General features: G+C 38.1%; 4 protein-coding genes and 1 long non-coding RNA gene across 5 annotated transcripts; 3 read left to right on the plus strand and 2 right to left on the minus strand.

Annotated features, from left to right (window-relative positions):
- Positions 1 to 356: 356 nt before the first annotated feature.
- On the minus strand, positions 357 to 100313 carry LOC127417976 (uncharacterized). The gene is made up of 3 exons (XR_007893351.1): positions 100138 to 100313; positions 68373 to 68449; positions 357 to 2675 (listed from the first exon to the last, which is right to left on the minus strand). It is a non-coding gene; the product is annotated as an uncharacterized LOC127417976 (long non-coding RNA).
- LOC127417974 (zinc finger protein ZIC 1-like) lies at positions 32848 to 36535 on the minus strand. Its single transcript, XM_051658265.1, has 2 exons — positions 35572 to 36535; positions 32848 to 34174 (listed from the first exon to the last, which is right to left on the minus strand). Exons 1-2 carry the CDS (start codon positions 36533 to 36535, stop codon positions 33558 to 33560), a joined length of 1581 nt encoding a protein of 526 aa, XP_051514225.1. The 3' UTR covers positions 32848 to 33557.
- On the plus strand, positions 41891 to 45946 carry LOC127417975 (zinc finger protein ZIC 3-like). The gene is made up of 3 exons (XM_051658266.1): positions 41891 to 43116; positions 44149 to 44312; positions 44592 to 45946. Exons 1-3 carry the CDS (start codon positions 42117 to 42119, stop codon positions 44772 to 44774), a joined length of 1347 nt encoding a protein of 448 aa, XP_051514226.1. The 5' UTR covers positions 41891 to 42116; the 3' UTR covers positions 44775 to 45946.
- A 7998-nt stretch (positions 100314 to 108311) lies between the features above and the next one.
- Positions 108312 to 124620, plus strand: LOC127417818 (uncharacterized). Its single transcript, XM_051658067.1, has 11 exons — positions 108312 to 108544; positions 109003 to 109098; positions 109933 to 110073; positions 110161 to 110309; positions 110472 to 110608; positions 110719 to 110812; positions 110954 to 111053; positions 111263 to 111516; positions 111633 to 111816; positions 111986 to 112401; positions 124543 to 124620. The coding sequence occupies exons 2-11, from the start codon at positions 109017 to 109019 to the stop codon at positions 124618 to 124620; spliced, it is 1635 nt and encodes a 544-aa protein (XP_051514027.1). The 5' UTR covers positions 108312 to 108544; positions 109003 to 109016.
- Positions 124621 to 139890: 15270 nt separating this feature from the next.
- Positions 139891 to 141252, plus strand: LOC127417819 (probable G-protein coupled receptor 101). Its single transcript, XM_051658069.1, has one exon. The coding sequence runs from the start codon at positions 139963 to 139965 to the stop codon at positions 141250 to 141252; it is 1290 nt and encodes a 429-aa protein (XP_051514029.1). The 5' UTR covers positions 139891 to 139962.
- Positions 141253 to 144179: the final 2927 nt, after the last annotated feature.

Genomic DNA, 144179 nt, shown 5'->3' on the forward strand with positions numbered 1-144179 from the left:
ATAATTTTTAAGGCATGCTGTTTAATCTCGTTATTCATTATAACCTCACAATGAGGACTTTAACTGCATCATTTTATTTATTTATTTATTTATTTTACAGCATCATTTTCTTTAAAGCTGCTTTGAAACAATGTGTGTTGTGAACATTGTTGTGCTACACAAATAAATATAATTTGACTTGACTATTGCAGCGTGTTGTTTCGGTGACTGCAACCATCGTTTTCATTAAGGTGCTTGGCAGATAACTATCAGTGAAACAGAGGTAACGAGAGAAGAATCCTGTGATAATTTTTGCAGTACATTTTTCTCCGCACCTTCCAGCCAACAACAAAGATAAGAAGAGTAATGACAGATAAAAATCACTCACAGTAGGAAGGAATACATTTACTTCAAAAAATGGATTTGCACAGATTGTTCTTTTTAGTATCATTAACAGTAATGTGATACACATGCCTCCGGTGACCTTTTCACAGTATTACATATTCCCAGCTGACTCATTCATTAGTATGGCAGTGCAAACAGAAGGCAGAACTCAGCCATCCATCTAGAGAGTGAGCAAGAGAGATAGAGAAATAGTGAGAGAAAGAGAGAGAGGGAGAGAGTGTAAGAGCTCTTAGCCCTGGAGGATGGAGGGAGAGGCACTAAAGCATTTCATTTGTGATTTGGCACTTCTGACAAGATTCATCCGTAGCTGATCATATGCCTTCAATGAATAAATTTTCCAGAATCAATGGGAGAGTCAAAGGCACATTAATTGTCCGCTATCAAGAGCTCCATTTGGAAAAAAGAAGCCCATCTGTGCCTTTTGCATCTGGCTGACAGGAGGAACACATGGTAGTTTTATATGTCAACAGCTATTAGCAGTACATTTCAGCTAAATGACAAATAAAATATAACGATTCATTAAAATAAAGCTTTGCTGCTTCAAGAAACAGCAGTGAAGCATGGAACAGAAGCAGTTGAATGACTGATTACATGCAGTCCAAAGATTTTGCTGTATATGCCAATGTTTGATTCAATTAGATGTACTCAATGTTCTTTTATTATAGGGAAGCTAATGAAAGATATTGCAAGACTAGTCCAAACTCTTAGGGACTAACTGGCAATCACCTTATCAGAAGCACAGGCTAATGTTGTGGCTAGTGTGACTAACCACAAAGCTCCTTATTTTTCTGCCGCAAATGGATTGTACGCACTTTGTTTACATGCGTTGGCACCATGTTTACTCAATGAGATTTTACACTTGAATGGCTCTTGGTCTCTTTTTCTCCACTGCAATATTTCCAGTCATGCCCCCATGTTCTCTCTCCCCAGCTCCCCAAGCTTCCTATTTTAACAAGCCAATAAACTCCAGAGTGGGTGACATACTAATACAAATTTAAACTTCTGGATAGGTTATGGGTGACTGACAGTATGTGAATGTATGTGTGCATGTGTGTGAAAGAGGGAGAGAGACAGTGAGAAAGAGCGTATGTATGTGTGTGTGGCTCTATCCTGGTAAGATGCTTCATTTCGAGAGCAGTGGAACATAATCCTGAACCTCCTGGTTGGATTTGTTGGAATGTGTGAGAGGGAGGATTTTAGCACCATGAGCCCAACGCCAAAGAGATGCAGACTTCACGCCATCTGTCTCCCCCTTCACTCCTCTACTTGCCAAACTTGCCTTTTTTCTCTCTTTTTCTCTGTCTCCCTCTTCACAGAAGTAAGGGACATAGAAGAATCAAGTCACTGACTGCAGGGCTCCGGCAGTTGAAGCGCTTCACAGCGATATTAAAAATCCCTCAGTGTTGGGTTATTTTCATTAGTGTCCCAAAAAATGACATTTAATTAGGCTGTATTAGCCTGTTCAGTTTATTGACAGCTGCATGAAAATAATTGCCTGTTCTTTTACCATATGAGCAACATTTTGTTGAAGAGAGCCACAGCATTCATATGGGAAATGTTGTATGTTCTACAATAATCTTCTGTCTGCTGAAATTAAACAGTTCAAAATCTCCCAGAATTATAGTCATTTGATTATTTTATTTGACATGAAGGAAAGTGAATGTGGCTTATATGAGATTTTAAATTGTTAAACACATTTGAAGTATTAAAATATACCTGGAAATGTCTCAGAGGCTGCATCCTGTGAGGAGAAAGAAAATTACAGAATTATATCTACAATACACACATTAGGTTGACAGAATAAATATGTCTGCTCACATGTGTAAAGAGACATGGAATCAGTGTTGCCTCATTAAAACCAGACCAGATATCCTCATCAGATGAAGCAAAGTGCTCTGATGGGCTTGACCTCTGGCCCGCTCCCCATGTGGGCTGCTGGGCCAGGGCAAAGCCAACTCAGATGCTGCATGGGTCCCACTCAGCAACCCAGCCAGCAGAAGGGAAAAGGAGACAGTGGTAGCCCAGGCAGCCCATGACCCTCGTTGAGCTCCAGGTGGCAGAGAGACAAGCAGGGGGCCTTTGATGCTGACCTCCGGTCATTCTGCTCGAATGGATCTTACCATTGATCTGGCCTGCCATGATAGGGAGGGGTGCCAGGTGCCCCCAATGTGGTAGAGGATGAAGCACAAATGGAAGGAGCACTGGAGGTGTGCTGATCCTGTAGTTCAGCAAGGCCAGCACTCAGGAGCCAATCTGGAATGCCTGCTTCATGGTAGATGGACATGAGAGAGCTGGTAGACCAAGAAGGTTAAAATGATTTAACTAGTGCTGCTGCTCTGCAACTCTACAATTCTATTCTATGCTAATCTTACATATTGTAGATATGAGATTATGTTTTGATGCAATCTCAGGGGGAAAGATTAAATTAACTCTTGATTCTGTATTTTCCCCCAAATTGATAGTCAAGCAAATCAAAGGTCTGAATAAAAGATAAGAAATAGGGGACCAGGGCTAGTTGTCACACAAGAAAGTTGACAAAGTGACTATATCTCAGTAACAATGAGATTTGGAGTCAAAAATGTAACTATGCAAATGTGAGTTTTCTTTGGCAGAGTGTTTGTATGTTGGTTTCAAACACCTACCTACAAAGAACCCTGTTTTAAAAATAATGATTTTTATGAAATCTACTATTCAAAGAAAAATTTCACTATTATGATAATTTTGTTAGCTTAAGGGTAAAAAAGTAAGTATAATCAAACCACAATGGCATACATTTAGGTATGGGTCAACTATATTATGAAGGCATATATTTACAGAAGGTTTTAATGTGTTCTTAGGACAAAAATAATTTTCACGCAAGGTCTGGCAAGTTGTCACATTTTTATCATACAGGTTGTTGCATGTGTTTTAAATGCCATTAATGTATACAATTCATCAAATACAGTATACAGTGCATTCATAAAATATTCAGACCCCATTTTTTTCTTCACATTTTGTTATATTGCAGCCTTATGCTAAAATGCTTTAAATTATAATAATTTATTTTATTTTATTTTTTCAAATCAATCAACACTCCATACCCCATAACGACAAAGCAAAAAACAGATTTTTGATAACTTTACAAATGTATTAAATATAAAAACTGAAATATCACACTGACATAAGTAGTCAGACCCTTAACTCAGTACTTAGATGAAGCACCTTTGGCAGCGATTACAGCCTCAAATCTTTTTGGGTATGATGAGACAAGCTTTTCACACCTGGATTTGGGGATTTTCTGCCATTCTTCTCTGCAGATTCTCTCAAGCTCTGTCAAGTTGGATGGGGACCGTAGGTGGACAGACATTTTCAGGTCTCTCCAGAGATGTTCGATTGTGTTCAAGTCCGGTCTCTGGCTGGGCCACTCAAGGACATTTACAGAGTTGTCCCTAAGCCACTCTTGTGTTGTCTTGGCTGTGTACTTAGGGTCATTGTTGGAAGGTGAACCTTCGGCCCAGTCTGAGGGCTTGAGTGCTCTGGACCAGGTTTTCATTAAGGATATCTCTGTATTTTGTTGCATTCAGCTTTCCATCAACCCTGACCTGTCCCCCAGTCCCTGCCGCTGAAAAACACCTCCACAGCATGATGCTACCACCACCATGCTTCACTGTTGAGATGGTATTGCGCAGATGATGAGCGGTGCCTGGTTTCCTCCAGACATGACGCTTGGAATTGAGGACAATCTTCGTTTTATCAGACCAGAGAATCTTGTTTCTCACAGTCTTAGAGTCCTTTAGGTGCTTTTTTGTATCTTGCACTGAGGAGAGGCTTCTGCTTGGTCACTCTGCCATAAAGCCCAGATCGGTGGAGTTTTGCAGTGATGGTTGTCCTTCTGAAAGATTCTCCCATCTCCACACATGATCTCTGGAGCTCAACCAGAGTGATCATCAGGTTCTTGGTCACCTCTCTTACCAAGGCCCTTCTCCCCTGATTGCTCAGTTTGGCAGGGCGGCCAGCTCTAGGAAGAGTACTGGTTGTTCCAAACTTCTTCCATTTAAGAATTATGCAGGCCACTGTGTTCTTGGGAACCTTCAATGCAGCCAAAAAAATGTGTAGCCTTCCCCAGATCTGTGCCTCGATACAATCCTGTCTCTGAGCTCTGCAGTCAGTTCCTTTGACCTAATGGCTTGGTTTATGCTCTGATATGCATTTTCAGCTGTGAGACCTTATATAGACAGGTATTTACCTTTCCACACCTTCATGTCCAATCAATTGAATTTGAATTTCAAATGTAGAAACATCTCAGAGATGATCCAGAGAAATGGGATGCACCTGAGCTAAATTTCAAGTGTCATTGCAAAGGGTCTGAATACTTATGTCAATGTGATATTTTAGTTTTTTCTTTTTAATAAATTTGCAACGTTATCATAAATCTGGTTTTTCCTTTGTCAATATGGGGTTTGGAGTGTATATTGATGTGCAAAAAATAATAATTTAAAGCATTTTAGCATAAGGCTGCAACATAGCAAAATTTGAAAAAAAATGAAGGGGTCTGAATACTTTATGAATGCACTGTATGATGGCCAACAAAATGATTTGATATTTTTGTACATTATCTCTTTCATTTTTGTTTTTTCATTAATCATTTTCTGCTTTATAATTATTTTAAAATTTTACATTTTTACAAAACCTATAATAGGCTGATGGTGGGGTTTAGGTATGGGTATGGGTAGCTCAATATCTCATGGCTAACAGCTAACAGAAAAATTGTTTTTTGAAGACAAGATTTCAATGTATGTGGATATACAACAAATGGCTTTCAAAATAAATAAATAAATACACACATACATTTTTTTCTTTTGGTTTGTTATTCTGTAGATCTGCATTGACAACACACACAAAAGAGAAAACATGCCAATGAAAAAAAGTTTGATTTATCATCATATGACCTGAACTAAAAAAAAAAAAAAAAAAGCATAAAAATACAACAAACCCACATGCAAAGGGTTATGTAAATCTTCAAAATCTTTATTTTCCATATCTATGTTTGCACACACATACACACACACACACACACACACAAATCAGTTCATAAGCACATATACTCAGCAAGAGGTATGATCTTACCACTCCCCCCGGTGCTGCCACAATATTGGGAAGAGGCAGATAAAAAAAAAGAATGTGAGAGATTGCACAAGACATTTCACCTGCATTTTTCTGCTCCTTTCAAAGTACCAGGTCCCACTCTGCCCCCTCATGTAGCAGTCTATATGCTATAATCACTAGCCTATAAACACAGCCCAGAAGACCTGCCTTAAAGGCTGAGAGGAGAGTGGAGAAAACAAGCATCCACAGAGTCAGAAGTAGTCTGTGTGCTATTATTAATAAGGCATTGAAAAAGAGAGTGCTTCAAAGCATACAGGAGCCACGCTATCGTGCATGAAAGTAACATAGTATGGCTTAATGTCTCCTGAGGCATCTTATGGTGATGCAGCTTTGATTTGAAATGCATTGTGTGGCAAATGGATTTGCACTAGTGGAGGGTGAGGATGCCGTGTGGCAACACACCATAATTTAAAAACCTGATCTCACAAGCTCTTCAAAGCCTTCATGAGTGAGAATGTTTGGAACTCAACGATGGGGTCTTACTTCATAAACAAGACCTGACCACACTTGGAAGTTCCATTGATTTTCATTTCATATGGACCAAGAAAGACTCGCATTGCAGTTTCTGAGTATATCACACCCCTGAGGAGGTAGTTAAATAATTTTTAGCTGTTTACAGACAGACGTCTTTCATTTTTGCCTCTGTCTCCATCCACAATAAATATTATTAACCATCCAAAAACAAACCCCTGTATAGCCCCAGTCTTAGCAGAACAGAAAGGCTCCAAGACATACAGCACTGTATGTTGCTCTGACAGAGGATGTCTTAATCACTGAGGATTATCGGGCTTAGTTAGCTGCTCCGAATTATGGGCAGAATTTTGAAATGATAAGCAAATGAGGCCTTTGAAAAGCTACAGTATGTCAAGGAGGTGGTGCAGCAGATTGGCCTACTAGCACATATCAAAATTGGCAATGCCCCAGAATAGAAGGTTATTCTTCTAATAGGACTCTAGAACTGCTGGTTGACAATGTTCCCACCTTTCCTCTTGGAAACAACTAGAACCTTACAGACGGATTGGGGGTGGGAATTCTGTCTCACGTTTTCTTCCCCTGGCAAATGACACACTTCATGGTTACAAAATGTTGGGTCCCTGAACAGACTTCACAGTTTTATAAATAAAATGTGTGGCATAAGGACAAAAATGGTCATATTTAATCCCACTTTGAACCCAAATGAGGGAACTGATGTAAGACATCCCACCCCCATGCCTTCTGTATCATAATTGTTTTCTCTTTCCAAAAATGTCATATACACTCTGTGTCTATACAGTATATGACTATAATTCATAAATTCCAAATCTGTGTCAAATGTTAAATAGATTCACTTAAATGTAATACAACCAATGCTGGCAACCATAACACATGGGAGAATGATTAGGCACTTTAAGCATGGCCAGTTCTTAAAGTGTGCGACTGACCTTTCACATATTTAATTTCAAATGAAAGAACTCAAAGATATACTACATGGCCTCACACAGCCCCTCAAACAACAACATCAGCTCAATGCATGACTAAAACAAAAACACTACCATTCTTTGAAAGAATAAAATTTTGAACTCATTCAAATGTAATGAGTTTATTGTTTCTGTATGCATTAGACTTGCACTGAAACAATCTCAGGCATCACACAAAGACCAAAAGTGTCTTTATCCTAAATGACTACCACATCTCTGTCATAGATAGAAATGATAGCAAATTACACAACACAATGAACAACACTTTCTTTTTCTTTTCCCCTTTTGTCCTATATATTTTGATTACAATATTTAAGATTTTCATGTAAACTATGTTCTGTGGGATGTGGTATAATATATCTATAGCCTACAGATATTGTTCTCGACATCCCTGCTTTTGTTTACTCATGTTGTCAGAACAGACTATTTATTTTTTACACCACAGGCCATACCACCAAAGCATTATTCCTCAGTGAGCATTAACTTCAAAAGTGTTTTCAATACACATTTCACTTTAAGTAAAATTTTTAAATAAGACAGCTCTGTGGGTGCCCCATGACCCTGAAAATTCACTGCACCTCCATTATTTGTCTTGTGAGCTGCGGGTGTCCCAAGTTTCTTAGGAGATAAGCAGTCCTGCCTCTAAAAAAAAAACGTAATGTGTCAGGGAAGGAAAGGGGGAAAAAGCAGAATGAGCAGACTTGTGCAGATCAAAATGACTAAGACAGAGAACCAAAATATCTAAAAAGAGAATAAAAGAAGATTTGCAATGTAAGCCCAAGAAAACCATTTGAAGTTGTAGGGTAAATATACCATATCCTTTGTACAATACAATTGTTAAAAAGTTATTTTTGCACTTCACTCAAGCTAATATTTTTAAAGCATATTGTCTAACTTCACCAAAAAACAATGTGCTGATTCAATAAAATGCTTGGACATAGGTGACTAAAAGGGATGCTAGCTTTTGGGGCAGATGAAGACTGGGGTGTTTTGAGGAGCTTTGGGAATAGGGAGGGTGATAGGAGGAGGGGGAAATGAAAAGAAAATGCCAGTAGTGCCCACTCAGCTATTTTCCCAGTCAAGATCAAAGACAAAGCTGGACTGGCCGCACCGCGGGAAACTTGAAATGTGCCCTGCCTTTGTTTGCTGTTGCTAGGAGACTTAGAGACAGCTAAAAGTGTTTTCAGAAAGCTACAGGATCAAAAACATATCAAATATAAATTTTTTAGACTGCCATGTTTAAGGCTGAGTATTGCAATTTACTTGGGTGATTCAACAAGTGCAATAAATACTGATTTCTCTATTTCTCAGCATTGATCATATATAGAAATACACATTTTCTTTTTCTTTTTTTTTCTTTTTTTAAGGGGCTGTAGAATATGACTACAGTGGGATCCACGTGTCAATGAGCTGTCCTGAACTCCAATATATGGTAATATACAGCTTGCACTATACTGGTTTTATGTGGGTTTTTGTGATAAAAATTAAATTAGAGTGAGTGTGAGAGAGAGAGAGAGAGAGAGAGAGAGAGAGATTAATCATCAGAGCATGTATATTTCCTCCTCTTAAGCAACAATTCTACTAATGGGTGTCTGGAGTGCATGTTACTGGGAGCTCATTAGCCATTATTAGTCTAACACTCAAATAAATGTCAGAATGTGCTGAGCAAGAGCCGCTGGTAATGGGCCCTGGGTATTATCAAGTTAACTGCTCATTTAGGAATGTGTGTCATATCTGATAAAGAAAAATGTGAATTACAGTGTGATGATCATGAACCGCTGGTATATTTACTTTGTGTGGAATGATTAAAGCAAAGATGTGCAGGTTAAGTCTGACATCATCTTGAGGGTGGCGGACTACGTGCTGTAATGCTCAAGGCCCATTGAAATAACCAGAATGGCTCATGAAGAATAAATAGCCATGTAAGCACCTGCATTTAAATCTGTGCAATTACTTTACGTCGTTTGCAATGTGTCCACTTAACCTGACTATAATATATGACCATGCTGAGCCCAGACTCTTGCTCTGTGTCACGAATGGGGAAGGAATTCTATTCTGTCACTGGAATGTATCCATGCCCTTGAGTGCAGTTGTGTACTTGGGACAGAGCATGCCAATCCTCTTGCGCAGCATCATGCCCCACTCCACCGAACTTGAACATATTTTACCTACTTTAATTTGCCAGTGTCAATGTTTATAAACTTATGATTATCCGGAAAGAGTTCTCCCTAATGATTAGATACAGAACCACTGCAGTCTCAATAGACCTTATTCAGAGTTGCACATTATTTAAATGTTGACAGGAATGAAAATGAAAAATGAAACTGTGAGGGATAGATTTAATGAAATATTCTGGGTTCAATACAAGTTAAAGGGATAGTTCACCCAAAAATGAAAATTCTCTTATCATTTACTCACCCTAATGCCATCCCAGATGTGTATGACTTTCTTTCTTCTGCAGAACACAAATTAAAACTTTTAGAAGAATATTTCAGCTCTGCAGGTCCACACAATGCAAGTGAATGGGTGCCAGAATTTTGAAGTTCCAAAATCCACATAAAGTGAGCATAAAAGTAATCCATATGACTCAAGTGGTTAAATCTATATGATCAGACACAAAATGATAGGTGTGGGTGAGAAGCAGATCAATATCTAAGTCATTTTTTATCATAAATTCTCTGCCCTGCAAATCACCAAAAACACAAGAAGAAGAATGGAAAGTGAAGCTGAGATTGACTGAGCAGGAAGCAGAATTTATAGTAAAAAAGTACTTAAATATTTATCTGTTTCTCACCCATACCTATCACATCGCTTCAGAAGATATGGATTTAAGCACCAGAGTCGTCTGGAGTACTTTGTTGCACTTATGCGGATTTTGGAGCTTTTGGAGATGGCACCCATTCACTTGCATTATATGGACCTACAGAGCTTATAGGAAAATCTTAATTTGTGTTCTGCAGAAGAAAGAAAGTCATACACATCTGGGATGGCATGAAGGTGAGTAAATGATGAATTTTCATTTTTGAGTGAACTAACCCTTTCAGCTCAATCAAAATCATTTGTGGCATACTGTACATTACAAAATAAATTTCTCACTCGTCCCTCCTATTCTTTCCAGTGGGGCACTTACAATGGAAGTGAATGGGGCCAATCCTTAAACGTTCAAATACTCACAGTTTATACTCAAAATATAGCTACAAGAAGTAAGCTATATGCGTGTCAACATGATTTTAGTGATAAAATAGCTTACTAACCTTTTCTGCAGTGGTGTAATAATGTCTGAAAAGAGGTGGGCATATGGTCTCTAAAATGTATATGCATGTACAGTACACTACTAAGAACCATGGTATGGTAACTTGATGTTAAATATGAATTTAAATTAATAGGTCTCATTTATGTTGCTTTCATTTGGCTTCTATGAATTTTTAAAACTTTATAATTAATCTAATTAATAAACTAATACATACATAATACGCAATAAACTGTTAAGCATTGTATAGCTAATGTGAGTGTAGTAATGTTCACGTTAACACGTTATCTTGTATTACCATATAAAGCCTACATAAGAATTTATAGTTATTTGTTTTATTTGTGTAATGTGCTTTTCTGTGTATAGCAAAATTGTTTTCCTACTTATAAATATAAATATAAATTATTTGATATCATGTGAAAAAGGCACCACTGACAGCAGTAAAAGGCACACACACACACACAAAAAAAAAAAATTGATGTAATTACGGGGCACAGCTGTCCAGCATCTGCGAAGAGCATCAAAAACTAGCCTGGGTGCAATAACATGCAGTATTTTCAGTTTAATTGCATAGGTTAAATGTAAATGTATATGTAATCTAGTCAGGCCCCATTTCCAGCAGCCATCACTCCAACACCTTATCCTTGAGTAATCATGCTAAATTGCTAATTTGGTACTAGAAAATCACTTGCCATTATATCAAACACAGTTGAAAGCTATTTGGTTCGTTAAATTAAGCTTTACATTGTCTTTGTGTTTGTTTTTGAGTTGCCACAGCATGCAATAGACTGGCATGTCTCAAGGTCAATATTAGGTCAAAAATGGCAAAAAAGAACCAGCTTTCACTAGAAACTCATCAGTCAGTCATTGTTTTGAAGATGAAGGCTATACAATGTTTGAAATTGCCAAAAAACGGAGGATTTCATACAAAGGTGTACACTACAGTCTTCAAAGACAAAGGACAACTGGCTCTAACAAGGACAGAAAGAGATGTGGAAGGCCAGATGTACAACTAAACAAGAGAATAAGTACATCAGAGTCTCTAGTTTGAGAAATAGACACCTCACATATCCTCAGCTGACAGCTTCATTTATTTCTACCCGCTCAACACCAGTTTCATGCACAACAGTAAAGAGAAGACTCAGGAGTGCAGGCCTTATTGGAAGAATTGCAAAGAAAAAGACACTTTTGAAACAGAAAAACAAAAAGAAAAGGTTAAAGTGGGCAAAGAAACACAGACATTGGACAACAGATAATTGGAAAAGAGCGTTACGGATCATAACCCCACTGAGCTTTTGTGGGATCAGCTAGACTGTAAGGTGCGTGAGAAGTGCCCGACAAGACAGCCTATGGCAAGTGCTATTTGGACAAACTGCAAAGCAGTCATTGCTGTACTTGGAGGATTTTTTGATGAGAACTCTTTGAAGTAGTTTAAGAAGTTCTGAAAAAAAAAATTCTAATTGTAGTAGTAATTTTTCATGTTATTAAATGTCCTGACTATACACTGTGATTAGTTGAATGCCACTTTGGTGAATAAAAGTACCAATTTCTTTCCATAAGAGCAAAATCTGTACATTATTCCAAACTTTTGGCCGCCAGTGTATATGTGTGTGTGTTTATATATGTTTAGCAGGGAAATACATTTACAGCGCAAATTATTAAACGCTGTAAATGTCCCGCCCCACTTAAAAAAACACACACACAATTCACTCAACTGTGCTGTGGCATCGCTTTAGTAGATTGAAAAAGTTCCAGGTCAAAAGACTGCTCGTTCTTCTTGCGGCCATACGTATCATCACTTATTTTAGGTGGGCATACGCAAAATCCTAAGAAAGATAGGTGGGCATAGGCTACGGCGTATGCCTTAGACTACACTACTGCTTTTCTGTGAAACATTATATTATATCAAACTTCGTTGCCATGATGACGTAACCTCATAAACCCTTAAAAGATCGCAAAAACAACGATTTAAACAACGTAACAGCTCAAATAATACTTTAGTTTTAACAGAAGAATTGTGCTTTTATATAATGAAAAGCTTCACATTTCTGCTTTTAAACACTCCAAAAAATTGGCCCCATTCACTGCCATTGTAAGTGCCTCACTGTAACTTCTAATTTTTCTTCTTCTTTTTCTTTTCTTTTTTTTTTTTTTTTTTTTTTACAGATTTATACAGTGCATGTCATTGTACAAATTGTAGGCCTAAATCTATCCTTCACAGCCTCGTTTTCATTCCCATCAAAAATTTAATATTGTGCTACCCTGAATATGGTCTGTAAGTGTCTCAATAATAATTAACGTAGCCTACATCACAGGCCCAACTCGTGCTGAGTGCGTAATTGTTTTTGTTCATGTGAGCCCAGTTGATGAATTAAGGTTGTAGAATCTATGCTTTATTTAATGGAAGAAACAACGGTCTGAGCGCCATGAGAGTCCAACCAATAGGGACCTTCGTGTCTGGAACGATTAAGATTAGAATCGTGCAGCGTCTGCCTCTTGTTTGCAAGAGCTCGAGCCAACTGGCACAACCCGACTGTTCTCTCCCAGCTCTCCGTCTGCCGCAGCGACAATGACAACCAGTTACCGCATGGCGTGCAAAGATGACAAAAATACTTTCACGCCAAGGGATTTTATTCTGTCCAGGCAAACATGAAGCGATTACAGAGAGCGTGTGAGAGAGAGAGGAGTCCACTCCTGATTTCAAAATGAGTGTTAGGATACAGTGTAAGGTTTTAATATGAGAGGTGAACTTTGATTTTTTTTAAAACTTGCCTATAAGAAGGCAATTTAACGAGCGCGCGAATAGGCCTATTTTAATGTACTGATTTCAACGTGTATGTCCTTCTTGGCTAAAGATCATTTGTAAGTTAACTGGATAACTTGTATAATATTGCTGTTAACTGTTGTCCGACGTGTGTTGTTGTTGCCACCGGCGCTTGAATTCTCAGTGGAGAGCATTTAACTGAAAAGCAAAAGCTATGCTCCGTTTGTTTACTTGTTTTTTTTTTTTTTCCTCAGCATCATTTCATGGCTGTCTCTTTCAACGCAGCGTTTATTCTCAATAGGATATAGCCTGTTACGCTTCACGCATTTTGGTTTAGATCCTCCCAAGTGTGACATCATCTGTTGGATTTAAAGGGTTGCTAGTGCCACCACTCAACACAGCATCACACAGAATATACACAAAGATACATTCAGAAATCGCTGGTACTGTGCAAAAATATTATTAATAAATAATTGTAATCATTTGAAATGTAAAAGAGAGAAAAATGACGTATGCAGAATATGGGCATGATTGTATCAGTTCTCTATTCACAGGGCATTCTGAACGTAGATGGGCGACATACCAAGAAAACGCCTTTTATTAGAGGAAACAACAGTTCTCTTTAGCATTTCTTTAGCACTTGCATATATAAAATATTATTCTTTAAATTATTTTTAAATGAGAAATCAAAACTAATGTGACCAATAAAATAAATACATGAAATAATAAAACATTAAAATTCACACATTAGGCTATCAATTAAACAAATATTATTATTGATAGGCTTACTAAATAGTAAAACAATTAGCTACAACAGGTAAACAACTGATGTGATCATTTCTATCACGCAGCCTATTAGCTATAGCTTTTCGAAAACAGATCCGTTTAATGAATCTAATACATTGAAAGAAAAACAAGTGCATGGAATTTATGGAATTTAATAAGTACGAATTACAGTTTGGCCAAAAATAATATCCAACTAATAATAAACTTTGTTTTTTTAGCACTATGCACAACTGGTTTACTTTTTCCAGCATGTGACCTCTGTCTGAACCCTGATGTGGTGACAATAAAAAGTTTAGGTTCCTCGGAATTCCATAAAAGCTCAGACGTTTATTACGTTGCGAGGCAAAATGTGGTTGCAGAGTGAACGATTTAGTAATGGTAATTAAGAGATGGGGTTCTTTAGTAATGGTAATTAAGAGATGGGAGTCTTGACTGAAATGTCACACAGAGGCCAGAGTTACTTCACCTAATCCACAGTGAAGATTGTGGGTTAATTATTTTAGTCTATATGACCTGTAGGCGATATGAAAACATTACATTGTGTGTTTGTGTGAGTGTTCACAATGGCGATAAAGCGCTCTTTTGTTGTTGTTGAGTAAAGAGTGCATGAGTGACAGACAGAGCCATGTCTAGGCTACTAAAACTAAGATTTCTGGTCTAGTTTTTTACATAGGCAATTACTAAGCCACCTTGTCAAAAAAAATTATTCATATTTCAAAATATATCTGATTTTGTTGTTTTTTTAACCTCCAACCAGTCACTGTTGTTGTAGCCTGTAAGATATAGTGCCAGATCATTTTCTTCTCAATATAGGGTTTTCAGAGGCGTAAATCTTTCTAGACACAAGAGTACGCTGACGTCACAGCCCGAGAGTCACCAGCCATGTGTGCGCGTCTCTAAGTGAGGACTTATCTACAAAAAAAGTTCTGGTTGACAATGTGGGTGGACAGGGCGTGAAACTACTATCATCATCAGTTTTGAATGAATGAAAGAAAACATATATCCAACAAAAAGGGAGGCTCATTCCAATTCAGCTGCGTTGTTAGGACAACGAGAACCATCCCTCAGATGATTAGTTCCACTTCGAAAGAATTTACTTTCCGGCGGTGAAAACGTCCCCCTTTTGTGTCTGTACACACAGTTTTTACTTGCAAAAAGAAAACGACTCATAGGTGTAGTCCGTCTGTTTATTTTTCCTCTGTTCATAGCACAATTGTATTAAATAAATAGAGAAGTCGCCACAATGGTTGAGAAGTTCATAAACATGTATAGAAGATTAACTATTCTTTTGTAGTCTCAGCTCAAAGAACTACACTCATTCAGTGTTGGGATGGAGCGTTAATAATTACTTGATCAACAAGTTTTTTCATGTGTAAAAGTTTGTCCTTCACCAATAAATAAATAATCAAAATAAGTTAATAAAAAATACATGACCTATACATACAGGACAATCCTATAATTAATCAATACTCATTAAAAAAAGATGGGAAAGTTTAGGCCTATATAAACTGCATGAAAGATATAACAGGAAAACAATCAATAGGAGGTTGAGTCAGTTTGCTTTCATTTCACAATTATGTCAATAGCAACTGAAGTCTGTGAAAACTACAGAAGCAAAATCTTCTGACTCTGAGATGGACTCAGACTGCAGAACATCATAAAAAAACATCACGAAGTGAGCCAAAGACTGATATCAAGATAGAATTACAGGTTGCTATCCTCACTGAATCCTCCCTGAAGCTATCACACCTTCCCTCTCATAATATCCTTTGACACTGTTCATTTGCCAAGTGACCCACATCAAAGCTCACTTCCCTCAGTAAATATATCCACTCAGCAAAGTTCTCTTCTAGGAGTACTGCAAATTGAGAGGACAGTAAAGAGGCATTTGAGTGGGGTGCTAAAAGGGGGCCCACAAATTTACAACTTTGCATCAAGTATAACATTCTATACACTTCCAGAGTGAGGAAAAAGGCTGAAAAAATCACTCTGGACCCCACTCACCCTGCCCACTACCTTTCTGAACTGTTGCCTTCTGGCCGACGCTTCAGAGCTCTGAACACCAGAACCGTCAGGCACAGGAACAGTTTCTTCCCTCAGGCTATCCATCTCATGAACAGTTAAATTGGCCCACTGAGCAATAACTATGTGCAATACACAGTTTAGTCTTTCTTATATTTATCCAACACATCCAATCTCTTCTGCCTTTTCATTCCTCTGAAAAAATTTAAAAAAAATAAAAACATTTGCACCGTACATAACAGATTTGTATTTACACTGTACATAACAGATTGCATTAGATTTGCACTACCCATGTGTATGTGTGTATGTATGTGTGTGTCTGTACGTATGTGTATAATTTGTTTTATTTTTTATTATTATCTATGTCTTGCTGCTGTTTTTGTATTGTTGTACACTGGAAGCTCCTGTCACCAAGACAAATTCCTTGTATGTGTAAGCATACATGGCAATATAGTGAAAAGTGTAGCTGTGTTCCGCATTTTACATTGAGTAATCCAAATAGTCTTTCATACAATATCTTAACCACATTATCTTAGGAAACATATTCAGTAAGTTTTACCCTAAAAATATTCAAGGGTGCCATACATTTTTATTATGAGTAAGAAGCAGTATATGCAGATCTTTGCTCTCAGAGTTAACACAATCAAAACCTAGACTAGAACATGCTGGTTATTAAACTATTCTGAATGTTTTATTTAGCAAATTATTCAAAAATAATTATATTCATTGCTTTTCATCTCTGGGGCAGGTGAAAAGATCAATGCTTGACTCCCTCCAAGTGAAAAGAGTGCTGTGAGAAAAGTGCCTATACACGCTGGTAATAATTGTTAAGACACATTTCAAACACTGGACCTCCCTTCCTTTGTGAACTTGCAGTGCCGTTTTTCATGGTAATTTCATAACTCTTATTTGCAATGAAGACTGCTTCATTTTAATGCTGCTTTCAGGTATATACTGTATGTATGGCTTTATCTACAAATGTGCTTTAAGGAAAGGAGGTCCTGTATACCATTAGCTGCTTTATGATTGGTCTAATTATACAACACTATATAGCATAATTTAATTGACATTTAATCACAAATACAAGAAATCCAAGATCAAAAGAGAATGAAGTACATACAAATAAATATATTTCAACCCAGTGTGAAGAAAAAAATAATCAAAGCATATTAGAGACATACATTTTTTCCCCTTACCCATTGTGGAAGGAAGTTTTGACATATGAAAGAGAAAACATTGTTGACTCAAGCTCAACTAATTGCTTCTTTCATCTCTCCAGTTAAAGGCTGAAATGTATTTTGTGTTTTCCCACAACCTTGCCTTCTAATCAACAATATCATCATAAATAATATGATGATTGCACAATAATTTTCAGCTTAAAGAGTTTCTTGCTATTTTTGCTTATTGATTCCAATCAGCAATTCTCAAGGTATAGGCTTCCTTGAATTAGAGAACTAGTTGACATGCACAAGAATTCTGTAGGTCATTGAAAAGCTCCAAACCAGATTCTCCCGACCAAGTACGCATGTTTCAGGGATGTCCCTTAAATGTGTGAATGCACAGTTTGATTCAAATGCTTACATCACGGATCAGTGCTTTCTGTTGTTGTTTTGGTTGAGAAGGATTTTACTGTCAGCATTCAGAGAGCATCTCCAAAGCCTATTTTACCCGACTGAATATTGTAGTTCCATGAGGTAATAACAAATCCTCCCCCAGGCTTAAATCAGATGCTAATGTTTTCATTTGGGAAATCTACAGCCCACTTTAGCAGGTCTAAAAGGAGAGTTTACCTCAAGTGAAACTAATAATAGTGTCTACTACTGTGTGTGTGTTGTGGCCTGCCTTGAAATAAAGTGCATTTCACATTGTAGTTTTAATATATGGGTCACTGGGATTTAGGGAGAGAAAATAGAACAAAATTGGAAATAAAAATAAAACAAAGAATAAAATATGCAGTGCTGAGTAAAGATCTAAGGAACCCAGTTGCTATTAAGAACATTATTCAGGGAAAATAACAGCACTGAAGATTAATTAACAGAGTAGTTTCAACTGATTGAAAAGGAATATGGCCCTGCACAAGCAGGCCTAATTAAACCCAGCTCCTACTTGTTCTATTAGGCTTTGTAAACAAAAGTGCAAGTGACTTGAAATGTTCAAAGGCAGCGTAAAAATTAGAAATGAACCTATCATACATTGAATCAATAGTCTTAGTTCCTAAAATGACTGTATATTTTGAGCAGAAAGGCCTTCATAATTATAAGGAACAGTTGCAATGTGATGCAAATTTTAATTTTTATATTTTATTTTGCAAGATGACTACTTGGTTATTAGTTATTAATTGCCTCAATGGAGTTGCTAAGGTTGCTAAAGTATGGAGCCCCAACCAGCAGTAATTATAGTGGTAAAAGCCATACCACAAAATCATACCACCTTTTTGAAACTGCAAAAAAAAAAAAAAAACCTTACATGGATATAAACTGTAGGTTCACCTAAGACCACCTTTATTTAATCTTGGCCCCTCCTTCCAGAAACTGCTCCACCAATCTCAATGAGAGAATGCAGCGACCTGATATCTTTCAAGCCAAAGGGAATTTCTTGCTGCCTGCACATCACAGCATACATTTTTATGAGACAGGAATTTCCCTTTTTCCCTTCTTTTAGCAGATTGAAAAATTTGAGCCTGTTCAGATATAAAATTAAATTACATAACAGCAAAAACATAAATTGTGACATTCACAACAGCAGTAATGTAGGTTTATGGTAATGCAGAAGATATAGGGGCTAAGCCAGGGATGGATTTTGTAATTACCCCAGCTCTATCCCTCTCTAATATAGGGCTAAAGGAATTCTACGAAATATATTCCATTCTGCTCATGTGCGTGGATTCTTGTTCCACAGGTCAATCAATGCATCAAATATGGGGATTTATTTAGCCTCAGCCAGTGAATGATAGTAAAGCTACATCTTTCTCAGTCTGCTTTCAAGTCATCCATGATTAAGACAGAGTGGAATGACCTTCTTACATAGAGCTGTCAGTGCACTTGTTGGGAATCGAAAAACATAATCTAACCAACATGAAAATCAAATCCACAAGTAGACCTGCAGCCTAATTCTTCCAGGGACTAGACTGATGCTAAGCCAGCTAATGATGAAGCAAGATGATAAACTTGCTTCATCAGGTATGTATTTTGGTAAGAGTTATAGGAATCTGGTTAGGGGAATTTATATTAGCACTCCACTACCTTTGTACATCAGATTCTGAAACTCACTATGGACTGATTATTGTTTTAATACAGTAAGCCTATATATTTTATACTACATTTTGGTATAGTTTACTACATCTGGCTTCATGACAGGTGCTGTTGTAAAACATGGTTCTGTATGTTTACTGAGGTGTGAAGCAGATATGCTTTCAGATAGCATAGTTTGTAGCGGAGCTGGGTTCAAGTAAAGCTCTATTTTACAGCCTCGTTCTTCCACCTAGTTCTGCGCCCTAGAGTGGCGGGTCAGCACCAAACCAAATCCGATTTGTCCCAACCATTAATGTCACGCCCTTTAAGCTACATATCGTCACAGAGAGTATGCTTGCTCAATGTGTAATTGAAATAGCTTGGGGAGAAATGCTGAGCCCTGGTTGGCCCCCTGAGCCAGCCTTATCCACTCCACCATTCATCACTGTTCAGCATTGCCCCAAGGTGCTGGTGTAATGCTGTGAGGTTAACAGTGAGATAAACCTAGAGACGACCATGTGCTCTTCTCCCTATACCTGGCCCACAGGCCTAAGCATGCACTCATGGGACATATACCAATTTAAAAAACATAGTGATTGAAGCTCTGTCACGTACATATCACTTCAGCTCTATGGTAATAAAGAGTGCTAGCAGAGTGTTGACAGTTCCATGCTCAGAAGATAGCGGAACTTCAGTTGAGGAAGTGATCAGAAACCCCTCCCGTCCTTTAGATTTCAAGTTCAAAGGATTGTAGTGTTGGGTTCGAGTCCACCTTAGTCAAGTCCAGGTCAAGTCCGAGTCTTTAAACAATCGAGTACGAGTCGAGTCCGAGTCCAAAAGGGACCGGCATCAATCAATATTTTAAGCTTATTGTAACCTTCACAACTAAGAAAACACAATTGTCAATATAAATGTAACAAAAATACCTCTATATTTTATGATTAGTTTCCTGCTGAACAAACTTCAAAGTGGTTTCAGAATGAAAGCATATGCTTTAGGTGTATGTAGACAAAATTGTCCTTCAACATACTTCTTATTGAGTTCTGTTGACATTTCAGTTATTTGTTGCTTTTTCCCCTCCACTCAAACAAAGACTAAAGAAAGTGAAAGCTGTGTTAGTCATTAAAACCAGAGTTATTATTGTTTCAAATTTTAATTTCGTTTTTTAATTTCTACTTCATTTTAAATTTGTCTTTCAATTTGGTTTAGTTTTATCTAAAATTATCCCTATCTAAAGAAATAATATATACTGAGATTTCTTTTTTTGTCTCTATCTGCCAACTTGTTTGGGAAAATAATGAGTCAACACAGTAGTAATTAGCACTCGCTGCGAAGTTACATCTCACGACTTAACTGCAAATGCTACATCCGAAAACACTGGTAAAGCCCACTGCTAATATTAGGGCCATTTAACACGGACATGATTGTTAATTTGCAGAAAACGTGGGGCAGTTCCACGCACTGCTTGTGCACCTAAAACCCTGATGTATTCATGTGTTATTGTTGTAAAAAAAAAAAAAAAAAGAGAGATATCATAAAAATGTATTTAGTACTACCTTGAAGAAGCTATTTGACAACAGATACTAACATACTGTACATTCCACAAGACAAAATGGTAACTGAATTGAAACAAATGATCCAGTTCAAAAGTTTACAATCCCTTGGTTCTAAAAGGATTAATTCACCTAAAAATGAAAATTCAGCCATTGTTTGCTCATCCCTGTGTTTTTATAACTCCATATGATTTTCTTTCTTTTTCTTAACACAAAGAGAGAAATTGTGAAAAAAACAAAAAACAGTTGTGCTCAGTGATGTCACACAATGGCAGTTTATGGTGACCACTTCTTCAAGCTGCAAAAGAACACAAAAGTATCATTCAGAAGTCTAACAAATTATTGTATGTGACTCATGTCTTGTTCTGAAGGAATATGATAAGGTTTGGTGAGAAACAAGCTGAAATCTGATGTATTATTAAGTGAAACTCTTCACCGACCTTTGATCTCCTGTGCGTGTTCATGAGACAGAATGCACATGAGCTTTAGAGCTCCTGGCACGAGAGCAGACCCTTTAAAATGGTGTGTTGCTTTCTCTACAATTAATGACTGTTTGTGTAATAATTGTTCACGAGTCCCTGCTTTGTTCTGAGCTGTGAAGATTCCTACTTTTCTTAATAAAAAATACTGTACATTTTTGGTTTCCCAGCATCTTCTGCACATTTGAGTTCTTCCCAACAGTGGTTAAATGATATAGACATCAAGCTTTTGACACTTAGGATAACTGATGGACACATGCACAGGGTTGGGAGGGTTACTTTTGAAATGTATTCCACTACAGATTACAGAATACATGCTGTAAAATGTAATTTGTAACATATTTCATTAGATTACTCAAGGTCAGTAACGTATTCTAAATACTTTGGATTACTTCTTCAGCACTGGTAGATTTTTTTCACTTGTTTTGACTATAAAAACTCTGCCAGTACAGTAAGACAAAATACACGTTAAAAATATATTCTCTGAAAAACCTAAATATCTTACGCAGTGTTGTTTCTAAAACAAGATAAATCAAATTGATCTTGTTTTAAGGATTTTTAGATATTTTTACAGGAAAACAATACAAAAATTATTATCAAGAATAAGATTTTTGCCCTAATATCAAAGGTCTTACTGGAAAAAAAGAAATTATGATCTAAGTGAATTTTCTTGATTAAAAAAATATGATCGTGCCTGGTAACGTGCATGTAAAATGGCTAGAAATAGCATTTTAGCTTAGCGTAAAGCTGACAATTTACACAAGGTTTATTTCTATTTCTTCTGCTCCAAACTTACTTCAAACTTACTTCTCTGTCTGCTCGTATGAATGTAACACAACACAAGAAAGTGTTTCACAGCTGTTAAAATGCACTTTGGATCGCATCATTTATATGAATAAATGTTTTCCATCTGAAAGGACTAAATATTAAATGAAACAAATGACAATAAAATGCAAAGTATTCTCTTAAGTAATCAAAATACTTTGACTTGTCATGTCAGGTACACATTTTAAAACAAAATTCATAACATATGAACCTAAAATTAAAAATACAATCCCCACATCTCAACATTTAAAAGAATGTTCTGGGTTTAACACAAGTTAAGCTCAATCAACAGCATTTGTGGCATAATACTGATTATCACAAAAATGTATTTCGACTTGTCTCTCCTTTTCTTTAAAAATAAAACAAGCAAAAATCGAGGTTACAGTGAGGCACTTACAGTGGAAGTGAATGGGGAAAATGAAAGTGAATGTGGCCAACTTTTGGAGGGTTTAAACAAAGAAATGTGAAGCTTATGGTTTATACAATTTTATAAAAGCACTTGCATTAATTCTTCTGTTAAAACTCATGTATTTTTTGAGCTGTAAAGTTGTTTAAATAGTCATTTTTACAGTCATTTTAGGGTTTGTTGACATTACATCGTCATAGCAAAGAAGTTGTATACAGATGCGGTTAGTAAGTGATTTTTATCACATTAAAATCATGTTTACACGCATATCCTTTATGTCTTGTGGTTATACTTTTGAAACAGCCAGTATTTTAACGTTCAAAAATTGGCCCTATTCACTTCCATTTTAAGTGCCTCACTGTAACCTCCATTTTTGCTTTTTTTTAAAGAAAAGGAGGGATGAGTCAATTAATTTTTGTGGTAATCAATATTATGCCGCAAATGCTGTTGATTGAGCTTAACTTGTATTGAACTTGGAATATTCCTTTAAGTGCTTGTACCATGTAAAAAGTGCAGTGTAGCTGTCTGAATGTGACACTTGTCTGATTACCTCCGTGCTTGTGGGGAAAATGAGCATTCAGAAAACACCCCGCTTACATTTTCACATGTTGCGCAAAGACATGGATCGGCTTCTTTCAGCCAGTGGCGGTTCTGGCTTACTTGGTGCCCTAGGCGAGATCCGACGTGGCGCCCCCTTTAATATCATCAACAACAACATGAGAAACAGATCAATATTTAAGTTCTTTTTGTACTCTAAATCTCCACTTTCACATCTGAAAGTCACATTTGATGCCTGTTTAGTTTCACTATCACGTCTGAAAGTGTAAGAGGAGATTTAGAGTAAAAAAGGACTTAAACATTGATCTGTTTCTCACCCACATCTATCATGCCGCTTCTCAAGACAAGATTTAACCACTGGAGTCTTGTAGATTACTTTAATGCTGCCTTTATGTGCTTTTTGGAGCTTCAAAATTCTGGCCAACATTCACTTGCATTTTATGGACCTACAGAGCTGAAATATTCTTCTAAAAATATTCATTTGTATTCCACAAAACAAAGAAAGCCACGTTTCTAGAATGGCATGAGGGTGAATAAATGATGAGAGAATTTTCATTTTTGGATAAACTATTCCTTTAAATAAAAATAACAAGACAATGAATATAGAAATGAAGTAACATATATATATATATATATATATATATATATATATATATATATATATATATATATATATATACAGGTGCATCTCAATAAATTAGAATGTCGTGGAAAAGTTCATTTATTTCAGTAATTCAACTCAAATTGTGAAACTCGTGTATTAAATAAATTCAATGCACACAGACTGAAGTAGTTTAAGTCTTTGGTTCTTTTAATTGTGATGATTTTGGCTCACATTTAACAAGAACCCACCAATTCACTATCTCAAAAAATTAGAATACATCATAAGACCAATAAAAAAAACATTTTTAGTGAATTGTTGGCCTTCTGGAAAGTATGTTAATTTACTGTATATGTACTCAATACTTGGTAGGGGCTCCTTTTGCTTTAATTACTGCCTCAATTCGGCGTGGCATGGAGGTGATCAGTTTGTGGCACTGCTGAGGTGGTATGGAAGCCCAGGTTTCTTTGACAGTGGCCTTCAGCTCATCTGCATTTTTTGATCTCTTGTTTCTCATTGTCCTCTTGACAATACCCCATAGATTCTCTATGGGGTTCAGGTCTGGTGAGTTTGCTGGCCAGTCAAGCACACCAACACCATGGTCATTTAACCAACTTTTGGTGCTTTTGGCAGTGTGGGCAGGTGCCAAATCCTGCTGGAAAATGAAATCAGCATCTTTAAAAAGCTGGTCAGCAGAAGGAAGCATGACGTGCTCCAAAATTTCTTGGTAAACGGGTGCAGTGACTTTGGTTTTCAAAGAACACAATGGACCAACACCAGCAGATGACATTGCACCCCAAATCATCACAGACTGTGGAAACTTAACACTGGACTTCAAGCAACTTGGGCTATGAGCTTCTCCACCCTTCCTCCAGACTCTAGGACCTTGGTTTCCAAATGAAATACAGAACTTGCTCTCATCTGAAAAGAGGACTTTGGAACACTGGGCAACAGTCCAGTTCTTCTTCTCCTTAGCCCAGGTAAGACGCCTCTGACATTGTCTGTGGTTCAGGAGTGGCTTAACAAGAGGAATACGACAACTGTAGCCAAATCCCTTGACACGTCTGTGTGTGGTGGCTCTTGATGCCTTGACCCCAGCCTCAGTCCATTCCTTGTGAAGTTCACCCAAATTCTTGAATCGATTTTGCTTGACAATCCTCATAAGGCTGCGGTTCTCTCGGTTGGTTGCGCATCTTTTTCTTCCACACTTTTTCCTTCCACTCAACTTTCTGTTAACATGCTTGGATACAGCACTCTGTGAACAGCCAGCTTCTTTGGCAATGAATGTTTGTGGCTTACCCTCCTTGTGAAGGGTGTCAATGATTGTCTTCTGGACAACTGTCAGATCAGCAGTCTTCCCCATGATTGTGTAGCCTAGTGAACCAAACTAAGAGACCATTTTGAAGGCTCAGGAAACCTTTGCAGGTGTTTTGAGTTGATTTGCTGATTGGCATGTCACCATATTCTAATTTTTTGAGATAGTGAATTGGTGGGTTTTTGTTAAATGTGAGCCAAAATCATCACAATTAAAAGAACCAAAGACTTAAACTACTTCAGTCTGTGTGCATTGAATTTATTTAATACACGAGTTTCACAATTTGAGTTGAATTACTGAAATAAATGAACTTTTCCACGACATTCTAATTTATTGAGATGCACCTGGCAACACACACTGGCAGCCAAAAATTCAACTGATCACAAAATATAGTCAGGACATTGCTGATGTAAAAAACCGTCACAATTTGAAAAAAAATCATTTTTGATCAAATCTAGTCAGGCCCCATTTCCAGCAGCCATCACTCAAACACCTTATCCTTGAGTAATCATGATAAATGCTAATTTGGTACTAGAAAATCACTTGTCATTAAATCAAACACAACTGAATGCTATTTGGTTTGTTAAATGAAGCTTAACTTTGTATTTGTGTTTGTTTTTGAGTTGCCACAGTATGCAATAGACTGGCATGTCTTAAGGTCAATATTAGTTCAAAAATGGCAAAAAAAGAAACAGCTTTCACTAGAAGCTCATCAGTCAATCATTGTTTTGAGGAATGAAGGCTATACAATGCTTGAAATTGCCAAAAAACAGAAGATTTCATACAAAGGTGTACACTACAGTCTTCAAAGACAAAGGACAACTGTCTCTAACAAGGACAGAAAGAGATGTGGAAGGCCAGATGTACAACTAAACAAGAGGATAAGTACATCAGAGTCTCTAGTTTGAGAAATAGATGCCTCACATGTCCTCAGTTTAGCTTCATTGAATTCTACCCGCTCAACACCAGTTTCATGTACAACAGTAAAGAGAAGACTCAGGGGTGCAGACCTTATGAGAAGAACTGCCAAGAAAAAGCCACTTTTGAAACAGAAAAACAAAAAGAAAAGGTTAGAGTGTGCAAAGAAACAGACATTGGACAACAGATAATTGGAAAAGAGTGTTATGGATCTTAACCCCATTGAGCTTATGTGGAATCAGCTAGACTGTAAGGTGCATAAGAAGTGCCCGACAAGACAGCCACATCTATGGCAATTGCTACAGGAAGCGTGGAGTGAAATGTCACCTGAGTATCTGGACAAATTGACAGCTAGAATGCCAAGGATCTGCAAAGCCGTCATTGCTGCACATGGAGGGTTTTTTGATGAGAACTCTTTGAAGTAGTTTAAGAAGTTCTGAACATTTCTTTCAAATTGTAATAGTAATTTTTCATGTTATTAATGTCCTGACTATACACTGTGATCAGTTGAATGCCATTTTGGTGAATAAAAGTACCAATTTCTTTCAATAAGAGCAAAATCTGTACATTATTCCAAACTTTTGGCCACCAGTGTGTGTGTGTGTGTGTGTGTGTGTATATATATATATATATATATATATATATATTATACTGTTGATCATGATTATGTTTGTTCAGGATGTAAGAATACACTATGAACATTCATAATCTTAACCATATAGATCATTTAAGGCTGAGTAGCCTGTCAGGAACAACTCGGGACTCTTTTTCCCCATTGCAATCTTGCGAGCTCTCTGCTTGGGCGGGGGTGGCTCGACTTGGGGCACCTTTCTCACATTTAAATCTTGAGGGGGCGGGGTGGCACGATTTGGGGCACCTTTTCCCCATCGTGATCTTGCGAGCTCTGTGGGGGGCGGCCGATCAGGTACCCTGTAGTGCGTTGCGCCCTAGGCTGCTACCTATATCGCCTATGCCATCATCCGCTACTGCTTTCAGAGTGTCTTTGTTAAGGCTATGACACTGTAGAAGTAGATGACTTAGTTCCAGTGTGCCTTTTTAAGCATGTTCAGCTGGCCTCTCACATACATGAAGGCTGCCAAAAATGCCCTTGGAGAAATGGAGGACATAGTACGTGCTCTCCTAGCTCTCCTAGTTGATCCTTACTTAAAAGGATCTGGGAGGGAGATCAGATGAATATGGCAATGGCCATGGTCACCCAGGTGCTCAGAGTCAGGGGCATCCTCAAAGTTGCCCTTTCACAAGGGGCAAATATACAACATTTCAGGATGTGGTTTTAGCAAGTAATGGTAAGAGAATTGTTCTCTTTGTCCTTTGCACACTGGAACACATGGGTCCCTGAGACCATTGAATACTGCCACAAGATAACCCATGTCAATGGCAAGTCACACCTGTAAGCTGATTTGCTGAGTGGAGACTTTTACTCAAAAGAGTCTTCCCTGCTGCCTTGAGACGCCATCATCAGGGACCATCAGAGAAATCTCTTATGTAAAACATGGATAATGAATGAAAAATGATGGTGTGAATTTTTTTTTAAAGAAATTTCCATGGGGAAAATTGCATTCCTAAAAATTCATCAAAAGCATATGATGTAATGCATCATATATTGGGATGGGCAGAGTTGGCTCCCACTCCCAAAACACTGCTGTGTTGAGTAAAAAAGCCTGCACAAAAAAAAACGCTCTAGCTTCATTTTGGTGGCCGTGCTGAGGTTTGACAAGAGAGTGGAATGTCTAGCAAATGAATAGATTGGTATTTAATAAACTGTGGTACCAGCTGAGCTACACAGGGGGCTGGCACCACCACTGACACAAGAACACTGCACTGCGGATGAAGTTGGGAAAGAAAACCAACTGATCAACCACCTGCTCCACTAGCAGTGCAAATCTAACAGCTCTCATTTGTCCTGTTACATGCAAAAATTCAGGTTATCCCATTTTAACCTGCCATAATTCACATAAACATTCTCTCACAATTTATGTATTTTGGTAATTGTCAAGTTAATGCTTAAGCAACTTTTTTTAATGACACCAGGGAATCAAATGAGACAAACAGTCAAGAGATTCACAGGAACCTTGACAACTGACTTGACAACACTATCTCTGAGTTACATTTCTGGTACGACTCTCATGTTTCACATTTTTGATAGTCTCATTACAGCCTCATCTCTAAAAATCAGTTTGGTTGTAGCATTGCTTTCATTACACACTTGATAAGCATGTTGTGTGTGTGTGTGTGTGTGTGTGTGGGTGGGTGGGGGGGGGGGGGGCTTGGGTGGTTTACGAGGACATTTTTTTAGGTTACAAACTGGTAATTACAAGGGTATTATGCTATATATGTGGTTTATGAGGACATTTCTAGTGTCCCCATAATTCAAATCGCTTAAAAAAAAACATACTAAATGATATTTTTTTGAAAATGTAAAAATACAGAAAGTGTTTTGTGAGGGTTAGGTTTAGGGGTAGGGTTAGGGTTAGGGGATAGAATCTATAGTTCGTACAGTATAAAAATCATTATGTCTATGGAGAGTCCTCATAATGATAGCCGCACCAACGTGTGTGTGTGTGTGTGTGTGTGTGTGTGTGTGTGTGTGTGTGTGTGGGCAGGTTTAAGTGGTTTATGAGGACATTTTTTTAGGTTACAAACTGGTAATTACAAGGGTATTATGCTATAAATTTGGTTTATGAGGAAATTTCTAGTGTCCCCATAATTTAAACCACATAAAAAAACATACTAAATGATGTTCTATTGAAAATGTAAAAATGCAGAAAGTTTTTTGTGAGGGTTAGGTTTAAGGGTAGGGTTAGTGATAGAATCTATAATGAATCTATCATTATGTCTATGGAGAGTCCTCATAATGATAGCTGCACCAACATGTGTGTATGTGTGTGTACACGCCAAGCCCTCAAAACCTAACACACCCTGTTTGGAAAGGTATAAATGAAAGAAAGACCAGGAAGAGGCACAGGACATTTGTAAAAAAGTGGCATAGGGATAGAGAGAGTATGAGTGGAAAACAGCGACCCTGTAAACAATGTGAAGGACAGAAGGTGAGTCAAAAAAGGTAAGTTTTGTGATTGGAGGTTCGTACATCACAGAGTTCAAAACTCCCACCTGCCACAGGACCACACTGCCACTGCTGCACAGATTAAGGGGCCAGTAGAAGGGAGCCATGGGAGAAAAGGGTAGCCAGGAATACAAGCAGAGCAGCAGATGAGAGAGTGGAAAAGTGGGCTGCTATGTATAGGAGGGGGTTGGGATGAAAGGAAGCCCAAGTCAGGGAGCACCAACACCACTGGCTTGACCTGGGGACAACTGGAAAAGGCAGGAATCCAATTAAAATCACACCCCATCGGCCTGCCGAGCTACCACCCCCTCGCCAGGCTGACGCAACTTCACACTGATCCTGCTAGATTTGTCATTTTAGAGCAGGTGGAAAGCAGCAGACATTGAGATCATATAGTCCTGGTTACACTTTGTGGAAGCAATAATGTGTTAAGACTCAACAGTCTATGAAACAATGTCTATACAAGTAAAGTACAGTGTTATGTAAGTGTGTGTGAATGCATAAACTAAAGTGTTGAACATATGTAAGTACTACAATATAATAGACAAAAATGCAAGCTTCGCCAGATCATTTTGTTGCTAGGAAGAAAGCACTCTGTGAAACGAGGTAGAGAATGGAAGCGAGAAACTGCTGAGAGGTTCCATTCCATTCACAGTAACCTTATTAAAAATCAGCTGAGGGTGTGGTCATTCAGCAATTCATGAAGCATTGTCATTGCAAGCAGTAGTGTAAAGAATGATGTCTGAATAATTTCACATAGATAAACAGCTGGCTGTCTATTATGCACATTACCACTGTATTGCGAAACAGATCAAATAAGAAATATTTTAAATAGAGACATTTATTTAGGGATATTTTGTATGTAATAGGCCTCCTTAAAGTTTATTATTGCAGTATTAGTAGAGGAGGAGGAGTAAATCTAATGTAGATCAACGAAAACCAAGGAGTTTTTAAAAAGCATGCTGAGAAATACAGAAAATATTGAGCAAACTTTCTGGTCTCAGCGAAACATTAAAAACAGGTAAACCAAATAAAACAGGTAAACCAAATAAGAATTCATGGTAGAAGTATTAAGAAATGCATTCGCTCCATAATATTTTGCAAGTAGATGATTTTAGGGCTGTTGGACTGCATGATTTCTGTCGATGGTGAAATCGCTCACAGTATATATGAAGCTAGGCAATGCATCGTAACTCTTCATTGCACATAGTGTTACAATATGTCATGCAATTTTATTACCAATATATAGGAGTTAAACCAGAAAAGGAGTATACGTTGAGATTTTACAAAAATAACCCCTCAAGCGCTGCACCATTACAGGACTTCTGAGAAGATCAGTATATGCTAATAATGTGAGGTGGCCAAGGAAGTATCCAGTAGTATATAATCAGTCTTCATTTACTATTTAATCTTTTGATTTCAACTGTAGGATTATTTGGGAAACAAAGATAAACAGGATGAGCAAGGAAAGATTTGTAAGATTTATCATATTACCGCTTTCACTGAAATCATAACTTTAGCTAAATGTTTCTTGTACTGTGCAACAATTTTATAGAAGAAAAAAATATGTAACTGAGGTCAAATATGATCTAACAATGATCTTATATAATCAAGACCACCATATACCATATAACAGGAGGAACAGATCCCGTCTCCACAACTGCAGCACATGGACTACTGTTTGTGAAAGGATAAGTGAATAAAAATAATGACTCTGCAAAAATTAAGTTATTAAGTTTTGATATGGAATATGATCATATTGAAGTAGGAATATCATTATATATTGTATGCTATCACATTTCTTAAGCTTTAGAAGTGTGTTAAACGTGTGAAGATGTGTATTCATCAACCTGTTACATGTCCTACATAATCATACAGGCTCATTGAACCAAGTTTAAACTTGTTTTGCTGATATTTCAGAAATTACCCCACATAATTTCTTCACTGTAAACCATAGATAAACCATTTATAATTTATTTTATTAACATTAAAAGACATTAGCCTATTACATTCTATAAAGCTTAAAAGATTATTAAAACTGCAGCGCTGCCTACTTCCACCATTAATAACTGCTGCTCGAAAGAACCCGGAAGCGGAGTTTCCTGCGGTGTGACGTCAGAGAAATGTCATCTATGACACGGGTTTGACGTCAGAGACTAAGCTTATGCTATTGGCTCTTGCGTGTCTTGTGACCGATTACAACGACCTCGTGTTCGGATGTACATGACTTTTTTTTAATGAGACGTGCGGGTAGAATCAGGATGACACAGGATCAGGATGCCTTCAGGGAGGGGGAATATTTTTACCGATTAAAACCTTCAGTTTCACTCTACTACTCACACATGCCATCGTATGTTTTGGAATATTATTATAGTCCATTAAAAAAAATAAAAATAATAATTGATCGTGACTACTTTATCTGCTTGTTAGGCCACTACGTCTTTTCTATTGTTGAGAACTGGTTTAGGCATAAATGTGCGGTTGGGTGCTTAAAAATATCTATAAATAATGTAATGTATATCAAATTATGTATATCAAAGTGTCTCTTTCATGTTTTATATTGTTGATTATTGGTTAGGTTTAGAAATGGGGTTGGGTTAGGGGATCTAAAATATATGATCATATAATGTAATATCACACTAATATATCTATAAGTATAATAAAACATTCAGGTTAAACGCAAAATAATATTCAAAGATTGATAACTGACACTAAGTTTTCTCGTTGAAAACAATGGGGTTTCTCACCGCGTAAATATGACGACGCCAGGGGGCACCTTTGGCGTCATCATGCAGACGCGGACGGATTCTGCGCAAGCGTCAAAATGGGACGCTTGGGGAATGAGAACGGGTTATGTGGACAGTTGGGGCACGGGGGCCTTACAAAGCGGAGTGCGGTCAAAAATCCCATAAATCCTCGCTCTAACATGTGTTCCTGTCTAATGTAGCATCTTAGTGCATATTAAACCACCATGACAAGAGTTGCTCAAAAGAATGGTGCAAGATAGATAGCAATTACGTAAACCCAGACACGCCTGGTTAAACTAACGAGAAAATGACCATACCTTTGGAACCTGTTGGAGTTTGTTCGAGGTGACGCAACTTCGGCCGTAGGACCACATATCCTACATAATATCTTCATAAATTAAAGTTTAAGCTTATTTTATGTAGGAACACATAATATATATATACACACACTACCGGTCAAAAGTTTTGAAACACTTATTCTTTATTATATATATTTTTTTCTTCTTCACATTTTAGAATAATAGTAAAGTCGTCAAAACTATGGAATAACATAAATGGAACTATGGGAATTATGTTGTGACTAAACAAAATCCAAAATAAATAAAAAATGTGTTATATTTTAGCATCTTCAAAGTAGTCACCCTTTGCCTAGATTTTGCAGACATGTACTCTTGACATTTTCTCAACCAACTTCTTGAGGTATCACCCTGGGATGATTTTTAAACAGTATTGAAGGAGTTCCTATCTATGTTGGGCACTTATTGGCTGATTTTCTTTATTATTTGGTCCAAGTCATCCATTTCAAAAACTTTTTTTTTTAATTACATTTTAGTTTTATAATGAAATAAATTAATATGGTGTCACAATTATATTTTTGTCTACAAAACTAATTTCAAACATTTAAGCATACGTCTTCAGATCAAAAGATTTTTAAGATCATGAGAAACATTGCAGGCAAGTGATGACCGGTAGTGTATACATACATACAGTATATATATAGAGAGAGAGAGAGAGCAATATATATATATATATATATATATATATATATATATATATATATATGAATAATGCATACATATTAGAAAGTGATTAAAAATGTAGGCTATTGCGTGAAATTCATTCCAAGAAACCTCTGAAGACGTCGTCTGGTAGCCTACCAATGAAATAAATATATGTAGATAAATTCCAAAAGCTTTGTATTGGACTCACTTTTTTTTTTTTTTTTGAAATTGCATAGAGTTTAATAACACATGCTTGATCAAAAAGAATCGAGACACTTTAATGAAACTTAGAATGCATAATTAATTGTACAGCATATACAGTAGAATTTCAATTAAACGATTAAATTCTCATGACCAGGACTGTAGTCTGTAGTATGCTAAATAACAGCCACATAAGTCTCATAAGTTATTAAATACACCCATAAAACGAAGAGCAATTGTGATAAAATCTTAAAGTAAATAAACTGTTAAAGGTCACGTCGACTGGTTCACCATACATTCACTCTGAAAATCCTCGAACTAATATATATATATATATATAAAACACATTTACAAGTCCAGGTTGTTACTCTAAAAGACTCATATTTCAGACACTTTAAGAGAAAACCTCTTTAATACGTCACGGAGGCCCTGCCTCTAATCACTACACACCTCAAAATAAATTGTCATTTTATTTCTCCTGTGAGGAAATAACTTACTTTATTATTTTGACCTGTTTATTCTGTAGGTATCTTGTTCGTAGATTTTTTTATATTTGATGTAAGAAGAATATTTTGGGAGCTTATCTATATTTTTATCTGTAGCCTATTCTGGCCCACTGCAGGGCAAGGTAGAGCAAGCTATTTACAGTTTAATTCCATTTTACAAGAACACAATGCATTCAACAGACAAAGCTCACGTTAACAAATTTAGTCAGCCTGCAGAGCAATTTTACACCAGGAGGAACTCCTCCGCTCTGTCAGCTGTAAATGCTTTACCGCGCTGAGTATAAACCTGAATTCACCACTTTCTTCTGTTTGAAATTACAGACATTATAAATCACTGTTACAGTGTTTGGGTGAAAATGTGTCCACGGCGCTGTGACATGTGTACCAGCCATTTACAAGACTTTTTTGGAAAGGTAAATTTGACGCAAAATTTCTATGGCTGGCTGGGAACGTGTGGCTTGGTTGGTTACATGGGTGTTGTACAGAATCAGGTCTACAACTGCCCCGTTGTAGCAACAGAGGGTCCAAAAGTGACTGCGGCCTATGCGCTGTATAGTCCAAACTGTTGTCAAACGTGTGATGGAAACGTGATCTAAAAGTTGACTCATTTCGTGTCTCAAGGGACAGAGTCTCTTGGGAGGAGGCAGTCATCGTTGGCGTCAGTGCGGTGGAGTCGGATGTGTCTTGCAGTTCTGCCACCTCAGGAGACCTGGCCTCTGCAAGGGTGTCGTCGTCTTCGTCGATTTTGGCGATGTAGGCCTTGCAATGGAGTTTCATGTGTTTGCGCAGGGAGCTGGGATGTGTGTAACATTTTTCACATCCTCTGACCTTGCACGTGTAGGGTTTATCGCTGGAGTGAACATGAGAATGCTTCTTCCGGTCACTGCTGTTTGCAAATCTCCGATTGCAGCCCTCGAAATCGCATTTAAACGGTTTTTCACCTAAACGGGCAGAGAGGGGGGGAAACGCGAGTTACGGGTTGGATGTACAGTCAACCATGGCTCATCAGTTTTGAGTGCGTGGTGTCATTATGTGTTATACAGGATGTTGTAGCCTACCAAACATTGTGCTGTTCCACACATTCAACAGGGCATCAGGCGAAGATAGAACTTTAGTTAAGATAACACTGTTCACCCAATGATGCAGGCAAAATTTGATAAATAAAAATATTTTATTTATTTATTTATTTATTATTTTAATCGTGAGGATATTTTTCGGAGTCAATTGTTTCCATATTTTCGTGTGGGAAATATCCAAATATATTGATTCACACGGTCTAAAACCGGCTAGCTTCAACTTGCTCATCAAACGTAATTCTTTTAACTGAGTTATAAATAAAAAGAACACTAAATACTTTTTCAAAACTAATAGTTAAAATGTAACTGGCAACAGTTGGCTTGGAGTAAATTAATGGAATTGTATCACTGATTCGTTTTTAATTTCTGATTAAAACTGCCTTACGCATAGATGTTCTGAGAGCCAACCTTATACATGCGTCATGAAAGGTTACTAGTTTTAATATAAGGTTAGCTTTAATATTTACTAAATAATATATCTAAATGACTTTTTCCCCTAATTATTCAACCAAAAGATATGTCGAAGCCGCAGCCATACGAACGCTGTATAGTGTATAAAATATGCAAATGTAACATCAATCAGACTATTTTAAGGATTCACGTGACGTCAGTCTACTGTTTAGTTGATTCGAAGCTCTCAGTGCATCGCCCAAGAATTCTCACAGAGAATTCAGCAGCGCCATACGTAAACGCTACGTCACAGCTCTCCGGTGCCCCGGAATTTATTTATTTATTTTCATTGCAGAATGAGAGGCACCCAAACGACTGGCCTGTGTGCTTTGTTTTTTTTTTAACAAGCACAAAAGTTTCTTGGACACAGCGCATTAAACTAACTCAATCATCCCACTAATATGAATACCAAAATCTGGTTAACAATATAATTGATATGATTAAAAGCTTTAATCGCCTGCCAAATTAGTTTCATATAGACTAAAGGAAATTTTTTCAAGTCTACAAATTCTTCATTGATGCTTATGCCGAAAGATTTTAGAAGTGGATCAAACATGTGTATCAATTCGAGTGTGTCAAGCAAATAATAAAAAAACTTGAATAAATCCTTATCGTATTTAGGCTATAGCGTTGTAGTGGAAACAGATAATCCAATAGTTCGATTTACCAAATTCTGTCCTGGCTATTCTTCAATAAACTTATTTCTGTTGGAAAAATGTTAAGCAGAAGACTCTAAAAAGGTTTAGAAACAAGTTTTCTTGGCAAGCATGTCGTTTTATTATTATTATTAATCTTTATAAATAACAACTAACCTGTGTGCGTTCTCTTGTGTATCTTGAGGTTTTCGGATCTGGCAAAAACTTTTTCACATCCGTGAAAAGGACAGGGAAAGGGCTTTTCTCCAGTGTGGACTCTGACGTGGTTGACGAGCTTGTATTTGGCTTTGAAAGGCTTTCTGCCTCTTGGGCAATTCTCCCAGTGACAAACGTAGTCAGAGTGTTCCAGTCCACCGACATGCTCAACCGTCACATGGGTGACCAGTTCATACATGGTCCCGAAACTCCTAGCGCAGGGCGGTTTGCCAGTGCCTTCTTGGCCGTCACTCCACTTGCAGACATGCTCGTGCTTTGGGTTCTGCCTGGAGCACCTGAGGAAGGCATCACCCCCTCCTCGCGGCATGGCCATATTCAGAGGCTTATAGAACTCCAAAAACTGGGTGACGAGTTGCTGGCTGTTGGCCCTGCATGGGCCATTGAGCGATTGGCCGTATGGGTGTGTTCTTGAGAGAATATCTCCTGGAAGACCCAACATCATTTGGCTGCTGAAATCTCGAGTTGCGTCTGTAGAGCCATGGGCCTGCTCTTGATACGTGGTGAAGAATGCGTGGCTCCTGCCATCCCTATAGCCGTGGAGGTCACGGTACCTTCCAATAGTGCCATGTTGGTTAGGTCTCGGTGCCAGCTGATCAGTTACTGGTGGCATGCCTGCTCCTGACAGGTTGGTCCCAATGAGAATGCCTCTAGGACTGGGTTCCAAGCGGTGACTGGTGTATCCGGTGTCTGGAAAATGGGTAACCGAGTGGTCAACATATGCACTGGCCCTCGTCTCGTGGTAGTCTCGAAAATTTTGTGAGGGGCAGAGTTTTAAGGAATTGCCAGTGGGGTGCCCCATGTGCCCCTCTGCCAAAGGTGGCAGCATCACGCTGGGTTCAGTATTGCTCTCCCCAGGATTGACGCAAGAAAGAGGGCAGCCACTAAACCGCGACAGGCTTGTCATGTTTTGTTGCAAGCTTGGCTGAGGGTTTGGCAAATCAACCAACCTTTAACGTTTAAGATTCACGTACAAACCTCTTCCCCATTTCCCCTGCTGTTTCATCTGCATGTGCAGTTATTGCCTGTAAACCTCTCAGACGCAGAATCGGACCCAAGGTCGTTAAAATTGGTGTGAGTCCCATGCCGTTCACTTTGCCCTCTTGATTTATGGCAATAACCGTGGTAGTAAAATGCTCCGAACCAGGCCATACTGCAATATAAAAGCACAGCAGGCAAACTTGCTTTTAAAAAACGGTGCTTTGGGATTGGTTGGAATGCGCGATGATTGACAGTCACTGGATTTGTTTTAAAAGGGACACACAGGCGTTCACCACACGACTCCGTTTTCAAATATCTCAGTGAAAATGCTTTGATTTGTGCCGAAGACGCACTGCCAGATATTGGTTTTTCTGTGACTTAAAGGCTCCAGAGTGCAGAATGCATTATCATTTTCCTAAAATATCGAAATGTTTCAATGATATTTACACCGAGTATGTGCGCATTATTAAAATGACTGCAGTACGAATGGAAAGCAACAATGTGATTTCTAAATCCAATTTAATTGCAAATATTAAAAATGTAAAGTAGAAATTACCAGCTAATTAAGCAAGGACACAAAATGTCCTTTTAAATCACACACTTTCCGCATTCAGGCAGCTCAAAAAGACTTTTGATTAATGTTTCGCAATTTATTCTATTAAGCATAGGCATCACTCGGTCCAATAGACCAATATGATTTTATCTATGTTGGAGAAGGCGCACTTTTTTAACCACAATAACTAAATGCTACGTCAAAGTGTCATTGTGTTTGACATTTTCTGTTCAAAAGGGAAAATATTTCTGTACAAAATATTCAGTTAATTACGTAGTATTTGTTTTTCGAAAGTGATGCCAGCTTACTCAGTGATCGTTACTTTGTTTGCTAGTCAATACATTGTTTTTTCTTTTTTTTATCGGAATAGAAAATCTGTAATTGAATAAAAACTAGTGCATAAAAAATAAATAAAGCTTTTGGCCACAATAATAATAATAATAATAATTTTATATATATATATATATTGGTTTAAACAAAATCTGATTTCAATTGGACTTCATCCATGAATCTAATTGGACATTTAAAATGCAAGGGTTAAAAAATAGACTTTTCAAGTTTCACACATGCAAGCTTTACCACCTCCAGTTGATCTGGTGAAGTTGAGAAGATGAAAAGTTATTCCCTTGTTCTGAATTATTGTGCATCCGTCAATATAATGCTGTTAAAAACGTAAACAGGTTTGTGGTGCAATTTTACCACAAATTATTAACTCAACTAACTTCATAAAAAGAATGACAAAGCATTATGTCAAGATGCTTTGACAAGAATTGAATGCTATAAGTCATATAAGCCACTTGAATGGTGTTCAAATAATCACATAATGTTATTAATGCAGGCTAATTCATAAAACTAATAAGAACTTTGAATACTTTTGATTAGGCTATACCAGGAATCTGGTGGCTCGCTTCACCACATTCTGAATTTAAGAAAGCAAATATGCTTCTTCTGAAGGCTGTCTCCCTACACTTGAGTGGGCACAAGCCTGGGTTATTTACCAACATATTCCCACACAGAGGTTACATACAGTAAGTGTACCTATTCACAACAGTCATAAATAAGATATGGACAAAAATATCTTTATTACAATTATATGAGAAATTCAAAGAACATGAAAATCAAAAGATGCTAAGCATTGTTTATTATTCTACTGTATGTCCATAAATCGGATAATAGATCTGCAAATCAGTTCATAAATGAATAGCCTGATTATAGAGATAGATAGATAGATAGATAGAGAGAGAGAGAGAGAGAGAGAGAGACCAATAAACAAACAAATGAATGTAGGAAATAAGAAAGTAGGAAAAGTAAATATTTATTTTTTGTGCTCTTTTGAGTCATACTAGGCCTAAATAATGTGCAAAGGTGACTAAATGGTTATAATTCTAGTTCAAATGGGTTACAGAAAGGTCTTTGAGCAATGTTTCATAAACATTGCACAAACTACAAATGACTATTATCAAGGGCTCATAATCGAATGTATCAATAACAGGTAAGAGCGGTGATTACACAATGAGAGGTGAGCATTTATGGAATATGAGTGTAACTTTACGTGCAACACGTCTATTGTGAAATTTCATTCTTCACAAATTATACATGTAGAATTATCATATTGATCATATGACATATCAAAGCTAAAAAAATAAAAATAGCTGGTAAGTCTGTTAAAATGTCGGCTTTCTCTGTTTCCTTGCATACCTGTCGAAGGTTTACATTACCTTAAATACAGCCTAATCTTTATTTCAATCAAACATTTCGATATCAAGACAGTTATAAAGCCATATATCGGCCAACATTATATATATATATATATATATATATATATATATATATATATATATATATATATATATATATATATATATATTAGAAAAGTAAAGTATGGTAAATGATTGCTTAACAATGCTGTTAGCATTTTGAACAGATTCGGTAACTATTGGGTTAATAGATACAGAAGAGTTTGCTTCATTGTAGTGAACCAACGGGTGCTTGGCTTTACAAGTTCATGGCTAAATATCTTTAAATGCAAAGTGTAAAATAGAGACAAACTGACCAACCGAGAAAAAGAAAGACAAAAAAAGAGGAAATTCTCGGGAAGAGCATTTTCCATTTTCTAATAAGCTGCAGATGCGTAAGGCCAAGGCAAATTACATTTCCAGTGATTTATTTTGTTAAACCTAGTTAATAAAATGTATATAGATTTATGTTGATTGAAACTGCCACTGTTATCTCATTACTCGATTCTGATTAAGTGTTTGAGATAAACAGGCCCACTCTTCAACAGAGCTAGTGATAAAAACAAGCTAAAGACTTTTAGATCTATGACAGAATACGCTGAGTAGCCACGCTAATGTCAAAAAAGTATGGACAAAGCCTATAAAATAAATCGTTTTATTTAGTAAAGCACGCTCAAACAGCTACAAATAATAATCAGAGTAATTTACATTTGTTAATGGTAAGCAAACGACGCAAGTATGTGAAATATATTTAATACTGACAACTGAAAACTGAACGAATAGAAAATCTCTAGCAGAACAACAATAGCCAGCAACGATGATGATGACGACTACGACGACGATACACTACAGTGCAGCTGTTCAACACTAATCTTCAAAGAGCTAGTTCAATGGCACCCGTTTAAAGGTAATTTTAATCTTAACTAATAATAATAATAATAATAATAATAATAATAATATAGGCATGCCTAACACAATAAAAGTGGCCAGGAGATATAGGGCCATCGCATTATTCTGACAAAACATTGCTATTTGATTAAAGAATAATCGGCCGGTAGCCATAACCATAAACTGCATGTAATCATATTCGCCCTTACAGCAACAGCCTAATGTAGTTTGAGACAATTCGCTTCGGTCCAATGTAGCCTAAAATATGCGTCTGAGCCCCCTTGAGTTAAGGTCCCTTGCCCTCATTTGCCCTTTGGTCGGTACCATCAGAGTACTTGTGCTGTGAAGAAGTTACGTGAACTAATTGCACTATCCTTTGCATAGAGAAAGCACGGAACGTCCTTAAGAACTTCTCGTTTTAAGCCACGCCTTCACAGTGAAAATATGCGACACAATATATTAAACGCGTCTACATTTAAATAGAAAAACTATACATCTAGAGGGGAATGTAAAGAAAACCTAACTGCCTTTCGACTATGAAACCTTAAAAAAATCGTCGTAAATCTGTCCGGCAGCACAGCATACACATGTGATCGTGTATGAGAGAGAGGGAGTAAGTGAGAGAGGGAAAAGAGAAAGAGGGAGCAGAAAGGAGGGGGAGACGGAGCAGAGAAAGATGAGGAGAATAAATTGAAATCGTTTTATATTGTTAGCAGTCTCCTTTAAAAGTTGCGTGAATAAAAAAACGCATTATGAATTTTTTGTCAAATGCTTTCGAGAGACAAAAGCTAGATGCATGCGCTATTCTAATGAACAAGTCAATGATCCATTAAACATTTACTACTAAATATTCTTTTTTGATTAAATGAACTGTGGTGAATGAGAAAATGCTGAAACAGTTTATAATGTAGGCTATTTATGTCTACGTTATTTTTATGTCTTTAAATGCCAAGACCACATTATTGAAATTAAACATGCAACTGATCAACATGACACTTATGTAGTTATATACTATATAATACTATAATATAGGCTATCAATTGAAAAACATATCACGAAACACTCACCTTAAAAAACTATTAAACTATGCTTTTCTCGTAGAATTTGTGCTGAAACGGAAAGAGTGATAGCTGAGGACTAGAGCAGAATGAGAGACTGATTGAAAGATTTTTGTTTTTTATTCTCTAAAATATAAAAGGAAACTCCTTTCGTGGAGAGGCTGAGGGGGAGAGGGAAAGTGAAATGGATTGGTATAAAAAGCGCTGCTTGAAGCACTCAACGCGTCTCTGAACTTGATCAGATTTTATGTGTCCTGCAGCGAGTCCCCAGCAACCCCGTGAATGTTCCTCAATAGCAAAAACTTTTGGCGACGTAAAAAAAACACAATCCTCTGGATAGTAGGCTATAATTACTACCATATTTCTCTCTTTTTCTTGCGTTCTACAGTGCGTTCCAGATAGCAACATTCTTTCGAGCGGCTTCAAGAAAATCATAATTCTGTAGTCTACTGAAAAATCGTTTCTTCAAAAACAAAAATTTCAGATCGATGCATAATTGTATAATATGGATGGATAGATAGATATATAGATATATAGATAGGTATTATTATACAATTTAATAAAAAAAGATCAAGTTTAACAGTACATTAAAGCACATTATTTATTTATTTTTATTAAATATTAACTTATTTAGCTTAATTAAATGTTATTAAATATTACGCAAGGTACTTTTTTTCCTTTTTTCCCAAATGTTTTTAATAAGGCTCGGCAAAGCGTTTTGTGTGAGACTCCTGAAATTGTATGCAACTTTGGGAAAAGCTGACGTTCTAAGCACGGGAAATAAACAAGCCTTTCTTACTGAACCGAAATAAAGTCCCGTTGCTTTACCTGCAAATAATGCCAACACCAACCAATCAAATCCACTCACTAAAACGAACTGCCATTTTCAATACTAAACCTTGCCAATCGAACATGTAGCCAATTAACTCCCTTCGTACATGTCACGTGACCAAGAAGGAGCTGCGCTGTCATTGGACAGCGTAGAGCTGCCTCCCGAGCTCATTTATGTGCAAGGAGTGAGTGATTGACTTAACAGTCCAAGGACATCATTCGTTTGGAAAGGGGGGGAAGTTTGATCCTCTTTCTCACGGATCCCAGTTACGGGAGTTTTTCTCCCGTTCACAGAGACCCGGGATTATTATTTCGTTTTTCACTTCTAGATTTTTTTTATTATTCGAGCTTAAGTGAAATTGTACCGTTCGTCCCACTTTACTCCACTAACCTGGGGTTTGTTATATTTTCTTTTTCACTTGTTTTTCTCGACTGAGTCCAATGACTATGCTCCTTGATAGCGCTCCTCAGTTCCCGTCACTAGGAGTAGGGGGCTTCGGAACGCCGAGACACCATGAATTGGGAAATCGAGACCCCGGACTGGGGCTCAGTCCCTTCGCAGACTCATCTCACTCGGCAGCATTCAAAATAAGTCCCGTTACTCATGATATTGCCTCCAGCCAGACATCAGCTTTCACCCCACAAGCTACTGGATACGCAGCTGCTCTAGGGCACCATCACGGAGGACAAGTTGGTTCTTACGCCAGTGGAGCATTCAATTCGACCAGGGACTTTCTCTTCAGAAACAGGGGCGCTGGCATCGGAGAGACAGCAGCGTCGAGTGCCCAACATGGAATCTTTGCCACCTCTGCTGGGGGTCTACACGGGCCCCCTGGAATTTCAGACAACCCGGGACATCTGTTGTTTCCTGGACTTCACGACCAGAGCGTGAGCCACACTTCACCGGGAGGACATGTTGTAAACAGTCAAATGCACCTGGGTTTACGCGGGGACATTTTTGGCCGTCCAGATCCGTATCGACCTGTGGCGAGCCCGCGTACTGATCCTTACGGCACCTCTCAGCTCCATAACTACAACCACCACATCAATATGAACATGGGAATGAACATGCCCACACATCACGGTCCGGGGGCCTTCTTCAGATACATGCGGCAGCCAATTAAGCAAGAATTGTCTTGTAAGTGGATAGACGAGAACCAGATGAACAGACCTAAAAAGACTTGTGACAGAACTTTCAGCACAATGCATGAAATGGTGACACATGTTTCAATGGAACACGTTGGCGGCCCTGAGCAGAGTAACCACATTTGCTTCTGGGAGGATTGCCCGAGAGGAGGGAAATCCTTTAAGGCCAAATACAAACTAGTGAATCACATCCGAGTGCACACTGGAGAGAAACCGTTCCCTTGTCCGTTCCCCGGTTGTGGGAAAATTTTTGCAAGATCAGAAAATCTGAAAATTCACAAAAGAACTCACACGGGTAAGACATTCTTCGATTTTTCTTTAATTTTATTTATTTTATTTATTTTATTTTTATTTTTTTTTACTTTGCTAATGCTATTATTGGCTAATTCCAGACTTTAGGGGAAAGATTCATTTAAAAATGATGTACCAGAGGTGTGAATTAGTAACTGTTCCTTAATACATTCATTAAAGTGAGTACATTTGCTTTTTAATAAGTATTGAAGTTAATTTAAATTGAGGAAATTTGCCACAACTACTTTATTTAAGTTTTGGAAAATGAAATCCATTGACAGGCCTAGGTAGGCTATGTTTAAAGAGCTTTACTTATTTTGCTGGCACGACCCCTATTAAGGAAATCGTTTTGTTTCTTTTTCCTCCTATAACGGTTGAGCAATATATATATATATATATATATATATATATATATATATATATATATATATATATATATATATATATAATTCAGAATTTATAAATGCATTGCAACTCTTTGAGGAATGGCAAATGGAAATATTAACATGCAAGGCTGCATGTCTGGTTAGGCAGAGAAATTGTGAATGGGCTGTCCTCTTGCATTTGTAAAGCTATTCCTGATGCTTGTGGCCTAAAGTTAGTAATAGCATGGGATGTGTTTATTGCAAATGCTGTGAATAGGCTACAAGAATAAAATGCTAAACATTGGTTTGGAAAAGTGTGAAGTGGACAAACTGCATTTAGTCTGATGGCTGGATTTGTGCCTAAACGATTGACCCCTTTTGTGGTTCGCCAGTAATGTAAAGCAAGCTGTTGAACAGTCTATATGGTAACACTTGGCAGACAGGAAACGTGTCTGCAAATTGTCCAGCAATTTCAATTACATTTACATGAAGATGCATGACGTGTATGTCTACTTAAATAAACATAAATATACACACGTTTGTGCCGCTTGGGAAATACAATAAAAGCTATAAGAGTAAGAACTTTTAAAAAGCGTGATATGTGGGTAACCATCTGGCGTGAGTGCAACAAGTTATTTTCCTGAAATCTCAGTGTTTGCTCTCACTTGCAGGTGAGAAGCCGTTTAAATGCGAGTTCGACGGCTGCGACAGGCGCTTTGCAAACAGCAGCGACAGGAAAAAGCACATGCACGTGCACACATCTGACAAGCCATATGTCTGCAAAGTGTGTGACAAGTCCTACACACACCCCAGCTCTCTCAGGAAACACATGAAGGTAAGGGACAGTTTCTGACAACAGTTTGCAAACATATTATGGTCTCCACAAATAAAACACTCATTGGATTACGCAGATAAATCCTTATTAAGAATACAACCCTGGAGATACATGTATTGTATTATGCAGAGTATACGGTTCAGTGTATTTACTGCAGACCTGAAAGCGTTCTTTATTATGGTTCCGACACCCAGACATAATGTTATCAGTACCATGTGTGGGAAAGTGTTATTTTCTTGCCCTGCCTGTATGATATATCTATGAACGTTATCATTATAGGTGCACGAATCACAAGGCTCAGAGTCGTCTCCGGCTGCGAGCTCTGGATACGAGTCGTCCACGCCACCAGTGCTGGTGTCCGCGAACACTGAAGACCCGACAAAAACACCCACGACTGCAGTGCAAAATACATCTGCACACAGCGATGGACTACCACCCAATTTTAATGAATGGTACGTTTGAAGCTCCAAGCAGACTCTCAATGTGGACCAAAAGGTTCAAGTAACCTTTAAAAAAAAACTATTTGCACTACGGTGTACAAAATGGCATTGAAACAGAAGAGATGAGAGAGTTCGCCAACAGGCCTCGTCCATTCTCAGGATTCGAAATTTGACTTTATTCCGAGTTCGAAGAAAACTAGCAAGGCATAAAATAACAAAATAACACTTTCTAAGATAAATGGTTTCCTTTAGTTTTCAGATTTCAGATGCTTATTTTATTTTTCATTTTATGTATTTTCTGAAAAACAAATATTTAAAATAATGGGAAAGAAAGAATATTTCACGGTGTTTTATATTAAGGTGATCCTCACATCACCTTTGATTGATTGTTAAAACTTCAGAGAGTCTTAAGAAACGTGCCAAAGTCTTTGTCTTGAACTTGAACAAAAATAAATAAATCATAAATAAGTATATAGCCTACTCGTGAATGTATTTCCTTGTTTGATGGAGTCAAATCTGTTGTCCAAGTCCGTTTTCAGATGGAGAAATGTGGTATTAGATTACGATTGTTACCTTTGAATATAACGTTGCCTTTGTTAATAACGATGTAAATACATATCCATGCTGCCATATTTATCAAGTTGTAATTTAATAATCGGCGAAAGAGCCGAATCTTAAATGATATTTATGGAAATGTTTTCTAACCAGACTGTACAGTTTTGAGTCAATAACCAGTTTTAACGATGAAAAAGGGAGTCATCTCTAAAGTTCCCACGATACGATTGTATCTTTTTTAAGGCAATATGTGTGTCTTATCTGGGTCGTAAAGTATTAATTATATTAATATTATGACAGGACATTATATATAGTTTCAAGTATGCATTTTTCCAACTCAAGCTTATGAAAGGACCGGTATGAAAATATATATACAGTATATATTATTATTTTTTCATTAATCAGCCATATGAGGAGTAATTTCGAGACGTTTCTGGTTCTTATTAAAATGATTTTTTTTTCTTTACTCTTAGCATTACAGCGTACACTACATCTCTATAGGTAACACTTAGGTACAAATTTGAGATGCCTACTGACCAGGGCTGGGTTTCCCAAAAGCATCGTAGCCTAAGTAGATCAAGCCATTGGTGCCAATGGTTTCTATCTACTTAGGCTTACAATTCTTTTGGGAAACCCAGCCCTGTGCATTTATCGACACGTCACATTTCAATCAGATAGGTCTACACCATGCAATAGCATCGCATTCATGAACTTTGAACTCACGTGACAGTGATAAAGACATTATATTCTTGGGTTTAAGGTAGAACCATTTAAATGAGTATGGTATTACATTTTTTGGTGGTTCTAGAACTGTCTTTGTGGATGCAAGTCTGTGTTAAATGTGTCAAAGAGGAGCAATGATCTGTCACATCAAAATAAAACTTTTTGTCTGTCAGTTTGCATTGTTTTAAATGTAGTTCTTCTGTGAATATAGCGTGTTGTTTGTTATGAGTACTGTGGTATAACATAGAAGACTTTGATTACACATTTGCTTGTTATATGTTAATAACTTTTACAGATGTGGAACTGTTTGTGTGGATGAAATTTAGTATTAAGAGTACTACAGTTTTTAGTGGAGGAGAAAAAAATGTGTGTTCAATGACAGCAAAAGTTACAGCAATGCATTGCTACATATTTTTTAAGAATTTTAAATTATGCATATAAATATATTGTGCTTATGAACATGATTTCAAACCACCAGCACTATTAAAAAAATACAGAACGGTAATGTATAAATAAATTTATTTACATAATTTAATGAATATATGTTTTATATACTATTTTCTATACATTAAGTTAAAAGAAAGATTTATGTCAGCCACTATCGATGTATCTTCAACCATGATCTCATGGAGATAGACAGATCTAATTTGCAAGTGGAGCTTGAATGTGATCTTGTAACATTTTCTCCAGGAAATGGGTCATGCATCAAGTTATTCCTGAAAAGCAAATGTTTAACTGATGAACTGTGTCACTGTGCCACTTTCGAGGCAAACCATGTCACTTCAACTTAGCCTACCTATTCGAAATTTAGTCAAATATTGTACTTTTTTCGAAGTAGGGGTTATTGTTTGTTGGTTTGTTTGTTTGTTCAACAAACTATTTATGACAACATGTGAACAGAAGTTTTGGATTGGAATTAAACAAATCCTGACATGTTACAAATGAAGACCTCAGTTCTTCTTTTCAGTTATTTTGCTATATTTCTGTTTCTAAACGTGGACTTGTAGCTTACCACTTTCTCCAATTGTACGAGACGGTAACACACTTGAACTTGAAAAACGCCGCCATTTTAGCATCCTGTTTATTTAAGGGATGACAAAGTTCAGGATTGTGTAGCGACAACCCAGACGTCTTTAACATAGGATTATCCGTGGACCTTGGAGAGTAAGCATGCAAGAAAGCTGTTAAGTTTACAAACTTTTCACCGAGACGCGCCATTCTCTCATTGTCGATGATGTAGGCTGGGCTTGCCTTGGCTGACATTCATTCAAAAAAGTGATGGGGGGGGGGTGTAAGCCTGTCCAATGTGTTATTATTTCCAATGTTTAATGCAATTAAAAATCTAAATGATTAAAAAAGCGACGAACATGACCTACTATATTATTGAAATATTTTATTAATATAATACATATTATAAACACACACACACACACACACACACACACGACTGTTAAGTTTTAAGACTGTTAAGTAAAACACACACACACACACACACACACACACACACAAGACAGTCCACCATTAACAATGACAATAATACTATATGTATGTGTGTGTGTGTGTGTGTGTGTATATATGTCATTTTTAATGCTAGACTGTCTTGTGTGTGTGTGTGTGTGTGTGTGTGTGTGTGTTTAATATGTATTACATTATTATTACATTACATTATACATTATTCAAAATTATTTACATAAGTTCACATTTTAGTTTATGCAAGGAAACAATTCTTTTTTTGGGACCTCGGGTGGTATGCAGTATTTTAGCCCAACCTCCATAGACTCCCTCATATCAAACCCACCCCCATCTTCAAATATAAACAGTTTTACGCATTCATTTAACTGCATCTTTTCTATTTTTCTGCGCAAGCGCGGGTTTTTACATCTCACATTTTTCGCTTTACACTCGAGCCTTCGTGACAAACAGAGTGACGTCACAATATGGCGCTGGCTGTTTTGCTGAAACACCAGCTGAGCTTCGCCAAATGTACCGACTCGGGTTACTTTCTTTCAGTTTCATTGTTTAAAACGATCGCGAACGAGTAGAAATGATACTAGATATTATAACAGTGTGTTTGTTAATCGAATAATGCAATATAAAGAAACCAACACAGGCTATTTTCTAACGAAGTCTGAAAATGATCAAAAAGCACGTCTGCAGTCACGTGATAGATGTTTGAAGAGTAGCAGTTGCTGGTTTAGTAGTAGCTATATCAGATATACTGTAGCAACCTGACGTAATGCTTTGGTTGAACGAAAGGGGGGTTAATTAATCCGAAATTTCGTTATCCGGAAACGTTATCAAAACAGGTTACTTTTTAGGCTTCTTTAAACACATTTAACTAAAAAAAAAACTTTCTGGAGTTCGTGGACGTGGAGCGTTCTGTTCCACTAATTTCGGTACCTTTACTTAAGTCCTTCCTGACGCCACACTAAATCTCTTAGCTTTGCTGGAGAAGCGGAGTGGCACTGTCTAAGATGATAAACCGACACAGGTTCCAAACGCTTTTTGTCACGCAACTGAGTGCGTGATCTTAATAAACTCAGGAGCTAAATTACCGTGAGCACTGCGTGCTGTAATCATCATAACACTTCGCCATCAGCTATTAGTTTCATTACGCGTTGCATGCAATTCACTTTGCTCCTACTGTTCTTTTTAAACATATGAACACGTAAATAGCCCCTTCACCTCACACATACACATCAATACACAATAATGCCAGCCATGTGATGCAGACACGAATGTCAATGCAGCCAAACAATTCTCAACATTGCAGTATAGTCTTTATCGGTAACAATTTGCAGCAAAGTTGTAGTCTTTGACTTTTCAAAAAAAAAAAGCATTCAAATAGTTATGCTATTAATTCAGACCAAATATATGGATGAAATAGCCTAAATATCGTTCTGGATAAGGGAAATTCTGTAGCATGTGAACCTGAAAGTTACGGCATTACTACCATAAAATAGTTAACATTTTTATTGTTTGTAGCCTATACTACCACACTGACGTATTCAAATGATCAAGTCCACAAAGTTGTTTCTAAATCGCAATAGGATAGCCTACGTGAATTGGGCAGGTAGTTCGCAATTTACTAAACAATGCAACTGTGCTGTGGAAGGCAGAGACAATTTGCACGTCAATGAACCCTTTTCAGAGAGCTCTATGATGCTTATTCACCTGTGGGAAAAACGATGAATATGCATTGGTGCTCAATATGACTCTTAACCCAGGATGTGTTCTTTCAAACTCTACTTTGGATGTGTTGCAAGCCTATTGTAATGTTAAAGCAAGGCAAATCGAGCATAATTTAACTCAATGATTCGTAAAGTTTGCGTTGAAATTGATGTAGCCTACCTTTCACTCTTCAGTTTGACTCAAAAAGTAGCTAATCTAGAAATATAATCTTACGTTATACTGACAAGTCCAACAAGTGTCCACAGTTTTAGCCTATTATTTAGGAGCGAAATGTGATCCTCGTGTGTGGACTAAATTGTCCTCACGCAGAGACAAAAGTGGAGAAAAACGCGTTTTTCGGCAAAGCAGGTGTGGAGGTATATATATATATATATATTACATGTTTATGGTCGGGACATAAGATAGGTTTACAGAGACGAACGTATAGCTTAATCATGTGCATTTTTTAGTCGTTACAATACAATTTTAGGTGGAGTATAGGGGCACTTAAAACAGGGTCATATGAACCATTTGTCCAAGACTTTGGACTAATTAAATATTTATTTTATTTGTTCAATACGTTTTTCATAATCTTAAACAGCTTTGTTCGTATTGATTATTAATTTATTATGAATTTATTTGGTTTTCTTCATGTATTTTAGGAGAGGGCATACTCGGACCTCTGCTCAAAATGCTTCGGTCAACGTCCTACAACAGACGCTAATCAATCAAATAGAACTCGATACTTCTTCAAAAACTAGAGCATATTTCTGGGTGACTGGACTCGTTATCTGACTTTCAGTGTGAGCTTTTTTATTTTTTCCTCTTGCATTATTTTTAACATAAACGCAAAGTTGCTTCCTAGCCAGTAATAGTTTGTTTTTGCGCTAAAACTGCCAGATTAAAATACTAGGAGGACTAAAGGATTTATAATTTCAGTGAGCACAGGCCCATTTTCAGCAAGGAGCATAAAGAAACATAATACAAACTTAAACGTCATCAAGTCAACGTCTTTGAAAAGTGCTTATGTTTCAAACACCATCACTGAAATGCCTACTTATGGGATTATGTTTTAGACCAATGGGATGAGTCTAGACCGCTTAACTATTGTACAGGAGAAATTTAGACGTAACACTTAATTACATACAAAAAGAGTTATGGGGGCTTATAGTAGGCTACAAACCTCTTACGTAGATGATGATATATGTTATTATACCGAGACGTCATACTCTATATTCATACAGCAAGTGCGAGGTAACAAACAGGTGAGGATGAATTCCCAAAGCCAAGTCCTTTCCACACTGGAGAATCAATTTAAAGAACTATTCGCATGCACGCTTACGTAGATGTTTAAACAAGAACGCTACGAATCCATTTGCATCTTAAAAAGAGACAGGGTATTCAATCGTTCTATGCAACACTACTCATTCTCTTCTGCACTGAAGCCTTGGATCATTGTGCATCAAATCCCTCCCTTTCCAATGTTGTGTGTGCAAGACAACCTTATTTTTCCCATATTTATTATCTTACGCTAAATTGTTTTTTTATTAGGCATTCCAAAGTGCTGCAGTGATGTATGGCTTTGGCAAAAGTACACGTATAAAATGTTTTATCAGGGAACTTATAATTGCGTTTTATATGATTAAGTTAGTCAGTTAAATTTATTTACAAAGCACATTTAAAAACAACTGATGTTGAGCCAAAGTGCTGTACAATAATAAAAAGGTTAAAATAAATAAATAAATAAATAATAAAATAATACAAGAATAATAGCAACAATAATAACACCAATAAGTACAAAGGATGACGTCTAAATTAAAAAAATATTATTAATATAACTGAATCCACCTGAATACATTAGGTTACACCAACCAAGTATAATATGCTTATTTAAGGGTTAGGTCGAGTAGCAATAGATCCTTAAGGTAAAAATTGCAGGTTAGCACTTTTTACAGTGTATCTCCTATTGCTGCCAAGGTGTCATTTTCACCGCATATAATTTGAATGTTTAAACGTTTAGCCCATCATGTAGACAAGTTCACAATAACAACAAACTAAAAAGTTCAGTTTGTAAAGATAAATGGAATGAGGGTAAACAGTTATCTCAATTTCATCTCAGAAAAGTCCTTAATATTAAAATACAATTCAAGCGGTTGTCTTTACATTCACAGGCTTTAAAAAAACAGAAAACAAAAAACATCACAAACAAAATTATTTCATGTAAACAGTACTGATTGGAAACTTAATATACAGCCTTCACAACACCAATGGTGATATATTATAAATGAGATATTGTTAAATGGGCTATTACTAGCAGTTGGTGTCCATTTACAAGATGCTTTTAACAGTGTTCTCTGAAATATATATATATATTTAAAAGATTGTCATTTATTTTCTATATCACACCAGGGTACAAATAAGGAACATGACATAAAAACAGGTCTTTCTCACACAGGCAAACACCACACAAGCACACAATGTAGATGATCAGTGGCTTTAAGATGCTAATGTTAACAAATTAATGTTATGATGCAAGGAGTCAATGCAAGTGCACCAAAATGCAGGTCATTTGGAGAGTGGTGATGAAACAGTGGCTAGTCATAATGCTGCTGAAAAGGACATAGAGGAAGTTCTCTTTGCCTGGCCAGAGTTGTGACAACACCGGTTGGTTGGGCTGACAGAACACATGCTAGTGTTTGGTAGTGTGGTGGCTTTTTTTTTTTTTTTTTAAAGCAACGGCATAGGCTACAACACACAAAAGTTTCAGCTGATTTAACATAGTTCTTGGCCCTTGTAAATCAAAACATGATGATATGTTGTCATATATAACTAAAACATTTTATGATTTAAATCTTTTTAGTGATAAAATGGGGTCTGAGTGTATCAGGTTAAATTCCCACCTTGATATCATACAATGTTTCAGTAAGGCAACTTATTTCCAAAACATTCCAAGGCTGCACATGTAGTCTTGCTGATTAAGTCTGATCAATGCCTGACAAATGCAGTACTATACTGAAGATTCACAGATAATGCTTTATTTTCTGAAGTTATTACTTCCAAATAGTTGTCTATTCATGTTCGTTTCCTTGATCAACAAAAAGTCATTATACACCCTTTAGAGTGGGTGGCAGAGGTGGGGCTGGCAGGCACAGGTATAGAGGCTATCAGGGGGGATGGGCGACCAAGTGCTGTTAGAAATTGCCTGGCTATTGCCAAAGAGACCTCATGCCAGGATAATGCAAGGTCCAAAGGTGCACAAGAGTCAATCCAACCCCTCATGCTGCTTGCCTAAGGGCCAATCTCCTGTAAATTTCATCTTTTCATTTTGAAGGACATTACAGAATCACTTTTTTATTTTGTGAAACAAATAGAAGAAAACACAAGCTCCTATGAATTTATATTTTTCTTGCAAGCATGCTGTTTTTTGTGTGTGTGTGTGTGTGTGTGTGTGTGTGTGTCTCAAAACCACTCATTTTAATCACCATATATAATGGACAGTTCACTGTCAACTTGAAATTTTGTTTCTTGAAGGTACATGACTGCATTTCTGTTTCATGCAAAGCTGCGTGTATAGTACATATATACCATTCTTTCTAAGATTTTAAACATGCAATTTCTAAGAATCTCATCATTTAGTAAATTATGATGAACATTTAGGTTAATAGGGTGTCAAATTAAAATTAAAAAAGTTTTAATTTTTTAAGTGTTAATTAATCAAGTTAATTAATCCCCACACATTGCAGGCTCAAAGAGCAAAATTGTAGCCTTAACCTTATATCATTTCTCATGTCTTCTGACAATTTCTGAAGGCTGGTGAAAATGCCAGAGTCAGTGCTTAATACAAAAACAATACAAAAACAAACATTAATTGCATAAATTATCCAATATGTTCAATACACCATGTATATGTGGGAATATAGGCCTACAATCCTACACTGCAACGCAAACGACCATTTTAACGTGTAAAGACTAAAATCGAGGATCACGCAAAGTCTAAAACAATAACAAATAATAATGATATAAATTTTAAGCAGTATATTATAAGTAGGAGCATGCATTAGATGCATTGTTTTCTCTATAATAAAATAGTTTTGAAGACAAGCCTCATTTTGTGTCAGTGTTCGTCACAGATGTCACAGACAGCCAAGCTAATCCCTGTCATTCTCAAGAAAAAAAGTTATTAACAATTCACCTGGCAAGCCCTTGAGCAATTTACTCGAAATGGATGTCAAAGAAACTTCAATCATGCATTATGGGTCAGATTCCTGCAATTTCCCTGTCCAAAAGAAAAAGAAAAAAACTCATGAGTTCTGCTTTTTTAAATTTAATTAATTTTTTTTTAGAAACTGAAAAGTGAGAATGGAGTAAAATCCAACCGTTTGAGCTTTCAAATGCTTAACAGTGCATATTTGTACAAGTGTATTTAAATAGCCAAAAGAAACCTTCATTTACGTGCGGTCTTTTTGATCATAGGATTTTATTATTATTATTATTGTTATTATTATTATTATTATTATTGTTAGCCTATTATATATATATATATATATATATATATATATATATATATATATATATATATATATATATATACACACACACACACACACACACACACACACACACATTAAATCATGTTTATCGGCTGTGCTTAGGCAAAATCACAAAATCGAGAAAAAAAAAAAAAAAAAAAAAAAAAAAAAGCCTCAAACAGATATGTCCCATTCTTCAAATCTTATACGAATCGCAAACTCAGCTATTTAACCAAGTTACCTGAACTATTTTTTTTTTTCTCTCGTTATTAATAATATATAATTACGCTTGTCTGGTTGTTTCATTTAATATGCCGTCATTCATGCATTAGATGCACAATTGCATGATATGTTAACCAGCTCACCATCTAAAACTGCTACTATGAAACACGTCTAACACTTTAACGCCTGTCAACGTAGCAAACTGGTATCAGATTATGCATGCACGGAGAAACTATTATCTAAAGGGCTGAAAGACTGAGGAGAAAAATGCCATGAATATATTGCATATGAAATATAGGCCACAATTATAATTTATTTATTTATTTATTTTCTCCGTAAAATGCGTTATTCCTCCCAAATCTGAGAAATGGTGTCTGTACGGAGTATTTTGTTTAATTTCGCCTGTCTGCTGAGTGATTTTGGAACATCACCTAAATAAGGTGAAATCTGGGACAGTCGGGCTCAAGTAGACTGGTTGTCGGAGTCGGTGAAGTGTAAAATTGCAACACCAGACAGCCAACATAATAGCTCAGAAGGGGGCTAATGTTCATGCTACATTCACAGAACATTTTTATAATTGCTAAATAAAAAAAAGGGCTGTATACGAACATAGAGATTTATTCTGTGTTTCTTTTAATTCATTTTCACTTTCGTTTGAAATTCCTAATAATTCTCTGTCACACTCTTACAATAATATCTTACTCAAATATAATGAGTAATTTAAGGAGAGGGTGTATGAGGTTTGTAGTACTGCCGTTTGCAACCTCCAAATGTATTTATTTGTCTGAATATATGATCTTGCACAAGTATCAAGAAATGTTTTTTTTTTTTTTTTTTTAAGTGACAACACTGCCCTCTACTTTAAAAGAAACGGTCAGTCAAGTTGCTGACATGACTTTAACCACTGAATATTGTAAAAGGTAGTTTGAAGTAATCCAAAAGTTCCTTAAATGTTTGGAGAAGGTCAGCTGAGCTTGACATTTACAGCACTGTGTTCAGTTCAATTCACAATATATATACAGTATTGTAGACATTGAAACAATCTTCTAAAACACAGACTTCTAAAATATACATTAATCATAAATTAAACAGAAAAGCACAGCTAGAAAGGGATCTTAAAACATAAATTTGAACACAATTGTGAACACACAAACATCTTATACAGCACTGGTGAGACTTTTAATAAGTGAGTCATGGACAGTCCAGCAGACAGAATACTGTCTGTAGACAGACAGACCGAACATGTAGATTAAGGTTTAATCCATGTCAATTATTAATCCATGTTTAATTCCAGCTGTCCCTATGAGAGTCAGACTCTTATAAAAATAAATAAATAAATAAATAAAATAAAAGGCAGACCATACATTGTGAGATCCGGCTGAAGGAAAGGGGGTGTATTTCCCCCTGTCCACCATACATTCAGCAGAACACTCATTAAAAAAATAAAAACTGCATCAGGAGGAGCCAAAATATCTATTTTTGCAAAGGAACATCTAACAGCACAATGTTCAAAGTCTAAAAATGAAATAAAGTTTGCCTCAGCCCTTACAGCCATTTTATTTAAAAACAGAAAGATGCACCTGCTTAAAACCTCACTTCTGTCTGGTGCACTTTACAATTCTGCATTTGGCTATGCAGAGACATTATCTCTCCTGATGGTCACTTAATGTGAACATTAAGAGATACTCACCACCCCCAAATGCAAGACTGCAGGAAAAATGACTATACCCTTTAATAACACACATTAAGAGCAGCTGCAGTCTGCGTGGTTTCAGTTCATACTGGTCTGCATGGCACTTGCGCTAGGCAACAACCAGACTCCCACAGGGGATCCAAATGCCATCTCACCTAAATCACTGTAGTGAATGACAGATTTTGAATCTACATCTAGAATATAGGAGTAATAATTCTGTTTTCATCCTTGGGTTATTTGAAATCTTGCTTGGGGTGGTGGTAGCCAGTAGACATGGCATGCATAAGAGATGGACTCCGAGGTAAAATGTTTAGCGCTTTAAAATATGATGGAAACTAACCTAAGGTTAAACGTTTAACACACAGGAAAGGACAACACTGAAAAGCTTCCAACATTAAACCTACTCTGACATGGAGGCCTCTTATTGTGCACATCTCAGTCATTCTGACGTGCATTCATATTGCTCTATTCCCACTTGACACATTTTCCTTTTCAGTTAGCCATTAGACCTGTCATCTCCTTTACTGCATACACATACTCGTTCTATTTGGACAGAAAATTGCACTTCAATTAAAAGTAATGAAAGGCTGATGAGTAAAAAGCGTGGCTATTTTCATGCTTATATACATTTTATATATATATATATAAATATATATTAAACTATGTCCATACAGGATGGTTTTTGATGGCCAGTGGACTGTCAGAACAAAAGAAATTGTTGTGTGAAGTCACTAATTATTTAATGATATTTGTAATTATTTTAATGTCAAATTAATGGCAAGTTGTTGCACCCTCAGTGTAATATTGGGTGGAAAATTAGAGCTATCCACACCAGCTCTTAATGTAACACTGGAACACTGGAAACTGCTGTCAAATTCTCAGAATCCATCCTGTCTCCAATGCAGGTGTTTCCATCAACACATGACATTCTGATCACAGTATGACCACACCCTCACTAATAGCACAGCCTACAACAGAAATTAAAATTGCATCTTGCATAACAACCCCTTGATTTGGAAAGTTTGATGGCAAACCACAAAGAGTGATTTAATATCCTTTTTTATTAATATGGAATGACATGTTCTCCGTGAGACAACCTTGGGACCTGGAGAAGAGATGGGGACAGCTGTGCAACTACTACTCTCACATGTACAGAAAGTAAATAATTCATATAGTAGCCATTAACTGGACTAATGCAATAAGCTCTATAACAGTCCAGCAATAAGTCCATTACATAGCCTTTTCCATTCTGTTAAATAAAGAAGAATATGTAGAAAAGGCAAGGTGACTGCAAATTCAACAACTTAAAAGTCTTGACATGGTATACCTCTGATCAATTTGATAAAAGCATTTCTAAAAAAAACAACAAAAAAAAAAAACATTTAAAGGTATCTTATATACAACACTTTTCACATTGCACAAGTTCTCCAAGTAATATACTCTGATCCATTTTAATAAATCTAGCCATTGTAAACATGGTGGTAGAAAGCATGCAGCCAAAAATGCACTATTTGCTGCCAAGATTTTGCTCGTCACTAAAAGTGAAAAATTATGACCTCAAATAACAACATTAAATATTCCCATAATAACATTTTGAAAGCAATTTCTTTAGCCTCCTGTTAGATACTGTGTGAGTGGAACTGCTGTAAGATGGCCATAATACCAAAATTAGTCAAATATTGGTCATACCCAGACACTTGGCATAGACAAATTAGCCTGTAGTCAAAGCAGCATAAACAGCTTAATGTCAGTTATAATCTGTACTGACTACAGTAGATATCAGTGCACTCTCACACTGCTGCTGATTTGCTATGTTGATGGAGCTGTACAAGCACAGCATCCCGATTTACTCCACTCAATTATGCCTCATGGCATCCGTCTCTGAAGTGAGATGGGGTACATCCTGCAGAAAGGAGCTATAGTGTGTGCCCTACCAGCTTATTTCAACACTCACAGTACAGTACATACAGTAGATCATGACACCTACATTCATTTTTAAAGCGAGCGCACTAGGTGTGCATGTAAACTTTGAAAGTGTCTAACAGATTTGAACTGCCGGAGAAGATAGTTTCATGAGAGCATATGGAGTGTAACTGTTCACATCCTGGCATTTGACCTGTTCTTGTACAGGTTCTGGGAACAGCAGAGATGTGTGTACAGTCTGAGGCTTACGTGATATAACAGGGCTTTTTTTTTCACCTTGCCCCGACCACATGTGGAGTTATGAGATCTCTAGCAAGTGTGAACTCAGCAAGAAGGCTGAAATAGCACTGTACGGGGTCAAGTTCAGTTGCCGAATGTCCCAAAAAACTGAAGTGATACACTGCACTGCATATCAGTTCTGAAGATAATCTCAAATGCAAAGAATGTGAAAAGGTATAGACCAGTGTCCATTTACACATGCACATTATGGTTGTAACACCCAGTGTGAGTCTGTTCAGGATGTGAAAGTAAAGAAGTTACGAGGACTGTCTGACCAATAACAGACTTGTCTACACTTATACTTAAAACTATTACACATATCTGTGTGTAGAAAAACAATGAGATTCTTTGGAGTTTAAAATACTTAAACCAAGCACACAAGTCTCTCCAATATTCGTAACATGTGTGCTGGTCTCCGCTCGAGCTGTCAGTTCTGGCTCTCTTTGTTCCAGCCCTTGTGCTTTGTGCCGTGGGTCCTGCATTTGGTCTCCCGCTTTTGCAGGGGCCACGAAGAACTCTCCAAGTTTCCATTCATGCTTCTCATTACCGGGGCATGTTGAGGTTTTATGGAGCCTTGTAAACCCTTGAATTACAGCACTTTAAAATAGATTTTGACACCATTATGTGACTGTGCTTCTGGAGAAGCCTTTCATTGCTAGACGGAGGACTCATAATAGCAGACGACAAAAGAGCATGACTTGTTAATTATTTTTAACTGCCAGATAAAATAATTATGAACTAGGTGAAATGCACAAAGGGCCTGTAAGACACGTAATGATGTTTTGTCAAAAACATGAGCGGGAATCTGTTACTCACCAAAATGTTTTTCTTTCTATTATTTCATTCTAGAAGCACATTTTTAAACAAGAATCCACAGTGAATATGAAATGAAAATGAAGTTAGAAAAACGTACAAGAATTTACAAGGCTAAAGGGAATGTGACATAACTCGAGAAAACTTTGTCTGCTGAGTCTTTAAAGTATCTGTGCCTTTCTATGTGTGTCCTCCCAGGCTTCTTTGAGGCAGGAGCCGTCTGCTGGGCAGCAGAGCGGTCAGAATAGAAGGTGGCAGCCAGTCAAAACACTGCCTGTTATTCTAGCCAGGGCCCAAGTGCCAGTGAAGAGCTTCTTTTCATGCACCCTTAATGTGGTAAAGTGATCTGCTGCACAATAGGGACACTCGAGGAGGCCATCCCCAGAAAACAGGCCAAAACAAACAGCTCCCCTAGGCCTGACAGACTCACCCCCGGCCCCTTGAACACATCCCAGCACCTCTCAGGTCCGCTTCAGTGGGCATGCAAACAAAAATACGCTCACAGATACTGTACACACAGATGCTGTACACATTCATTCCCATGCACACATAGTTACTGGATATGTACACAAACACAATTAATGTCCACAAACAAAAATATGCTGCGACAAGTAACACACATACCACATTCAACCACACACAAATGTGAGTACGTTGAGTTCACACCCTAAAACACTATTTAAAATTCACACATTTTTTCAAGCACGCTTAATGTCGGTGATCTGTTATGCTATGGGCAAACTGAAGTGTATTTTTGTCATGTGTGTTACAATGTTTTTAATCATCTGCCAAGTTATCTTGCAGTAAATTTGAATTTGCCAAATTTGACATTTGACATTTAATAGCATTATAAAAAATAAAATAAAAATAAAAATGCCATGCACAAAATGTCATAATCCTTATATCATAAAAACGTCATATTTCTTGGCTTTTTTGAAATAAAGCAAATATGTAAAGATACTCTACCTACTGTACACATTTACATATACACCTAAAATGACATTTTAAAGTCATTAATATGGCTTTCTGCCATTCAAGACCTACATTTGGAGAAGTATGTGTGTTGGGAGACCGAGAGCTGTGCTGTGGCTTTGACTTGTTGAAGCGCTTTCAATATTGACCACAGCAAGCATTTATGTGGAGGCCCAGCTGGCTCAGAGACAATTTGGCTGACAATGACAAAAGAATTAGCACTTACTTTTACAAGCTCGCCTCAAATTACTTCTCTAGCACTCTACGCTACCCTCGGTAAATGAAACGAGTCAAAATAAATTTTACATGAGGCCGCCCCATGCCTGTAACAAGCCTTCTCCTCTGATCCAAAGACATAATCATGACAATAAAAAGCCCAGGCATTTACCACACACCAAAGATCATGAGAATTAAGCACTACAACAGCTCCTGGAATGGGCCTTTTTCTAGTGTGCTGTGTGTGAGAGAGAGTGAAAGGCAAATGCTTTTCCCTCTTCTCCTCTTTCTTCACCCTTTTCTTCTCCCGTCTCCTTCTTCTTGTCTGTTGAAACATGTGGTCAGCTGTTATGCTTCCATGTGGTCAGATGATCAAAGACGGAGCGGGATTGTAATTGTCCCCTGCTGAAGCACAGCTCGGCATGGGATCAGGGTCTCAGCAGGTGGGGGGACAGCCATAAGAACGGCCGAAGAAGCTGGAGGAACGCGAGAGGCCCAGCCTGGCACAAATAAAGACTTCCTAAGGGTTCCTCTCTGACAACAGAGCCGCTTGGGGAAGAGTAAAAAATGAAGCCTCCACACATTTACAGTTTTTTTTTTTTTTTTGTAAGGGGGAAAAAGGGGACACATTGGGGGGATGGTGAAAATGAATGCATAAGAACAAGAGATTATAATATTTGCAGAAAGAGAAGGCTTTGATTGTGAGAGATTCTAGCCTCAGATGCAAAATTTTAGCATGCCACATTCACATTTTCTGGAGGAAAAAAAGTCATGTCACCTTCTTCAAGTTGTTTTCCTGATTATGCAAAATGCTTGTGAGATTGTGCTCTCTCTCACACACACACACACACTTGAAATACAGAGTATTGGAGTATAAAAGATGGGGTAAGAGAGAGTTAGACAAAGTGTGAGATACAGATACACCATGGATAAGTCAGTGTTTACCTGAAGACCAAAGGGAGCCGTGAAAGCTCACAAGTCAGCCTACTTCTCATATATGTGGAAGCCCACAAAACACTTTTCACTGCTGTCTGTCATGTTGATTGCCCAGCATGACTCCCTCTACCCTCAGCAACCCCCCCCCCCACCTTTCCTCTGACCAGATGGCTTCTTTTTTTAACAGTCTGTGTCTTGCACCTCCACTCTCAATCCATGGAAGGAGAGGGAGGAAAGGGCCAGCGAGGGGGGAACATGGGCTGTGTGGACAAATGGTTTTGAGGTAGCAGAGAAAATAAAATGGGGAACCTTTTCACAGATACCCCCAAACTAGTTTGGTGCTTCTTAGCTGAGGCTCTGATAAGCATAAGAGATAAACCAATCAAGCAGCAGAGAAGATGAATAATAATAATAAAAAAAAAAAAACCTAATCGAACAGGACAAAACAAATAATTCAGCTGAGCCTGAAATAAAAGGTACTTCAAAGATAGAGCTACAAGTACCATATGCTGTATGTATATTGATGGGTGTATTGAAAGAACACAAGCAAATATATTTTTGAATCAAAGACATTTTTACCCGGGGCAAAGATCATAGGTGTTAATTTACCATATAGAGTAGCATCTCCAATAATCAGAACAGAACAGAAAGCGGTTGAGACATACAGAACACTAACACAGCAGGTCTATTTCTACAACACCACAAAAGGCCCTCAGTTTGCTCAAAGTGGAAAATGGACAGGAAACTTGATTTCATCATCACAAAGATTTCTGTTGCAACCCAACCTGAAGTCAACATGCCCAAGAACATTTCAACATGAAAGACTGCTTGATTGACTAGAAAGGGGTAAATAGAACTGTCAGTCTTCTCAAAGTCCCAACAGAAATGCATGACATTTGAGTGATTCTAGATGTCCCTCTTGCACAATCCTATATGTGACAAATACATAGATGCAAAGCAGGACTGGGACATTTTGCACAGACCTTGCAATATTTTCATTCCTAAAAATACTACAGTGATTTTAAATAGAGGTTCAAGATTCAGAGTTGATGGTATGGTACTGAGAGCCTTTTTTTCTTTTGTAACCATTGATGCATTTTTTCTGTGTTGTCACCAGTCCCCCATGATGTTCAGAGCACTTAACTGGTCATTTAAAAAAACAGGCCAAGCTTACAACATAGAGAAAAACCTATTCAATGCTGTTCCAACATCAGCCAGATTAAATGCAAAACAATGACTCCATACGAACCCAAAACTAAATGTCAGAGCAAGAAAGGACTGACATTAGACTTCCTGATGGATGTCATTATGCCACCAGGCAACATAGCATGAACGTCCTGCTTGAATAAAAGAGCTATTGTTGAACTGCAATCAATAAGAGAGTTTTTTTATTTATTTTTTTTGGCGAATAATGCACATGAAAAGCAAATGGAACATATTAATCAATCTGTTTGTTTGTTTGTTTGATGTGGAGTAGCCTGTTTGTGTTTGGTCCAAGCCAGCCATTCAAAAGCACTTTTGGTAATGTATCAGGTAGCCATTTGAAACAGCCACAACTAATAATTATCTTATAAGCAGTAATATGAAGGGTTTAATCAAGCATAGGCTAAAGGCTGATGTAAATGTAGTTGGGGGCATTTCATTTCACAAAACTGTTAGCAATGCACCGATATATCGGCCAATCATTGGTATCGGCACTATCGGACATCGGCTGATTGTTTAAACAGCCAGTGAACAGGACAGATTATTTCATGTCAATCAAAAGGGGGCCAAAAAGCAAGCTGGCAAATTAGGCATCAAATTGTGTAGTGTGTGAAAGAAAATTTCTTGTGCGGAATTACTTTGAATTGGGTGACAATGAAGCAGATTTGTGATTTGTAAGCTTTGCACTGCTAGAATTTCACGAGGTTCAACTCCAGTTAAAACATTTAACACCTTATTACTGAAAACATTACTCACCTTAAAGCTTGACACAGCAAGGAATATGACAAGTTGGTTAAAGTTAAAGCAGAGGCTGCTTCAGCTAAAAAGGGACACGCTTCCTCATTCAGAATTCAGTTAATGTGAGTTAAAGGGATAGTTCACCCAAAAATGAAATAATTTACTCACCCTCATGCCATCCCAGATGTGTATTACTTTTGTTCTTCTGCAGAACACAAATGAAGATTTTTAGAAGAATATCTCAGCTCTGTTGGTCCTCACAATGCACGTGAATGGTAACCAGGTCCAAAAATGACATAAAGCGGGCATAAAAGTAATCCATAAAACACCAGTGGCTAAATCCATGTCTTCAGAACAACGTGATTGGTGTAGGTTTCTCACACACACCTATCATATAACTTCAGAAGATATGGATTTAACTACTGGAGCCTTTTGGACCTTAAATGTTCTGATCACCATTCACTTGCATTGTGAGGACCAACAGAGCTGAAATATTCTTTCAAAAATCTCTGTTTGTGTTCTGCAAAAGACAGAAAGTCAAACACATCTGGGATGGCATGAGTGAGTAAATGATGAAAGAATTTTCATTTTTGATGGAACTATCCCTTTAAGAACGTTAATGTGAGTTAATATTATGTTTTTTGTTTCAGTGAGACCAGTCACACTATAAAGTTGCAGAAATAAAGATATTATTTAAATTTCTTTCGAAGTTGTGTTAATTAATTATCAGTGATTTGAAATAATGTTGCATTAAAAACGAAAACCACCAAACTATCGGTATCAGAATAATTTGGAAATGACATAAAACCAGAAAGATAACAAAATTCTGTGTCACTAGATTAGAAGACCTTCTCCTTCAGTTGAGATCTGTGACACTGGCCCTTCCCTTCACATCAGCCAAGCTCAGGTCACCGGCTCCATGTCACATGACACCAGGGCCCTGACCCCTTTGTGGTGACATGTTACTCAAGGGTCAGCCAGGTCACTCAATTAACAAGGGAGACAAAGACCTGGGCAAAGAGGAGGCAAGAGATCAGGCGCCCCACCAGCGTCCCATCCAAAGCAATCCAACCACTGTGCTTTACGTATCCCGTTGCCCATCTGCATCTGTCTGCCTGGCCAAGCCCTCATTTAACAGATCACTGATTGGAGGCATGCCCACTGCTCTTCACTAAGCAGGCAATGACAGCCAACAGCCACTAAAGAGCTGAAGAATCACTCCTGTGCCACATGGCGGGGCCATTAGTGAGAGTAAGATCTTACATAGACTGGCACTTGCAGACAAGTCAGAGTCTGGTCTTGAATTGACTGGCATACACAGTAGTGTCAGAAAGAGTCTGATCTCAGACAGACTGGCATCCACAGGCGCACATGCTGGGAGGGGAAATAAAGCTGCTCTTTGGTGTAGTAACAGAGCATGCAGGGAAATGTATGCAAGCATATGTGTTTATTCAGTATAGCTTACACAGTTACACAAACATCAAGGCGTTCATTCATGTCTTAGGCAATCCGTAGACACACACACAAACATGCACACACACACCCCTTGACACCCACTTACATACAGTACAGTACTGCCCTGAATGGACATTATAACTAAAATATACCCAAATTAGGAACTGAATGAAATCGAATCAAAACTGAAATCAAATTTTAATCGGAAATTCAATCAGAATCAAATTAAATCAGAAAATCTGTATCAATACCCAGTCCTACTAAAAACTACAGTATGTAATAGTTGTCCAGACTTGAATGAGTCATTTCCCACTCCAGCCTTATTATGAAAGATTGATTCCTCTGCCACAAAATGCACAAGTGGTAAACTACAGTAAGTACAATGCAACAGCTGGCCCTTGCCATTTCCTTAAGATTACAAACCACCACAGCTGCTCTCTCCAGCATCTGCTGAGCTGTTTATGTAAATAAACAGCTCAGAACCCCATTAACATTCTCATAAACTAATCAACTATCTCCAAATTTACACCACTGAAAAATGCATTAGACCCAGCCTTGATTTGATTGCACTAAATTTCTTGGCTCATAAATATATTATATAGTCTATTCACAGAGCGCACCAATTACAAGGTGAGCAAGGAAATTATCAAACAATGTTTTGACAAGTTTAATAACACTGGGGTATGATTTGTCAAGGCAGTGCACCAAACATAGCTGCTAATGAGTAGCACTGGAACTCCGAAGCTGCCTGGTCGAATCACGAGGCCTTGGAGGACTATTCAACTATTGTCAATAATTTCACTCTCGGTCCTCACGCAAAGTGACAGAGACTACGGTTACTGGATAGCACTTAGCTAATGGCTTCCTTTTGGCAGCTGTAATTACACGATGATTAGCTTTCCCACTTCAAACTTTCACACTTCACCTTGTGTTCCTCTAGTCTGCAGTGAGCAGCTCTGGGAACAGCTATACAGACTGGCCTGAGCTGCTGGTAGAGGGCCAGACTTGTACAAAATGGCACCTTGCATTGCGGATTGTGCGTGTGCAGATATATTTCGTTAGCAGTAATCCAATTGAGGGCCAGTGCTTCCTGTCAGGCAAGGTGCTGACAGACTACGTAAACATGTTAATGTACAATGAAACCTCCTCCACAACTATCTAAAGTTTATTGAGATCCAGACACTGTGAGAGGTTTGCATGCCGAGTTATGTGGCTGCTTTACCTCTCAAAGAAGACTAAGAATATTTCATTCTGAGTGATATCAATTAAGGTTTGTCACACCTCTAATATACATTTTTGGTAAGTATACTACTGAAGAATGAAAATGAAGTGAAAATGTGAGAATTCGTTTTTTTAAGAGTTGAATATGAAAATAAGTACCATATGAAATAGTAAAATAAAATAAAAAAATGCAAATATAGTCTTGCGAGACTATGAAACATGCTGTTGTTGTAAAAGACTTTGCACGCATAATGCAATAAAGCATTTGCATATATATTCTAAATGCCTTGAAGGAAGTTCTTTAGCAAACAAAAACTTCTAGCCTATATGATACAGTATTATCTTTAATAAATAAAAATTGTTACAAATGTGGATTTCATGGGACTCCCATGTCAGATGTTACAGACTCGCACTGCAGTTTAAAGTATAAATCACTACCCACCTACTCTCTCATGTCAATGGAGGGAAATTTTTGTCGATTTGAATGTCTGATGAGATGCCGCCAGTCTGCCTCTGGAGGTGGAACATATGGGAATAATGGGAGGGGAGGGCTAACGGGGTGAAGAGACTCAGCCATTCTCCCCTGGTACAGAAACAAAAATGTAAATGTGAAACATGCCAACAAATGGAGATGCTCTGAGCAGGATTTTTACAGCCGATACCGATCACCTTGTCACCTGATCTGCCGATACCAATCATTTCACCTTTTATCAGGATCTCTGTCATAACTGGCTATATGTAAGTTTTCTGCACACTGCCCTGTTAATTACATTTTCCTCGTCCAAAGAACGGAAAACAGCCACTGCCAATTGGAAAATCTTTAATGGCAAAACAAGCACAAGAATTCAACGGTGCTTCTATTATGACTGCATTTGGGTACAGCCCATAACTTCCTACGCCATATCAATAAATATTATCTTGTGATGGTTTCCATGAGAAATCCTCAGTAGGACTAACAAGGGAAGCATACCTTCCTCTGATCAATATTACAGCAGCTAGGAAAAGGGCAGGCACCTAAACTTCAGCTTTGCAGCCAGAGTGGTCTTTATATGCTCTCTGGAGGACACATCAGGCATATTTACCCCAGCCTTCAGCATAGATGCTCAAGACAAAAAATTTCTAGCCTATCCACCTTGACACCTCCTCTATGTGTATGAAGCAGCATAAGAAGTCTGATTCAAGAGATTTTCTATTTTTTTTTTTTCATTTAAGTTAAATGGTGCACCGTGTGTTCTACTGGATGCCAGGAATTGAAACATTTAAAAAGCCAACAGCGATAATCCAAGCACAGACACCCCGCAGACAGACCACCTCGCCTTGGAGACACTTAAGCGTCTGTGGCTTTGACAGCATTTTCATCACACCCTACCCCCCTTTACCATCTGTGAACGTGCCCAGCAACATCAAACCGAATCTGAGAACTGAAAGCTAGGAGACAAACTCGTCCAGGAGTACTGTTCTCCGCTGACACATACGACAGAGAAAATGACTCTCAGTTGTAGCAGAGAGTCACTAAGGCAGTTGGGACAGGTTAACATGTACCATCATATGGATAATGTTTTACTCTTTTTTTTTTCTCTCGAGTGGCAGCAGCGGGGAGAGGCCAGTGGCGCTGCCATGTGTGCAGTTAAAGGCCGCCCTAGCAGTGAACGCTGCTTGCACTTGCATCAATTACAGCGGATGGGCCTGACAGCTGTAATTACATACCTCAACACTGATTATGTGCAGTCTGTCATGGAGACCAGCAAGGCACCTATTTTCATGCACTCGTTTAAGCAGTCAGTTGTCAGGGCAAAGTGGCAAAGAAGGAGCAGCCCTGTTTGAGAAAGACGAAGGGAGGGAATGCGGTGATGTTGTAGTGTGTGTGGAGTGCAGTAAACCCCCTCCGCACGTTCTCATCCTCGCTGCCTTGGTCTTGGCAAGATCTCCAACTGCTCAGGGTAGTAATAGCTACTGCATAAAGAGCCTATGTTATTATTGTCACAATAGTGAAGGACTGATAAGAAACTGAGGTAGACCTGTTTATTGATGGTCCTCTCCATCATCACAAAGCAAAGACCTATGGACAAGCAATTTCACAGGAAGTTGTCAATAGGACTCAACCTTGAATTTTAGACAATATCAGGTGTTAATTGGCACAGTGATACCAATACAGCTACGTTTTGGCTATGTAAAACTTGAAAGAAAATCAACGTGGCCTTGGGGGGGAAAATGTACGTTAAACTCAACAGCAGTTTTTAAAGTATTTAAAGGACTGTCTACACAAGTTAAATGCAATCAGAAATCACATATATAGTGATATAGAAAGAGTGACCATTGCATTTTGTTCACTAGCTGACCTCATGAAATTAAGACATTTAAAAATCAACACACTGTCAGATACAGTACTGTGTGCTCTACCCATGCCACCATTGCTTTTTTCAAACCCCCATCCGAGACATCCACATTCAACCCCCCGACACTCGCGTTAAAACGCTGGCCAATCTAGCTGTGAGTTTGGGAAAATTGCCAACTGTCTGGCAAAGTGGAAACAGAAATCTCTGAAACAAATACAGTAGCAATGATTTCAAACATCTGGACAAAATGGAATAAGGGTTTTCACAGAGCTGTGATGTAATGTGAACATAATAGCTAATATACAATGCAATAAAATGTCTAAATAATGGCAATATACAAAAACTATCAACAAGTAATTTATCGAGGGAATGTAGAAAAAAGTAATGGAAAAATATTCTGATCCACAAATTAAAGGCAAAGATCTTGACACCAAAAATACACAGAATGTCTACCCTCAAAGGCATTTCAGTACAGTTATTTTTACTTATACTCTACTGAGTAACTTATGCTTAAAGACACAGGTTAAGTCATATTGAAAGACACAAAAGCACTCGAATTCACAAAAAACATATGCTTACATAAACTGGCTGAGGTAGAATATTAAAAGGGGGTACAGTAGACTGAGCAGGCCTACCTGTGCTCTGATATTAATGCAACTCCTTGGTTCCATGAGTTCAGAGCTTTCTGTTTCACAGAGATTATGAGCCCACACTGCAAGACAAATGGAAAGTAAAACATTTGAGATCAGTGGAGCCAAATTTGCCACATCCAAACACTAGTAGGCCACTGAATCAAGAATTTTTCCTATGCCAGCTTAATGTGCAGAGACAACTATAAGTAAGACATCTCCCTGAAAAGTGATAATACTGTGGCTCTATCAAAATGTGCTTTTTGTTTGAGCATCCCAACAAGCCAGACACTACAACTCTGACTGGACAAATAGAGTGAGTCTTGAGCGAGACTATCTGTTTGTTAGACCAATGGCAGATGGGGGAGTTCAGGAAAGCTGTTTGAAACAAAGTTCTGTGCTTTTGAATGTGCAGCCACGATCGCACTGAAGCACTGATTCTGCATTTAAAATGCGCATAAGCAGTGTTTGACATACCTCTCCTTTTCTTTAAAAAAAATTAATAAATCTAGTTTAAAGTGAGGCACTTACAATGCAAGTGAATGGGGCCATTCCGTAAATGGTAAAATGCATTAAATAAAAAGCATAGGCTTCTTTTAATACGTTAAAATAAAAAAAAATATATAAAAAAATAAAAAATAAAATATCCACAAGATGTAAACAATATGCATGTGAACATTAACATGACTAGTGTGATAAACTCGCTTGCTAACCTTATCTGTACCTTATCTGTGTAAAGTTGTATCCAATTTTACAATACCCAACTTCGTTGCCATGATTATGCTACAACATAAACACTAAAACCTTAAAACGACTGTAAAAACAATGATTCAAATAAGTTTACATCTCAAATAAAGTACAAGTTATAGGCTTCACATTTCTGCCTTTAAAGCCTTCATGAATTGGCCCCATTCACTTGAGGCAATCAACATTATGCCACAAATTCTTTCGATGCTTAATGCTTAACTTTTGCTTAACTTTTGAGTACTGAACACAGAATGTTCCTTTAATGGGGTTGCAGTGCACAAATGGCTGAATGAACAGTTCTGTGAGAAGGTTTTAACAACAAAGTTTTGTTGATTAATGGATAGGTATTTTTGAAGACTTTCAAGAACATTTGTGAGATGAATATTCTACAAAGATAGTTTTCCATGTTTTTATGCCATTGCAAAAGTTTAATTTCTGAAAATGTTGATGTGGCAAACTGTAAAAAGCAAAAGCTTGTGCTTAAGAAGCTCTACCCTCAGATCAACAGTGTGTGGTGCAGCACACTTTTCAGTGACCTTCAATAGCTTATTGATTACTGCAAATACTTAGCCCAAACTCTCATGTGCGCAACTTTCATTGAACTGTATTTCAGCCGTTTTCTCCCGTAAACCTCCAAAGCCATGTGCGTGAAAGTAATAAAACAGCACACTGTTTTCCACCAACAAACAACAAACATAAAAACATCTAAGTGAGAGTGTGTATCGCTATTTGTACAAAAGCATTATGAGGATAATGGCATTTAATCCTCACGTCAACCCCCACCCAGTCTAACTCCACACTCCCAGCCTCACAAAGACTGTCCTCCAATAATAAGCTGTCTAGTCCTTGGCGACCAGGCCTTTGTCATATTGCCTATCGACTTGTTAGATTAAACAAAATTTCACATGTCAATTAAATGAGTGTTGCCGGGGTGATTAGCAGATCCCACTAATTGTCTCCCTCCTCCTCCACCATAATTTTCCACATGGACGAACAGGAAAGAGGGCTTTGTCCAACAGGGCCCCCATCAAATATGTAGAAGATGGGTCTTTACGTACTCCTCCTCTCATTCCCACTCTCCTGGGGGAGAAGCTGAGGAAGACAGTGATGAGGTGGGTAGGAGTGGAGATAAGATGGGAAAAGGGTGGATTTGATTCACTCTTCAGGGCACCCCACTCTGTTTGGAACAGCCCACTGATGGGCTATTTTCTGGACGTCCAGCATACAGCCCCATTTACACACTCCCACACGTGCTCCCCCACTGATAATTACCCCAACCGGCCCCCGGAGACAAGAAGCCCACAAAGCCTGGGCCCCTAACTGTTTTAGACAGGGGCCAAGACACTCCCATGGTCTTCTGCTTACACACAGTCTTATTTCTTCCCCCTGGAAATATGTTTGTTTTCCTTAATGACATGATCTCTGGATTGTAATCAAACGTGGTCCATCGCATCTGTGGGGTGATACTGGAGTGTCTGGTTGACTTGGGTGCATCTGAGATTATGCTGAAAATGGAAGGAAACCAGATTGCTCTTATTTTAAAATAGTAAATTTGCATTTACAAGGGTTACCATCTTTTCTGACCAATGAAATTCCATGACATTTCCATGACGTTTCCATGAGTTTGTGATTAATGGATCCAGATTTTCAAAAATCTGTTTGATTCAGAGCGATTAGCTTATTCAGAACATGTGAACCTTTTTGACTACTTAATTGAAAAGAACTGACACAAAATAATAATTCAGTGACAACTTGGACATCACTCTGGCTTGTGAGCTTTACTCTTCACAAGAGCAATACCTAGCTCATGAAATGTTTTACAGCAGAGACACTAGAAAACAAGTATTCACTATATAAATTTCAATGACTTTTCCATGACCTGGAAAAATCATTGCCTTACAGTATATTTCTAGTTTTCTATGACTGTGGGATATACATTTACTGTATAAGCTATATACAGGCTATACCATGCACTAAGCTGCCCAATTTCACTCAAGTAAATGTTGTTAATCACAAACAACATTAAAGGTGCTGCATGTAATTTAATTTTATATTTTAATGTTAATTTCCATGTTTAATGTTGATGGTATAATTTCTTCTATCTTTCATCTTAAAGTGCAGAGCCTTTCAGTAAGCATTTCGTAGACTGACTTCCACTAAAACTGCAAACATTTTGTGTTTGTTTGAGCATTCGTAATTATATCGGCTCAACCAATGGTGTAAGTTTTGGCATGGCTACCTGTTAACACGAACAATGGAAAACCAGTTTGGAAACAATTATTTGTGCAATTTCATTTGGTGTCGCTAATGGAGCATAAATAAACTGTGGTGATGGGGGCACAGCCGAGCGACGTCTGTGGAGAGCGAAGCCGTTAGAGGAAGAACAGTAAGGATTGACACCTGAGGAAATTATCTCTAACAGCTGTTTGTGTTGAGAGCTGAGAGGGATATAAAAGAGCAGTCCAGTCCACCGGAGGTGAGAGAGAGAGACACACGCAACAGAGTGTTCTGTGTGTTTTGTGTTGTGCTGAAAAGCAACCCTTGTTGTGTTAGACGAGAAAGAGTGTAAAATAAAAGACTTGTGTTGAACGTTGCCCCGGCCTTCGCTTCCTCCTTGAGAGACCTTGTCACAACAACAATTAGAGGAAATCAAGTTTTTAAACTTCACTCAGTCATCACACCGTCCCCTAACCCCCAGCCTCATCCTATCCCTTTGCCCTCTAAGTGATTGTGGAGTCTGATCAAAGACAACCTGTTTGCACTGCACTTTCTCTAGAGTACACAAATGGAAATGTCCCACTGAGTCCAAATTTGCTGGAAGTTTCCATTAAGAGGAACACAAAGAATGGGCTGTATGGTCTGCTTTTTGTGCTGAGGCAGCAGACCAGAGAAGTGGTACACAGAACTAAGAATAGACGAGGGGAATCTCTCACACACTGAACAAGGGCAGGAGAAACATGAAGCTCATATGTGTGACAATAACCCTTACTATAAATTCATTCACAGCAGTTTCCCAAAGGCCTGCATTATGAGGGTGTGTCTGTCTGCAAGAGACTGTGAGTGCATGTGTATGTATGTATGCACAGAGTGCCAGGCTGAGTCGTATGTAAGTGTGGTCATGCATAAAAGCGTGTGTGTGTGTGTGTGTGTGTTTGTGTGTGTGGGCAGGTTTAAGTGGTTTACGAGGACTTTTCTTTAGGTTACAAACTGCTAATTACAAGGGTATTATGCTATAAATGTGGTTTATGGGGACATTTCTAGTGTCCCCTTAATTCAAATCACTTAAAAAAAAAATAATATATATATATATATATATATATATATATATATATATATATATATATATATATATATATATATATATATATATATACTAAACAATGTTTTATTGAAAATGTAAAAATGAGGGGGCCTGGGTAGCTCAGTGGTAAAATACGCTGGCTACCACCCTTGGAGTTCGCTAGTTCGAATCCCAGGGCGTGCTGAGTGACTCCTGCCAGGTCTCCTAAGCAACCAAATTGGCCCGGTTGCTAGGGAGTGTAGAGTCACATGGGGTAACCAGATTGCTCTTATTTTAAAATAGTAAATTTGCATTTACAAGGGTTACCATCTTTTCTGACCAATGAAATTCCATGACATTTCCATGAGTTTGTGATTAATGGATCCAGATTTTCCAGTCACATGGGGTAACCTCCTCGTGGTCGCTATAATGTGGTTCGTTCTGGGTGAGGCGCATGGTGAGTTGAGCGCGTATGCCACGGTGGATGGCGTGAAGCCTCCACACACGCTATGTCTCCATGGCAACGCGCTCAACAAGCCAAGTGATAAGATGCGCAGGTTGATGGTCTCAGACGCAGAGGCAACTGAGATTCATCCTCCGCCACCTGGATTGAGGCAAATCACTACGTGACCACGAGGACTTAAAAGCGCACTGGGAATTGGGCATTCCAAATTGGGTGAAAAAAAATAAATAAATGTAAAAATACAGAAAGTTTTTTGTGAGGATTAGGGTTAGGGGATAGAATCTATAGTTCATACAGTATAAAAATCATTATGTCTATGGAGAGTCCTCATAATGATAGCTGCACCAACGTGTGTGTGTGTGTGTGTGTGTGTGTGTGTGTGTGTGTAAGTGCAGCAGACAGCTTCTTAAACTTGTCTCAGAGAACAGTTAAAAAGACTGTCTCTGATTCTGATTATACCAATGTATCTTCTCTTCTTCACACTTTACTTTCCACATGAACACAAACAATAACAGTGTGATACTTGCTGCATTTGTCCTAAAAATGGCATTCTTCATCATTCCTGTTAGAACTGGGCAATGATACAGATTTCCTGATTTGATTCAGTTCTGATTCACAAGGTCTCGATTCATTTCGATTCCGATTTTAATATGATTTGATTAGATTCCGATTTATTTGAGTATATTTCCGTAATATCTATATAAATGTTGTTTATAGTTGAAAGAAATTGTTGTAAATTATATGGGGATGCTTTTTACTATATTTTTTTTACAACAAGGCCTAAACTATGATGTTAAATTACTATTTTCTTTTTAAACAGATACAATAATTAACACAACCAAATCTTTAAATATCGGTCTTGAGATATTTAAAGGACCAAAAATCGATATCAGGACCAAATATAGATCACGATTAATCAGAAAATCTATATTTTATCCCTCCCTAATTATTGTCAATGGACCTTTTTTTTTTTTTTTTTACAGTCTGAAGACACATTTCTGCCTTAATTTAGCAGCGAAAATCAAGCAAACTTTTAATTTTTAAAATTTTGTAATGATTTAGAGTAAATGTATAATATTACTATTTGTGTTACATTACCCTGCATTAATTAAAATATGTGACATCTTTCTCTCTTCTCACTGCCATAACCTCTCTCTTTCCATTTTTTCCTCTTTGGAAAGTCTTGAGGAATTCTTTTTTTATTATGCTGTTGAAGCAAATAAAAATGCAAAAACAATATTTGCTATGGTCTTCCTATTTCATTTATAGAAATGTATCAAACCTAGAAATGTATATACGGTCCAAAGTCTTAAATGAGATGCATTACAGCAATAAAATTGCTTGGTCTCTATAGAAGTATGAAACATTTTGAGTAATTTAAAATGCATTAAATCTTGTCAGCCTATGCTTTTTACTTCTCCAACCTAATTTTTTTTTATCACTTTAGTTATCAGTCATTTGACTTTTTGCTGATGTCATCATCTTGCTATACAATGTGAAAAAAGAAATAAATAAACAGTCCATCTTAGATTTTTGACATACTGCAAACTTAAACTTACATTTATTAAGGTGGCATAACACCATGGTCTGAGTTAGTCTCCAATGCTACTCAGAGCAGTAAAAACTGTAACTACCTACAGTCATTGAAGTCTGCAAAGGGCTGTGAACAAAAGGGGAAGGGTGGTGGGCTGTGATTTGAGAGGAGGTTTACGTTTCTATGGCAACAATGAAGTTCATTTCCCACCGTGTAGGGTACTAAGTAGCAGAGCTCTGGAGGGTTTCATCCATACTGCACTACTAGGCCTTTTTTGGGGGCTGGATGGGGTTGAGTATATGTGAAAGAGTATGTGTGCTGGACATGCTGGCTCAGGACTGGCCCAGTAATATTAAATAAATCATGGATAGATGCTCCTGAGGGACAGGGTTGTGGAGTGGTCAGGACACTCTGTGGCCCCCTAATGTCTAGAAGAGGTTGGTCTGGGACTGGCACTAATTTGAAACAGCGAGGTAATCTCAGCGAGCGGATCAATACAGTCTTTTACCTCTCTCACAACTCTGACATACTTGATATGTCTTGTGCAAATGCAGTGAGTCACAGTCAAAAGATAACATAAAAAGAAAGCCAGCTTTCAACATCTGACAATGATTGCAAATGATGTGCCTCTTCAACAATCGGAAAAGGCTACTCCCCTTAGAATAGCACTCAAGAGTGGTACAGAATCTAAATTCCATCAAAGACAAACTGCGCCACCTTTGTGACAAAGAACATAACAAGGTCAATATTTAAATATTTTCTTTAAAAAAATTCTGTTTAAACTTCCAAATATTTTAGGCAAATCTTAAGGCAGACTTCAGAGAGCTCGCTACTTAAGATGCTATGCCAAAACAACTATATAGTGTGAAGAGTATTTATTCAAACAAAATGTATTAAAGAAATTGTTCACCCAAAAAAGGAAAATTCTGTCATTTACTTAACCTCAAGTTGTTCCAAACCCATATGACTTTCTATGGAACACATAGGGAGATGTTAGGTAGAATTCTGCCTTAAAGGGATAATTCTCCTAAAAATGAAAATTCTCTCATCATTTACTCACCCTCATTCCATCCCAGATGTGTATGACTTTCTTTCTTCTACAGAACACAAATTATGATTTTTAGAAGAATATTTCAGCTCTGTAGGTCCTCACAATGCAAGTGAATGGTGATCAGAACATTTAAGGTCCAAAAGGCTCCAGTAGTTAAATCCATATCCATAGTGAATGGGTGCCAACATTTTGATGCTTCAAAAAGCTCATAAAGGCATAATAAAAGTAATCCATACAAATCAATTGTTTTCATCCATATCTTCAGAGGTGATATGATAGGTGTGGGTGAGAAACAAATCAATATTTAAGTCCTTTTTTGCTTGAAATTCTTCTCCCTGCCCAGTAGGGGGGCGGTATGCATGAAGAATGTGAATTACCAAAAACACAAGAAAAAAGAATGTGAAAGTAATCTGTTTATCAGACTGCTTCTAAAGATATTGATTTAACCACTGGAGTCTTAAGGATCACCTTTATGCTGACATACGTGATTTTTGGAGCTCAACATTTTTTGCCACCCATTCACTTGCATTGTATGGACCAAAAGAGCTGAGAAATTCTTCTAAAAATCTTAATTTGAGTTCAGCAGATGAAAGAAAGTCAAACACATCTGGAATGGCATAAGGGTTAGTAAATAATAAGAGAATTTTCATTTTTGGGTGAAAATTTCCTTTAAAGCAGGGGTCTTCAACAATTTTCAGACCAAAGACCCCTGGGTGGGTAGAAAGGAGGAGCTGGGACCCCTGTTACATACTGTATAAAATTGAGTGTTGCATTTTATGCCTGTACAGCAGGGGTCTGCAACTTTTCTCACATGAAGTGACATTTTTAATTTTCCTTGTTAATCACTGTTCCATACCCCCTCCTTAATAAAAAGAAAAAGACAGACAGATAGACAAACAGACAAATAGACACAGACAGACAGACATATATACAGACAGACAGACCCTGTCCATGCAGAATAAAAACTTTTTTATAAGGTTATTAATATGAAGTCTTCATCTCATGTGAGTGATCAATTTTATACATATATTTTAAAATTAAATTTCATTAGGAGTAAAACTTTGCAATGAGGAAAACAATGACTGACTGAACCTTTAATTATGTTGTTTTGAGTCACCATCTTGTGTGTGTGTGTGTGGAACATTAAGGACCGTGTATGCCAGCTTGATAATCTCAGCGGTAACTTTATTTAGGCTACACCAGGCAATTAGGCTATTGTTCTGAAAGCAAAACACAACTAATAATAAAAGAAACTGTAGGCTGTCATCACCTCAACTCAGAGGTGTAAAGTAACGAATTACAACTACTCTTGTTACAGTACTCAACTTTTTTAAGTGCAAATAAATAATAGTACTTTTACTTGAGTTGATTACAAATGAAGTATTCAACTTTGCTACAATTATTTTTCACCATAATTACAAAGTACAAAAAAATAATATTTCTGAATTTTTGGGAAGAAGAAAGTTAAAAGCGCTAAATCTGTTTATAAACTAAAACGACAGAAGCCCGCAAGGCACAGCATCATGGGCACAGCAGCAGCTTGCATGAACTGCCGCTGGTGTCCTCTCTTCTCTAGAACTGTAATACTGTCAGGGGTGTAAAACGTACTCATAAATTATACTTAAGTGAAAGTATGGATACTGAGTGAAAATTGTACTCAATTAAAAGTCTAAGTATCTAGCCAAAAACATACTTGAGTTAAAGTAAAAAAGTATTCACATTAAATTGTAATTAAGTATTAAAAAATTAAAAAGTAACTCACTAGAACGAAATCAAGAGAGGAGATTGTGTGAGAGAGGTTGTTAAATTCGACTGGTTTGTCAATTGGAAGTCACCTTTTTACTGTCTCCGACGACTGTCATATTTCTCCCCCGGTGGCATTCACAACCTGGTCAAGAATCATGTTACAATAACAACATTTTTGCAAAATGATTTTTATGTGGCCTGTTCTACGTAACATGGCATTTACCTGGTGGAATTATCACTAAAGGTGCTAAAACAACAATTACTATTATTCCCTTTAACTCAAATCATGAGTAAAATGGCAGATTATCAGTTCATAAACACTTACTTTTTGCTCTGTTCCTCACACAATGATATCTTATGACATATAAATAATTTTACTGTAGCGCATTACACATTTTTTAACATTTGCATTACATAACCAACTACATTTACAAGCTTGTACGAGTGTGATCAAAATGCACGGTAGCTCAACTGGTAGAGTGCTGCATATGTAATGCAAAGGAGCAGGGTACGAGTCCTGAAGAGCATACGAATTGTGATGTCAGAGCACCCAACCCCTTGAGACATAGAGAAAGATTAAAAAATTCAAAATAAGCTTTGAAGAAAGTTGGTAACGTTGTTGGTTTTGTGAATTGTTTTCTGAGGTTTGCTACTAAACCTTACTGTTGAGCAGATAGATGAATTCAATAAAATTCATAATTACTATTTACTCAGATTCCATTAATTTATTATCATTATTATCCTCATTATCATTGCTGGTTTTATAGTTATTATTATAATAGTTGCCTAACAACAACAACAACAATAATAATAATTCAGCAAATAGGGAGCAGAAATTCATAGATATGATTTAAATATGAAGGCAAATGTAGAAATACACACAGTAATACACAAATGTACACCTTTAATTACAACAGCCTTTTGTTTTTATTTATATATTTGCAACATTAATGATTATTTCATAACTGTCCAATCTGTAGTAGCAGGCATTTAGAATACAGTTTAGGACAAAAACCGTCAGCGTTTCTCACTTTGTGCTCATAGTTTTAAATAAATAAATCATATTCAGTCGGGCAGTCACATAAGGTCTAATCGCACTGCCATTTGACACTCTGCAGTTTATCAATATGTCATTTGTCTGATGCAGTGAAAAGGGCGTATTCAGTGCAGTAAGATGAAAGAAAATGATCTTCAAAAATGGAACGAGTACTTTTCAAGTTTAAATAAAATTGTAAGGACTAAAAAGTACTATATTTTCTTTGGAAATATAATTAAATAAAAGTACAAGTATTCCATTTAAAATGCATTCAAGTAAAGTACAAATCCCCCAAAATAATACTTAAGTATAATACTTAAGTATTTTTACTAAATTACTTTACACCCCTGAATACTGTGATTTTCTGCATATTTCGTTTTATTCTGGAAAGGATTCGTTCATTCAGATACGAGGGAACCGTCTGAACACGTTTAACCACTGATCAAACTTCACTTGTTTTTAAGGTAGGCAATGTTTTAACTGTGTCAAACATTAACACAATGCAGTTTGACATACAGTATGTATGGGGATATCTTGTTTACTTGCTACTATATGTCCAAAACAAACTTTTTATATACCTTATAAAGATATAATGCCAATAGTGTCGGAAATTAACGGGGACTCGGAGCAAAAATGCCACCAAAATTGACAAAAAAATATCCCTGAAATTCAAAATATGGGGTCAAAAAATGCCCATGCAACGAGTTCTTATTTTAATAATAATATCTGATATAGTTACAATTACATACATTGCGATCTTCTTTTGACTTTTCACTGAACATTTTTTTCCCGCCATTTGGTTCCTCGCACCATCACGCGCACAGACAGGCTCTCCGCTTCTATCAATCTGCATCAGTTCGTTATTGTACTCCCACGTTAAATTCGGTAACCGTTCGCCCCTCTTGTTCAAAATAAACTGTCCTAGCAGGTAACACTCTTGCTCACAGTGCTGTACTGTACTTCCCTGCCCTGTTCTGCTGTTTATCTGTCTTAAAAGCCTCACCGGCTAGAGGCCAAAAGTGCGCAATGGATGGATGTTATATAAAGAAGGTATGAGAAATCACAAAACAAAGTAACCAAATGCTACAATTTACTTAATAATAATATCTCAATATGTTAAATAACCATAGTGTTATTTAGACTTTATTATTACAACTGTAATACAATAATACATATACAGAACAACCACTTTTAGTGTTTGAATCAATTATAATCTCTCACTAAACACTGTGTGAAATGTTTATTTTTGCCTTATTTTATTCAGTTGGCATGTAGGAGTTGTTAAAATTTAGCTTAATAATCTCATTCCATATCTGGATAATTGCTGCAATATCATAGAGGATAAATTTCCTCCTCTATGATATTGCATTATATTAGTTTTGTACCATATGTTAACTTAATAGACAAAATACTTGGACATACGTGAATGAGAATAAACCTGAAGTAGGAATGTGTTTCAGTCACAGTGCACATTATGTAGTTTAGAGATGATTTAGAGACATTTAGAATGTTACAAATGGCTATTTCTATTTAAATAAATGTTGTATTCTTAAAATGTTCTGTTTGTCCAAGAATCCTCTTGCAGCAATGCAGGTCTTTGGCATTTAGAAGCTGCTAGTTTAGGACTTGTGAGGAGTCTGTTTCTCAAAAAAGAGACTGTGATTTACTTGTCTTTTTGTTGTGCATCTGGCCATCCATTTCCCTCTCTATCCTGGTTAGATTCTTTTTTCAAAACAGTAATGCATGGAATAGCCTTCATCTCTCTAAAACAATAGACTTTCGGAGAAAATAGAATTTCAGGAGAAATGTGTTTCTTTGCCTATTGGGAAGAACCCACTGTATTGTGATTTCTGCTGGGTAGCACAACCATTTTCAATTGTTCTAATAATAAGAAATTTTTCTTGAGTACCAAATTAGCACTTTAGAATGCTTTATAAGGAACAGGTGACACAGTATATGTTTGCCATCACAGGTAAAGAAAAAAACTGAATAAATATCACAGTGTAATAAAAATTGGCAATTAATGACTTTGGCAGTATTTTTTATCAATTTAATGCATCCTTGGTGAAAGGAAGCATGAGTTTCATTCAAGAACAACAATGTCTTTGTGTTCTAAAAATGGAAGCATATATACTATATATAATATCATTTTCATTAAGTAACCTGTAATATAATTACTTGAGTATTTTTTCGGCAAACTACTTATTTACTCTTACTTGAGTCATAATATTTCTTAGTACTTCTACTTGTGCTCAAGTGAATTATTTTTTCAGTAGCAGTACTTTTCCTTAAGTAAAAAAAATCAGTACTCTTTCCTGGCTCAACTGCATAGCGCAACCAACGCAAAGCAAACGCGTTTACTTACGCGACCCTCTACTGCAGCGCTGCTGAACCTGATGTATCGCACTTTGATCGGCTCATGATGAGCATGGGCGCATGAATGGTTTGTCCGCGCTGCGTGCTTCTGCTGACTAACTCAGTTTCGTCACTCACACTTTAATAGTTTAGCTTTCCAATCAGTTCATAACAAAATACAACAGGATGTGCGAATATGAGCACGGATTAAAAAGAAAGAGGAAGTTTTGGCATGCATGTGCAAGGAACTTTAACATGTTGATGGATTAAAATACCTACGCTTATCTCTACCTTTAGCTCATGTGTGAGTGATTATTACAAGTGCCAGTGGTGGGTCAAGCAATAATTTGTGGAACCCCTGAGGGTCGAGGACCCCCTGTTGAAGACCCCTGCTTTAAAAGAACAGTTCACCCTAAAACTGAAAATTCCATACCATGCAAATGAATGCTGACCAGAACTTTGAAGCTCCAAAAAGCACATAAAGGCAGTTTTTACATAAAAGTGACCCACATGACCCCAGTGGTTAAATCCATATCTTAAGAAGTGATATGACAGGTATGGGTGAGAAACAGATCAATATTGAAGTGAGTTTTTAATTTAAATCTCCACCTTTTACTAACCCCGGCCAGTAGGTGGCGATATGCACAAAGAACGTGAATCGCCAAAAAACAAAAGAAAAATGTGGAAGTGAAAGTGGAGATTTATAGTAAAAAGAGGCTTATCTTAAATATTTATCTGTTTCTATCATATCGCTTATAAAAACAAAAGAAAAATGTGGAAGTGAAAGTGGAGATTTATAGTAAAAAGAGGCTTATCTTAAATATTTATCTGTTTCTATCATATCGCTTATGAAGACATGAATTTAACCACAGGAGTCTTGTGGATTACTTTTATGATGCCATTTTGAGCTTAAACGTTCTGGTCACTATTCACTTGCATTTTATGGACCTACAGAGCTGAAACATTCTTCTAAAAATCTTCGTTTTGTGTTCAACAGAAGAAGGAAAGTCATTCTCATCTGGAATGGCATGAAATGAAGTAAATTATAAGAGAATTTTCCTTTCCTTTTTTTATTCATTTTAAAACATTTTTATTTCTTTTATTTCGTTTTATTCTTATTTCTTGTTACACATCTGTTTAGCAGTGCATTTATTGACTCTGCTGAATTTACAGATTGCACTCATTTTATAATTTTATCAGATGAAAACATCTGCATGAAAAAGGTGGGAGGTTGTTAAAGACTATGACAGTGGTCGTATCAAGATCATGGAGTGACAGACATTAGGACCTCAGGAAGGTGGTTACTAAAGGTCACGGGGGTGCCTTCGGATGCCTGGAGAACCTGTTCTGTTTTTCCACTTAACGGGCGCCCAACCTTAGTTTTACATTCTTATGACTTACTTTTTATTCTTATTTTTATTTTCTTGTTCTTAAGTGATGTATCTTTTATTTTCTTTATCATTTCCATGTAAAGCACTTTGAATTACCACTGTTATTGAAATGTGCTATATAAATAATCTTGCCTTGCATTGCCTTTTTGGGAGAACTATTCCTTTAATAACTCCTTTTGTATTCCACAGACAAGTAAATGATGACAGAATTTTCATTTTTGGGTGAACTAACCCTTCTCAAAATGCTTTAACAACATATGTATTGCTAGAACAAGAATTTTCAATGCATTCATGTATGACAGGGCTTATTATGAACTTAAATATAGGAATATGTGGAGGAGGAAAAAATTGTTTGTGCCTTGGGCCCTGTCTAAAATAGTTAGGGTCCTTGGCTTTGTGGGTGACAGGTGTCTTGTCTTAGGGGAACAATTTGGTAATTCTCACTGAGAGATGTATTATTAGGAGCTCTCAAGCAAGTTCAATAACTACTGAACTCCTAAACACAGTTCAGGAGATATCAGGTGAAAATGAGAGGTTAAAAGGACATATTGAAAATGAAACTGTTTTGCAGCTGTCTGCAGCTGGCCCTGTCACTACAGCTCTAAATGACCATACATAATCAATTATGGGTCATGTAATGGGCAAACACAAATAACGTTCAGAGCCCATCCAATCAGAAGCCAGCATTCATTACTGCCGGTCTTTATGATGTGATGTGCCTTGCTTGGTTAACTGTGATATACATGCAAGCACAACACAGCATGACACATAAAATCATAAAAACAGTTTCAATGCCATAAAAAGTTTGCATATAAGTCCATATAGTGTGGCAAACGTTAACTCAAAGACACAAATCTAAAGTGTTAAAGTTTACTGTAAGAGGGCAAAAATTCTACTGCAATCTTTCAAGATTTTAAGCTGAAGTATGCAACTTTTTCTGTGGTAAAATTATTTCTCTTATCACAGCTTAATATGCAGTGACAACTATAAGCAAGCCATTCATAGGTAATTTTTATTTTAAAACTGTAAGCACTGTGTTTCTGTAGCGCTCTGAAAATTTGAAAAAGTTTGTTTTGAGAGACCTGTACTTACAAACAAAATAACATTGACTCAACCAATGGTGTGAGTTGGGGGCAGGACTTTCTCTTTGTTTGACCAAAGACATGCAGACTGGGGGTGTGAAGGGATTCTTTACAGGATTAACAGCAAGATGACATGACAAGTGGTCAACCGATTTGGGGTTTTTAAAAGCCGATATCTTGCATTCAAACACAGCTGGATGGAGCATAATTCCAAATGCAGGGATCTCGAGACGTGTTTTTCTAAATTTTAAACTACATTTAACTTGACACATCAACCTAAAACACTGTTTACGCAACCAAAGTGAGATGCTTCAAAAGCATCCATTTTACTTAGAAAAGCCTTTAAAATAAAATACACTATATTGCCAAAAGTATTAGCTCATCTGCCTTTAGACGCATATGAACTTAAGTGACATCCCATTCTTAATCCATAGGGTTTAATATGACGTCGGCCCACCCTTTGCAGCTATAATAGCTTCAACTCTTCTGGAAAGGCTTTCCACAAGGTTTAGGAGTGTGTTTATGGGAATTTTTGACCATTCTTCCAGAAGCGCATTTGTGAGGTCAGACACTGATGTTGGACGAGAAGGCCTGGCTCGCAGTCTTCGCTCTAATTCATCCCAAAGGTGCTCTATCGGGTTGAGGTCAGGACTCTGTGCAGGCCAGTCAAGTTCTTCCACATCAAACTCGCTCATCCATGTCTTTATGGACCTTGCTTTGTGCACTGGTGCACAGTCATGTTGGAACAGGAAGGGGCCATCCCCAAACTATTCCCACAAAGTTGGGAGCATGGAATTGTCCAAAATCTCTTGGTATGCTGAAGCATTCAGAGTTCCTTTCACTGGAACTAAGGGGCCAAGCCCAGCTCCTAAAAAACAACCCCACACCATAATCCCCCCTCCACCAAACTTCACAGTTGGCACAATGCAGTCAGACAAGTACCGTTCTCCTGGCAACCGCCAAACCCAGACTCGTCAATCAGATTGCCAGATAGAGAAGCGTGATTCGTCACTCCAGAGAACGCGTCTCCACTGCTCTAGAGTCCAGTGGCGGCGTGCTTTACACCACTGCATCCAACGCTTTGCATTGCACTTGGTGATGTATGGCTTGGATGCAGCTGCTCGGCCATGGAAACACATTCCATGAAGCTCTCTACGCACTGTTCTTGAGCTAATCTGAAGGCCACATGAACTTTGGAGGTCTGTAGCGATTGACTCTGCAGAAAGTTGGCGACCTCTGCGCACTATGCGCCTCAGCATCCGCTGACCCCGCTCTGTCATTTTACGTGGCCTACCACTTCGTGGCTCAGTTGCTGTCATTCCCAATCGCCTCCACTTTGTTATAATACCACTGACAGTTGACTGTGGAATATTTAGTAGCGAGGAAATTTCACGACTGGACTTGTTGCACAGGTGGCATCCTATCACAGTACCACGCTGGAATTCACTGAGCTCCTGAGAGCGGCCCATTCTTTCACAAATGTTTGTAGAAGCAGTCTGCATGCCTAGGTGCTTCATTTTATACACCTGTGGCCATGGAAGTGATTGGAACACCTGAATTCAATTATTTGGATGGGTGAGCGAATACTTTTGGCAATATAGTGTATCTCGGACAGATTGACTCAATTGCAAAGTGGATTGCTCTGGACTGTAGGCCAATGATAGGCTTATGTTTGAGAAAATGGAAATAAACAATTTCTTCTAAAGACACTTTACGTGTTGTCTTAATGCTTAACTCGTCTGCCACAATAATGTAATAAATTCTATTTATATAGAATAATATATACATACTTATACTGTGTGTATATATATATATATATATATATATTATATATATATATATATATATATATATATATATATATATATATATATATATATATATATTATCCGGTGCGAGTTAGAGGCGCCGCTGGACCCACTCCACCGCTCGAGTGAAGCCGGCACCACAGGCAACTCGGACCAACAAAGTTTTACTGCTTATTTGAAATATGTTCTTTTATCGTAATCCTGACCAACCGTTTTGGAGATTCCGGTCTTTCCCCATTCAAGTAGATAGGAGCTGCACTGTCATGACGCTTGTTTACATAGAAAAATAGCTGCCCAAATTGCCCAAGAGCTTCCAAAAACGGTCGCAGAGTGGACTGACTTACCTTGAAAAAGAGACTTTGTTGAAAGGGTCCGGAAATACATTTGGACCATTCTAATGCATTGGTTTTTGTTTACATTCTTGAAATGGTTTATACTATATATATATATATATATATATATATACACACACACACACACACATATACATACTGGCGGCCACAAGTTTGGAATAATGTACAGATTTTGCTCTTATGGAAAGAAATTCGTACTTTTATTCACCAAAGTGGCATTCAACTGATCACAAAGTATAGTCAGGACATTACTGATGTAAAAACAGCACCATCACTATTTGAAAAAAGTCATTTTTTATCAAATCTAGACAGGCCCCATTTCCAGCAACCATCACTCCTACACCTTATCCTTGAGTAATCATGATAAATTGCTAATTTGGTACTAGACAATCACTTGCCATTATATCAAACACTGCTGAAAGCTATTTGGTTCATTTAATTAAGCTTAGCATTGTCTTCGTGTTTGTTTTTGAGTTGCCACAGTATGCAATAGACTGGCATGTCTGACAAAAAAGAAAAGAAAAAAGAAACAGCTTTTTCTAGAAACTCATCAGTCAATCATTGTTTTGAGGAATGAAGGCTATACAATGCTTGAAATTGCCAAAAAAAACCCCGAAGATTTCATACAATGGTGTACACTACAGTCTTCAAAGACAAAGGACAAGAGATGTGGAAGGCCAGATGTACAACTAAACAAGAGGATAAGTACATCAGAGTCTCTAGTTTGAGAAATAGACACCTCACATTTCCTCAGCTGACAGCTTCATTGAATTCTACCTGCTCAACACCAGTTTGAAACCATGTGATTTTTTCATTTTTTATTTTTAATAAATTTGCAAAGATTTCAAACAAACTTCTTTCACGTTGTCATTATGGGGTATTGTTTGTAGAATTTTGAGGAAAATAATGAATTTAATCCATTTTGGAATAAGGCTGTAACATAACAAAATGTGGAAAAAGTGAAGCGCAGTGAATACTTTCCGGATGCAGTAAAGAGAAGACTCAGGGGAGCAGGCCTTATGGGAAGAATTGCAAAAAAAAAGCCACTTTTGAAACAGGAAAACAAAAAGAAAAAGTTAGAGTGGGTAAAGAAACAAAGACATTGGACAACAGATAATTGGAAAAGAGCATTATGGATCTTAACCCCATTGAGCTTTTGTGGGATCAGCTAGACTGTAATGTGCGTGAGAAGTGCCCGACAAGACAGCCACATCTATGGCAAGTGCTACAGGAAGCGTGGGGTGAAATGTCACCTGAGTATCTGGACAAACTGACAGCTAGAATGCCAAGGATCTGCAAAGCTGTCATTGCTGCACGTGGAGAATTTTTTGATGAGAACTCTTTGAAGTAGTTTAAGAAGTTCTGAACATTTTTTTCAAATTGTAATAGTAATTTTTCATGTTATTAATGTCCTGACTATACATTGTGATTAGTTGAATGCCACTTTGGTGAATAAAAGTACCAATTTCTTTCCATAAGAGCAAAATCTGTACATTATTCCAAACTTTTGGCCACCAGTATATATATATATATATATATATATATATATATATATATATATATATATATATATATATATAAAAAACTTAAAACTTATAAAAAGCACTCAATCATTTTGAATTTGCTATTGACAAGAAGCATCTGCTGATGTGGACCATGCCTCGAAAAAAAGAGATCTCAGAAGACCTACGATCAAGAACTGTTGCTTTGCATAAAGCTGGAAAGGGATACAAAGTTATCTTTGAAGAGCTTAGATATTCATCCGTCCACAGATAGACAAACTGTCTATAAATGGAGATGATTTAGTACTGTGGCTACTCTGCCTAGGGGCCGTCCAGACAAGATGACTCAAAGGGCACACCACAGAATGCTCAATGATGTAAACAAAAAACCAAAAAAACCTAGAGTGACAGCTAAAGACTTGAAGGAATCATTGGAACTGGTTAACATCTCTGTTCATGAGTCTATTACATGGAAAACATAAACAGGCATGGTGTCCATGGTAGGACACCACAAAGAAAGCCGCTGCTTTCCAACAAAAACTTTACTGTGCCAGAAGTTTGCCAAAAACCACCTTGACACTTCACAGTGCTACTGGGAAAATGTTTTGTGTTCATTATTATTTGGAATGAATACGCAGCACTACATACGGCATAAAAAGGGCACCGTATACCAACATGAAAACATCATCCCAATGGTGAACTACGGTGGAGAGAGCACCTTGATTTGGGGCTGCTTTGCTGCTTCGGGGCCTGGACCACCTGCCATCACCGATGGAAAATCTTTCATTATTGTAACTTAGATAAAGATCAAACCAGATTTTAAGACAAATTTACTCATAAATGCAGGAAGTTCCAAAGGGTTCACGTACCTTTTCTTACCACTATATATAAATACAGTTGAAGTCAGAAGTTTACATACACCTTAGCCAAATACATTTAAATTCAGTTTTTCACATGTACTGACATTTAATCATAGAAAACACTGCCTGTCTTAAGTCAGTTAGGATCACTACTTTATTTTAAGAATGTGAACTGTCAGGATAATAGTAGAGAGAATGATTTATTTCAGCTTTCATTTCTTTCATCACATTCCCAGTGGGTAAGAAGTTTACATACACTTTGTTAGTATTTGGTAGCATTGCCTTTAAATTGTTTAATTTGGGTCAGACATTTTGGGTAGCCTTCCACATGCTTCTCACAATAAGTTGCTGGAATTTTGCCCCATTCCTCCGGACAGAACTGGTGTAACTAAGTCAGGTTTGTTGGCGTCTTTGCTCGCACACGCTTTTTCAGTTCTACCCACAGATTTTCTATCAGATTGAGGTCAGGGCTTTGTGATAGCCACTCCAATACCTTGACTTTGTAGTCCTTAAGCCATTTTGCTACAACTTTGGAGGTATGCTTGGGGTCATTGTCCATTTGGAAGACCCATTTGCGACTGAGCTTTAACTTCATGGCTGATGTCTTGAGATGTTGCTTCAATATATCCAGATAATTTTCTTTCTTCATGATGCCATCTATTTTGTGAAGTACACCAGTCCCTCCTGCAGCAAAGCACCCCCACAATATGATGCTGCTACCCCCATACTTCACAGTTGGGATGGTGTTCTTCGGCTTGCAAGCCTCACCCTTTTTCCTCCAAACATAATGATGGTCATTATGGCCAAAAAAGTTCAATTTTTGTTTCATCAGACCAGAGGAAATTTCTCCAAGAAGTAAGTTCTTTGTCCCTATGTGCACTTGCAAACTGTAGTCTGGATTTTTATGGTGGTTATGGAGCATTGGCTTCTTCCTTGCTGAGCAGCCTTTCAGGTTATGTCGATATAGCACTCGTTTTACTGTGGATATAGATACTTATCTACCTGTTTCCTCCAGCATCTTCACAATTTCTGTGAAGATGCTGTCTCCTTCTTGAGCGGTATGATGGCTGTGTGGTGCCATGGTGTTTATACTTGCTTACAATTGTTTGTACAGATGAACGTGGTACCTTCAGGCATTTGGAAATTGCTCCTAAGGATAAACCAGACTTGTGGAGGTCCACAATTTTTTTTCTGATTTCTTTTGATTTTCCCATGATGTCAAGCAAAGTGGCACTAAGTTTGAAGGTAGGCCTTAAAATACATCCACATGTACACCTCCAATTGAAGCCAATTAGCCTATCAGAAGCTAATTTGCTTATTGTCTAAAGGCTTGACATCATTTTCTGGAATTTTCCAAGCTGCTTAAAGGCACAGTTAACTTAGTGTATGTACACTTCTGACCCAATGGAATTGTGATATAGTCAATTAAAAGTGAAACAATCTGTCTGTAAACAATTGTTGGAAAAATTACTGGTGTCATGCACAATGTAGATATCCTAAATGACTTGCCAAATCTATAGTTTGCTAATATGAAATCTGTGGAGTGTTTAAAAAATGAGTTTTAATGACTTCAACCTAAGTGTATGGAAACCTCTGACTTCAACTGTATGTATATATATATATATATATATATATATATATGAATACAGAGAATGTGCACTATTGACAAGGCTGTAAACCAATGTCAGACTAAATTTTTCCCTGACCATGAGAAAATCCCCCCAAATGCAACCATCCATGCCCCCCCCCGCCACTCCCTCAGGGGATCACCACCTCCTGACCTCCTTTACTAAAGGGTCAAAGGGAATTTAACACAAGCCTTCCACATTCCTCCAAGGTGATAATTGTTGTTGCTCTCTACAGGGGGCCATCAGGCAGTGGGCAAACAGGAGGAGCTTAAAAAACTCACCTACTCCCCTCCTCTCGACTCACACAGCATCTCGCGGATGACACACATGAATTATGGCATCAACTGACAGTGTGTCGACAGCGACACCAGTGCGGTGCACTTTTTTTACAGCCCTTGCAAGTGTGCAGCTGTTAGCCTCAGTGTAAACAGCAGACCCACTTCACACCTTCAGTCAGACGTCTCTGAGTCTAAGCACCTCCTATGCTAATAAGATTTATTGAAAATTTCAAACAGGGCCCATAATAAAACAAAACATCATGGCAGCTTAATTAGTCCTCTTCATCATCTATACCCCCCACTCTGTTGTCCCTAAAGGAGAAGGCCTTAGAGGGAACTGATGGATGGACTGTGTCAGAGATGAGACCTCCCTCATTAATCCTAGACTAAAGCACTGCTCCTCTCCTGCAGACATGATAACGTGCAGCATGGCGGTGGATCTGTTCCATTGTGGTAAAATGTTTCAACTTCATATTACTCCGAGCACTAATTTAAAAAAAGTCTTACTGCAAGTAACATTATTTTTCTTGCAATGTTACACAACTCCCCATGCAGAAGGAGTGACTTGTGTCATTGGTTTGGTTGCATGCTGTATCTCTGCCATGGTACATGCTGTATCTTCTCTGCCATGTTTTTGTGTGATTAAGACTATAGGGCCAGAGGCAATCATTTCTCTAGCCTTTAACAGTATAACAGTTTCGTTTATAAATGGACTGTAACAAAAACATCCAGACTAATATGACATTACTTCTAAAATCATACACTACTGAGATTACAATTAAAGGAATAGTTCACCCAAATATTTAAATTCTGTCATCATTTACCCTCATGTTGCCCCAGACCCATGTGACTTTTTATCTTCCGTAGAAGGCAGAATTTCAGCCATAATCACCATTCACTGTAATTGTATGGGGAAAAAAAGATGTGATGTAAGTGAATGGTGACTGAGGCTGTCATTCTGTCTAACATCTCATTTTGTGTTCCATGGAAGAGAGAAATTAATACAGGTTTGGAATGACATGAGGTTGAATTTTCATTTTTGTGTGAACTATCCCTTTTAAAGCTTTCTCAGCAAAACTCAGTCACATGTGAAGACTTCATCATTACAAGTTTTTTATAAAAATGAGTACCAACAAAAACTTCACAGTAACATTTTCAGTGTGATCTCATGAGAACCTAATATTTTTGCAAAAAGATATTATGTGGCTCCTTACACGTATCGCAGCAGTTCCGAGGTAAAAATGTCCACTGTGTGGCACTAAAAGTGAGTTAAATGTTCTCCCAAACAGATTTGTGTTTTTGAGGTTAATGCTCTATCAAGTTTTAAATCAACAAAACCTACTTACCAAACCTAAACCTTTCATCATCATCAGAGTGCTCAAGCACTGAACTTGTGCAGCCAGAATTTTCTAACCCTGCATACTCTGAACGCACAGAATGCGCATACGCCTTGAATTATTTGCACTAATTAGTGGGTCCAATAGGTGGCAACACTCACAGTTGTGCCATTGCGGTCACAAAGAAGCATTAGAAGAAGATTAATTGCCACTAAACAACAGGAGACAAAGGTAAAAACAACAACAGTGGATGTGCATGTCAAGAACGCATGTGTGAGGAGGTCAGGAGATACCTGCATTTGTACAGTATAACTCAAGTCTGAAGGAATATTAAAACATCTTTATGGGTCTAAACTCCTAAAGAGAACTAGTCCAGTATCTCATAGCCATCGAAGCACCCATGCGCCAACTGCCTGTGTATGCGCACACAGTAAATAGTTTATAGTTATAGTATAGTTTGCAAGGCTGCGCATTCGACAGTACGCATCCGCGTCAAAACTGAAGTATACTTAGGGTTTAAATCTCTCCGATAGTGAGGTTAATGACTGATTGAGTTTTAAATCAACAAAACCAACATCCCTACCCTAAACCTTAGACCAAAACCAAACCGACAGTGTCATAAAAGTAAATGTGAGATGAAAAACACAAATGCTTGTACTTTCAGCTCATGTGTTGACACTCTATTAGTTGAGCCACTGTGAAATCTGATCATGCCAGAACAAGATGGTAAATGTAGTTTTTTATGTAACGCATATGTTAAAATGTATCGAGTTACATCATGCGCTCTAGTAAAAGTGTTTTGATGTCATAAGATAGCATTGTTTGTGAAAAAAAAAAAATCAAAAAGTGTTTATGAACTGATAACCTGCCATTTTACTTGTGATTAGTGTGAAAGTGACTAAGTCATTGTTGGGTAGAGTCTCTAGTGTTTATTTCAACAGGAAAAAGCTGTGATATGTACAACAAGGCATGTAAAATAATTTAGCAAAACTGTTAGTAACATGATTCTATGAGACCAAGTTTAACATTTTCACCATTTAATCGTACCTAAATTAACCTAAATTTCAACTATCCCTCCCTTACAACATCCAATATCTCATAATAGACAGCTAAATTTGGTTAAAAACAGACTGCCTTTGGTGTTTCGATAAAGCCATTACTTTTAAGGGGAAAGGAAGACATTTTCTTGTCTGCTTGACATTTCCTGGTCTGTGCCCACATGTGGTTTCCCTGAGCCACACAGTGAGGTTTTGGGGTAATAAAAGCAGAGGTGGTGATTAAGGAGCAGGAATAATGGTCTCCACAAAACCTGGAATGCGTTTAACTGCCACGCCAACCAAGGAATCATTCAGGGCCCAGCTCCATTAATATCTGGCATTATTCAGCTCTTCCAGAGCAGATGCATTTTTGACTTATTAGGCTCTCCAAAATACAGTCATTAGTGTAGTGGTCCTACAAACCCTAACAGGGATTAAAGGCAAGAGAAGTGTATACATTTAGGAGCCACATAGCACTGTATCAGTGTACTGTTTTACTTGAAACATATGTAACATATTCTATCAAGCCAGGACAAGCTATTCAAGGGTTGTCTACTGCCTACTAAGGTTTGTCAAGTCCTGCTTCCGTTTTGCTTGTCTAACCTGCCTACTGATTTAACCTTGTTAAATTTTGTGAGCTCTCTATAAATCCTGGATTAGGAAGGACAAATGTCACAGAGAATCTCTCTTACAAACACACACACAGATACACACACTTAAAGACATACTCCATGTGCTCAGCACACACAAACCCCATCACTTTCCTCATTACAGGGACTTTAGGGCTCTGAGTTTTATCTGGGATTTCCCATTTCTCGGCCAGCCGCTTGACATCTAATAGCCTGCAATCAGAGCCTGGCACAGGGCTCTAGAGTCGCAGCGCTGCACCTTGATTTGTGCGAAGTACCACCGATGCAGCTAAGCCCTGATAATTACAGGTCAAAAATACTCTCTTGCCCTCCACCCACAGAACACACTGACCTGAGCTAATGGCTAGAGTGTGGGAGCAATGACGGGTTAGCATTTCATCTGTCCGTTCAGTTGTTCTATAACGTGCAATGTTGAGGGTCGTATATGCCTTCCTGTGTCTGCACTTTGTATGTCTGTGTGTATCTAATTGAGAGGTAAGCAAAAAATAAAAAAAGTTTGTGCCTTCAGAAAGTTTCCAATAAATATCCTGCATTTAATTTTAAACATCTGCCCATAAACCTCTGAGGAATGCTAAATAAAACCAAAGCTTTCAGAGAAAGACTTCTGTCTGGCTCTCACACTTACAGAGCAGGATTTGTAATGGCTGAAACTAAGATTATGCAGTTCAGACTGGATCGTCTGTGCAAAATATGTAATTGCACTGGCACAATATATCTTAAAGGAATATTCCGGGTTCAATACAAGTTAAGCTCAATCAACAGCATTTATGGCATTATGTTGATTATCACAAAAATGTATTTAGACTCGTCCCTCCTTTTCTTTAAAAAAAAGAACAAATTGAGGTTACAGTGAGGCACTTACAAAGGAAGTGAATGGGGCCAATTTTTGGAGGGTTTAAAGGCAGATATTTTAAGCTTATAATTTTATAAAAGCACTTACATAAATTCTTCTGTTAAAACGTATGTATTATTTGAGTCCTAAAGTTGTTCAAATTGTCATTTTTACAGGCATCTTAGGGTTTGCTGAAATTACATTGTCATGGCAACGAAATTGTAAAATTGGCTATAACTTTACACAGAAAAGGCTAGTAAGTGAATTTATCACACTAAAATTTATGTTTACACGCTTATTGTTTGTGAATAGGTATTAACATTCAAAAATTAGCCCCCTTCCACTTCCATTGTAAGTGCCTCACTGTAACCCAGATGTGCTTTTTTCTAAACAAAAAAAATAAAAAAAATAAAAATAGGAGGGGCGAGTCAAAAGAAATTTTTGCAGTAATCAATATTATGCCACAAATGCTGTTGACTGAGCATAACTTGTATTGAACCTGGAATATTCCTTTAACAGTAGAGGACAATTAGTTTAAGATGGCAAAAATAATTCAGGTACACTTCAGCAACATGATGTCGGCTTTTACAGTTAAACCATCCACTTAAATGAGATAAATAAGATAACAGCAGCGCCAATCATGCTTTCTTTGTGACAACCCTCCACAATCACAAAACACACAGCAGACCTTGTGCACAGCAAAATAGGGCAGGAAAAAGGTCTTGAACTTGCTTTAAATTTTGACCCCCAGGAGGGGGGCGAGAGGTAACCTAAGGGCCGGAGACAGTTCTCCGACCTAGACTGCAGTCCTGGTTTCGATTGTTCAAACTCCTGACGCCTTCCGCTGCTGCACCTGTCAGCCATCAATAGGCCCCCTGCCCGCACCCTTTCAGCATGGTGAATATATGGCCAGGCTGAATGCCCCCAACCAGCTAATTACTAAGGTCCTCAAAGGCCTGGCTCTGCTGTGTGCATCACTATAACACCAAACCGGCCTGCACTGACCGATGCAGCCTACACACACACACACACACACATGCGCACATGCTTACACATGAGGGCCGCTTACGAGGAGCATGGCTGATAGAAGCATTATTGCGTGGCGGGAGATTAACGGAGCTGTCTACACGCAAGCATGAATAATACAGTTATCACTCCAGACAGACTGCAGGTTTAAACTGCAGCTCTGCACTGAAGCCCTAGCAGGACATTACCTCTAAAATAGAAACTCTCTTCAAGTTAGGATGAAGATGAAGAGCGGCCACAACAGATCAAAAATACTGCAGATGGACTGCAATACACCGATCAGCTATAACATTAAAACCACCTACCTAATATTGTGTAGGTCCCCCTTGTGCCGCCAAAACAGCACCAACCCACATCTCAGAATAGCATTCTGAGATGATATTCTTCTTACCACAATTGGTGAGAAAAAATGATTTCGTCATCTATGAAATTAGACATCAGAAGACTACAAAGGACAGTTCGGACTGCTGAGAGGATTATTGGTTGCCCCCTGCCCCCCCTTCAAGAACTATACACTTCCAGAGTGAGGAAAAAGGCTGGACAAATCACTCTGGACCCCACTCACCCTGCCCACTACCTTTTTGAACTGTTGCCTTCTGACCGACACTTCAGAGCTCTGAGCACCAGAACCGTCAGGCACAGGAACAGTTTTTTTTCCCTCAGGCTATCCATCTCATGAACAGTTAAATTGCCCAATTGAGCAATAACTATGTGCAATACACAGTTTAGTCTTTCTTATATTTATCCAACACATCCAATCTCTTCTGCCATTTCATTCCTCTGGGGAAAAACAAAACAAAAAAAACATTTGCACTGTACATAATAGATTTGTATTTACACTGTACATAACAGATTGTATTAGATTTGCACTACCCATGTGTATGTATGTGTGTGTCTGTACGTATGTGTATAATTATTTTTTATTTTTCATTATTATCTATGTCTTGCTGCTGTTTTTGTATTGTTTTTGTATTGTTGTACACTGGAAGCTCCTGTCACCAAGACAAATTCCTTGTATGTGTAAGCATACTTGACAATAAAGCTCATTCTGATTCTGAATTGTACAGAACGGTTATCTGAGTTACCTTAGACTTTGTCAGTTCGAACCTGCCATTCTCTGTTGACCTCGCTCATCAACAAGGCATTTCTGTCCACAGAACTGCCGCTCACTGGATGTTTTTTGTTTCTGGCACCATTCAGAGTAAATTCTAGAGACTGTTGTGCATGAAAATCCCAGGAGATCAGCCGTTAGAGAAATACTCAAACCAGCACATCTGGCACCAACAATCATGCCATGCTCCAAATCACTGAAATCACATTTTTTCCCCATTCTGATGGTTGATGTGAACATTAACTGAAGCTCCTGACCCGTAGCTGCATGATTTTATCCACTGCACTGCTGCCACACGATTGGCTGATTAGATCATCGCATGGATGATTGTTGGTGCCAGACGGGCTGGTTTGAGTATTTCTGTAACTGCTGATCTTATGGGATTTTCACACACAACAGTCTCTAGAATTTACTCAGTATGGTGCCAAAAACAAAAAACATCAAGTGAGCGGCAGTTCTGCTGATGGAAATGCCTTGTTGATGAGAGAGGTCAACAGATAATGGCCAGACTGGTTTGAATTGACAAAGTCTATGGTAACTCAGATAACCGCTCTGTACAATTGTGGTGAGAAGAATAGCATCTCAGAATGCTATTCTGAGATGTGGGTTTTGGCGGCACGAGGGGGACCTACACAATATTAGTCAGGTGGTTTTAATGTTGTGGCTGATCAGTGTATGTAACCTTTTTTGACCAATGAATTTCCATGACTTTCCTATTGTCTACGTGTTCGTGATTGCAGGATACAGGTTTTTAAATAACATTTAGATTCAGACTGATTTGTGAATGAACCACTCACTGAATGATTCGCTGACAAATCAGACATCACTGTAAGCAAGTTCTACTCTGCACAGGAGCAATATCTAGCTCATTAAATATCTTAGAGCAGAGAAAAACTGCAGAAAAACTAGAGAAAAAAAAATATTTTCACTATAGAAATTTTCATGATTTGACAATGACCTTTCCAGGCCTGGAAAACAGTTTTCATATTTCCTGATATTTCCAGGTTTTCCATGACCCTTAGAACCCTGTCCTTAATAAACTTCATATTCACATTTAACATAAATCATTATGTTTTTAAAGAGACAATTGGTACCCAAATGTGTGGATCATGGGAGTGCACGTGCAAAATGTGGCACTGAGAGTACAGTAATCGTCTCGGTTATGTACGTAACCTCGGTTCCCTGCTAACGCATATGGGAGTTGTCCTTCCACATGACCAAGTTGAAACCTCTCTACAATAACACTAATATTGGCTATGGTGTTTGAGCCCCACCCTTTTCGGCACGAAGCTGTCTGCTATAAAAGCAGGTGCACAAACACCATTCCTCAGAATTTTCTGACTGAGGGACAAGGAGCACATCGCTCGGACCCCAGAAGAACTCTGAGTCTTGTAGTGCAGCCAGCGTTCGCAATGTCTCGTTCCCTTCATCTCAGGGAACAGAGGTTACATAAGTAACTGAGACGTTCCCTTACAACTCAGTTCACTTGACATTGCATGCTAACACATATGGGGAACAGAATCCCATCACGCCACACTACACGACATAACCTTCCAGAGAGGAAACAAGATGACGCTACGGTCAACCTGTATTAGATGCATTTGCGGTCAGCACTTTCTTTCTGAAAACTTGACCCAGCATAACACCTTGTTGGTAGAAGGCTGGTGCTGTCCATGCTGCTAGAACAGCCAGACAGTGGCGAATTACCATGATGCACAGGAAAATGAAATGATGTCAGTGGTAATGTTTTTTCAGTTTGAACTGAAACAGATACCGAAAAATGGTCTGTACGCGCTCATTCATGAGGTGCATACGCATGAACTCCTAAAAAGGAGATTTACTGGCTGGGGAAAAGTGTGCTTTTGACAGAAAAGTGAGCCAGAGACAGACTGAAATGAAGGACTTTAAATTGATACGCAGTTCCCTCAAACGCGAATCTAAAAAGCTGCCTGTAATGCGGTGCAATTGGTACATAAAGTACGCATCCTTCAGATCTATTGAAGCAAATCAGTCCTGAGGACGGATGTGTGATGAGATCTGTTTCTGAGGAAACATTTTGAATGGACATGTTGCAAGTGCACAATTCAAGCGTGTCAGAACTAGAATGGGCCAAAGCCCACCGTCCTTCTCCAGAACGAGGAATTGGCAACTGTAAATCCTGCTGTGTGTCACAGTCTGTGCACACAACATATATTGTGAGGTCAGACCTCAGATTGTGCTCGATCGTTGTAAACGCCAGCTCTGACACGTCCGTGTGGACTTGCCACGCATCGCGCAGTGGGACAGCAGGCTTATTAATTCATATGAAACAACCTCTATCGCGTTCTTTGCGAGAAGATTGTGTATTTTGGCTCGTAACACTTGCACATCTTCGGATGGAACCGTGAAAGATCGGGTGGCCGATGTACAAATTGGATCGTGAAACCATGTTCAATCGTTTTTTATCCAGTCAGAATGCCAGTTGGGAAGCGGTTGCGCATAATGTGAGGCTTTGAAGTGGGAAAGCCCTTTATTGAAAAGTGTGAGCATCTCTTGCATGTGCAACGAGCCTTGTAATCTTTTTTCAATCTTTGTAATTCATTACAAGATATAATGCGTCGCTCACCATTGGGAAGCTGTTGCACATAATGTGAGGCTTTGAAGTGGGAAAGCCCTTTATTGAAAAGTGTGAGCGTCTCGTGCGAGCGCTGTAGTTTTTACAATCTTTGTATGTTTATACATGATATAATGCGCCGCTCACCACTGGGAAGCGGTTGTGCATAATGTGCAAACTTTATTGCCTGTGATTAATGTGAGACACAGAAAACAACATATTGAACAACATTTTGAACAACAGCAGTGGGAAAGAGGGGAACAGTATTGTGTGTCAGGAGTGCTTTGCTGCACGGGGGGAGGGGGTCTCATCGGTCCAGGACTTGCCTTCGTTTGTGATGAAGTACTGCTCCGGTTTGGCATAAAATGTCTCATAGCCTGTGATTGTTGCTGAGTCATATATAGCGCTCAGCAATTCTATTCACAGAGCCTCTGAAAAAGCCAGCTGGAAACACTGGAGCATCAAATAGAGCAGCTTTTCCCACGTCACACATTTCCGTGTGGGTCAGCCAGATGTGACGATCCAAAAACACCAGGTTGCTTATTGACTTGCCAATGGTCTGTGCAGTGATTTTCGTGGCTTGCATGCCTAAGTCCGTAGCGGTGCGGAGCTCTTTGAAAGTCTCTGGATCATAGCCATGCTCATCCATTTGTTTGAGGAGCTTAGCTGGGAAAACTTGGAGCACCGTCATCGCGTGGAGTGCTGAACCAGTTTGGCCCACCGCTGAGTATGCTCTTCCAGCCAGTGCGGACGTTAGTCGACATGGCTTAGAAAGATGAGTTCCACCTCAAATTCATCCTGCTCGACCTCGCGGCCCCGCCGTGCCTCCTTGTGTGACCCCTCCGGTATCACAGAAGAGTGGGAGGGCGCTAAGGCTGAGTCGTCCCTCAGAACGAGGGCGATTCACGAGCGATTCGCCTTGCTCCTGATCTGACGGCGGGATGTGCCTCTCGCACAAGGAACACTTATGGAACGACATCTTTAAAAAGACACGAACATGTAAGCAACACTTTCATATATATATATATATATATATATATATATATATATATATATATATATATATGCACACATACACACACATATATGTATATATTTATATTTATACAATCAATATATAATATACAATTGCTTTATAAGTATACACAACACCTGCCGAAGCACTGCGGGGAATCAGGATGCTGAAGCGACCCGTTCACCAGCGAAGCGTCAAGCGGCGAGGCGGAGTGATGTTCGCCGGAACACTGCAGGGGAGCGGAAAGTCTTCTCGTTGCCGTGAAGATTCCACCCGCTGACTCGTGTAGTTGACAGCGAAGCAGAGGGCTTCTAGGGAAGAGATGAATCGCTGACTTGATGGAAGAAAATTCTGAGGAATGGTGTTTGTACACCTGCTTTTATAGCAGACATCTTCGCGTCTAAAAGGGCGGGGCTCAAACACCATTGCCAATATTAGAATATTAGTGTTATTGTTGAGAGGTTTCAACTAGGTCATGTGGAAGGACAACTCCCATATGCATTAGCACGCAATGTCAAGTGTACTGAGTCGAAAGAGAACCCCATGCATGCAGTCATGCAGCAAACTATTTCTGTGCATAACCACAGGACAAAAATGCGGAGGCAATGTCGGAGCCACGTTACAGAGGAACGTGTTTTGCTCTGCAACACAGGAATAATACATTTCTAAGGTATTATGGTATTCTTTCTGATTGACCATTTCTGTCATTTATTTTAAATATACATTTTCGCATTGTGATCTTCTAGCTACATAAAGTGCATTCACAATATAATGTTCCATACACAATCATAGCCACATATAACGACTTTTCCCCCAACTGTCAACACTTCAGAATGCACTGCCTGTGATGTTTTCCTCCTCTTTCTCTCTCTATGCCCCCAGACAGCTGCCCCTGCAACAGTCTACCACCAAAGGTTTAACCACCCTAACACATTTCCCCAACACGAAAGCATATACTTTGTTCACAACAATGTCACAGAACTGTTTACTGTCTATTAATTTAGAGCGTCCATCATTGTTTATGTGCCCTGCGTGCGAGCTAACATTGCTGCGTACCGGCATCAGAGAGAAAGAGTGTCGTCTGCGGGGAACCTGCTGAAGATGAAAGTGATGATGGAGAAGCGCTCAGTCAGCACGCGACCCACTGACTCTCATGCGACCAGGTCTCGAGCATCCACCTTCCAAAGCTACGTAAACCTGCCTCGAACAGACCCCGCTAGGTTCGGGGCGTCCCAGACTGTCCGCCCTGCGACATATTTTTAGTTTTGACCCGTTGATGTCATTTCCTGTGAATGTGTACCACATGAATACCTTAACTCGTTACAGAACCGCTAATTGGTCATAATTTTTTCAACTCGCTTGACCTCACAGGTCTATAGGGTCAAGCAAACGGTTATTATAGAGAAATCCGTAAAGAAACCTGCCGGGTTTAATGTTTTGAAAAATTTTAAGTGATATTCTACATTCTGGTTCGCCCATGCGCCGACTGGGGCGCATTTACGTTTTATATAATCATATAAAGACTGTATCTGTTTTGCCCACATTTGTAGAGCTGTCAAATTTGTTTACCCTACATTAAATATTTTATGTAAGTGAACGTATTCAACATACTGAAACATGAAGGCTTTCTTGACTGTTTTCCTGAGTAAGACAAACATCCAACTAAACTGTATACAATCTTTATATTATATTATTATCTCATATTTTATCTGTTGCACCCAAAGCAGTGTAAAAATGTAGTTGATTCTCAATAGAATTGCAGTGAAACCTATTTTTAAATCCATTTCTGTTTTAACCTTTATGTTCTGTATTTGTGTGATGAGGTTGCTGCTATGAGAAAATACTAATACATACATTTAGTGTTTATCCATTGTCATTTCAGCCATTTTAGAGGTATTTCAAATGAATGTCTATAATTTTTATAATTATAACTTCAGACATCACTAATTGTTTGTTTCTCTGTAGCTCAGGTGCTTTGATTTTGCATGGTTAAAAATTTGTGCTTTCTTTTTGGTCATTTGACATTACAGGTGTTAATTGTGTCTGTAGTTGACCATAGCCATGCCTAACTTTTTACTAATATCCAGGGTTCAGATTTGCCATTTCTGAGTTATGTTCCAGCTGTGATTTAACCACTTTAACACAATTCTATAACTTGCAATGTATTTTGTTCACAACAATGGCAAAACATAATATAGATTAGGTATTTTGATTTAGCATGTTAAAAATTGATGCTTCTTGGTCTTTTTGGTCATGTGTGACATTATCACAAGGGTAAATTGTGTCTGTAGTTGACCATAGCCCCTAACTAATTTCTTTCCAATACCTCTTTAGAGTTAGTCTGTACAAAGAATATTAATTTAGGTGAGATCAATATAGTGAGATTTTCTATTCCTGAGTTATTTTCTAACCTGAAAGGATATATTTTGTTCACAACAATGGCATAACTGTAGTTGACCTTTGCCCTTCTGAGCTAGGCCATTCAAATAAATCATACTTTTGTGGACAGAGTTGCCATCCCTGACACATGGCCCCTCCACTGCTGGATAAGTGAAAGAGGGGCCCAGGTTTTATTTTATTTTATTTATTTATTTATTTTTAAGAGGAAAAGATTGGAGGCACTGGTTTAGAACTGGACCCCTGCAAGGCCCTGTATCACCCTTCATAGCCGGGCTCTCTTTTCTTTACGTCTCAACCTGTAGACTTGGCAGCCTATCTCTGATTTATGGAGCTGCTCTCCTTGAGCCAACATATCATGATAGATGGTCATTGGCCTGCACACACAGCTAAATATTTCAATTTCCTGCCTAGGTAGAGGCATTTCAGAGTTTGAATAGAGTTCATAGGCACAGTGTGGTGCCTGCTGCTGCCCTCGACACCCGCAGTGAAGACCCCTAGACCCAAACACAGCATCGAGCACATTCCAAAGACTCTGGGTCTCAACGGCAATGGAGAGGGCTACTGCTTCACCTAATAGCACTGTTAAAAGAAACATACATAGGGCAACCATACGTCCTCTTTTTTGGACCTGAAAAAAGCGTCCAGCCGGGATTTCAAAATTGGCTATTAATGTCCGGGATTTGGCTTTCTTCATATTGAAATATCTATCTATCTATCTATCTATCTATCTATCTCACTCTCTCACTCTCTCTCTCTCTCTCTCTCTCTCTCTCTCTCGCCCACCCGCCCGCCTGCCCGCTTGTTTTCTGCTACGCACTGTATGTGTGTAGGCAAAATGTCACCAGACATGCTGTGCGCTCTCAACCAGAATAATAAATAACATAAGTTGTGAAAAAAATTCTGACTTTGAAATATACTACTTATCCCATTCCCCTCTCTCCACAGTGTCGTCTTTTTGGACAACCACAATATGGTCACCCTAACTTACTCTACCAGCAAATTCTTTATTATTACTATTTTCCACATTCTAAAATAATATTAAGAACATAACACAAATGGACATCTGTGATTTATGTAATGACCAAAAATGTTTAAACAAATCAAAACATGGCAATATTTAAGACTCTTCAAAGTAGCTACCTTTTTTTCTAGATTACAGCTCAACTTCATGAGGTATCCAACTGAGATACTTTTCTTGAAGGCTTTAATTTCCCATGTATGCTGGACACTTGTTGCCTCCTTTTCCTTAAAAATAATTTTTTTTAGCTTATTAAAGAAATTCATACATAGACAATTTAGATTTGTCAACAAAACTAATTTCAAGCATTTAAGCTTAAGTCTTTAGATCAAAAAGATTTTAAGGTCATGAGAAACTTAAATTCAGTCAAGTGTGTCCAAACTTTTGAAGCGAGCATTGCCACATCCTATTTTACCAACCCATGTAGAATTAGGTAATTATTTGGGATAAATTATTTGGTGTCAATATGACACCTAATATTATCTAAATCAGTCTAATTTCTTTTAGCTGCATCCCATCATCTATATATGGAATGGATTAGAAATTTTAAAAGTTGTCTGTAGTTTAAAGTCAGTCACCCAGGATATTACATAATACAGCCAAATCCAATTTTAATAGATATATGTAACATGACATATTTTATTGTTATGCTTATTTAGCATAACATCTATATTTGATATTTTTAGTCACAGTTTACACCAGGGAACCCCTCTGTTTTTTCATTAATCTACAGGATTAAGGTACCGAAGCATTTGATCAAACAATTTAGAAGTAGCGTGATAATACAGCGAGCAATCTGGCAGTACCACAACCACACTAACTCAAAGAAAACAGCAAAAGATCAAAGGACACTCTTACATGTGAATGAGAGCGCGACACATTAGGCAACCAAGTTGAAAGAGAATCCCCTGCACAAAAAATGCGCAGCTTAGCTTTTCAAGGAAGCAATGCTTCACTTTGGAGTCTTTTCCCTTCAGTATGGTGCTCTCTCCCAAAGCACGTATGGCAAACATTCAGAGAGAGAGAGAGAAAGAGGGAAGAAAAAGACAAAAATACATGCAAGAATGAAGGCATGCTCACACTGTGATATGTCTCTCATTTTGACAATGTTATCTGGGTCAGTTATATTTATGAGTATCATGGTGTTTCAAGGAATCGTGATTATGTATGTTCATTTTAGGTGACAAAAAAATACTCTTATCCAGTTGCTGGGTGCGTGGTGGGGGGAGTGTGCATGTTTGCGTGAATAAAACTGTGTGCATGTTACCAAGCCTGTGTGTGTATGAGAGAGAGGCTGCACGTATTCTATCCCTCTAACTATGGATTTGTGTGTGTGTGTGTTGGGGGGTGGCAGGCCTTAAATTAGAGCGTTCTGATTGGACACAATTTGTTAGGAGGCTCATAGCAAGCAGTGCGTCCTAGTGGTGTGAGAGGAGGACAGAAACGCACACACACAATCACAGACCATATCCTTGATGATCAAAACACAAACTATACTTGTTCTACAATTGGTGCTAACATAAGGCACTATCACCATACATGAAGTAATTTTGTAGATTCACAGATTTAGACATAAGAATGTGCATGTACAATGGAGTTAGAATGTCTTAATCCCATCCCATAGACTATTACGATTAGAATCACACAGACACATTCACACTGTCATGTCGTAGACTCGCTGCAGGCCAGTGCACGTTCATCTTGTTATTACGGCATCACAACACCTCAATATGATATAATTGTGCTATAATCTCATGTCTAAAAATAGCATGCAGTCACTTATATCCTCACGCAACCCCCATATATGGGTCATCATGTCCCCTGTGATCAAAACAGGGTTTGTGAGCCCTCTAACCTTCAAATAACCCCGCCCCATCCCCTCTTCCAAACCAAATGACACTAACAGTGATTTAAAGTCAACAGGCTTCCAGCTATCAGTTCAGCTTTAACAAAAACAAAAAATGCAGAGCGTTCATAAAGCCATGTTGCTCTGCATTTGTTTATCTAAACTGATTAAAAGGTACATGCAGATTAAGCCTGCAGTCTCCCAATACCAAACCTTAAAGAATCAGTACCTATGCCAATCAAAAGTTACTTATTCTCCAGTTCCAGATGAGCACCAGATTGATGTATAGGAGGTAGACGGGGGAATGAAAGGGATGGGTACCCCCCATTGGCTGACGATGGATTTTAGTTGGACGATGAGGATAGGGAAGTGGGGGGGGGGCGTGGGTGCTGCAGTCTGAACCAGACCCCCTAAAGCAGGGTTTAGCCAAGGCCTACAGGCCCAGGCAGCAGGCAGACTCCTTTTAGCTTGTGAAGTAGATTAATAATGAATTAAGGCATAAACCCTCCCCCGCCCCAACATACACATCCCCAAAAAGACATTCATGCATGCTAATGCATTCATTATTTATAATGTGTGTGCACGACTGGAGCAGGGATGGCCACATCTAAGCATATGAGTGACAAAGCGAAAGAGAAAAATGATGGAGGGATGATCACCCCCGGATGAAATTCCGAGGCTGACGAGGGAATATCCGGCCATTGTGCAGCATCCCTGCATCCCTGGGGGGGGAGGGGGTTGGAGTGGGCAGCTGAGTGGTGGGGGGAGGGATGGATTAAACAAATAAATACATGATAAGAAATGATCATGCTGGGGTAGAAGGGCTAAATGGAGACAAAGAGGCTAAGAGAACAAGCAGGGGGTCAGGGGAATGTTAGGTTAACCCAGATTTACTGTCTGGACTACAGACCTGATCTTGGATAAAAGTGTCGTTGAGATATATATATATATATATATATATATATATATATTCACCATTAGTTGCATTTAATAGTTGCTTCATTCAATTTTTAGAGTGTACTTACTTAAGTAAACGGTCCCAGAAATGTGATGTGTAATGTTTTTTCCCAGTTGTAGGCGACAAGTCTTGAAGCACCTATAGCTGCATCCCAGCTATGCACCCATGCAGAGTATGATAAGGTGATAAGATAAAAGCAGCGCCCAGACAAGCACAGAGCCTTTTGCCATCCATATTCGCATAGATATGAATAGATCAGGGGAACCCAGAGAGACAGGCAGACCTCCATCATTTCCATAGATACCTGTGGGTCTTCAAGTTACTGGAGGCAGCCAATTTAATCTGACAAAATGTCTCTGAAAAATCAGGAGAATCTGCCAAAGATAAGCATGGAAAGATCTAGAATGGGTGCTCTGATAACGGTTTAAAAAAGAGCACACTGTGACTGGTCTTCCATTCAAATGGACTGATTTGACAAAAACATAAAAAAAAAAAAAAAAAAAAAACCCGGGGATGCACTTAATGTACTGTATGTGCTGATACTGATATCCGATAATTTATAACAATCTGCCGATACCGATAGTTTGGTGGTTTTGCTTTTTTATAATATCATGTTTCAAATCACTGATAATTAATAACACAACTTAAATAATTAAATAATAACATTTTGTGTCTACATGCCTACCATGTTTCAGAGTAACTGGTTTTAGTAATAAACAAAACATAAAAAGCACATTATTAACTCACTAACATTCTTAACTCACATTAACCAAAATCCACAACAGATGCTGTCTGCACACTAAATGAAGAGCAGACCAAGAAGGTCTATCAAATATATTTTTTAATTTAGACTTGAACACTGAAGAAAGCTATGGGCTGAAACGTTTGCTTACTGGTCTGTTTTAACTCACTGCACTTTGCACTTTTTCACTGTGCAAGTCTAAATAAAAAAAAACGTTTTTTGATAGACCTTCTTGGTCTGCTCTTCATTTTGTGTGCAGACAGCATCTGTTGCGGATGTTGGATATTATATTTTTTGCTAATGATTTATGAGTCCTATTTGAGCGCAACAATTCTCTCTACTAACTCACATTAACAGAATTCTTTATTAACAGAATTAACAGTTATGCTCACAATAAATTGGTAAGATTTCTTATTTTTTATACTGTATATACATTATATTCTTAACTCACTTTCACTAAATTCTGAATGATGAAGCTTTCCCCTTTTTAGCTGAAGCAGCCTCTGCTATATCACTTGCTGTGATGAGCATTAAAGTAAGAAATCAAATTAGTCATGCTTTAAAAGTTTCAGTGGTAGTTCTACCTTTTAATTCAAGCAGTGCAAATCTTACAAATTGCAACTCTGTTACTGTCACCCAATTCCAAGTAATTTCACTGTAGACATATTTTTTCACACACAGCAGGAGTTGTAGGCTGCTTGTCTGATGCGTTTTTCTGCCCCCTTTCGACAGGAAATAATCGGCACTGATCTTCACCTTTTTTAATTGCTTTAATCGGCAGATACAATGGTGCATCTCTTGTGACAAGTGATCTGTGTGTCTCCTGCAAGTACATTTGAACATATTTGCAATTAATAACTTTACATTAGGACACACCTTAGTCTTGTAAAGCACATCATATTTTGTTTATGATGCATTTTTCATTATGATTAAACATTTAAATTTTTACTGGTCTACATTGGTTAACATAACTAGATAATAACTCGCTTATGACAAGTACAGGAAAAAACACAGTCAGGTTCTAATTTACAGTAACTTAACAATGAAGTTCCCCGAAGTTACCACCTGAGGCAAGACCTCACAAGAGGAGCTCGGCATTGTGCAAACATTGCAGCAGTTGTTTCACACAAGGTGTGCCACTAAAATCTTTTATACCCAATTTTACCACACAGGAAAATCCATAAACTTTGGAAGTGTGTCAAAATAACACACTGAGGTTTCAACAGATTGGATTTTCCACTGTTCAAAGACAAAACTGCCCTTGTGTCGTCCCTGGCCCTAACATTTTTATAACACTTACAACAGCATCCTAATTAAGAGTATGACTACCACCATGGTGTGCGCCATCATGTTTCTTTGTAAATGTTAAGCTAATCTGAAAGTGCTATAGTAGTGTTTTGCAATTTTTCTTTCTGCTTAGACTGCTGGACCCCTAATGAATAACAGAACACACTGCTTCTTGTAACAACGTTTACAAAATTGATAGAAACTCTTTGAAAAATGATACTCAATGGTATCTTTCTTTCTTTCTTGTAAACTTAATAGGGGAAAAAATGGTTAAACACATTATTAAAGGAATGTTCTGGGTTTATTAGAAATTTAGCTCAATCAAATTTAATTTGTGGCATAATGGTGATTTCCACAAAAAGTAATTTGACTTGTCCCTCGTTTATTTAAAAAAAAAAAAAACAGTAAGGCACTGGCAATAGAAGTGAATGGAGCCATGCAGTCCATAAACATTATAATACACAGTTTCACAAGTATAGCTACAAAACATAAACATTATACATGATTTTAGTTCAATAAAAATCTGTCGTTTCCACATTACCAAGCTTACCAGCAACCAGGGTTCCATTGTCATGACAACAAAGTTGTTATATTGGATATTAATCCCGAGGTTGACACATGGAAACAAATAGAATAATATTAGTGCAGATGTCATTCAATTATATGCAGAGTTATAGATCATGATAGATGTTTCTGGTTCCGGCAGACATTACTAAAGCAGCCTAATTGTGAGTTGATGGATAAATTAGGTGTATGCCTGGCTAAATAGATGATTCTTTAGTCTAGACTTAAACTGAGTGAGTGTATCTGTGTCCCGAACAGTGTTAGGGAGACTATTCCATAGTTTAGGAGCCAAATAGGAAAAGGATCTACCTCCTTTTTGGATTTTGATATTATAGGAACTATTAATAAGCCAGAATTTTGTGATCGTAATGAACGTGATGGAATATAGCATGTCAGAAGGTCACTTAAGTACACAGTAAAATTGGCAGTGTTAAATAAGCAGTGTTATTCTACATTTACTCTTAAGGAGTTAACTTAACAACAAATAGTGAAAGATCCCCTCTAGTGTTGGTGAAAATTATCAGAGTTAAATTCTGCCTCATTAACTTTACTCTGTTAAGCTCCGCCCCTCACGCTAACGTCAAGGATCTGAACAGACGTTTCTCATCGTCGTTTCCACCGCCATTTTCTTTCTCCGCGCACCAAAAGGTAAGCTCTTTTAAATAACGTATTAAAACATCATTTTTCAATTTTATGTGAATAAATGTGCTAATATTACGGCATAGGGTGTAGTTTGATGAACTTTGTGTAATTTGGTGGGGTCAAACTCCGAATAGAATTGGCAACTTCTCAGTATGGTGGAGAATTTTTTTTCTTCACAGTGTGGTAATAAATCTTAAATGATGTCAATGATCATGTTTAATTTGTATTTCTGTTGTAGTTAGCTTTGTTATATCCTGTTAATTTGTATATTTTTATTTATAAACGTCGAATAATCCAACGTCACAATGGAGCATTAACAGTTATAGCGGCTAAGTTTTTGCATTAAACTGTAGAAATGGCAATGTTCAAAGTCTTAGTTAAAAGTGATGACTATGCAAACTGTTTCAACAATTTCGGTACCTAACCTGTTTCTACTGTCATGTGTGTAAAACTCCGTCACCTAGGCCTATTACAGGACATGCTGGTTAAGGTGAAACTTGGGGATGCTCAAAAATTTGTTAAAATAACCGAGCTGAGCCTGAAGGAGTTTTTGTCTGCTGGTAAGAAAAACATACTATACTTTTTAACTTTTATTATATTATTTTGGGTTTAAAAATCATATTTCCATTACTTGTTTGTTGTTTGGTCATTTTATTTGAGAATAATATATATTCAGGGCTCGACAGTGTGAGCGTTTCACTTGCATTTGTGACAGAAAATAGATGTGTTGGAACTGTAAAATTTATTTTGGAGCATCGGTATGAATAAAAAAATCCCTGCGATCAATTTTCTTAAATGTAAGATCATTAAATGGCATAACACGCGTCTTAATAGTGATTTTAAGGCGTCTTATATTTTGGGAATGGAAAGATAAACCATAAATCGCGATACTGCCTAATGTGATTAATAAACTAAAGGCTATTTGATATCATTACTTATATGTGAGCGCTTAACGTTTAAAAGCCTGAACGCGGCGCTGTTGTGCGTTCGACATGCTGCCGCAGCATGCTCTGAATTAGTTCTCAATCAATAAATCGATTGCTTATGAACTAATGCTGATCAGTTATGACAATGTTTACGTCACAGTGTTGTAAGAATGCATATTTTATCTCCCTCTACATTTGATTTAGCAGCCTGCAGTAATAAAGCATAGACATTTCAAAATAAGAGTCGTGCTTGTCTCTGTCTTGGATGCCCCATCACAGCAAGGAAAGACTAATTACTAAAACTTTTACCTAAAATTAATAGTTAGTTTTGCCCCTAAAGTTTCTAAATGTTTCTAAATTCCCCATCACATGCTGGTAACTCTGAACATCAGAGCAAATGCAGTAAGTTACTGATCAACATTTTAATATGTAATGCCTTTTCTCATTAATTTGCATACCTTTTTCCAGCTTTTTTAAAGTTTGGTGTCCTAACTGTACCCGAGAATGTGATGGTTGTTGATGAATCAGGGACGGAGGTGGATGATGATGTTTTTGAGGATGTAGTTAAAGATCCCTCAGTTGGAGTTCTAACCATAAAACATGGTGCAGGTTTGTATTTATTACATTACTTGCTAGAAATTTTCTTAGTGCTTAATTTTTTAGGATTGTGAAGATTTTTTCCCTTTATGGAATTAGACTTGGAATCTGCCTCTCCACAAGCCTCTCCTGTGCAGTTAAATCAGTCCCTGTCTTCATCTATTGACTCCACTGACTCACAGAACACAGTGATTATTGAAGAAAGCTCTTCAAGTAAAAGAATGAGGCTAGATTATGAAGCTAAAAAGGTGAGCATCAAATATTTTTTTGGGGGGAAAGACTTTAAATTCATCCATCTTAAAAAAATTTTTTTTAAATTAAGGTAATACTTTGTTCTTAAAATGCCATATTTATGCTTTGTTTTGTTTTTATGTTATTATTTTTTAATTTTTTTTTTAATTTTTATGAAGTTGGTGGAATCCATTCTTGTCCAGAAACCTGGTGGGGAGCGTGTAATAAATGAATACAACCGAACTAAGACTTTGGGGGATGAAACGAGAAGGAAAATGGTGAACATCCTGGCAGCTGACATGACAGAAAAGAACGGGTAATCTGCATATCAACTGGTGTATATATGATCTCTCACTGTAGTTCTAGCATCTTTTGTTTTTTTGAACCGGGACTAAAGATATGTGTTTTTTATTTTTTATTATACAGTACATCACCACCACGGCAGGTTAAAGAAAAATACGCCAGAGGAATTGTGGCTTTGTTCCCTTACCTCAGTGAACCCTTCTCCAAAAATGGCTATGTAAGTATCACACTGTTTTTGAATATTATTTCTCTGTTGACCTGTCTTAAATTCTGATCACACACCCATAATATAGGTGGTGGATTTTGCTCTTGAATTGTAAGACTTTTTTTACTCTTTGTGGATTTTTATCTTTCTAAGGAGCATTACTATGATTGTGAGAGTGGCACTGGGTACTTGGCATGGAGAATCAAAACTATACAGAGAGGCTTGGCTAAAGAACGACGAGCATCATTTGAAGGTACAGAATGAAATTCAGAAATTGCCTCTCATTTGTTGAATTTTTTTTTCATAGCTCATTGTGCCTTATTTCAGAGCAGTTTTGTTGCTACAGAGTTGCCTTAAATGTGGCATTTTTATTTGTAAAAAGATGAGCCTCCTTTTTTTCAGTATTAACTGCATGGCATTCTCTAAGCAGATTTTAAGCTCATATGATGCTTTATTCATCAGGACAAGGAGCATCTTCAGAGGGGATGTCTGGTGGACCAACTGTAAGACGGGAGTCAGAGTTTACTCCAGAGATTGTCTTGAGTGAGGATGAATGCAAGGAATCAATTGCATTCATGAAACATTCTGCTGATGAGGACACAGTCAAGAAGAAGATGAAATTGACATTTGACTATCGCCACAACATGGTTCTTGACCCTATGCAGTCAAGCGATATATTGACAGTCTTTTCACGTTTCAAAGACGTTAAAGGCTTGGTAAAGTGTTTATGATCATATTCTTAAGGATGTAAAAAAATGCATTGCTGTTGTCTAAAAATAAGTTTGTTCAGTGCTTGCAGGGGTTTATATTTAATAATGATTCCTCTTCTTAGATTGAGCAAGACTTTGTTCTGATGTTTGGAGAAGGAGTGTCAGGCAAGCTACTGGAGAAATGGACGACTGCATTCAAGAAAAAAGTGATTGAGCAGTCCAAAAAGCTTCCAACCACCAGTGATTTAGAAGAACTCCTGCTAGCAGCTCAATTTCCTGATCACCCAGAAGAAGGTGTTAATTTTGGTAAGATGTTTCAGATTAATTTTATATTACTATTTTTAGTAATGTTTGTGTAATATTTTAAGGTGCATAAGGTTTAAATATTTAGTTCCCAATCATTTTTTTCGTATTATTTATTCTTTAGTTTCAGTTTTCATTATTGAAGATTTCCTAACACATATTGTCTAAACAGCTTGGGACTCTGACCTCTCTTCTATACTACTGCTGTTGCATCTGATCCCACCTTCTGCCCAAGGCCGTTGTAGTTTTCTGTTGTTTAACATATCAGTGATGGTCTTTGCTTTGTCTTCTCAGAGTGGAACAAACATTGAGGAGCATCTTCGAGACATCACTGCTAGTGCTCAGCCCTATCTCCTGGCAGTGGGACCTCAGAAGAATTCAGTTCACCAGTACTTCATCGTTCTTGATCAGCATGCCATTCCATGCAAGTCAACCTCTTCTCTTGGTGCCTTTGACGAACTGTTTAAGGCACACTTTGTTTTTGGCACATCTTACAATACTATGCTACACAACATGTACACTTTCATTCAGACTACTGTATACAACATAGATGTTGGCAAAGTGAAAGAGAGCCCTCGTGTTGCTGAGGTCAGAGCAAGGTTGCTTTGCTAGGTCGCTTAAGATTTTCTGTCCTCATGAAGTGTTTTGTTTGTCAGGCAGAGTTAAATGGTTCAAAAATGCTTCTTAGGCACTTCAGATTAGTTCATGGTTTTGTTCCTGGAAAGAATCTTCACCTTAAGTGCATAGAGGCTGGTTGTGGTTCTGTGTTTGGTACTTTTTCAGGTTTTCGGAAACATCTGCACACAAAACATGCTGAGAGTGAGCAGAATTTTGACACCATTGATGGCCATGAGACCGCCAAGGCAGATGGACAAAATAATGCTGAAATACTTGATCAGATGGGAAGTGCCGGAGAGATGGCCACAATATCTGAATTGTTAAAGTCAAATAAGAGCACTTTCGATATGTGTGCATCTGCTGTTGCACAACTTAAAGTTGCTGGTTTAAGTCAGTCTGCTATAAATGGTTTTGTTTCATCTATGGAAGAAATGGTTTTTGAGATTCATAGTCAGGCCCAGGATGCAGCTTTGCTCTGTCTGTCTCCACAGGACACAACTACTAAAAGAAAGATAGAAAATTCATTTCAAAACTTGGAAAATCCATTTACTATGTTAAATTCTGAAGCCAAACGAAAGAGACTATTTACGGAAAAATGGGGAATTGTTGAACCAACCGAAATAGTGCTTGGCACCAGATTTGACAGCAGGAGAAATAAAACCACAGGTTCGTTTGATCAAGTTGTTGTAACTGATAAATTTGCTTATATTCCCATTTTAGAAACACTAAAGGCAATTTTACAAAATCCGCTACTTATTGATTTGTTTAAACCCCGGCATGTTCCAAAGGAAGGCATTTATGTTGATCTAAGTGATGCAGCATATTTTAAAAGTAATCCCTTATTTTATACAGAAAATGATGCCTTACAAATTCAGTTATTTTATGATGATTTTGAGACCGCTAATCCTTTGGGTTCCAAAAAAGGTATACACAAATTAGGTGCAATCTATTTTACATTAAGGAATTTCCCCCCAGTTTTCAACTCCTCATTGGTGAATATTCATTTATGTGCCCTCTTTCATGCACAGGATATTAGGCGCTATGGTTTTAATTCTATACTTGAGCCTCTAGTAAATGATTTGAAAGTGCTTGAGATTGAAGGGGTTAAGAATCCAGTGTCTGGAAGTTGTATTAGGGGTACAGTTATTCAAGTCACTGGGGATAATCTTGGCTTGCACTTGTTTAGTCTTAGTATTGGGGCTCGATATTGCTGTCGTTTCTGCCTTCTTGAGAAACATCACTTTCAGTCTGTGTTCTGTGAAGATAACCCTGAGGTTGTGCTAAGAACAACTGAGATGCATGCTCTGCACTGTGAAACTTTACAAGCTGATTCTACACTACCACATGTTTATGGTGTCAAACGGACGTGTTTGTTAAATTCACTCAAGTATTTCAACACAGCCAACAATTTCGTTGTGGATATAATGCACGACATTCTAGAAGGAGTTGCTCAGCTAGAGGTAAAACTTGTTCTGCAGTACATTCAAAATAATTTTCTGAGCACTGATGATCTTGCTGGTAGGGTACATGCTTTTGACTATGGTTATAATCAGCAGAGGAACCGTCCTCCAAGGGTCAAATTGTTTGATGGAAGCAATGATTTGGGTTTAAATGCCATCCAATCTTGGTGCTTGTTGCGCAACATGCCCCTATTATTTGGTGATTTAGTGCAAAGAGATGATAAACAGTGGCATCTTTTGATTTTACTTTTGCAGATTGTCAACATCGTATTTTCACCAGTCTTAACAGAAGGCATGACCATTTATCTTAAACATATAATAATTGAACATCACCAGCTATTCAAAAAATTATTTCCTGAAAGAAGTCTTTTGCCAAAGCATCACATAATGATTCATTACCCACAGTGTATTAGAAAAATTGGACCAATTCTGCACATGTGGTGTATGCGTTATGAAGCTAAACACAAATTCTTTAAAACGCAGTTAAAAAGTTTCAAAAACATCACCAAAACACTAGCCAGAAAGCACCAATTTTGTACTGCAATGCACTGGGAGTCTTTTAGCCAGTACAGATCGTCTCTTGGCCCAGGGAAGATGATAGAACTCAGTGAACTTAAAGGTGGCCAAGAAATTGCTGCCAAACTAGGAGTGGTAATGTCAGACGTTGTCTATTCTGTTAAGTGGATCAAACACCATGGCACAGAGTATCGCCCTGAATTTATTATCTGTACAGAAGTAGCATGTGACATGCCAGTGTTTTGTAAGATCCAGACTATTGCTGTGAAAGATGAAAATGTGCTGTTGTGTGGATCACTGATGGAAACTGTATGTTTTGATGACCATTACTATGCTTTTACAGTCAAACTGCATCCAGACAGAGTTTTTAAGGTAGTGAATGTTAATGAGCTGTGTTATTTCAAACCATTTGATCTTCAGATGAAATATGGTACAACAGATTCTGCACTGCATGTAGTGCCATATTGCCATTTAATGCAGACGTGATGTATTTTTGTGTATTTGAGTGTTTCCTGAGCCTGACTCTTGTTTTAATAAATGTTTTATATGTGACATTGTTGAAGTTGTTTTCTTTGTTTTGAAAACGTGTTTCAAGAGTTCATTTGACAGTGTAGAAGAGTAATTGTTTTATTGTACTTAGACCACAAAGAGAAATACTGACACTTATTAACCTGTTGCAACACCAAATGGGTTTTAAGAATTTTATTCTGAGTGAGAGAGTTTTTCAATATTAAAGTTGTAAATAAACTCTACATTAGTGAAATGTTAACACTAATAAGAGTTCATTTACCCTTAGTGTTAAACTGTGGTAACACCAAACAGAGTTAATTTCACCTTAGTGTTAAACTGTGCTAACACTGTTCAGTGTTGAGCAGTGTTAATCTTTTACTCAAAATAGAGTTAATTTTACTCTGAAAATTTAACACTATGACAAGAGTAAATTGATCACCAATTCTGAGTGGGACCAAATACACTCGGACCCAGTGTTAAATTTAACTCTTAAAGAGTTAATTTAACACTGCAAAATTTACTGTGTACTGTGGAGCTAGACCATTCAAAGCTTTGTATATGGGGGGCCTGGGTAGCTCAGCGATATTGACACTGACTACCACCCCTGGAGTCGCGAGTTCAAATCCAGGGTGTGCTGAGTGACTCCAGCCAGGTCTCCTAAACAACCAAATTAGCCCGGTTGCTAGGGAGGGTAGAGTCACATGGGGTAACCTCCTCGTGGTCGCTGTAATGTGTGGTTCTCGCTCTCGGTGGGGCACGTGGTGAGTTGTGCATAAATGCCGTGGAGAATAGCGTGGGCCTCCACACGTGCTACGGATCCGTGGTAATGTGCTCAACAAGCCACGTGATAAACTGTGCGGATTGATGGTCTCAGAAGCGGAGGCAACTGAGATTCATCCTCCACCACCCGGATTGAGGCGAGTCACTGCGCTACCACGAGGACTTAGAGCGCATTGGGAATTGGGCATTCCAAATTGGGGAGAAAAGGGGAGAAAAAAAAAGCTTTGTGTGTAGTTAACAGAATTTTAAAGTTAATACTAAATTTAACAGGTATCCAATGGGGTTAATATGATCATATTTCCTGGTTCTAGCACTCTGGCAGCTGCATTTTGAACCAACTGAAGTTTATTTATTGAACTTGCTGGACATCCTCCCAGTAATGCATTACATTAATCTAGTCTTGAAGTCATGAACACATGAATTAGTTTTTCGTGCATCAGCGACAGAGAGCATGTTTCGTAACTTAGCAATATTTCTGAAGTGGAAGAATGCTGTTCTACAAACATTGGAAATTAGTTTTTGATAGGACAGATTGGTATCAAATATAACACCCAATTTCTTCACTGTAGAAGACAAACTAACAGTACATCCATCGAGAGTCGAATTATATTTTAGCGGGTTATTTTTAGAGGTTTTTGTTCCAATAATTAGTACCTCTGTTTTGTCGGAATTGCGTAGAAGGAAATTTCTGACCATCTAATCTTTAATTTCATTGATGCACTCTGCTGATTTGGAGAATTGTGAATTTTCGTTGGGTTTAGAAGAAATATAAAGTTGGTATCGTCGGCATAACAGTGGAAACTTATTCCATGATTCCTGATAATATCTCCCAGGGGAAGCATGTATAAGGCCCTAAAACTGATCCCTTTGGCACTCCATACTTAACTTTGGTTTGATTTTACAATTCCTCATTTACAAATACAAAGTGGTAGCAGTCTGATAAATAGGACCTAAACCATGCTAATGCAAGTCAACTAATGTCAACATATCAAGAGAATGTCGTGATCTATCGTGTCGAAGGCAGCACTAAGATCTAAAAGCACTAGAAGAGAATTGTAGCCACGATCAGATGATAAAACAAAGTAATTTGTAACTCTGATAAGTGCAGTCTCTGTATTGTGATGGGGCATAAATCCTGACTGAAATTGTTCATATATACCATTTCTCTGTAGAAATGAAAATAGTTGGGAGGACACTACCTTTTCTAGTATTTTCGACATAAATGGTAGATTTGAAATTGGTCTGTAAGTAGCCAATTCTCCAGGATCAAGCTGTGGCTTCTTAATAAGCAGTTTGATAACTGCCATTTTAAAGTTTCTTGGGACATGTTCTAAGGATAGTGAGGAGTTAATAATATTAATAAGAGGTTCTGAGATTACAGGGAAAACCTCTTTTAAAAGCTTAGTTGGTATCGGATCTAACATACATGTTGTGGCTTTTGATTTTTTGATAAGTTTTGTTAGCTCTTCATGACCTATGACAGCGAAGGATTGAAGTTGCTCTTTATGAGACACTGTTTTGTGAGGTGCTGAAACAGTTGATTGCATAGTTCCAATTTTATTTCTGATTATTTCAGAATTTCTGATTATAAAGAAATTCATGAAGTCATTACTATTGTGCTGCAATGGAATATTTGGTTCAGTCAATGCTTTATTCCTAACAAATTTAGCCACAGTACTGAATAAACACCTAGGATTCTTGTGGTTATTTTCTATGAGTTTGCTAAAATATGCTGACCTGGCAGCTTTTAGTGCCTGTCTGTAGCTACAGACACCATGCACCACGAAATACCTCTAATTTTGTATTCTTCCACTTGTGCTCCATTTTCCTAGCTGCTCTCTTGAAAGCATGAGTGTGATCATTGTACCATGGTGCGGGGCTTTTTTCTTGAATTTTCTTTATCAAAGGGGGGGTGACACTATCAAGAGTGCTAGAGAAGACTGTATTTATATTCATCCAACTGGCAAAGCCGGACATCGTTAGTGCCGACATGAATAACAATTTTAGAAAATCTGCATTTAGCTTTAGCCAGCACTTGTTAATTTGATCTGATGTCAGATGCCTGAGCCCCCGAAATGCATTTAACAATGGTGGCTGGAGTCTCTATTTCCACGTTCTTTACAATAGAATCACCAATTATTAAGGCTCTTTCAACATGATCCTCAGTGGGTGCATCACTGAATGAGGAGAATCGATTGGAAAGCCTAACAGGAACGGGAGAGTGGTGTCACTTTGCTGAGCGAGTATGCTGCTGAGACATCACCCAAATGCCCTGGTGTGGGGGCTCTTCAGCCGGAACTAAAATGTGTGTGTTGCCCGCTGTACTACCCGCATCCGAAACAGTATCTACCGGCTTCTCTTTCTCACTGACCTCCACTAGTGTTCAGATTCATGTCTCTAACTCATTAACCTTCTCCATCAGCATGACTAATTCCTTACATTTATCACACATGAATCCCTCACTGCTGACGGAAGAAGCTATAGTAAACATGTGGCATGCAATGCAGGACGAAATAACATGAGCGGATGTCGTGACTTACCGCAACTGTTTGTTGTTGTTGTTGTTGTTGCTATGGTTGTCTTTGATTGGCAAGGGTTTGAGATCAATGTGGTTCGATGTGTTTCCTGATCAGCAGATGTTTGAGACTGATGCAATAATCCGTGTAAAACACAGTGGAGAAAATTAATGCACGCAGTCGAGATGCGAGATATAGACAAGCGGGAAAAGAAAAAAAAGAGAGAGATGGGTGCGCGCGGTAAAATACATGCAGTTGAAACAGTAGAAAAGCTAAAAAACCCAAAGCACGCAGCAAAATGGCAAAGGATAAAATAATGAATGTATAAGAATAAGCAATGCTAAGCAGGCTAGCAAGCTACAAACACTCGTGCCTTAACAAGGGATGGGTCAAAATCATTTTTTGTGGCATTCAACATTATGCCACAAATGCTGCCAGTGAATTCAACCCTGAATATTCCTTTAATGATGTCAGGGCCGTTTCTATCTATAAGCTCAAAATGCAGACCATTAGGGCCCCCGAGCCACTAGGGAGCCCCACAAAGCAAGGTCATTTTTTTTATGTTTTATTATTATTATTATTGATTTATTTTTTAATATACTAAAAGCTGCAAAAAAGACTCAGGCAGCTGTTATGGCTCACTCAGACAGTTGTATAAGGGGCCCTCTTGTGGGCCAAAAGGGAAGGGAGAATGTAATTGCAAGAAGAGAGTTGTAGCTAGATGTGACAGGCATGCGCATGCTCAAAGGATTCTTCGTCATCATGAAGCGCACCTACAAGTTGGGAGCGGAAAAAAGAAAGAGGAGGAGGACGAGAAACACAGCCAGACCACTGGTAAGAAATGAATGTTAGCCAGCTACCTGGCTAGATGGTGGTTGTTCGTTGTCATGTATTAAATTGCAACACGTAGTTAGCTAACATTTTGCAGTTGTGTCCTGTTTTTCAAAGGTAAACTGGGGAGGGGGTCCTTTGGCCCTGAATGATGTGTATGGACATAATTCACAGATGCAAGCAGAAATAAATGTAATCAAATAAAAGTAATTGTTGTAATTAATTACACAATGATTCCTCCTGTTGCCTTGGTTAGCATGAACGTTAAGCACTGGTCCAGTGGGCTGCTCTGCAGTCTATCCTAAGAAGACCGGTACATACCGTGCAGCTGCAGAAGGTCCACGTGGCCATGTCTATGACCTACCATGGGGGGTCTGAACAAAACACCCTGAGTGTCCTAGTGACGCAGGACCACCAACCTCCTTCTCCAGAGGCTTTCATTACGTTTCAAAGGTTTCCTGGTTTTAGATTACTGCAAAAACACGCGACTGGGGTGACCACACTCTACAGGGCACTGTGAAGCTGGGCCGGCTGAAGACACAACCGCACAACCCCGCTGTGAGTCAGGCGGATCCCATTTTTGCTGCTATTTGAACAGAAATGGCACACAAAGACAGGTGTGATTTTCATTACCTAACCTTTGATTGGAGCGAAACCTTCATGTACTCCTTGCTTCAAAGGACAAAAAGGGGAGCTATCAAATGCACTGTATGCCACACAAAGTCAGTCACCATACTGACCGACCCGTCCACCTCTTTAGTGGCACCTCGTCAATCTCAGTGAGGTTGAGCAGATCTCTCAAAAACCAACAGCACATTTTTTCAGCCATCAGGTCTTTGGTAGAGATACAGGATGCTTGGTGGTTCATGAGATGAGCAGGTCCAAAAGGTGACTCCTGTACCCAATTACACCCTGAAATGGCCTTATGAATGACAGTTCAACCAAAAATGAAAATTCTATCCTCATTTACTCACCATAATATGTTCCAGACCTGTATCCGTGAAAGTCTTTGTTCTGTGAAACTTTCATTTTTTGGGTGAACTATCCCTTTAAGGCACTTCAAGTCTGTTCTTTGAAGACATGTTAAGAGAACAAGGCCTGCCTCCTCTCTGAAATGAGATGTCCATTCTCAACACCTTTTAGCATGAGAAAGGCGCCTCCCTGCATGCAGAATTCTGCTGAGTCATTGTGATGACCTTTCTACTGGCCGCCGACAAAAAGTGCCAGCACGGGGGCTATTGTCATGGACACATCCATCTGCATCAAGGCCATTAGAGGATATTTGCACTTCCTCAGAGCAGCAGACCCACTGGGGTTTTGACATGCAACAGAAGGCACTGGGCTATGCCCACCAGCTCTTCAGGTGCAGATTGGGGTAGATCAAGGGGCAGCACTCCTGTCAACCTCATGACGAACGGACAGAGGAGAGGCAGGAGTGTGGGGCTGATTGATTTGTGAGGGAGATGTACTGCTCTGTGTGGGATCTGCTCTCCTGTCATTGTGTTTCTGCATTTTGGAGGGAGTTTCTACTTGTTGAAGTGTCTATGTGTGCACTGAAATGGATTGTCGAGTTGAAAAAGCACAAGAAAGGCAAAGCATCCCACACACACAGACATACATGCAGCCAGACTGACAGATGGGGAAAGTGTGTCTGTACAAGAGACTGGCCACATGAATCACCAATGCATCTGTGGGATATTCAGTACTTGCATATGAATATAAAGGGTACAGGGATTATTTTTAAAGCATATGAGGTCACATTTAAAGGCATCAACACCACAGGTATTGAGCATGCCAATGTGCCAAGATTAGTCAGTGACATTTTTAAAAACGTAGAGTAACAGCTGTGAATCTCAGTTAACTCTATACTTCCACTCACCTTTAAGTATATGAATTTAAAATAGGTATAGAGATCTTATCACATCATATAAGCTGTCATTTAAAGGCTTTAAAGGGATAGTTTACCCAAAAGTGAAAATTCTGTCATTATTTACTTACCCTTATTTCATTCCAATCTTGCATGAATTTATTTTTTCCATGGAACACAAAATGTGAAAGTAAATAATGATTCTGTTCTGTCAAGCTTCAAAAAGGAAAAAAAAAAAAATCTAATGAAACCTCATGTTTTCGACGGCCCATTGTGCAAATGGCCACGGTTTGTTCCTGGCAGGCAGCAGATGCCCTAACCCCTCCCCCACCTAATCCTAACAGTATGGAGCCTGTAAGGCAGAGTAGCCTGCCACAAACAACATATGGCACCTTTCTCCCCTTGCGTTTTTGACATAGCTGCCATATTTGATTTCAGCGCTTTATTAATGATTTGATTTAAGAGTGAATAACTACTTCTATTTCATTGAATGTTTCCTCACAATGCAAGTGGATAAATAAAAATGTAAAGCTCCAAATGCACATAAAGGCAACATAAAGTAATCCATATGACTCCAGTAGTTAAATCCATGTCTTCAGAAGAGATATAATAAGTGTGGATGAGAAACAGATCAATATTTAAGTCCTTTTTTTACTATAAATCTCCACTTTCACTTTCACATTCTTCTTTTGTTTTTGGAAAGTCGCATTCTATGTGCATATCGTCACCTACTGGGCAGGGAGGAGAATTTACAGTAAAAAATGACTTAAATATTGATCTGTTTCGCACCCACACTAATCATATCGCTTCTGAAGACATAGATTTATCTACTGGAGTCGTATGGATTACTTTTATGCTGCCTTTATGTGTATTCTGGAGCTTTACAATTTTGGTACCCATTTACTTGCATTGTGAGGACCAACACTGCAGAAATATTCTTCAAAAAATCTTTGTTTGTGTTCTGCTGAAGAAAGAAAGTCATAAACATCTGGGATGGCATAAGCGTGAGTAAACGATGAGAGAATTTTAATTTTTGGGTGAACTTTTCCTTTATGGGGGGCTCGGGGCAAAAATGCCACCAAAATGCAACAGAAATTCAAAATGTGGGGGTAAAAATGCCCTTGCAATGAATTCTAAAATATATATTTTTTCTATTCTGATCTTAGTTGTACATATTATGGCACAAAATATTTTTATGCCATAAATAAAATAAAGTTGATGTTGATTTAATTCTTTGGGAAAGAGGTAATAAATTGTCAATCTTGAGAATGAATTGATTAAACTGACAAACTTAATATATTATTGGATGAGACACAGTTTGGGTTTTAAATGTTTAGAAAAGAAATATGCCCCCATAAAAGTAAAAATTGCCCCAGAAAATCAAATCCAAAGGGCAAATATTGCCCCTTAATGTAAAAGTTAATTTTGTTTGGAGCTACATTATGGTGAGTAAATACTGACAAAGTGCATTTTTGGGTGAACTATTCCTTTAAGACTGCTAGCCAGTTTACTATTTAAGATTATTTAGTGAGGATTTCAAAATCTAGGGTTAACAGCTTCAGATCTCTATTTACATTACAAGTGTAAAATGTATTCTTGAGACTCAAAGCAAATGTGGAAATGTAATAATATCACTCCTCTTCCCACATCTACAGTAAACACATCAGCCATCACCCCATGAAATTTTTGCCCGTAGTCTGCACACACACCAGCTAAGTCTTGATCACATACAAATACACTCTGTCAATCCACAAATCACTGCATGACTTATATCCTTATTGTTGTTTTTTTCCACTTTTGGAATGCTGGCAGCTGGATAAGAATCTTGACTGAATTAAGTTCTGTCTGAAAAGATCAGTACTGTGCTGTGCCAGTACACGTGTTACTGTGTGTGTGCGTACACATGGTGATGCCAGCGGGCAGGGGGTACCTGTGGGCCGGCTCCTACTGGGACTCATTTGGAGCAGACAGCTCTCAATGTGTTCATTAGGACTGTGATTGGGCCTCACTCCGGTGGGGACGACCAGCCTCCCCAACGCTGAATAGTCCTGATTGTGCTCAGCATAAATTGCCATCTGTTTCAGTAGAGGAGCGGGAGAGAGAAAGAGGGAGATGAGGAAGTAGAGGAGAGTGGTGAATTTCTTATCGAACATATAGTAATTTTATGCAGTTTCTTCAACTTTGGAAAGCACATTGATAAAATTGGCTTAGAATTAAAGTTCACCCAAAAAAATGTAAATTCTATCATTACTGTATTTTTACACACTAAAGTTGTTCCAACCTCAAATGCTGTTATTTTTTCACTGGAACACAAAGTGAGAATTTCTGGAGAATCTTCATTCTGCTCTTTTCCATACAGGAAATGTATGGAAAAGATGGTCTTTTCCATGTCTGTCAAGCTCCAAAAAATACCATAGTTCATCAGACTCATGCGACTCATTCAAGTTTTTAAAATAAATGGCAATAACATGCATACTTTTGACACAGTGAGTATTTGAACATTTGCAGATTGGCCCCATTCACTTCCACTGCAAGTGCTTCACTGTAACCCAGATTTGTGATTTTTTTTAAAGAAAAGGAGGGATGAGTCTAAATTAATTTTTGTGCTAATCAACATTATGCACAAATGCTGTCGATTGAGCTTAACTTGTGCTAAACCTGGAATATTCCTTTAACTGCACACGGCCAGTTCGCGAATGCTGAATGGAGAATTAAATTTGAGAGATTCAGTGGAGAGGAAGATTATCAGTGAATAGACTAAGCCTAATGTAAATTTTGGTTTCTTCCTCACACAAAGCAAACATACGGCTTTCAAAAACTTGGTGGAGTTATATAGATACCTTTTTTTGTCCTTGTTGGAGCTGTGGTCACTGAAATCTCATTTTGTGCTCCACTGTACAAGTATAAAAATAACAGCATCTCAGTTAGGAACAATGTGTGGGTGAGTAAATAATGATAGAAATTCAAATTTTCAGCCGACTCTTCCTTTAATATGTAAACCTAGAAGTATGTTTCTTTTTATTGACAGTCTAACTGAAAGGTATAAATCATTTAGTGTTTTGAACATGCAGTATGCTTGTGAAAAAATGATGATAATAATATAGTGCATATGTAAACTACTGTGCTGCATGTCTAACAAAGACAAGCCTACCCCGCAAAAACACATTCACAAAGATCACATTTGCCCGCAGTTGTCTATAATTAATCGCATGGTGCCTGTGATCACACACAATGTCACTCTGTCTTTGCATGAGACCCCCTGAGAGAGGGTGTGTCAGGCCAGGGCAGATTGATCGGGTAGGAAGTTACTGTAAAATAGAGGCTTGCTCTCTATTCCACAAATCGATGCTGATAGAGTGCTGTAGTGTAGGGTCCGCTGACTCTATGTGCCCAGACTACAAGTTAACCAAAGGGCAGTCATGACAGAATACCATAGAGGAGCCCATTAACCATTCGCCCTCCTTCAGTGGCAGCCATGTCTTTTGCCAGTCCCTTTGTTTTTTCATTCAAATAGACACATAACAAACAAATACACGTGCATCAGAATTCCAGAAATCCAGTGTAAGACCATTCACAATACAGTAAATGAAGGGACCAAATGTAATCTGTCTCTTTCTTTCTTTCACTGCAGGGCTTGGGAAGAAAGAATGAAAGAAAGAAAGAGATGGAGAAGAAGAGGGCTGTGGCTCCTCACAGCTCGACTTTTTGAAGCGTCTTTATCGGGACAGGCAGCAGTGTCCTGCGTGTCCAAGCCTTGGCTTGCTTTTTATTCTTTGTGCTGGCCAAGGTGTGTCAAATGCACAGAGCTTTTGTGCAGAAGAGAAAGACGACACATCACATTCTGTCTTCAGTCTCCAGTGGGTGGGGAGGGGGTGGGGGGCTTAAAGGGGTTTATGAGGGAGACAAAAAGCCAACTTACAGAGGGCCCAGCCGCTTCAAAGCGTGGTTGCACAAAGGCTTATGAAGCGTTACTTCACGCAGAGTTGTGCCAGATGTAATTACGAGTTTCCCGAAGATAGAGAATCACACCCAACGCAATGCCCCACCCTGCAATATCTTGAAAGACCCGCAGCTAAAAGGCGGCAATGCCAGAGAGAGAGAAAGTTTGCTGCACTTTGATTAACCATAAACAACTTAGTAAATAAGCTATCCATGGGGGCGCCGTTACAAATTTCCCCACTTGCTGACTCCAAAAGGTGATTTCACGCATTGAGTTTGATAGGCGCTGAGTGAATGGAGGCCTCCACCAGAATTCATATGGGCGAATGCCACAAAGTGTCAAACTATTTCATAACTGCTTCCTACGTTTCTAGTATCAGCAGGATCGGCATCTCTGGCAGCATCTTTTAAGTTTAAATTGAACTTTTGACAGGCAATGATGATGATTCATCTTTGATAAGCAGCCTCTTTGCTCAGTGACTGTGTGTGTCGTGCGGTGACATGTAGTCTCCACTGTTAGAGATAAGCCTTACTCGTCTTGATGTGTCTCACGGTGGCCTCCCACTGAGACATAAGCGCATGTATCGTGCATGTCTAAATATGTTTCTAGGCACAAACAACTAAGAGGAGGCAGGTAACTTGGATGTGCTACACCTTGTTGCACCTGAATAATGCATAATTGGAGATGACCCAATGATTTGGTGAGGAGACGTGGAGGTTCTGAAAGCTTCCAGGTGAAGCTCTCCAGGGAACGAGGTGTTCCTGCGCTATTGGCGACAAAAGTTCCAGGTCCTCAAATATGGTGATTTCTTTGAATGCCTCCATCTTGCTCTCCACGGGTGGGCTTACAGGTACTTGGGGCATGTCAGGTTTTTGGCACCATGTGTGCTTTGGCTCCATTATGCCAAAAGAATAGTTGTGAATGAGACGTGAAGAAACATAAATGTTGAGTGCAGATGAGTTTTGAAGACATTTTGACTTCGGAATAGAATAATTAAATGCCACTTAAAGGGATAGTTCACCCCCCCCCCCCCATCATTTGCACACCCTCATGTTGTTCCGAACCCATATAACTTTTTTTTTTCCATGGAAAACAAGAGATGTTGAGCAAAATGACAGTTTCAGTCAGCATTTTTTTTTTCTTTTTCTTTTTTTTTTTTTTTGCAAGAAGGAAAAGTCATATAGGTTTGCAACACCGCTCACAAGAGTGAATAAATGATTATGCAATTTTCATTTTTGAGTGAACTAACCCTTTTATGGTAGATAATGAAATAAGCATTGCAAAAGTAGTCTTTTTGAACAAAGTTTTCTGAGTTCTGGGCAAATAGTTCATTACCAACTTCAATATGTCCAATAAATTGTGTGCTCCTTGTTGTTATTTTTGGTTCACTGCGTTAGATTCATTAATGTACAATGTAATTCCCCCTTGCTGGAGCTATTTGGCAAAGTTTGGCCTAAAAGTGTTGCTGGTGAGCAGCTTAATTACCTTTTCTCTGTGCTGGAGTGAAATCTTCCCCTGATTTAAGTGGATATGAAGAAGTCCTTGTACATCCAAGCGATGTTAAATGGCACCTGGCAGAGTGGGGAAGGCCTAGCTCTCCTTTGCATATTAATGGAAAGGCGGCTATGAAAGAGAATAATTCATTCTTCTCTATGGCAGCACACATGTAATAGAGCTAGCTTTGGACACAAAAAGTATGCTGCTGCTTTTCAGCAGTACACTCACAAAATGGCAGACCAAAGGACAATGAAAAAGAGACATGATGGGTGACTGGACAAAGAGCATTAAAACCAACTTTCTGGAGAGTTATGTGTTCGTGAAATCAAGGTCAAAGTAAATTGTGCAACGAGTTGATGATGAAACACAAGAGACAAAGTGTTTGCCAAAAGTGTAGAGTAGACAAAGTGTACTTGACTGATTAATTGTTTTGTGTGCATTCTTCTGCAGCCAGTAACAGCTGGACATGCTGTAGTGTGCCACAGTCAGTGGGAGGGTTTGCTTACGAAGCCAAAAATGAATTTATTGATGAGCACCTCCACCAGTTTTGCAGATTGGGCATATTGAAAACACAGTTTCCTCTGGAGGAGCTGACATAAAGATTTGATGACCAGGAAGTTTTGAAGGGCACTTTTTTACAAAGAAGACGGACAGAAAATTATCTCCTAAAAGAGTTCCACAGAGAACAGGTGTACAGAGGCACAATGGTGACTGAGTGACCTGTCTGTGTTCTAGGTTAGTGGTTCTCAACCAGGGGGCCGGGATATTTAGAGGAATATCTCAGCTCTACAAGTCCAGACAATGCAAGTGAATTGTGGCCAAAACTTTGAATCTCAAAAAATCACAAAGTCAGAATAAAAGTAATCCATGTGGCTCGAGTGGTTAAATCCATGTCTTCGAACGTGATATTATAGGTGTGGGTGAGAAACAGATTAATATTGAAGTCCTTTTTTTTTTTTTTCAATCTCCACTTTCACTTTCTTCTTCTGGCAATTTGTATTCTTTGTACAGGTCGGGCTGGAAAAAGGTGTAGATTTATAGTAAAAAAGGTCTTAAATATTGATCTGTTTCTCACCAACAGCTATCATATTGCATCAAAAGATATGTATTTAACAACTGGATTACTTTTATGCTGACTTTGTGATTTTTGGAGATTCAAAGTTCTGGTCACTATTCACTTGCATTGCATGGACCTACAGAGCTGAAATATTCTTCTAAAAATCTTCATTTGTGTTCTGCAGAAGAAACTTATACACATCGGGGATGGCATGAGGGTCAGTAAATGATGAGAGAATTTTCCATTTTCAGTTAACTATCCCTTCAGCACAGGGGTCTAAATAAGAAAGTAAGTTCAAGGAACTTGAAAAGTTCAGCTGAAAAGTTCAAGGATCTTATGAGCCTAAAACTTGACATTTCAGGTATTGTTTAAGTGAGACAACTTGATTTTTCCACTAATGACTACATTAGGGTTTACAGTGCAGACAACCCCCCTATAGACAGCCTGCTTATGATGTATCAGAAATAGTAGAGAGAAAAGATACTGTAAATAATAAGTTACTTAACTCCTGGGCCCAACTGCAATGCGTTATCTGTCTCAGTTTAGGCCATGTCCAAATTAATGTCTTCTTTTGAAAACGCATTGATTTCACTGTTTACATGCTCTCGTCCACACTAGAACAGCGTTTTCCTCCACCAAAAACGCTCTCCCTAGCCGCATACTTTTGAAAACTATGACATTAGGAAACTGAAAATGGAGGTTTCAACTTGGATTTGTGGTCGTGGACGTGTCCTTAGCCAACTGTGAACCAAAATCTCACAAAGCAAAAACGCTCATGTTTTAGGCCGGAAAATGAGAACAAACTGCAAATTTAGTAAGGGAACACATTTTGTCAAGTAAACCTTATTCTGATTGATCTATTCAATTGTCCCTCCCTTGCATATCAGTGACAGTCCTTTATTAAGCTTCAGTTTTATTATCAGGCCTTCATCAATTTCAGTGTTTGCTCTTTCACAAATTTATAGCATTACCACGTCCAGTTAAAATGTAAGGTCTTCTCATAGTTTAAAGTTTAAAAGCACACTTAGACATATGCTAAAGCACTTTATATTGTATAGTTTATTTAGTCCAGACTGGAGAACTGCACCTCGAGTCCAATCTAAACATTAACAGGAGAAAATTAAAATGTCTTTAGCGTGGAACAAAGCTGATACACATATGCATACATAACATGTTGGGGCTGCAGCCTCCTGCTAGGAGCAGAGACGACAAAGCCTCTCTAAAAGGAATACCTCTGGGATCGCTAATGATTAATTAGCTTGTGCCATTAAGTGAAGCAAATGTCACCCAAACTTCCTAGGGAAGCTGTCACACCACGTGCGCTCGCTAAAACTCCCCAAGGGAGCTGCGAGCAGCCGGGCTCTGCGGCGAGCGAATCCTGCCATCTGGTGGTCAAGTAAAGAACTGCAACTTTAATTGTTTATTGATAGGCGTTGTTGTTGTTCAAATACCTTGACATTTAGTTTATATGATTAGCAGTAGTTCTCAAAGAGTGCTTTTTCAGTAATATCTATTACAGTAGCGTTACTAGAACAAGAAAAAAGCAATGGCTGAGAAATCGTTTAATCATTGAATCATTATGCAGAGATCTGACAATCGTGTAAGTATAGGAAAATATCTTGGCTAGGTAACACTCATGAAGGTATAGGTGCAATGGTGACAGGACAGGACAGGACAGTGAAATTAGGAATTACTTACCCAAGCGCCAATACAGCTTCTCAATACGTCCAGTAGAGCCAAGGCCTGGGGCCTGAGCGAAAACAAACTCCATTAGTGGATACTGTAGTGTGGTCACTATTCATCCTTCCTGCTTTCTGTCATGTTGGGCTCTCGTTCTCTTTCTTTTTCTCTCTCCCTCACAATTTCCCTAAATTTTTACCTCTGCTCTTTCCCTGACCTGCCTATGTGGCTCAATGGTAACTAGTGCAGCCTGTCTGACTCATTAGGAGAGGTCCAGCCAACTATGCAAGAGAGGGTTTTTCTTTTCAGCAAGATCCTGAGAGGATGGCGGAAGTAGACAGGAGGAGGAGAGAACCCGCTCGAGTACCCCCTTAAAAAAATAATCACTGATAAACACATTGCCAGCAGACATGGGGACTACCCCTGAACATTCCTAACACTCACACCCTAACTTGTACAATGCCACACCTGTCAGAGCATTTCCACTCAGTAAGCACAAGCAAAGCGTCTGGGCCCTCCCTCTGGTCCACTCTATGTGGTGCTGCAGTGCTGGACGTCTTAAAGAAGACTCTATTCAGTTGGTTTCTCAGCTATGACTGTGAGATAATGCTGTAATTTCACATCAATGTGCACACACATGCATTCTTACTCTGTCATTCTCTCTCTCTCTCTCTCTCTCTCTCTCTCTCTCTCTCAAACACACACACACACTGACTATTGTCCAAAATGGTGGTTTGTGGTTTTGTTGTGTGCATATGTGTGTGAGGGGCTTGGAGTGTTGTCTTTGAGGCCAGGGTGGTCACACACACCCTCCAGGAGGTAGAGATGGACACAGCGAATGGTGCTTTTATGGACTTCTGAGTGCCGGCACAAAGCTCTCCATAGTCTTTATGTGTATAGGGGTGAAGGGTGACCTGCGCTAATCCTGCTGATCAATCCTTTGGTGTTCTGGTGTCTTATGTGCTCTCAACTACATCATTATCAAAGACCTTTAAAAGGCCTTTTCAAATGTATTTATATAAAAAGCTAAATAAATACAGTATGTGACTGATCGGCTGTCTTTGATTTTATGTTGAAGCACATTAAAATGTCATTTTTACAGTGGATTAAAGGAATATTCTGGTTCAATAGAAGGTCACACAGGTTTTTAACAACATGAGAGTAGGTAAATTATGACAGAATTTTCATTTTTGGGTCAATTATTCATTTAAGGATGTAATATATACTTGATCAAACCCTTAAAATTACTTCAGTTGGTGTCACCAAATGTAGTCAGATTGATTGAGTTCTATTAAAGGTGCTGTAAGTGATTTTAGCATTCTGAAGCTTTCACGTGACTGAGTTGTTGAATTAGCCACGCCCCTTCATTCCAAAGCCCCGCCCTCCAAAGATAATTTTGAGATCAAAATAGAGCAAAAGAGCAGCATTGTTTGTTCTTGTGGCTGTCAGTGGCACAATAGTGCTCTCAACTGACAAACATTATGAATCATAGCCTCAATGATCTGCTTCAAATGAAAACGAGCAAAATGATTGACAGGTGAGAAGCGTCAATGTCTGCTGTTCGTGGACACATTTTTGTTTGCTCTTTTCAAAGTCTACAGCTGTCAGAGAGACCGGTGAGATATCTCAGGACACTAATTTCATTAATATCTTTTAAGGAAGTAGGAACATTTTTTTGCATACCTTTCCAAGAAAAAATCACTTACAGCACCTTTAATTATGAAAATAAATATTCTTTAAAAAAAATTAGATGTTACCACATGAAGCATAGGTACCTGATGAAAAAATGTCAACATTTATATTTGAAGGAAATTATTCCTAAAAATTTATTCCTACAAAATTTGTATTACTACAGACTGTTGTCTATTTGTCAGTGTAAGCTGTCTGTGCTAATGGACAGTCTTTGTGTTCAGTCTATTATATGTTTGGGGCCCAGAATGCAAGTCAGACAGCTCCTGCTTGACTGGCCATGTGCTGTGTATGTTTCAGAGACGCCTGTCAGATAGGGAGATTTAATTGAAGTCTACTTTGTTCCTTTATGCTGTCTTTCCCTTAATGGCCACACAACGCCTCTGAAATTAATTAGACCAGCGGTATTTGATAGCCACACGGCAGATCGTCAATGGCGGAATCACCATCTCCTGTAAGAAGGCTTACATCTAAGACACTTTATTTTTACACACTTGAGGTTTGTTTTTTTTTTTTTTTTTTTTTTTTTTTTTTGTGGTCATTACCGTATTCAGTTCTGGCTTTCATGCAGCTGTGGCAAAAATAAAATAATAATAATAATAATAATAATAATAATAATAAAGACCTTTGTACGGGCTTCATGAATGCAGCCAATGGGTCCATGGCAGGTAGCCCTTATAGTAAGTTAATCTCCTGAAAGAGCCCCATAGAAGTAGTTGTAATGTCTTCCTCTGGCCAAGTGAAGACTGTCATCAATCGAGCACTTTGCTCCTTTTTGTTGGTGGTCCGGTCGCATGAATAGGAAGCACCAGGTTGTGACAATGGCTGCCAAGAGTGGCAAAGTTATCACCTTCCAGGGAAACATAAGTAATCACGTCTAAACTGTTTGAGCATCAATACGAACAGCATTGTGTGATCCGGGAATGTGAATGGGACCTTTTCTAAATTGCTAGTGCTGGTTGTGCCTCTGTTTGTTTATCTATCTGCACATCAATCCGACACTGCTCGCTTGGCTTTGAGGAGAAAACGGGCCATTGAGGGTTTTTTTTCCTTTTTTTTTTTTTTTCTTCTTTCTGTTAGCCACCAAAACCCTTATCTAAATTTCATTTATACCAGTTTGGAGCAGGGTAGAAATTAAAAGAATGGTTCTAAAAATGAAAATTATCTCATCATTTACTCACATTTATGTCATCCCAGATGTGTATGACTTTCTTTCTTCTGCAGAACACAAAGATTTTTACAAGAATATTTCAGCTCTGTGGGTCCATACAATGCAAGTGAATAGTGGTCAAAACTTTGAAGCTCAAAAAAGCACATAAAGGCAGCATAAATGTAATCCATATGACTCCAGTTGTTTAATCCATGTCTGAAGCATTATGATGGGTGTGGGTGAGAAACAGTTCAATATATAAGTCCTTTTTTCCTATAAATCTCCACTTTCACTTTCTTCTTTTGTTTTGGTGATTCGCATTCTTAGTGCATAATGCCACCTACTGGTCGGGCTGGTCAAAGGTGGAGATTTATAGTAAAAAAAAAAGGACTTCAAAATGTATCTGTTTCTCACACACCCACCTATCATATCGCTTCAGAAGATCTGGATTTAACTACTGGAGTCTTATGGATTACTTTTATGCTGACATGTGAATTTTGAGATTCAAAGTTCTGGCCACCATTCACTGGTTCTTGCATTGTATGGACTGAGAGATGGAGTATGGACTGGAGCTGAGACATCCTTCTAAAAATCTTAATTTGTGCTCCGCAGAAGAAAGAAAGTCATGTACATCTGGGATGGCATGAGAGTGAGTAAATGATGAGAGAATTTTCATTTTAGGTGAACAGTTCCTTTAAGCACATGTAGTTTGTCACCATCTGAATTAAAATAATAATTATGATTTATGTTTAAATATCTCTGTTATAGCCTCTATGATATAGCATGACATAGCCACTAGGTGGCCCCCTTTAGTAGGCTTAACTGAAGCGTAGGTAACATGCAGCCATCAGTCAGTGTTCACAATGTGCCATCTTGCAAAACCAATTTTCCTGTAATGTCTAATAAAATCATCTTTGCATTATTCAGACAATAAATAATAGGTCACATCTATCTGAGAATAGTAGAGAGAGTCATTTAGGGAAAGTGAAAGGGAAATGGAGATTTAATGTATTATAGGTCTATTGTAAGAAGTAAAAAAAAAAAATATAAACATTATCTCTGAGACACATGATGATGAAAAGCCCAGAGACTCATACTAGATAATGGATATTAAAGTTAATATTTGAATGTTAATAATAAAAACTAAAAGATAGAAAAAATAGACTACAATGCTAGACCGGATGACATTAAAGACTATTCTATAATTCAAAAAAATTCAGATGCAATGCCTCAGATAAATAATACACTACATGATGCTAAACAACAATATTTAACGAACTTTCAGACCCTGAAAAATCTACAGTGGGATTCCATGTTCTGCCACTGTTTTTGAACTGGAGTCCATCCACAAAGAAGAACACAGTCCTCAAGTGTCGAGGTAAAAATATGGTGATGAATGCGAACTAAAGTGTGCTGGCAGACTTCAAATAATCAATAAAAAATAATCAGTAAATGGACACAGATCTTGCAATGCAATGAATGGTGACTGAGTCTAACTTTTTGCCTAACACCTCCTTTTGTGTCCCAAAGAAGAAATAAAGTAGCATGCATTTTGAACCACATGAAGGTGAGTAAATGATGACAGAATTTTAATTTTTGCTGAAGTGAATAGATATGTAGACAAACTTTTTTATACATGAAAACGTATGGACGTTATTGAAACTCATAATTATTATATGACTACTATGTTTGTCTTCTGATAAAAGTCATGCTCAGCAGCTGTAGGGAAATGATAGATTTGCTTTGTTCTTATAATGCATAAAACCTCTATTAAAGTCTCTTTGTAGGTCTGTAGACATAAACATTTTAAAGAATAATTATTTTATTTGTATTTATTTTATCATTGATTCAGTGACTAACTAATTTCGTACAAGACACTCATTTGTCACCACCTTCTGGCATCACCAGAAATGGTCACTGAATCATTAAATGGATCTGAACGAATTTTGGTGAATGTAGTCAAAACACTCAAGCCATTTGGATAAATGTAAACTCCACAATGCACAAGCACAGAGTAAAAATTTAATTGTGCACATGCACAATTGTCATTATTGTAATTGATTGAATAATTTATTCAGGACCAGTTTGTGCTCAGTCTATTATTGTCATGTGTGAAACAGAAGCAAGCGCTCCACAAGATGCCCTTTATTTTTGCATGTAATTTTGCAAAATTTTGCAATTACTTTGCAATACTTCAATATTTAAAATACTACAAATATTCAAAGTAAATAATATGTATATATTAATATAATACTTATATCATGCTTATATATTAATATATACTGTACTATATTAAAACTGCACTGTAAGTGTTGGGTCTGTGCGAGCCACCTACTGACAGCTGTCGTCCCCCCTCCCCCCCCCCCAAACACACTTTTAAAATGACTGCTACGCCCCTGGTATTGTATTGTACATACATAGCAGGATGTAAAATTTACTTGATTTCACGCTTAAAATTATTTTTGTTGGTGTGACCTAATGTAATCTAAATATTTTTGACTTTAATAAATCAGTTAATTAATTTATACTGTATTGTACATACATAGCAGAGTTATTCTCATGAATCCTGTCAAGAAAAAGTCCTGGTCATATTTAACCCCATATTTTAGACCTTTTTTATGTTTTTATTTTCATTGTGACATTATTTTCAGGACACTTAAGCACATTGTAGCCCCCAATTCTCATTACCGTAGCTCTTACTATTCCCATTGTTTTAAATAATTATTCTTATTACCGTAACACAGTATATACTGTATATACAGCTCTGGAAAAAATTAAGAGACCACTGCAAAATTATCCGTTTCTCTGGATTTAGGTATGGTTTGAGTAAAATGAACATTTTTGTTTTATGCTATAAAGTACTGACAACATTTCTCCCAAATACAAATATTGTAATTTAGAGCATTTATTTGCAGAAAATGACAACTTGTCAAAATAACAAGAAAGATGCAGTGTTTTCAGACCTCGAATAATGCAAAGAAAACAAGTTCATATTCATTTTTAAACAACACAATAATGTTTTAACTTCGGAAGAGTTCAGAAATCAATATTTGGTGGAATAATCCTGATTTTCAATCACAGTTTTCATGCGTTTTGTCATGCTCTCCACCAATCTTTTACATTGCTGTTGGGTGACTTTATGCCACTCCTGGCGCAAAAATTCAAGCAGCTCGGCTTTGTTTGATGGCTTGTGGCCATCCATCTTCCACTTGATCACATTCCAGAGGTTTTCAGTGGGTTTCAGGTCTGGAGATTGGGCTGGCCATGACAGGGTCTTGATCCGGTGGTCCTTCACCCACACCTTGATTGACCTGCCTGTGTGGCATGGAGCATTGTCCTGCTGGAAAAATCAATCCTCAGAGTTGGGGAACATTGTCAGAGCAGAAGGAAGCAAGTTTTCTTCCAGGATAACCTTGTACGTGGCTTGAGTCATGCGTTCTTTACAAAGATGAATCTGCCTGATTCCAGTCTTGCTGAAGCACCCCCAGATCATCACCAATCCTCCACCAAATTTCACAGTGGGTGCGAGACACTGTGGCTTGAAGGTCTCTCCAGATTGGTTTTTCTAGCAGGACAATGCTTCATGCCACACATCCAGGTCAATCAAAGTGTGGATGGAGGACCCCCGGCTCAAGACCCTGTCATGGCCAGCCCAGTCTCCAGACCTGAACACCACTGAAAACCTCTGGAATGTGATCATGAGGAAGATGGATGGCCACCAAACAAAGCTGAGCTGCTTGATTTTTTGCGCCAGGAGTGGCATAACAAATATCTCTGAACCCAACAGCAATGTGAAAGACTGGTAGAGAGCATGCCAAGACGCATGAAAGCTGTGATTGAAAATCAGGGTTATTCCAGCAAATATTCATTTCTGAACTCTTCCCTAGTTAAAACATTAGAATTGTGTTGTTTATAAATGAATATGAACTTGTTTTCTTTGCATTATTCGAGGTCTGAAAACACAGCATCATTTTTGTTATTTTGACCAGTTGTCAATTTCTGCAAATAAATGCTCTAAATGACAATATTTTTATTTGGAAATTGGGAGAAATGTTGCCAGTAGTTTATAGAATAAAACAAAAATGTTCATTTTACTCAAAAACATACCTAAATCCAGAGAAACTGAACATTTTGGAGTAGTCTCTTAATTTTTTCCAGAGCTGTATATATATATATATATATGTATATACTGGCAGCCAAAAGTTTGGAATAATGTACATATTTTGTTCTTATGGAAAGAAATTGGTACTTTTATTCACCAAAGTGGCATTCAACTGATCACAATGTATAGTCAGGACATTAATAACGTGAAAAATGACTATTACAATTTGAAAAAAATGTTCAGAACTTCTTAAACTACTTCAAAGTGTTCTCATCAAAAAAATCCTCCACGTGAAGCAATGACAGCTTTGCAGATCCTTGGCATTCTAGCTGTCAGTTTGTCCAGATACTCAGGTGACATTTCACCCCATGCTTCCTATATCAATTGCCATAGATGAGCCTTACAGTCTAGCTGATCCCACAAAAGCCAATGGGGTTAAGATCCATAACACTCTTTTCCAATTATCTGTTGTCCAATGTTTGTGTTTCTTTGCCCACTTTAACCTTTTCTTTTTGATTTTCTGTTTCAAAAGTGGCTTTTTCTTTGCAATTCTTCCCATAAGACCTGCACCCCTGAGTCTTCTCTTTACTGTTGTACATGAAACTGGTGTTGAGCAGGTAAAATTCAATGAAGCTAAACTGAGGACATGTGAGGCATCTATTTCTCAAACTAGAGACTCTGATGTACTTATCCTCTTGTTTAGTTGTACATCTGGCCTTCCACATCTCTTTCTGTCCTTGTTAGAGCCAGTTGTCCTTTGTCTTTGAAGACTGTAGTGTACCCCTTTGTATGAAATCTTCAGTTTTTTGGCAATTTCAAGCATTGTATAGCCTTCATTCCTCAAAACAATGTTTGACTGATTAGTTTCTTGAGAAAGCTGTTTCTTTTTTGCCATTTTTGACCTAATATTGACCTTAAGACATGCCAGTCTGTTGCATACTGTGGCAACTCAAAAACAAACACAAAGACAATGTTAAGCTTAATTTAAATAACCAGATAGCTTTCAGCTGTGTTTGATATAATGGCAAGTGATTTTCTAGTACCAAATTAGTAATTTAGCATGATTACTCAAGGATAAGGTGTTGGAGTGATGGCTGCTGGAAATGGGGCCTGTCTAGATTTAATCAAAAATGACTTTTTTCAAATAGTGATGGAGCTGTTTCTTACATCTGTAATGTCCTGACTATATTTTGTGATCAGTTGAATGCCACTTTGGTGAATAAAAGTGCCAATTTCTTTCCATAAGAGCAAAATTTGTACATTATTCCAAACTTTTGGCCACCAGTGTGTGTGTGTGTATACAGGTGCATCTCAATAAATTAGAATGTCGTGGAAAAGTTCATTTATTTCAGTAATTCATCTCAAATTGTGAAACTCGTGTATTAAATAAATTCAGTGCACACAGACTGAAGTAGTTTAAGTCTTTGGTTCTTTTAATTGTGATGATTTTGGCTCACATTTAACAAAAACCCACCAATTCACTATCTCAAAAAATTAGAATACATCATAAGACCAATAAAAAAAACATTTTTAGTGAATTGTTGGCCTTCTGGAAAGTATGTTCATTTACTGTACATGTACTCAATACTTGGTAGGGGCTCCTTTTGCTTTAATTACTGCCTCAATTCGGCGTGGCATGGAGGTGATCAGTTTGTGGCACTGCTGAGGTGGTATGGATGCCCAGGTTTCTTTGACAGTGGCCTTCAGCTCATCTGCATTTTTTTGGTCTCTCGTTTCTCATTTTCCTCTTGACAATACCCCATAGATTCTCTATGGGGTTCAGGTCTGGTGAGTTTGCTGGCCAGTCAAGCACACCAACACCATGGTCATTTAACCAACTTTTGGTGCTTTTGGCAGTGTGGGCAGGTGCCAAATCCTGCTGGAAAATGAAATCAGCATCTTTAAAAAGCTAGTCAGCAAAAGGAAGCATGAAGTGCTCCAAGATTTCTTGGTAAATGGGTGCAGTGACTTTGGTTTTCAAAAAACACAATGGACCAACACCAGCAGATGACATTGCACCCCAAATCATCACAGACTGTGGAAACTTAACACTGGACTTCAAGTAACTTGGGCTATGAGCTTCTCCACCCTTCCTCCAGACTCTAGGACCTTGGTTTCCAAATGAAATACAAAACTTGCTCTCATCTGAAAAGAGGACTTTGGACCACTGGGCAACAGTCCAGTTCTTCTTCTCCTTAGCCCAGGTAAGACGCCTCTGATGTTGTCTGTGGTTCAGGAGTGGCTTAACAAGAGGAATATATGACAACTGTAGCCAAATTTCTTGACATGTCTGTGTGTGGTGGCTCTTGATGCCTTGACGCCAGCCTCAGTCCATTCCTTGTGAAGTTCACCCAAATTCTTGAATCGATTTTGCTTGACAATCCTCATAAGGCTGCGGTTCTCTCGGTTGGTTGTGCATCTTTTTCTTCCACACTTCTTCCTTCCACTCAACTTTCTGTTAACATGCTTGGATACAGCACTCTGTGAACAGCCAGCTTCTTTGGCAATGAATGTTTGTGGCTTACCCTCCTTGTGAAGGGTGTCAATGATTGTCTTCTGGACAACTGTCAGATCAGCAGTCTTCCACATGATTGTGTAGCCTAGTGAACCAAACTGAGAGACCATTTTGAAGGCTCAGGAAACCTTTGCAGGTGTTTTGAGTTGATTAGCTGATTGGCATGTCACCATATTCTAATTTTTTGAGATAGTGAATTGGTGGGTTTTTGTTAAATGTGAGCCAAAATCATCACAATTAAAAGAACCAAAGACTTAAACTACTTCAGTCTGTGTGCATTGAATTTATTTAATACACGAGTTTCACAATTTGAGTTGAATTACTGAAATAAATGAACTTTTCCACGACATTCTAATTTATTGAGATGCACCTGTGTATACATATATAGTGTGTGTGTGTGTGTGTGTGTGTGTGTGTGTGTGTGTGTGTGTGTGTCGTATACATATACGTATAGTGAGTGTGTTTCCATTATGTAGTATGATTAATGTGTGTGTGGCACATCAATCCTATGAGCAGAATGGTTTAGTGCTGAAGACGGACAGCGCTCCTCGGGCTCTGATATTTGTGTAACCGCTGTGGCATTGCTATGTCGTTTGCCACCGCATGTTCACAAGCTGGCTACAGCAATCCACAGCTGTTTATAAAAAGAATATCAGCTCTGACATGAGAAGCGAATGCATAGCTGACAGATGATGCTTCATCTCTGAAGGAAGTCCTCACACTGAGCCAAGAGCTGAGGTGAAAGAACGCGGCGGCTGCCATTGATTACACAGAGAAGATGAAAATGGGAGAGCATCACTGGAGCCATACCAATGGTGAGAGAAATCAGACGGACACAAAAGACGGAGTACATACAACTAAAAACTGACAGCCATTCGAGCGGAGCCAACGACGGGATGCTGCGTTTTCAGTGATCGTCACACGGTAAACGTCCCCAGTCATTGGTAATATGTGCATGAGATTTACATCGCACAGAAATCAGCGCCACTTTTAGCGCCGGTTAACAATGGAATTATGACAGCGGTGATTTCCAGCTGCTTCTCATGTTTGCGCGAGAGGTATGTGCATATAATTTGGCCCGTGCCAACTAACATCGAATCGTGCCAAAGGACCGACAAGGTAAGATGATGCACACTGCTTCTAAGCGATGAAAATTGACTAAACATCTGTTGTCTATGTATGCTGTGGTGTTCTGTACACAATGGCTCATCCAAATCTGTGGCTTAAATATGACTACAGAATTGGCAAGTGAGAATACTTTTCAAAGAGGGATGATCAGCATGGATAGCCCTTATTGAGCACTTGTCTCATCTGTTGCCTCCTCTCTCAAGGTGCGAACAGTGACCAAATAATCGACAGATCCTTAGGTTGGTGATATCCGAAAGGCTCCTAATGCGTTATCTCCCACTGTCTCTGTCACCATGCCTACCTCTCCACCTCCTGGACTGGGCAGTAACACCAGCACAGTGCCCTGGGATCCCGGTGCACCCCTGTCACCCTCTCTGCTGAACAGCATGGTGAAGATGGTGCTCATCTCGGTGATCGTGTGCACCTCGCTTTTTGGAAACGTGGTGGTGCTGCTGGTATTTCAGCGCAAGCCACAGCTACTCCATGTCGCCAACCGCTTTGTGCTAAATCTGCTTCTGGCCGACCTGCTGCAGACGGTGCTGGTCATGCCCTTTGCCATCGCCGCCACTGTGCCCGAGGTCTGGCCGCTGGATGCCCGTCTGTGCCAGGCTCTTGTAGTGCTCATGCACCTGTTTGCATTTGCCGGTGTGAACACCATCATCGTGGTGTCCGTGGATCGCTACCTTGCCATCATCCACCCGCTGTCATACCCCACCCGCATGACTCCCCATCTGGGCACCAACCTGATAGCTCTCACATGGCTTCTCAGCCTGCTTCAGAGCACACCGCCGCTTTACGGATGGGGAGCAATTGAGTTTGACCGCCACCACAACACCTGCACAGTGGTGTGGTCCTCAAGCTATTCCTATTCAGCAGTGGTGTCTGCACTCTCATTCTGGCTGCCTGTTGTGATTATGCTTTGCTGCTACTGGATGGTATTTAGGGCGGCGAGACGACAAAACGCTCTTGTACACCCCATCCAGTCAAATCCGCCACCAGATTCCCAAGCGCCCTGTTCCAGTCCCCAAAGGCATCAGCCCCAGCAAGTGGGGCCTTTCTCAGCAACCTATCCGATCAGGACACGCCACAGATGCTTTCACTATCACTGCAAGGCAGCGCGGGTGGTGTTTGTCATAATGGCATCCTATGTGCTCAGCATGGGCCCGTACAGTGTTCTGAGCACGATATCCATTTACTCCAGTGCAGCAGTGCCTCCCTGGCTGGCTTCGATGGCTCTCATTCTCTTCTTCCTGCAGTGCTGCTTGCACCCCTACATCTACGGCTACATGCACCGCAGTGTACGTAAGGAGTTCCTGGCCCTGCTTTGTGGGCCTTTGTGCGGACAGGGCCGTATTAGTCAAGGCTCCGCTGTGGACAGCTGCTTCACAGTGACAGATGGACGCATGGCACATACCCATCTGTCAAGCCAGGTGGCCCGTGTGTGCCCTCTTCGCACCTGGGAGGAAGGGACTACCTCCTCTGCGCCTACAGAGAGGAGGTATAAAGACAGCCATAAGGAGACCACCTCCATCAGTCTGAGCTCAGAAAGGGAGCTCACTGTGCACAGCAACAATCAACCATGAGAAACAGTATTGGGGTATACAGTATATACAGTATACATTTATTGGTGGCTTCAGACAGTTTCCACATGGGCACAATTTTTAAAGTGAATGTGCCTTTTAACAGAATCTGAATACATAGCTGAACACACTGTAATTGTATTCAAATGTGTTAGTTATGCTATGGATGTACAGTATGATTAATATAATGTTGCACAAAAGCAACAATGACAGCAACAACAGAGCCTAGCTGGTAGTTAGTCCTGGTAGTTTCCTGGATACAGTCTTGTCAGGAACTATTGAAATGCATGCCAACGTTAATAGACTATTTAAAGGTCCTTTTAGTCAAGGGTAATATTTGATCTTTGTATGGGAAAGTGGTTCAAAATCTACCATCAGTTAGCCTACATTCTACTGCGCGCTGTCATAATGGTTAAACAGACTGGAAACAAGGTCTGTTTTTACAGAAATTGTTCACCCAAAAAATGAAAATTCTCTCATCATTTACTCACCCTCATGCCATCCAAGATGTATATGACTTTCTTTCTTCTGTAGAACACAAATACAGTAATACAGATTTAACCACTGGATTATTTTATGTTGCCTATATTTGCTTTTTGGATCTTCAAATTTGGTATCAATTCACTTGCGTTGTATGGACCTACAGAGGTTAAATATTCTTCTAAAAATCTTCATTTGGGTTCAGCAGAAGAAAGAAAGTCACACACATCTGGGATGGTATGAGGGTGAGTAAATGAGAGAATTTTCATTTTTGGTTGAACTATCCCTTTAAAAACAACCATAAAAGATTATACAATTCTTGACATTCCAACAAGACTTTGAGGCCAATATGTGGGTAAGTGTAAAAGTATTTAGTTCTCAATAAAATTCAGAATAATGCTTTTTTATTATTATGTATTTAATTCAGGAATAATAGTAAGAAAACTGCTGGAAAAATAATTTTATGAGACAGTATATAGTATAAAGTGTATAATAAATGTTATTTCTATACATCCATTTAAAAGAGGAAATGTATTACTATAAAAGTTTACAATTTAAAGACAGAACACATTCTATATGTTGTTTTGAAACTTAATTTCCACAGTTTAGAATACATGTGGAGAGATTTTTTTTTTGTCTATTTTTCTAAGCATACATATCAAATTTACTATACAACTAAATCATTGTAAATGGAATCAAAGTTCTCTGGAAGTAAAAGTGTTTTAAATGTAAAAAGTAATTACAAGCAAACTGCACTATTGTACATAGTAACCAGTCTATTGTATCTATGTTTCAGGAAATTTATGAAAAAAAAGTTTATATATTTATTGTTTATGCATCAATATGATACTTAAGCGATGAACCTTGTTAACATTAAGAGTTTGGAAAGTAGGAAAGTGATGTGATGAGACAGAGTCGTAAATATTTATATAATTTATTTCAGTTGATTGTATTGTAATTTGTGTCTGAACAATTATAAGGTGTAGTTTCCAATGTTGTCCCACAAAAATCAACTTCGTAATTTAACAAAGCTGCACGTTTGGCAGTATCTTTTAATTTGTAACTGTATTTCTCTTAGCATTGAAAAATTACACATTCAACAGATATCAGCTTTAACTTTCACATCATGGGGTGAACAATGTGGAGATTTCATCATTTTGACCAAGAAGGTGAATCTCTCAAGAACTTGTCTGTGTCATATTTTTCCCCAAAATCCAAAGAGACAAATTATAAATTAGATTTTTCTCATAGAAAATGATGACTATTCTAAGGACCAAAAATATTTAGATTCGTAACAATAGAGCTGGTTAGTCATAACATCTGCTTGTAGGCCAGCCTGGAAGACCAATTCAGGTTAAATAAGGTCTGTGGTCAACAATACTTGAAGAGACTTGCATCATACATGCTTCACTTTCTTTATGCAAAATGTTTTTTTTCTCTCTCTCTTTATCTTTTTTTATTTTGGGGTGAAATGTGACCTGGGCTGGTTTTTGTGAGATTCACCCAAGAGCAGTCAATGAGCCAAGGATCTCAGGGTACACTGTTAAAAAAAAACAGTAATTATTTTTACCATAATTAACATCTATTACTGTAATTCTTCAAAAAATCTCCCTATAATTCCATGAAATAAAGAAAAGCTCAAGTCCAGACAATTACTATTGATATTACAAAAAAATACTGTAAATCTAAGACCATTTATATATAAAACACACACAAAAAATGTAATTTACTTTGCAAAAGCCCAGGTTTAAATTAACTGTCAGAAGTGTTGCAAAAAAATAAAAAATTTGTCAAATTTAGTTTTATTTTTTTATTTATTCAAATACATTAATAAACTGTCAAAATAAATGCATTTTCTTTCTCTAAATGTAGGTTAACTGTACTTTTGCATTGTGTCATTCTTCATTTTAAAAATATAAACTGCAAAAAAAAACAGTTTATATTTTAAACTTTGTATTATTATTTGCAAGAACAACATTCAAAACAACATACAAATTATTTTGTTCAGCATATTACAAGAACTGATTAGCAACAGCTTTAAATGCTTAAGCATATTTTTCACACAACACTTTTGTTGCTTTTTTCACTGGTTCATAACTTTTTAAAGCTGACAAACCAATCTCTAAAATGTTTTTGCGCTGGGAACAACAGCTTTTGTTTTCTGCCCCTAAAAAAAAATACCATGGCCTTTTTGCCTTAACATAATATGAATTAAAACATGATATATATACATACACATATCCACACATTCATACACATATTTAAAATAATAATAAAAGCAGAATGAACCTGCAATATAACATTTGAACATTACAAATTACACTTAAAAAAAAATAGCTCTTTGGCTGAACATGATTCAATCATGGACAGTGCTTCCACATGATTGAAACAAGTTCTCTTAACAAAACAGAATCAATTTAAAACCAAAAAACGGACCATGTAAAACTATC

Source organism: Myxocyprinus asiaticus, chromosome 27 (assembly GCF_019703515.2).
Source record: "Myxocyprinus asiaticus isolate MX2 ecotype Aquarium Trade chromosome 27, UBuf_Myxa_2, whole genome shotgun sequence".
Taxonomy (NCBI): domain Eukaryota; kingdom Metazoa; phylum Chordata; class Actinopteri; order Cypriniformes; family Catostomidae; genus Myxocyprinus; species Myxocyprinus asiaticus.

What these genes read in the sequence shown, in the direction of transcription:
- LOC127417819 (XM_051658069.1), top strand. Translation starts at nt 139,963, where the DNA reads ATGCCTACCTCTCCACCTCCTGGACTGGGCAGTAACACCAGCACAGTG.
- LOC127417974 (XM_051658265.1), bottom strand. Translation starts at nt 36,535, where the DNA reads ATGACAAGCCTGTCGCGGTTTAGTGGCTGCCCTCTTTCTTGCGTCAAT. An exon ending in ACACAAGAGAACGCACACAG is followed by an intron (nt 34,175 to 35,571) that starts GTTAGTTGTTAT and finishes CTGCCCGTTTAG; the next exon opens with GTGAAAAACCGTTTAAATGC.
- LOC127417818 (XM_051658067.1), top strand. Translation starts at nt 109,017, where the DNA reads ATGCTGGTTAAGGTGAAACTTGGGGATGCTCAAAAATTTGTTAAAATA. An exon ending in AACCATAAAACATGGTGCAG is followed by an intron (nt 110,074 to 110,160) that starts GTTTGTATTTAT and finishes TTATGGAATTAG; the next exon opens with ACTTGGAATCTGCCTCTCCA. An exon ending in AGAAGAAGGTGTTAATTTTG is followed by an intron (nt 111,817 to 111,985) that starts GTAAGATGTTTC and finishes TTGTCTAAACAG; the next exon opens with CTTGGGACTCTGACCTCTCT.
- LOC127417975 (XM_051658266.1), top strand. Translation starts at nt 42,117, where the DNA reads ATGACTATGCTCCTTGATAGCGCTCCTCAGTTCCCGTCACTAGGAGTA. An exon ending in TCACAAAAGAACTCACACGG is followed by an intron (nt 43,117 to 44,148) that starts GTAAGACATTCT and finishes TCTCACTTGCAG; the next exon opens with GTGAGAAGCCGTTTAAATGC. An exon ending in CTCTCAGGAAACACATGAAG is followed by an intron (nt 44,313 to 44,591) that starts GTAAGGGACAGT and finishes TTATCATTATAG; the next exon opens with GTGCACGAATCACAAGGCTC.